Below are 140,529 nucleotides of genomic sequence, written 5' to 3'. Positions count from 1 at the left end.
CTATGACGAGTCACAAGTATGACGTATGACCTATCACAGATGACGCTACACCTGTGATGGGTCATCTCTCATAACCTCATCTTTAATAGGCGTTTTTAGATTAGATAAGGTCAGGGTCATCTCTACAAAATTAGGTCCCTAGAAAAAAAATGCAAATTATGGCCCTAAAAGTTGAGGGATTGACATGAACATGTTCTAAGGCCAAGAAGAATAATCACAATTCATATTTAACAGATTATTATATGAACGCATTTGGACTGAGATGTAGTGACTCCTTATGATTGTAGTTTTAAAAAATAAATCAGAATTGGGATAAGTAGAACCTGTTCATCTTGATGTGCCCGGCTGCTGATCCAGTGATGCTGCAGCGGTGCTGCCGGTACTTGGGACTGGGAGGACTAGGGCGGCGACATGACGTCTTGACAAGAGACGAACATGCGACGTCGGGAGTCTAGGTGACGAACAGGCGATGAACTTGGCGCTTACTCTTGTCTCGCCTCTCGGCCTAGCCAATTTAGTGCACCGTGCACGGATGTGCGATCGATAGGGATTCACAGGCTACCCAGCTGAAGGCCTGAAGGTAGTGTTGCAGCAGCAACTAGGCCTAATGGGCTGCTCTCCGACGGCCTATGGGCCCCTCAAAGTCTCCGGCCCTGTGCAATCGAGCCGCTCGCTCACCCTTGCCAGCGGGCCTAGAAAAGGTCATCTATGAGGCTACGTTTGGAAAATTGGATAAAGGGAATGGGAAATGGACATTATTTCCAAATTTTATATTTCCGTTATTTGGGTAGTTCGGGAATGGGATATGCAATCCTGCTGGATTGAGGGGGTGGATAGAGTGCTAGGAGAAATTACCAAATCGCCCTCACCATTTTGACCCTTTTAATCTGTTGATTCATCTACCACAACTTATTGTGAGGGGTATTTTGGTCATTAATCTAGAAACTTCCATTTCCCATTCATCAAATCAAACATGGAATATAATTTCCCTTCACATAATCTACCACCTCATTCTACCAGTATATCATTTCCATTTCCTGATGGGCATAACTCATTAGCCAAACGGAGCCTGATAAGTTGTGTTCACCCATTAGAGCATTATTTCTCTTCAAACCAACAAGACAACCACGTGCATTGTGGATGCTCTTTCTTGACACTAGATATGTAGAAACCATATCACTTACTTTGGGTGTGCCATTATTATAATATTGTGGATTATCAATATCATGTATTCCTACTAGAGCAGTTGCAATTGCATAAGAAATACATCAAATTTCAATTATAAACATTTAGGTAGTGTTTGGCTAATGGGATAGGGAAATGATTTCCCACCCACCAAAAGACATCTTTAAATCCTAACCATTCATTATCCCTCTTCCATTTAATCCTAACCCTTCATTTATTTCGCAATCCTAATCCCATTCCACATTTTTCATTATCCAAACACACCCTTACATACATCGACACCTAGCCATGTGGTGGCATACGGAATTATTCTTGTTACATGGGTATTACAAACAAGACACATGACAAAAATACAAGACATACGGATAACCATGTATATTAATTTCTCTACTAAGCTGTGGGGAGCCTCCTCCTCTTGTAACTTACCATTACTTTTCCCCAAGGTTCCAGCAGGATTTTGCTCCAGTTTGTCTTAGGGAAAGGAGACTCCAATTTCAACTCAAAGTTCCTTAGTAAATGACTCCATATCACCTTAATTTGCATATAAGCATAAGCCTCACCAATGCAAATATGCCTCCCACCACCAAACGATGTATAAGAGAACATGCCACCAACTTTATCCTCCTCTCTTTTAGGAGCAAACCTATCTGGGTCATACATATGGGGATCCTTATAAATGTAGGGTAGTCTGTTGTTGAATATCATTGGGCTCAGTAAATTATGCCCTTCTGGAATGTCATATGCATCGCCTTCTCTCGTCCTTACAACAAATGATTTTTGTGCCTTGCGATATATTATTGGCGCCACAGGGTGCATCCTTAGGGCCTCCTTGATGCAGCAGTGCAAGATGTCCATATCTAACAACACATTATAATCTATATGGTCTCCATGTTTTTGAATCATATGCTTTTGCTCATCGAGTGCCTCTGTCAAGAACTTGTCATGAGTTAGTAGGCATGCTCCAGTCCAGGTAGTGGAGTTTGTGCTTGTGTGTTTTCCGGCAAAAACCATAGAAATGATCCACCCAGTGACCTCTTGTTCGGTAGTGGAGTTTCCATCTCTATGTTTGGAATCGATCAAGTACTGGAGTACATCCTGCTCGGCTGGTCGGTTGGAGTCCCTCCTCGACCTCACAATTTTGGAGAATATTTTTGCAAGTTTGGCGTGTGCTTTGTCGCATCGAATGTGCGATGGAATTGGGATATATGGGAAGATGACACTGCCCAAGCCAACCCCGCTGTCAAGTTCATGGAACAATGAGAAGACCTCATCGAACATGTTGTCCCGAACCTCCTTCCCGAGTAGGCAATGGCCTGAGATCAACATGAGTAACTTCTCAAACTCATGTTTTATATCAACTATGCCATTTTCTCCCCATTTTGCAAAATAGTCCTGCATGTATAATGTATATATAATGAGATATGCATTCAAGCAAAAAAAAGGCACGAGCATGCACAATGGCGGATCTGGGAAAAAAATAGAAGTGATTTATATGAAAATAGTATTTCAATTTCTTAAAAAAAATAACAGTCTAGACATTTTTTTTGAGTACCTTAGAAAAATCTTAAGTTCCTTCAGGCATGTTTTTGCAGTAAGGTTATAGAAAAAAGTTATACCGGACATATTTGCTGACTTACCTCTACTTCCTGCACCATGGAGTTGACATGGTTTCGCAACTTCGACGTCTTTATCGCATCAATAAAGAAACGGAGATGCTCGGTTCGAGTAGCATTATCTATGTCAAAGCCAACCCCTTTGCCGAACAAGGGTACGGTGAATTCATACAGATCGCCCTGGCTAATCTCCGAATCCATCCCTTGATAGAAATGAGCCGAGACCTCTGGTCCAACCAAGAAGGTTGCCTTCAGTCCAAACAGACTTACCGTGAACACACTCCCTTTGTACACCGGAATTACACCCTTTGTACATAGCCTAGGTAAGTGCTCTAGAAGGGCAATGACATTCACCACCGGTGGAAGTGGTCTTTTGCTCTTTGGATTGAGGGTAATTGGTCTTCTTACTCTTGCAAGTTTGGTGGTCACCATTGCAGTGATGATGGTACAAAGGGCTACCATGGACCACATGTAAATGGAAATGCTAACAAGATCCATGACAACAACCAGCCTAGTTGGAGGTAGGAATTAACAGCACTGCAACAATATAAAGAATCACAGATGAGTTGGAAATTGTGGGAAAATAATACATGGCCGAACAGAAATACATGCTAGCTCTGCAGACAAATAAATGGATATATTTCTCAAGATTATACATATACTAGGGTACTCCGAGAAAATTCTCACGTTAACAGGATAAATAGTGAATAAATCTGACAATCCACCTTTGTATGACTGAATTATAATAACTTAAATTAAGAGGGGAATGTGACAGTTACAACTTGATAATTGTTAGTTTTGAATGTTAGAACTAGAATAAATCTGGCCATCTATTTTGGTGGACCGAAATATAACGGCCTAAATAAAAAGGATCGTCGATGTAAGTTACGGCCTACTAATTATTATTTTAGGATTTCAGAATTAAATGAGAAAGATTATAATCCAAGATGGGTACAACTTAGTATTTTTACTTCTGAATTTTTGGAATTGCTAAACCTTGAAAACTAAAATTGATACTCTACATACATAGAGCATAACATTATATTTATAAATTTGCACAATTTTAGAAATTATGTTATCAAGAAAAATAAATTTATATTTCTTTGTTATGAGTCCATGTCATTTATAACCTGCTAATTATTTATGTTGATTTTGAGAAATATTAAAATAGAAAAGAAACTAACTGGGACTAGATAAGTAGTTAAGTACGTACAACATGATACTTATTTCAAATTTCAGAACAACTAAAACATGAAAACCTATAATTGAGAATACAAATTTGAATTTGCTAATTAGAATATAATCTCCAAATGGTTAGAACAAGAAAAAACCTCATCGTAATACAACCTTTTATTTACGAATTCTAAATTTACAAATATGAAATTGATAGTATATAGGAAGTAGCAGAAAAGGAAATATGCATATGCATGTCATATCTTTATATTTGTTTTCCATAATCTTTCATACTTATGATGATGTTAATTTCGTAGTTGTTGATAATATATTATTGAAGAAATTAATATTCAAAGTATAATGTAGAAGATATTGTACAAAACTAATACACCGTATATTTTAGGATGGATACAATATTAATAGCCCATGTAAATGCACCGATACTTACTACCATTGATAAAAATATTTTCTAGTAACATGCGGTCATTGAACTAGCATAACCACATGAACAAAAATTGGTGTTAATAAATGATTTCAAATGGAAAAGTCACCAAAACCAAAGTTGTAGAACTCATCGAGATGCAAAATTTTTATTTTGGTCATTTCTCCATCTGACTCTATTTGAATAATTTGAAATTTGAAATTCAAAGTTTGAGAATTCAAATAGAATTTTTTATTAGTGAATGACTTCAACTAAAAAAGTAATCAATAACAAAGTTGTATAATCCATCTAAATCTACAAAATTTATTTTGGTCATTTGTTCATCCGACAAAGTAATAGTAACATTGTTCATAAATTTTACATATCTCCCATATGGTTTCATAAATTATAAGATAGATGTGTAAATTGTGTAAACAATGTTACTATCATTTTGTCAAATGAATAAATGACCAAAATAAAAATTGTAGATCTCGATCAGTTCTACAACTTTTGTGTTCATGACTTTTTCAAATGAAATCATTTACTGCTTCAAAATATCGTTTGAAGTTGACACTTTTGAAATTTAGATCTTCAATTGATAAAACAAAGTCACATGAAAGTATGAAAAAAAATAATAGTTGTAATAACACAATAAATTGATAGATCATTAATTTAGAAAATTTTAGAAAAAATAATAATCTAATTTGAAGTTAGTACGAGGGAGAAAGACTACCTACAAGTTTTAGCCAGCGATTGAAAAGAAAAAACCTGCTGGTTTTCTTGTGAATTTTATGATGAATCCCACGAGCAGGAGTCCATTACCTGCTAACGTTTGATATATATAAAGCAAAGTGCTTGTCCTATGGCCAAACACTTGTGTTTCAGTGGTGGATCCTTAGGGATATTGTGCTTTTGGTTGAGGGTGTTCGAATCCCCTAAAGAGCTACACAATTTTGTCTCTTTTTTTTTACAAGGCGCAGGTGGCCTGCGGCTAGCCCATGCGGAAAATGGGCCGGGCCCAGCTGAAGGGGGAAAGCGTAAGAGGGAGGCTGGGCCGAGCCCAAGAGAAGGAGAGAGTGTGGGTGTGGCCATGTGGGGCTGCAGGACAGCCAGAAATGGCCCAAGAGAGAGTGTAGTTTTTCATTTTTTAAAAAATTCATTTGAACCTCAAATTCAAATCCTTTTCAAGCAAAACAAGTTTTGAAATGCCTTTTGATTATCTTCACACTGTGAAGATTTTAAAATCACACACTGTGACGATCTGGATAAAACCATCATGAGTTAGCGGGCCAAGAATAACCACTGGTGCACGTCCATGACGGAAAAAAGATTATCGTCACGGATTGCCGCTGTCAGCGACGGTTTATGAATCCATCACCAAGAATCCGTTACGGATTAACAAGTTTCTGGTAGTATGATCCGTTTAGTATAACTCTGTTGAGAACGGTGCCTAGCTCAACTGATAGGCAGCTGCTAGCAGTAATGCATTGGCCTAAGCTCAAATCCTCTTGAGCACAGGTTTTCTCATCATTTTCTTCTCTATCAATTATGTATGCTAACTTCTTCTTTAATTATTACTCCCAAAGTGTTTGTGATATATATAACTAGGTGAAACCCCGCGCATTGCTGCGGGAATTTAGTATGATAACAATAACAAAATAACGTGTAAGATAGCTAGATAACATCAGATTAAGTAAATTAATGTGGTTTATGATAATTTAAATTTAAATAGTATGTAGAATGGTGATCCAAATGTAAAAAGTAAGGTGGTATGACTTTATGGAAGAAGAAAAGTAGGGAGATAGTTTGGACCGTAGATTAATCATCTAAAGGCTAAAAACACTTGATGTGATATGACTTAAAAAGTAGGGAGATAGTTTGGACCGTAGATTAATCATCTAAAGGCTAAAAACAATTGATATGATATGCCTTAATGAGAGAAAAAAAAGAAGAAAGATAATTTGGACCATAGATTAACCATTTAAGCACTAAGTAAGGATGAAATATATAAGTATATAGGATATCATAAAACATAATAAAAATATACATTGAAACGTTATGTGAATTATGTTGGATGATAATTTAACATGTTTGTATTTGAAAAGTTCTTAAATTATAAAAACTATAGAGATATAGCATGTTTGTATGATGTTTAAATGTGATGGTTGTTAGTGAATGATGATGTGACATCTTGTTAATTAGTGGATTAGTGGATGATGATGTAGCATCTTGTTAGTGGATGATGATGTGGCATCTTGTTAGTGGATGATGATGTGACATCTTTACATGTTAAGTTTAAGGAGTTAGTGGGGGATAACTTTATACTAAGATAGGATAACACACTTCCCTGTGGTAAAAAAAAGAGTATTAACAACATTGCATACCTCTAGGCTCAAGGTTCAAAGTGTGCCTCCTTCAAGCTCCCTCTGAAGTGAAGGTACACATGCCACAACCAACTCGCTGTATGGGCGACAGTGCGAGGCTTATATAAGAGTACCCGCAATGGTAAAGTAAGGTGCTATCTATAAAACATGTACATCTCAGCAATAGACTCGATTAATAGTAAACCACCTTAATAGTATGTCTACATTGGTATCTATAGCTCTCTCATGCATTGCCTCGTTTTTCTCTATAGACTATCTCTAAGTTAGTAGATAGTTTTGCTCTCTCTCTTCATTTAATACATTCCAAGTAGGAAAATATGCTGACATGGATCTCTTGTAGAGAGCCTATAGATAATCATTGTGGGTGCCCTAAAGTAGAGAGTTAGGATTAGCTGGTCATGGAAGCATTAAGGATAATAATTTATGCAAGCATGAACTAGTGTCCGCAGCCGGCCACTAACTAAAAAACATCAAACCATTTTTGTTTCATTCTGGCGACTCAACTGATCAGCAGGATGAACGACCACCAATGGATCCAGATGGATCAGTGGTTGCCACACGTTGAGAGATGGGATCCAGATGGATTTTCAGTGGTTGCCGCACGTTAAGATAGGGTACCTGTGTTTGTACTGTATTTTAAAAAAAGAAAAATAAAGAACCTGTTCTTTTAAAACCAAATACCCCTGTTCTTTTTAAAACCAAACAGCCGACCTGTGAACCTCTTATGACTACGAAACAGATTTCATCACTCTTAAAAACCAAATACACCTGAAGATTCTGTTGAAAAAACAAAATGAACCGGCGGCGTTCTGCAAACACTCATTATTAAAACTTTCCTCATAATTGGTTGATAGGGTTATTGACAAATCACCATCTGTTTCCTATGTGTAGGTAATTTTCAGGACAACATATTGACTTCAGCTCTGGGGTCAACTACAAAAGTGTGAGGAAGAGGGAGTTTTCCTGAATGTTGCATGTCGTACTCTTGAGTCAACGGTTATGCAATCTTTTGCTAATCATGGATGGAGATTCTCTAATAGGCTGGAATAATGTTTTCCTTGTCATGTTAGGTCTTTCTTTTAATTTTGGTTGGTTTGATCGTTTTATTTTGGATTAAGACTTTATATAAGTGTGTTACTATTTGTAATAATTGGCTATAGCTCTTTGGAGTAAAGGCCGGGATGTTTCATTCCATTATCTAAAAAAATTGGTATCAATACTTTACTCCTAATTTTTACGGATGATCAATTTAGAGGATATGTTCACTATCTTCTTCCCGTCCTTTGTTTAGGGCGGTGGAAAAAAAATCATGTATACATCTAAAAAAAACTTTTCATAAATCCAAGCAAACATTTCGTAAATTCAAACAACCTTTACGTAAACCCAAACAACCTTTTTTCAGGCGGATTGGCCCGGCCGGGGATCGAATTGATTATAGAATGAATATGTCACGCCCCGAACTAGCCCCGAGCGAGACTAGCCCGTGACGCTCCAAATTAACCTGTTAATCGATACCAGTCCCAGGAATACAGTGCTGGTACCACAGGAAGACAGAATATCACAGCAACAGAGGTCTCTTTATTATAGAGTAGGAGTACATAGTGCACGAATATCGAGGCGCAACTAGATGGTTACAAGGGGACATGATACAACAATTAACAATGGAAGGATCAGATGCAACAAGTTAGGTAGGTCCGCCAATCTGCCTTGCAGACGGGACAAGCAGATTAAGTGTGATCCTATCAATGCATAATATTTTTCAAGCAACATAATTAAGTTCAAATATAGGCTCAAGATGTTCAAAGGTGGCTTGCCTTGCTCGAGATCTTGAGCTTGATCCTCGAAATCCTCGCACTGCGGGTCTTCGGGCTCCGAAACTACACGCAAAACGGGACGACTCAACAAACGGCGAAAATAAAGCCCCATTAATGACCCCCTAAGCGTGCCATTAGATAGATCTCGAGATTTGAGGAAATTTGGAAGTTGAACGGAGTCAAACGGACTTACGGTTGAGAAGATATTGAATTTTCTAAGATTAATGGATTTTTGGTCTAAAGGAAAAAGGATTTAATTAAACCCTTTTGGAAAAAGAAAAGGAAGAGGGAGGGGAAGTAGACTTCCCTCGGGCGGCTAGGGCGCGGCCCGAGAGAAAAGGGGCGGCTCGGCCGAGCTAAATGGGTCGGCCGGCCCAAGAGGACACAGCCCAATAGGGCGCAGGGAGGGGAGAGAGAGGGCGCCGGTGGACCGAGTCCATCTCGCGTGGTCCGGGGTGGGACCCGCTTGTTAGCGGCTCGGCTCACCGTGCGGAGGGAGCACGCGGCGCGGCGCTAGGGTGTGGAGCGGGGCGCGGTGCATGCGCGTGGTTCGCGGTGGACGCGGATGCGGCGGGCCCACGCGCAGCCTCACGGCTCACGGTGGACCGCGCCCGCGAGCGGGGCCAGAGGGAGTGGCTGACCGGGGTCGGCTCGACCCGGTCTTGGCCGAGCTGGCGCCGACGTGGCGGCTACGTGGCAGCCACGCGGGCCGGCGGGAGGTTGAAGAAGACGCCGGCCGGAACGGACGGCGGACGGCGGTGGCGAGCGGCGGAGCGAAACACGGCGATCTAGGCGAAAGCGAGCACACCGGGAAGTTGCACGGGACGAGGGGAGTCGAGCCAACGGCTTGGATTTGCCGGGGGATGCTCGACGGCGGCGGATTGTGGCGGCGGCAACCGGCGGCGGAAGAAGGGGGAAACGGTGACGAGGTCACGAGGGGCCGATTCCCGGCGGCGAGAGCATCTACGCGGCTACGGGAATCCGATGCTAGCGTTGGATTGGGCGGAGCGGCGTCGAGCGAGGCCGGCGACGAGCGGCGCTTCCGAGCTCGGGCGGCGACGGTGGCGAGCACACGGCGAACGACGGCAGCCGTCAGGGCGGCGCCGGCTAGCTACGGGGAGGCTACTCATGCTACTACCCGAGTCTAAGGGGAGGAGATGGAGCGAAGAGGGAGAACGGGGAGATGCGCTACCGTGCGGGCGGGCGCAGTGACGAGAGCCGACGACGCGAAACGTGATCGTTTCGGCCTCGGGCCGAGGAAGAGGAAGAAGAGGGCGCGCCCGGAGTCCCCTTCTGCGTCCTCGCTCGTGCCGGCTCCTCCGACACGCGCGACGACAAACGGCGACGGCGAACAGAGCACGGGAGGCGGCGACAATGGAGTGGAGGCGATGGGACAAACGAGAGGAGAAGAGAGGGAGGGCGCTTGGGCTTTATAGGATGGCAATGTCGGTTTGGGAGAGGGGAACCGACTTTGGACGGTCAAGCCAGCGAGCTGGCGCTCCGGCTAGCGGCCAAATCGGCGACAGGGCGGAGGGAGGATGACGCCGGCGGGAGGAAAAGGGGAAAAGGAGGGAGAGAAAGGGGGCTTGCCCCTTGCCTCTTTGGGAAAAGGAGGAGGGGAGCGGGGGCGACGCGGCAGAGGGAGGAGGAGCTCTGCCTCCGTCCCTTGGAGGCTAGCGCGTGGAGTGGCGGGGGCAGGGCGATGACGACGGCGATGACGGCGGGGGCGGTGTGGAGCGAAGCGGCGACACGGGCGACAGGCGCGGGCAGGCGCGGCAGGCGCTGACGGCGGCAGCGACCAGGCGGTCGGCCACCACGGCGTGCGCGCGCGGGAAGCAACGGGCGGCGCGGCGATTTGAGCGGCGCGGCTCGGGCACGCGTGCTGGCTCGCGGGGCCGAGCGGCTGCGCGGCTGCAGGCGCGGCAGGGCAGCGGGGCCGGATGACGCAGACGGCGCAAGCGCGGCACGGGCGGCGACCACGCGGGCGCGCGCGCGCGAACAACGGCGCGCGGGGGCCGATTTCGCGGGCGGGGTGCTCGCCAGGATAGAGGCGGGGAGGGGGGAGCGACGGGAGGGAGGAGGCGCTCGGCGCGGTTCCGGCACGCGCGGGCAGAGCGAGGGAGAGAGAGAGAGGGAGAGAGAGAGAGAGAGCCGGGAAGGGAGATGGGCCGAGAGGGATTCGGCCCATCGAACCCGGGGGAGGCGAAATAGACTTTTGTGGAGGGATTAATTTGGAAGGATTTGGATTCGGGATTGAATTCGATGATAGATCGGGGATTTGAGATCTGAGATGGCACGGACACTAGACCACAAGCAAAGAAACAGCTTTCGCAAATAGGGTTTTTAAGAGATAGTTTTCCCGCTAGGCGCCACGACGGAACGGGCGCTACAGAATATCCCGAAGCAATAGAAATCCTTCTAAAACACCAGGAAAAAAACATTAAATCAAAGCAAGACAATTAATAAAATTCTCAATGTATGTTAAGCTACAATTAATACATTTATGGCTGTCGTTAAACATAGAGCTGATCCCACGGCTGTGATTAGAAGTAATGGTAATCCAATGGCCACTCTTTTGTAAATAATGTGGCTCGCTGCATGTTGTTTAATTAATTGGGTTCACTCCTATCTTCCTATATAGTTGGTACCCACTAAGAAGCATTTGCTCATATAAAACAAGACATGTAAGAAGCCACATCATCAACAATTTTAAGCCATTGGATCAAGAAGCTAGCTAATCATCCATTCACCTCCTTATAGCTCATAATCATGCGTGACGACGGCGATGGAGCGAGCGCGTGGAGTGGCGGGGGCAGGGCGATGACGACGGCGATGACGGCGGGGGCGGTGTGGAGCGAAGCGGCGACACGGGCGACAGGCGCGGGCAGGCGCGGCAGGCGCTGACGGCGGCAGCGACCAGGCGGTCGGCCACCACGGCGTGCGCGCGCGGGAAGCAACGGGCGGCGCGGCGATTTGAGCGGCGCGGCTCGGGCACGCGTGCTGGCTCGCGGGGCCGAGCGGCTGCGCGGCTGCAGGCGCGGCAGGGCAGCGGGGCCGGATGACGCAGACGGCGCAAGCGCGGCACGGGCGGCGACCACGCGGGCGCGCGCGCGCGAACAACGGCGCGCGGGGGCCGATTTCGCGGGCGGGGTGCTCGCCAGGATAGAGGCGGGGAGGGGGGAGCGACGGGAGGGAGGAGGCGCTCGGCGCGGTTCCGGCACGCGCGGGCAGAGCGAGGGAGAGAGAGAGAGGGAGAGAGAGAGAGAGAGCCGGGAAGGGAGATGGGCCGAGAGGGATTCGGCCCATCGAACCCGGGGGAGGCGAAATAGACTTTTGTGGAGGGATTAATTTGGAAGGATTTGGATTCGGGATTGAATTCGATGATAGATCGGGGATTTGAGATCTGAGATGGCACGGACACTAGACCACAAGCAAAGAAACAGCTTTCGCAAATAGGGTTTTTAAGAGATAGTTTTCCCGCTAGGCGCCACGACGGAACGGGCGCTACAGAATATCCCGAAGCAATAGAAATCCTTCTAAAACACCAGGAAAAAAACATTAAATCAAAGCAAGACAATTAATAAAATTCTCAATGTATGTTAAGCTACAATTAATACATTTATGGCTGTCGTTAAACATAGAGCTGATCCCACGGCTGTGATTAGAAGTAATGGTAATCCAATGGCCACTCTTTTGTAAATAATGTGGCTCGCTGCATGTTGTTTAATTAATTGGGTTCACTCCTATCTTCCTATATAGTTGGTACCCACTAAGAAGCATTTGCTCATATAAAACAAGACATGTAAGAAGCCACATCATCAACAATTTTAAGCCATTGGATCAAGAAGCTAGCTAATCATCCATTCACCTCCTTATAGCTCATAATCATGCGTGACATTGTTATCCATTCTGTACATCCAAATCCTCAAAGATAATACTAATATTTTTTTTCTAAATACAACTCTAATTATTACATAAGATGTGAGCTTTGTTTTGTTATAAACAATTGGATAACATACAATAATTAGGTATCATGAATCCAAACTCATTTTTGAAACATGCTTAAGATGAAGTAGAGTAGTGCTACACTACCAGATTGTGCATGAAAATAACTTTCATATATCATAACAATACACAATGGCGTTTCAAAAAATAAAACATGAATTGTATTGTAATAAAAGAAGCTATATATGAAGCCGTATTATCATCTATTTTGTATATACAAAGAGTTGCATCTAATCATTTAAAACATTGATTTCATTATATGATAAAACTAGCAAATCCCGCAGTAAGGCTAGCTGGCAACCATTACAAATTAAACATAACTGTTATCAAATCTCAACTAGTATTCATGCAGCTGCTGGTAGCTAGCTAGCTTAGTTGGGTTGTCATGATCACTGAAGAAAAAAAAACTCTACGATGGAGCTGTGATAAACTAGCAGCATGGGGTAGTTAGTACTAGCAGTCATCGCAAAATTTAAACATTAAAACATACGTATTTTGGCTTATTCAACATATATATTTACAAACAAAAATAATTTGCTATAAAACTTTTATATAAATGTTCTTAGTGATCTAAAGGCAAATGCTAAAAAATAAACTTCGATGAAAAACTCAAAATCGACTACAAATTTAAGATTGAAAATTTAAATTTTTTCTCATAAGTATAAGTATAAGCGAAAATATGAGACTAACAGTTTTGGATAGAATTTCGGTATTAATTAGTATGCCGTCCAATCGATCCCAACTTAATATTAACTTCCTTGGCCGGCCGTTCTATATAGTCTGATAATCTACGACTGCTTGAGGCATCCAGGACCGGGAGCAAACGAAACATGAAGAAATTTTTTTGGAACTGAAGAATTATATACTTTGCCGTTCGTGAAGTGAGCATAGCTCAACTGGCTAGGTTTCTTGTGGTGGAAACAGCCCACCCGGGTTTAAATCCTAGATTTGATACGGGTGCTCGCATTTACGGCTAATTATTCTTTCAGTGGTAGGCGACGTACCCATCGACAGCGAGGCGCCTGGCCCAGTCTTCCGGAGGTGCTCATAGGGGTAGGGTGTGCGTGTGTGCGTTCATAGGAGTGAGTCTTCCGGAGGTGCTCATAGGTCGGCCCAGTATTCCGGAGGTGCTCATAAGGGGTGAGTCTTCCGGAGGTGCTCATAGGCCGGCCCAGTATTCCGGAGGTGCTCATAGGGGTAGGGATATGCCGGTCCAGTCTTCCGGAGGTGCTCATAGGGGTAGGGTGTGCGTGTGTGCGTTCATAGGGGTGAGTGTGCACACGTTGTGAGCGCCTGCGTTTGTATTGTGTTTCTCAAAAAAATATATATATATATACATATACTTTGCCGTTCGTCGTGATCGGCGAAATGGCTGCATCACAGAAGGAAGTTTGAACGGCTCGTCAATTGGACCCACTGGCCGTATATATGCGGGTGCCGAGACGGGTGACTCATACGGCCCAAAAGTCCTTTGGGCTGTGGCCCATAGAAACCTATACTTGTAAAATGAAACGACTCATTACCACATAGTTTCACGTCCCACAAAATAATAACCCAATACCAGAGGAGACATATCCTATTATTAGAAATCTCAGACAGAAGGTTTGTTCAGATTTATATTATTAAGATGTGTCCACTATGTTCTAAGTATTAGCTAAACACATCGTATAGTAGTTTGGGAATTATTCGCGTGAAAAACAAGCCAATAAAAGATGTGAACTTGTAGGATCGCGAACACAGCCATATTGAATCAAACTAATGGCACCTGGCACCAATAGAGTGAGAGGGAGGAGGGAGTCCATTGGGTAACGATTATAAATTGGGTGCCTAATTTTTGTTTCAAATTTGAACGTTGTTTCATCGTTTATAAAAAAATGTTTTGTCACTTTAAGAATAACTAGCATGATGTGTGCGGCTATCATAATTATATCTTCTCTCATATTGTCGACGGGGATACCCGTAAACCAGATATAGAGGGTATTGAGGTACGTTGATATGAGGATCTACGTAGTACGACATCAAGCAAACAGGAAACAGGGATTATACTGGTTCAGGCCCCTGATAGGTAATAGCCCTAATCCAGTTGGTATGGGATTATATAGTGGAAACCACAAGTTACAAAGGGAATAACAGAACTCGATGATACCGACGAGATCGTAGTCGAGTTGGTTCGACTAGATCACCCGGCGACTTGGCTCCTGTAGGCTCCGGCTTCGTAGGCTGTGGTGGTTGTCTTGGCTATGAGATTCGATGCCTTAGGTCCTCCCGGGGGTCCCTTTTATATCGCAAGCCAGGTGGTTTCCAAGTAGAACTCGGAGACATCGGACCCTGCACGGTATAGTGACGACCCAGTCCTATACGGGTAGGAATCTTTCCATCGGTGGACTTCGTGATGAATTTCCTTAGCGTATACAGAGAACGTCCGTACACGCGCAGATATACCATATTGCCGCATAGCGTATATCCAAGGGTAGAGGGTATGCCTTATCCGTAACCCTGACAGTAGCCCCCGACTTCTGCTTAAATGAACTCATGTAACCGATCGCGACTTCTGATGTTGGAGTTGTTGTCGTTCTCGACTGGTCGTTCTCGGTGTAAGAACCGTAGAGACAAGGAATAGTCGACAACACCATGCGAAGTTCAACGGTTATGAGTGAATTTAAATTGAAGTTCCAAAACTGCCGCGCGTAACGGACCCAGAAATTTCCGGCGGCCATCTATCTCCTTTCCTTGGAATTCGCACCGTCGGTAGTGTGCCTATTTAAGGGAGTTTTGTGAATCCATTTTGGAGTCCGCTTGTTGCGAAAACTTTCTAGCCTCCAAACGCTCTTCGTTTTTTTCGCTTCCGCACGAACCCTAACTTACTCGTCTCGGTCTCTTCTCCGCCGATCCCCGGCGGCAATGGACCTCGACAAGTCCACTTCCACCAGCGCATCCCTGAAGAAGTTGCAGGAGGAAGGCGCTCTCCCCGGTTACGGGACCATGGAGAGGAAACCAGGAGGTACTGAACCTGAACCCGTCTTGGGCCGCATGGTTGCGGTTGAGGACTATATTCTCTGTGGTTTTCTTCCTCCGCCTTCTGAGTTTTTCCTTCTCGTCTTGAATTTCTACGGTCTTTCTGTGCTCCATCTGAACCCCAATTCCATAGCCTTCCTCAGCATTTTTTCACACATCTGTGAGGCCTACATTGGGGTAGAGCCGTTTCTTGACCTCTTTCGTTTCTACTACGAGTTGCGCTGGATGGAACCTAAAAAGGTATCCGGGTGTGTTGGTTTCGGACTTCGGGATGGCCTGAAGTCGCGATACATCCCCTTCCAGTGCCCCTCTTCTCGTAGTAAATGGCGGGCGAGGTGGTTCTATCTTCAAATAGAGAATTCGGATGCAGTCTTCGTTGTCCCTGAGGAACAACCAGATAAGATTCCGTCTTGGACCGCCAAACCCGCCTTGACCCCATCCCTTCAGTCTTTTATTGATATCATCGATGACCTCGGAGTACGAGGGTTGTCGGGGTATGAAGTCGCTGCCGACTTCATTGGTAGACGGATCCAGCCGCTCCAGGCTCGAGCCCATCCCGCCTTTGACTACTCTGGGCCGGAGGACGAGACCCGAGTATCTCCTCGAGGTATTTTTCTTGCATTCTGGGTTCCCTCCCTTACGCGCACATTCCTCCTGACTTATCAAAATCTGGTTCCCGATCTACAGGTTTGAACAGCGAGACCGTGGAGCACCGTGTCGGCCAGGTGATGGTCAGCGGCCCCACGACGGCGAGCAACGTCCCCGCCCCTCTTTGTGAGAAAGGGGCGGCTGAGCGCGAAGCTGCAATCAACGTGAGTGTAATCAATGACCCTTTATCTTTTTCTTCCTAAATCGCATCCTAACTTCATGTGGTGCAGGCTCTCCCTCTGACTAACGTCATTGGGCCGCTCGTGGACCACCAGGCTGCGGCTTTGTTGAAAGAGGGCGTCGCCCAGGAGGCGTCCGACGTGGCCATTGCCGCCGCTGCTGCCACGACCAGTTGCGGCAATGTTCCGAGGAAAGGGAGGAAGTTTTCCTCCGTGCTCGGCAACCGCCAGAAAACGCCCACCCCATCGGTAAGCCTCTTTGGTTATCGATTGCGTAGTCGGAAGATGTCGTCCTCACATCGTACTCGGTTTACTTAGGCCTCGGATGTGTCTCCCCCGCCTCCGCGACAGCAGAGGCTGGTGATACTTGGCGAGAAGTAAGTGGACGAAATTCTGGCAGCTTGTTTTGATGGCCAACATGGCAATCTTTCGTAGGGCAGCGCGGGCGAAGGCGGTGCAAGATGGGTCCGGAGGGAACTCCAGCGCGTCTCCTGCGGTGGCCTCGACAGATGTCGTGGTCGTGCCCAGGAGCCGTGAGGTAACGCCCAGCAGTCCTGCCAGTGATCTTGTGCCCGCTCGAGGTCCGCCTGCTGACGTCCTCACCTGGGAGGAGCTCCATGTCGAGATGGGGCGCATCCTCGAGGCCGGCGCTCGCAGCATAGGTCGCGAGATTGCGGAGGCGAGGGCGGTGGCGGCGTCGTCGGCGAAAGAACGCGCCGACAAGCTGGCACGTGACTTGGCAGAGGTTCGCAAGGACCTCCAGAAAATGAGGGAGCTGGTGGCCGGCAACGAGCGGCAACGGTAGGGGCTCGAGAACCGCATGTCGGAACTCGAGAACAACCTGTCGGAGATCCGTGTTTCGCTGCGGGTCACCTACACCGGCCTACACCAGCTCGCCGGGGAGTGTGGTGTTACGACCACCATCCCGGCGAACCCCGACGAGTTCTCGCTGACGACTTCGCTCGCGGAACTGGCGACGGCGATGGAGGCGATCTCTAGGCATGCGGCCAGGATCGGGGAGGAGAAGTCCAACAGGATCTACACCGGGATGTGCCACGTCCTCGCGTGCGTATGGTTGGCACACCCTGAACTCGATCTCCAGAGGATCTAAGATCAGGGGGCTACTAACAACGCGCGTAAGGACGTGATGGAGGAAGTCGGTGATCTGGGAGAGTCTGTTCTCCCACTTTTCAAAGAGTAGGACTTCAGTTTGCATGTACTCTTTAATCAATCATGCTCTGTAAAACTTTCGTCGGTTCCAACTGCCTTTGTGTGTGCAGTTATCACCTTAGTTTTCTTTAGCATTTTGATTCCGAGTACTTTGCTATTGTGTGTAGAGATGTCGATGTCGAGGATGTCCAGCAGCGCGGGCAGCCTGAGTTGCCTGTACTCGTGCCGGCACTTTGCGCTTGAGCCGTATGTGCCACAGGACGTCGTGGACCAGAATCTGCCCGTGGAAACGGGCATGGCGATGACTTCCTTAGGTTGGTCCTTTTTGTTTCCACCCCCTTCGCTCTTTTATTTGGATTGACTTAGTTTACCATGTTCTCGAGAGAGGCGGACAGCTTGACTTAGTCGTTTCCATGCTGAGCAGACCTCGAGAGTGTGCTTGCCGACCGAGATCATCGCATGCAATACTGAAGGACGAAGTTTGAGGTGGCAGAACTCGAGGGGACTATGTAAGAAGTGAAGAAGGATCGGGCCGTGGAAGCACTTCGAGGTCGCGAGGTGTGGTTCAACTCGTACCTCCGGAGTTGTTGTACAGCCATGGCGGGAGTTTGCAAGGAACTCCGAGTACCTCGCGGGTATCCCAAGGAATTTGCGGCTGGATACATCTCGTGGCTGAATGGGGCCTACGCCCAGCTTGAAGGTATCGGCAAGCATATCGATGAGGCCTTGAAGCAAGAGTGTCGTCGGTCGAGCCGATATGCGGGAGGGCACGTGCTGGCCTGTATACGAGATCATCGTCCGCAGCTGCACCTCGAGTTCCTCCACGAAGGGTTTGCACGTTCTCGGAGAACTCCCGCGGAGATAGACCAGCTGGCGAAGTCGATGGCGCCGCTTGCGGAGAAAGTCTTCCAGTCGATGGACTGGCGTTGGCCTTCTTGGTAGACTCCGTATCCTGTGACAAGTATCTCAGGGTAGAGTGTAATATATTTTGAATTTTTTGTGGGTTATAAGAAATACTTGTGAAATAGAAAAGAAATCTATCTAACTAAGCTTTCTTACTCTTGATGGAGTGTGTACGAGTGTCTTCTCACTTCGCGACTTCGAACAGTCACTTGAGTCATACACTCTCCCTAGCCCCCAGCCTTATCATCGGAGAATTCTTCTCGGAAGATAAGGCTCTTGGACCTTTAACCTGCCTTAGTTGAACAAGCACTGATCCTAGCCCCCAGCCGTGAAGTTGGAAAGTCCATTTCCGATTACACGGCTTGATTAATACGCACGGCGAGAACTCTTACACAACTAGGTCTTACATGGTCTTTCGTCTCTACAGAATCCGACAAGGCCTTATCAGCTCTGGACGTCCCCAGCCGAAGTTCCCTTAGGTTCCTCGGCGGCCTTGTCAAGACGGCGTAAAGGGACATGAGGATAGGTTTCAACGCTAGGTGTCATCTGGGTAAGGGATCATCGGGAAGGGACACTTTGATTGAAATATGTACCTGAAAATAGGCTTTTTTGAAGTTGTAAGATGTCTTACAAGTATGGATACTATTGACTTATACATAGAATTTGCGCAATTGGTCAATGTTCCAAGAATTTGCTAACTCGCGACCATCGCCATCTGCAATCTTGAATGCACCTGGCTGCAAGACTTGTGTGATCGTGTACGGTCCTTCCCATTTGGGTGAGAGTTTGTTTCGCCCTGCTTGGCTTTGAACTCGCTGGAGGACGTAGTCGCCGATCGAAAGTATATGTGCTTGGATGCGCTTCTCGTGATACCGGCGAAGGGCCTGTTGGTAGCTAGCTGCCCTGACGGCAACTCGTTCTCGGTGTTCCTCGAGTAGGTTCACGTCGTCGTTTCACTGTTGATCTTGATCCTCGTCGGAGTACTTCTGTACTCGTATACTCTGATATCGTAGCTCGGTGGGGAGCATGGCCTCTAAGCCGTACATGAGGAAGAAGGGTGTCTCCTTGTTGGACGTTGTCGGTGTGGTGCGCACGGCCCATAGTACCGATGGGAGTTATTCGACCCATTTCTTGTCATGTGACATAAGCCTGTCGTATACACGGGTTTTGATTCCTTGTAGTACTATGTCGTTTGCTCTCTCGACCTGTCCATTGCTCTGAGGGTGAGAAACTGAGGCGAAGCAGATCCTGACTCCCAGCCTGATGCAGTAATCCTGGAAGTCGGCACTAATGAACTGGGAGCCATTGTCTGTTATGATGCGGTGAGGCAAGCCGTATCTGCAGAATATCCCTTTGATGAATTTGATGGCGTTTTCGGCCTTGATTTCCCTCGTGGGTGTCACTTCGATCCACTTAGTGAATTTGTCGATCGCCACGAATAGGAACCTGTAGCCGCCCTGTCCTCGTGGGAATGGTCCGAGTATGTCAAGCCCCCAGCACGAGAACAGCCAAGTAAGAGGGATAGTCTGGAGCGCTTGCGCTGGTAGCTTTGTGTGTTTACTGTGAAATTGACAGGCTTTACACCGCTGAACCATGTCGCAAACGTCTTTGAGGGAGGTTGGCCAGAAAAACCCTTGTCGAAAAGCTTTTCTGACCAATGTTTGGCCGGCGGCGTGTGACTCGCATATCCTTTCATGTATGTCGAGAAGGAAATGTCGGCCGTCGTCGGACGAGACGCAATTGAGAAGTACCCCATTTGGCGCCTTCTTGTATAGATCGTCGCCGATCATACAGTAGATTTTTGCTTGACGGGTTATTTTCTCAGCTTCTGTATCATCCTCGGGCAACTTGTCACTGCTTATGAATTTAATGAGTGGGGTCCACCAGTCGTCCGTGGTCTCGATGTTGGCAATGGCACGCTCTACCTCTGTAGCCCCCGAGCTGATGTCGGGGCCGATTGGGCTATCTTCGTCGTTTGCTTTTTTCACTGATGGCTTTGTCAGGATGTCCAGAAAGGTGCCGGGTTCGAGTGGCTCTCATCTGGACGCACGCCGTACTAGATCATCCGGCTTGATGTTGTCCTTGTGATATACGTGTCGGACCTCGATCCCATCAAATCTTTTTTCCAGCTTCCTGACTTCTGCGAGATACTTGGACAACTCGGGGCAAGAGCACTTGTAGTCTTTGTGCACCTGGTTTGCGACTAGTTCGGAATCCCCTTTTACGATCAGTCGCTTGACTCCAAGTGCAGCTGCAGCTCTTATCCCAGCTAGTAGTCCTTCGTACTCGGCTGTGTTGTTGGTTGCCCTGAAGTTAAGGTGAATTGCATGCTTGAACTGATCTCCCGAAGGTGATGTCAAGATGAACCCCGCACCTGCTCCTTGGCTGTTGAGTACGCCATCGAACGCCATTGTCCATGTTTTGTTGTCGGTTTGACTATCTAACCTGTTTTCAGGCATATTCCAATCGGCTACGAAGTCGGCAAGAACCTGGGACTTGATGGCTGTTCGTGGTAAAAAGTGGACATCAAACTGGCTTAGCTCGACTACCCATTTCGCAATGCGGCCGACAATGTCTTTGTTTCTCACGACTTCACCAAGAGGGAAGGAGGAGACAACCGTGACCCTGTGGGCTTGGAAGTAGTGGCGTAGCTTTCTTGATGTCATGATTACTGCATAGAGCAGTTTTTGGATCTGTAGGTATCTTGTCTTCGCGTCGTGGAGAGCTTCGCTGACGTAGTAGACTGGTCTTTGCACCTTTTCTCTCTCGACAACAATGACAGTACTCACAGAATAGGGCGTGGCGGCAATATAGAGGAATAATTCTTCATTAGGTTGGGGAGAAACAAGTACAGGGGGATTTGACAGGTTGCGCTTGAGTGCGATAAACGCCTCTTCTGCTTCCTGTGTCCATACATATTTGTCTTATTATTTCAGTAGAGCGAGGAAAGGCTGTCCTCGTTCTCCCATCCTAGCGACGAACCTGCTTAGTGCCGCCATGCATCCGGTTAGCTTCTGTACTTCCTTGAGTCTTGTGGGCGACTTCATGTTCTCGATTGCCTTGATCTTCTCGGGGTTTGCTTCTATTCCTCTGCCAGAGACGAGGAACCCGAGCAGCTTGCCCGATGGTACTCTGAACGTGCACTTCTCAGGATTGAGCATGAGGCGATATCGTCGGAGGTTGTCGAAGGTTTCCCATAGATCGTCAATCAATGAGTTGCCTGTCTTGGTCTTGACAACAATATCATCGACGTAGGCCTCGACATTGTTTCCAAGCTGATCGTTAAGTGCCCCTTGGACCATGCGCTGAAAAGTGTTTCTTGCGGTTATCAGTCCAAACGGCATCTTAACGTAGCAGAATACACTGAACGGCGTGATGAATGCTGTCTTCTCCTCGTCCTCTTTTGCCATGCTGATTTGGTGGTAGCCGGAGTAAGCGTCAAGGAAGTTTAACAACTCGCAACCAGCTGTTGAGTCCACCAGTTGGTCTATTCGAGGGAGAGGGAAGTGATCCTTGGGGCACGCCTTGTTGAGGCACATCCTCCACCTCCCGTTGGCCTTCCGCACCATGACTGGATTGGCTAGCCACTCTGGATGGAGTACCTCTCTGATGAAACCAGCTTTGAGAAGTTTGTCGAGCTCTTCTCGTATGGCCTGTTTCCGATCTGGTGCAAATCTCCACAGTTTTTGTTTTACTGGCTTGGCATCGGGTCGCACCATGAGTTTATGCTCAATCACCTCCCTGGGGACCCCCGGCATGTCGGACGGCTGCCAAGCGAATACGTCAGCATTGTCGTGGAGGAAGGTGATGAGCGCGAGTTCCTATTTCTCGTTCAGTGATGCCCCGATCTTGACTGTCTTGACGGGGTTGGCACTGAAGAGTAGAACGATTTTGATTGCACCGTCTGGTTTCAGCGTCTTGGTTGTTTTGCTCACTTTCTTGGGTGGCTCGGCTGTGGCGGGTGGGCTGGGAGTGTGCTCGACCATGTCGAGGCTCCGCTTGTCGCATTGGACCGCCAGCTTTGCATTCCCTTGAATAGTGATTGTTCCCTTCGGCCCGGGCATCTTGAGCACTTGATACGCGTAGTGAGATGCGGCCATGAACTTCGCGAGTGCAGTTCTCCCGATGATGGCATTGTATGCTGTGTCAAACTCAGCAACATCAAACGTGATCTGCTCTGTTCGGAAGTTGCTCGCTCTGCCGAAAGTCACAGGAAGCGTGATCTTGCCCAATGGCTTGGACGATGACTGAGGAGTGATTCCGTGGAAGGGTTGATCAGTAGGTGTCAACTCGCTTCGTGGAATCCCCATTGCGTCCAAGGTGCTGGCGAAGAGAAGATTGATGGAGCTGCCTCTATCAACGAGAACTCGCGCTACCTTGATATTCCGAATAGTGGGTTCGACCACGATCGGATATCGTCCTGGGATAACAGCAGCCTTGGGGTGGTCCTCATCTGAAAACTCGATCTTCTGTTCAGACCACTTCATCTTGGGTGCAGCCCCCTGCCATGTCGAACAAACTTCACGCTGAACGTGCTGATGAAGCCTAGAGGGGGGTGAATAGGCTGTCCCTGAAAGCTTAAAAACAAATCGCAGCGATAAAATTCAAACAAACCCAGAACTTCCTGGTAAGGAACTCCGGAACTTCCGGCCTCCCAGGCCCGAAACTTACGGTGTTCTAAGACAGGAACTTCCGGGTAACAGAACAGAGATGAAATTCAAATTTCGAAACAAGAGACTAAGCCAATCTTCACAAGATGGTGCACAGGTATTCTAAGCAGAGGATATATCACAGAATCATCCACAGAAGCATCACAGAAAGAGACAAGAGCGATTTTTTTCCCGAAGTTCGAATCTTGCGATCCTACTCTCCGTTGAGGAGCTCCAAAGAGCTGGGTCTCGATTAACCCCTTGCGTCACTTGTGCAAAAACCCCAGAGAAAATCCACAGCCTTCAACACCAAACACCCCTAGGCAAATTTCTAGAATTGAGTGACCACCAAGATCCAACTCAACCTACTTCTAGAAATCCACCACAAGTGTGGATTTCTCTACTTGGAAAGCCTCTAAAATCTCAGCACAAGAACTTCACTAACTTACCTTGTTCCCTTTCGGAGGAGAGGAAATCCTTCACAAACTTACCCGGGACATCCACAATATGCAACGGATTCTCGCGGGCGACACCTAACCGTCTAGGAGATCATCTCCAAGAGTAATAAGCACCGAGATGATATCCCACGAGATATTCCAAGTGCTCACCCAAGATCCTAGTCTTCACACATCTCCAAATCTTCTTCTCTCCCTCTCAATCTCTCTTTCTCACAAGAATTAGGCTCTTGATTGAGTGGAGAAGGCAAGAAAAACTTGGGAGAGGCTAGCAATAGCTCTAGGTTTGAAAAGTGAAAGTGGAATGGCCAAGGAATGAGCTGGAAACTAGCTGTATATGTATAACGGCTAGGTGACGTCATCTAGCCGTTACTCACAAATTTGAACTGGAAACTAGACAGGAAGTTCCGGACCTGGAAGACCGGAACTTCCGAACTACACTTAGGAAAATCTTTTTCACAAGACCGGAACTTCCGGACCCGGAAGACAGGAAGTTCCGGACTTGCATTTTTGGACAGATGGAGTATTTGCAAAAATGACTCCTAGGGAAACTTGACACTTAGTTCACACTAAGAGCACTTGATATATCTCAGAGCATCACCTGGAACCCCTCTTAATAGTACGGTTTTTCCTAAAAACTCAATTTCAAAAGATAAACTATCCTATGCACTTCTCGAGTTCCGGTCCGCTTTGATTTTGTACCTTTTGGGGGTCTCCAAGCATCCATCTTCCACACCTTGGACTAATGCACCTGAAAGTCACTCAATGAACTCATTAGTCCCTTAACCACATTTGTCATTAATCACCAAAACCCACTAGGGGGATTAATGCACTTTCACACGCTCCACTTTCTTCTATTCTCGCTTTGAGGAGTACGCCGTGGAACCTCCGAAGATGTGCGAGACATGAAGATCGGAATCTGGGTACGCCGAGTCCGAGTCCTGAGTGGTTGCTTCAGCGGCCTTCTCGACTACACGTACTCACTTGCCCTTCTCCAATGCCAGTTGCTTTTCCAGCGACTTTTTGAAGATGAGGCAATCCTCTAGAGAATGTATGTTCGACTTGTGTATGGGGCACCATATTCTCTTCGTGTCGCTGCCTTGTGGGTCTGGGTGTTTGGGAGGGCGCTCGTATTCCGACGCAAGGACTTCCGCTTGAGCTTTCCTTTTCCCACTATTGCCACTTTTCTTCTTGCTTGGTTCAGGTGCGTCATTGGTTGGTTTCTTCTCTCCCCCTGTCTTCAGCTTGTCATTCTTGCGTCTCAGTGCATCGTCTGCGTGAGCGCATCGATCGACGACCTCGAACAATCTTCGAGTAGTTGTGATTCGCCTTGTTGCCAACTCCTGGGTAGTATAGCGATCTCTGACACCGGTTTTCAAAGCGCATCACAGAGGCGTCGGTGATTTCGGGGATTGTATTTCTGTACTCATTAAAGCGCCAAACATAGTCCCTCAAAGATTCGCCCGGATTCTGTGTTAACGCGTGTAGATCGTCTTCGATCGCGTGGCGCTTGTAAGTTCCTTGGAAGTTGGTGATGAATTGCTGCCACAGATCTGCCCATGAAGAAATCGAGTAGGGCGGGAGGTGCATCAGCCACGAACGCGCAGAACCTTTCAACGCCGTCGGCAAATAGTTTGCTAACGCGTTCTGTCACGACCGGAATTAACCCAACGGGCGTTCCTTACGTGCGTGTATTATTCCTTGTCCCAGGAGGCAAGGTACACCAAAAGTTGATATATTTCAGAGTTTATCAAGCGGAAGCGTAAATAGTTAATTTATTACATGGGCGGCGAAGGCCCAGCACACACAAAGACAAACGGGAAACAGCGGAAGACTAGAGCGACGACCACAGGCGCTTGACGGCAGGCACGAGCTAGACACCAAAGCCTTCATCTTCCAGGGGCTCCTCTTCTGGGTTTGGGAAAAAATTGAGCAAGACTGAGTACAACCACCGTACTCAACAAGACACACCCACAAGTGCAGGATAAATGCAAGGGAGTACAAGGGGGTTATAATATAAAGGGTTAGGGTTTGCAGTAAACAGCATTAAAAGACACTTAGTTGCTCAAAGCTATTTTGTAAACACGATTCCAGAGCTATACAATATTATTAATCAAGGCCGTGAACCCACACGAACCTGCCTTAATCCCAAGGCCTACGATGATTCAGACCGAACTGGCAACCCGACCCTGGGTCCCAGCTCGTCCCAAGCCAACCCAGGCCAACCATTCCACATTTTAGTTGTTAAGCAGGTTTTAAGAATTAAAACACTAACTTGGGTACATTGCTCGGCTTGCCCATAACCGAGGGCGCGGCTATTCGAATAGATTATACTCTGATCAGAGGTGTACATCTTTACCCACAAGACACATCTTCCTCACGTGTAACCACGTGCCACATACCACCACGGTATACGGACGGAAGACGTGACATAGTTTCCAACCCATCCTAGCCATAGACAAGAGTACCGACCCAACCCCACCTACGGCCGGAACCCCCGGGACAGGTAGGCAGGACTGAGCCCCTAGCAGCAGGACACCGGCCCTGTGCCATGACATCTCGACTACCGGGCCGCAGCTCGTGTAGCCTTCATTTGCCCTAGAGATGTCCATCGACCCCCGACTTCGTCTATCTCCATCCGTGTACTTTTGTTTATAACCAGACTGAGCCACAAACTAAGCCTTACCCACTAGACATGTGGAAGTACGGTAGTGCTTTGCAACAGAGGCCCGAAGACCGGTCCTTATATGGCCGAGGTGCTACTATCAAAACCATGCACCTCGAGCCCAGCCTAAAACCATTTTGAGGATTTTGAATAGAGGGGGAGGTGTGAATCCAATTCCACAATAATCCATCCATTCCAAAGTGTCCAGGTGATGAGAATATTCCCAAAGTCTAGAGTTGTAAAACCACCTAATGTTGCCTAATTAACCAGCGAAGCATCTACCTAAAATCATACTAGTAGTACCATGAGTAGAGTGTCCACTAGTTGGGGTTTTGTTTATTCTAGGGGGAACTAGGAAATAATAACAATAACAATAATAAGGTCATAACAAAGGTAAATAGGCATGGCTAGATAAAACAGTGATAACGCGGGAATTTAAATAAAGCGATAATGCAATAATTTAAATCAACATAATTTTATAAACTGGGATTCAATATGTTCAAGGATGATGTGACTTGCCTTGCTCGCTTTCCCAAACGTCGGCTTCAACTTCCACGAAGAGCGGATCTTCCGAAGCTGCGGCGTCTACACGACCAACGGAAAAGAAAAGGCTTTTACTCTAATAAACTCCATATAACAAGCTGGAACAAAGCACAAAAATTGGTTCTTGACTTCTTAAGGAAAAATTAGAGACTTGAACGGTCCAATTCCGAGTTCAAATGGCCAAGTTATGGTCATTTGAAGTTTATATGCTCTTTAAATGAATATTTGCGAATTTCTTCATTTAAATTTTAATTTTAAAAGGGCTTATTGCGTCAGCCGAGGGGAGGGGGCGCGCGGACCGGGTCCACGGGAGTGGGGCCCACGCGGCAGCCTCACGGTCCACGGTGGACCGGGTGCACCCGGGCTCACACCGACCGGCGCCGTGGGTCCCACGCGTCAGCCACTCGGCGCGCCCGAGGGCGGCCAAGCCGGCGCAGCCAGCGAGAGGCGGCGCCCGCGCCCCTATGGTCGCCGGCGGCGGCCATGTCACGTCCCAAAACGACTCTAAAATACATCCTCTAAATTATGCCTAGAATAATTAAAATCCGTGTGAAAGCCTCCAACAATTAAAATGTGCAAAGTTAAAAGTCAAATAAGGCTTGGAGGATTTTTGTATATTTCCTAAAAGCCTAAAATGCGTAAATAAATTTTAGTGGAATTTTCAGAGCACAAATAATAATTATTAAGAAATAAACAAAGTTAAAATGGTTTTATAAAAAGAAAAGCTCTAAAAAGTCCCTTTTCCCTCCCTCTCTCTCTTGGGCCGGCTCGGCCCATCTACCTCCCCCTCCCTCTCCTCTCCCCGCGGCCCATCCGGCCTCTCCCCACGCGCGCGCCGCTGACGGGCGGGCCCGCCCGCCACCCTCGCTGACGGGTGGGGCCCACCCGTCATCCCCTTCGTCCCGCCGCTCCCGCCGCCTCGCCCGCGCCCTAGCGCCGCCGCCGCCGCGAATCCCGCCGCCTCCCGCCGTCCCCGCGCGCAATAAAGTGGGGGGAATTATTCCCCGGGATCCCCTCCCCCTTTCCCCCCAATTTTCCCTCCCTCTCTCCCTTGGATTCGTTTGGAAACCTCTCCCCTAACCTCGCCGGCGCCATTAATGGCGGCCGGGTCTCCCGCGCCCATTTCCCCCTCCTCTGGCCGCCCTCTCTCACTCCCAACCCTATATAAACCCTCCATGCACATCCTCCATCCGTTTCCGCCTCTCGCCGCCCTCTCTCCCCGCCAGAATCAAGCTCGCGCCGTCGCTCTCTCTCTCCGCCGTCGCCGCCAAGCTCCGGTCCGCCGCCGTCGTCGCCCCGGACCACCTCCCACCTCGGCGCCGCCTCCTTCGGCTTCGCCGCATCCTCGCCGACCTCGTCCACCCCTCCGTTTCGCTCGCCGACCGCCGAAGCACCGTCGACCCCGTCCACCCGAGCTGCGCCGCCGCCTTCCTCCGCTCCGGTCGCCGTTTCCGTCGTCGCCGTCGACCCGCGGTGAGCCGTGGACCGCCGCTTCGTTTCCCCCTTTCCCTCCCCTCTCTCGGCCGCCGCTCCGCCGTGCCTATGGCCGCCGCCGGCGACCATAGGGGCGCGGGCGCGCCGCCTCCCGCCGCTGCGCCGGCGTGGCCGCCTTCGGGCGCACCGAGCGGCTGCCGCGTGGGGCCCGGCTGTCAGCCGCCCGCACCCTCGGGTGCGGCTGACGCGTGGGACCCACGGCGCCGTCCGGTGTGAGCCCGGGTGCGCCCGGTCCACCGTGGACCGTGAGGCTGCCGCGTGGGCCCCACTCCCGTGGACCCGGTCCGCGCGCCCCTCCCCTCGGCTGACGCAATAAACCCTTTTTAAATTAAAATTTAAATGAAGAAATTCGCAAATATTCATTTAAAGAGCATATAAACTTCAAATGGTCATAACTTGGCCATTTGAACTCGGAATTGGACCGTTCAAGTCTCTAATTTTTCCTTAAGAAGTCAAGAACCCATTTTTGTGCTTTGTTCCTGCTTGTTATATGGAGTTTAGAAGAGTAAAAGCCTTTTCTTTTTTTTCGTTGGTCGTGTAGACGCCGCAGCTTCGGAAGATCCGCTCTTCGTGGAACTTGAAGCCGACGTTTGGGAAAGCGAGCAAGGCAAGTCACATCATCCTTGAACATATTGAATCCCAGTTTATAAAATTATTTTGATTTAAATTATTGCATTATCGCTTTATTTAAATTCCCGCGTTATCACTGTTTTATCTAGCCATGCCTATTTACCTTTATTATGACCTTATTATTGTTATTGTTATTATTTCCTTGTTCACCCTAGAATAAACAAAACCCCAACTAGTGGACACTCTACTCATGGTACCACTAGTATGATTTTAGGTAGATGCTTCGCTGGTTAATTAGGCAACATTAGGTGGTTTTACAACTCTAGACTGTGGGTTTTTCTCATCACCTGGACATTATGGAATGGTTTGATTATTGTGGAATTGGATTCACACCTCCCCCTCTATTCAAAATCCTCAAAATGGTTTTAGGCTGGGCTCGGGGTGCATGGTTTTGATAGTAGCACCTCGGCCATATAAGGACCGGTCTTCGGGCCTCTGTTGCAAAGCACTACCGTACTTCCACATGTCTAGTGGGTAAGGCTTAGTTTGTGGCTCAGTATGGGCAGAAGAGTTATGCAGATAACCGACGCCGTAATCTGGAATTCGCAGTGGACGATTTTGTGTACCTTCGGGTCACGCCATTGCGAGATGTACACAGGTTTCAGACGAAAGGGAAGCTCGCACCTCGGTTTGTGGGTCCTTTCCGTATCATTGCTCGACGCGGGGAAGTCGCTTACCAGTTGGAGCTGCCCGCCTCCTTGGGCAACGTGCATGATGTGTTCCATGTGTCGCAACTCAAGAAATGCCTTCGAGTGCCGTCCGAGCAGGCCGACTCAGAGCAGATTGAAGTTCGCGAAGACTTGACCTACGTGGAGAGACCAGTGAAAATCCTGGACACCATGGAGCGCAGGACCAGGAACCAGGTAATCCGTTTTTGCAAGGTCCAATGGAGCAACCACGCTGAGGAAGAAGCTACTTGGGAGCGTGAAGACGAGATGAAAGCAGCCCATCCCGATCTCTTCGCCAGTTCTTCCGAATCTCGGGGTCGAGATTCCGTTTAAGGGGGGTAGGTTTGTCACGTCCCAAAACGACTCTAAAATATATCCTCTAAATTATGCCTAGAATAATTAAAATCCGTGTGAAAGCCTCCAACAATTAAAATGTGCAAAGTTAAAAGTCAAATAAGGCTTGGAGGATTTTTGTATATTTCCTAAAAAGCCTAAAATGCGTAAATAAATTTTAGTGGAATTTTCAGAGCACAAATAATAATTATTAAGAAATAAACAAAGTTAAAATGATTTTATAAAAAGAAAAGCTCTAAAAAGACCCCTTTCCCTCCCTCTCCCTCTTGGGCCGGCTCGGCCCATCTCCCTCCCCCTCCCTCTCCTCTCCCCGCGGCCCATCCGGCCTCTCCCCGCGCGCGCGCCACTGACCGGCGGGCCCGCCCGCCACCCTCGCTGACGGGTGGGGCCCACCCGTCATCCCCTTCCTCCCACCGCTCCCGCCGCCTCGCCCGCGCCCTACCGCCGCCGCCGCCGCGAATCCCGCCGCCTCCCGCCGTCTCCACGTGCAATAAAGAGGGGGAAATCACTCCCCGTGATCCCCTCTCCCTTTTCCCCCATTTTTCCCTCTCTCTCTTTCGCGTTCAAACGGGCGGATTTGCCCCCGCAAATATCGCCGGCGCCATTGATGGCGGCCAGACCTCCCGCGCCTATTCCTTCCCCGCCGGCCGCTCTCTCCCCCTTCCAACCCTATTTAAACCCTCCCCGCACCTCCTCTGTCCGTTTCCGCCTCTCGCCGCCCTTCCTCCTCGCCGGAATCGAGCTCGCGCCGTCGCTCTCTCTCTCCGCCGTCGCCGTCGAGCTCCGGTCCGCCGCCGTCGTCGCCCCGGACCACCTCCCACCTCGGCGCCGCCTCCTTCGGCTTCGCCGCATCCTCGCCGACCTCGTCCACCCCTCCGTTTCGCTCGCCGACCGCCGGAACGCCGTCGACCCCGTCGACCCGAACCGCGCCGCCACCTTCCTCCGCTCCGGCCGCCTTTTTCGTCGTCGCCGTCGACCTAGGGTGAGCCGTGGACCGCCGCTTCTTTTCCCCCTTCCCTTCCCCTCTCTCGGCCGCCGCTCCGCCGTGCCTATGGCCTGTCACGACCAGAATTGACCAGAATTGACCAGAATTGATAAACTCTGAAATGTATCAACTTTTGGTGTACCTTGCCTCCTGGGACAAGGAATAATACACGCACGTAAGGAACGCCCGTTGGGTCAATTCTGGTCGTGACAGGCCATAGGCACGGCGGAGCGGCGGCCGAGAGAGGGGAAGGGAAGGGGGAAAAGAAGCGGCGGTCCACGGCTCACCCTAGGTCGACGGCGACGACGAAAAACGTGGCCGGAGCGGAGGAAGGCGGCGGCGCGGCTCGGGTCGACGGGGTCGACAGCGTTCCGGCGGTCGGCGAGCGAAACGGAGGGGTGGACGAGGTCGGCGAGGATGCGGCGAAGCCGAAGGAGGCGGCGCCGAGGTGGGAGGTGGTCCGGGGCGACGACGGCGGCGGACCTGAGCTCGACGGCGACGGCGGAGAGAGAGCGACGGCGCGAGCTCGATTCCGGCGAGGAGGAAGGGCGGCGAGAGGCGGAAACGGACGGAGGAGGTGCGGGGAGGGTTTAAATAGGGTTGGAAGGGGGAGAGAGCGGCCGGCGGGGAAGGAATAGGCGCGGGAGGTCTGGCCGCCATCAATGGCGCCGGCGATATTTGCGGGGGCAAATCCGCCCGTTTGAACGCGAGAGAGAGAAGGAAAAATGGGGGAAAAGGGAGAGGGGATCACGGGGAGTGATTTCCCCCTCTTTATTGCACGTGGAGACGGCGGGAGGCGGCGGGATTCGCGGCGGCGGCGGCGCTAGGGCGCGGGCGAGGCGGCGGGAGCGGCGGGAGGAAGGGGATGACGGGTGGGCCCCACCCGTCAGCGAGGGTGGCGGGCGGGCCCGCCCGTCCGTGGCGCGCGCGCGGGGAGAGGCCGGATGGGCCGCGGGGAGAGGAGAGGGAGGGGGAGGGAGATGGGCCGAGCCGGCCCAAGAGGGAGAGGGAGGGAAAGGGGTCTTTTTAGAGCTTTTCTTTTTATAAAATCATTTTAACTTTGTTTATTTCTTAATAATTATTATTTGTGCTCTGAAAATTCCACTAAAATTTATTTACGCATTTTAGGCTTTTTAGGAAATATACAAAAATCCTCCAAGCCTTATTTGATTTTTAACTTTGCACATTTTAATTGTTGGAGGCTTTCACATGGATTTTAATTATTCTAGGCATAATTTAGAGGATGTATTTTAGAGTCGTTTTGGGACGTGACACGTTCTCATCTGCTCCGGCAGCGTATAGTACCAAGGAGTAGACCTGAAGGAATTCTTCTGGGTCGGTACTCCCATCGTACTTCTCTATTGCCCCGGGTCGGAATCTCTCAGGCCATCAGACATCACGTAGCGAATGGTTGAAAGCTCTACACCCGGCGCTGGGGGCGGTGGGTTGTTGGCGATCGTACGTCCTCCGTGGATGTCTATCGGATGGTGAGGATGAAGAGCAAGATGATGATGACGATGGTTCACTTGGCTCCGGTGTCCGATTCCGAGGACGACGTTCGGGTTCTCGAGAGTCCTGTCATCATCCACCATTGTCGTCCCGGCGCCGATCTCCATTATCATCACCGTCATGTCGGTGTCCTCGACCAATATCGTCCGGCGTCCGCTGTTCGCGATCATCGCGGTCGTGGCGGTTGTGACGATTATCATGGCGTCGGTTTTCGCTCGAGCGGCCTCCTCGCTCTTCGTTCTCGCGACGTCGTGAAGAGACACGATGTCGGGAACAATTCTCGTTGTCTCGCGCGCGTCGTGCTTTTCGGCAGCCATTCAGATGGTCGCGGAGATCGCCGGTGCCGCGAGGTGGAGGGGTAGCTCGTTGAGGCGACGTCCGTTGTTCCGGTGGTTCGCTGTCAGCACCGCCAGCTGTCGGTTGTTCTGGTTGCGCTCTGGTAGCGGCCTCCTCGAACGCGTTACTGAGATTGGCTACCGATTCCCGTAGTCGTTCTGTCCACCGTGCGAGGTCATCGTTAAGTACGGGATCATAGGGGATTTCTCTCAGTATTGCGTTGATGGTGCCGAGGTGCTGGGCCGGCGTGACCGCTTGATTCTCCACCTCTGCGATAGCATGTGCAGACGTGCTGGTCCCACCGTTGGCAAATACGTCGCGTGGTGTACTGGAGGATGATGAGCCATAGTCACTAGTGGAGATAGGCACATCTATGACAATCTACTTTTGTCATGGAAGACGCGCAAATCGTCATAAAGTAACTTCTATGACGAATTTATGACGAAATGGGATTCATCATAGAAGTCGCGTCACATATGTTTTTCTATGACTAAACAGTAGATTTCGTCATAGAAATGCTTATATCCATGACGAAGGTGCTCGTCATAGAACTGCTTTCCAGCTGGCTAGGACAGACGTCGTCCATGCCACGTGGCTATCACACGTGGAGTCCATGTTGGCTGTGATGTGGCGGATGACGTGTACGCCACGCTGGATCATCATCTCCCGTACGCTAGAGCCAAGTGGCAGTCGTATTTAACGCCACGTGTTGACATTTGGTATGTCCACGTGGTGGTGCAAGCTGATGCCACGTGGTCGAACGTGGTGGCGCCACGTGGCAGCCATATTAACGCCACGTGTTGGCATTTCTTATGTCCACGTGGTGGTGCGCGCTGATGCCACGTGGCCAAAGGTGGAGACACCACGTGGCAGTCATATTTAACGCCACGTGTTTACATTTTGTATGTCCACGTGGTGGTGTACGCTAACGCCACATTGCCGAAGGTGGAGGCACCACGTGCTCTCATTTTGAAGCGCCACGTGTACATATCTGATTTGTGACACACGTCTTTACCTGATGTTGTCACGTGTTGATTTGTTTGGATGACACGTTAGCACAGTAGGGATGAAGGCCCGCTCATTTTTTTTTTCTTAGCCCAGCCCATTTGGCCACATACTTCACATATTGTTGTGGCCCATCCCACTATGAGATCTAGGAAATTTTTAGCATTCACCCATTTCAAGCAACAATTAATCAGAACTTCGCAGCACATAAGAAAATAGGCCCAACATCAAGATTGATCACATGGACAAACAATCAGAACTTCACAGCACATTACAAATAGGCCCAACATCAACATATATCACATATACCAACTTCACATAGCACCATATTACAAAAAAGTTCACAGAACCTAGCACACATATGTTCACATTAAGTCCACAAAAGTTTGCCATAGGATGACATTAAGTCCACCATAGCACCAAACATCATTTCACATAATCAAGTCCACCACATGACAATAAGTTCACAGAACCATCAAACAACTAATATAAGTAGATGGAGTTCATCACAGTGCAGAAGATCATAAAGGAGACTAGGACAGATTTAAGTTACCCTGGGAAAGGCTCAAGATACGTCGAAGGAGCAAATTGTTCTCTTCCTGCTGCTGCTTGAACTCTGCCAACTCCTTTTGAGTCTTTGCCAGTGCTTCATTTGCAAGATTTGCTTGTTCTTTTAGTTCGACAACTTCTGCATGGAGAATGGCTAAACTTTGCTTTTCAGCTGCAAGTTCTTCCTGAAGTGCTGCTTCTGTCGGTGTCACTGATTTCTTGGAGCTCATCTGCAGACCAGCATTTTTCAAAAACGTGGTATTGGAGTTGTCCCGAGAGAGAACCTTGGACACAACTTCTGCACTAGTTCTTGGTGTCTCACCATCAGGTACAGGTTCTTCCATAATAGCTTTCATACTTGACTGCAGCAATGATTGAACATTAGCTATGAAATTAGATACATGAAAAACTGGCAGCTGCATAACACATTCAAAATACTGGCAGCTGCACAACACATTCAAAAAGTCACTGAAAACTGATGGAAAGCTACCAGGAAGCACAAACTAGAGGTAAGGAAACTTGTATAGAATGCAAATTTAACCAAATTTGTTTTCCATAAGCCAAAACAGAAACAAATTATATGAGTAAGCCAAGCATTCCCATATTTAGAAATATTGCATTGCCCTCTTAACTGTGAAAGAGACCAGAAACATTTTGAGCTCTAACTATGGTAGAATGTAATTATTTTCTATCTAGCCTCTAGCAACAATGCAGGCCAAATGCTTCTTGACAGAATCTAGGATACTGTTTTAGCATATATCAGAAGGCTGACTTTAGACTATATTTGATTAGCTTTCATGGCAGCTTTTGATTGATGGAACACCCTGGTAGCTATAAAAGAACAAGGTTTTCCCCTCAACTACTTTCATAAAATTTGGAGGGGGTGCAATGTTACTTAGCGTTGGTTATTTTCTATTCCTCCTATGATGCCTAAATATTTTCCCTAGAAACCACTAATGTTTAGAAAGAAAATACTAGTGTGGAGTACATAATCCCTCATAATTAAGTTTACTTTTCCAAGTTACAATGAAATAAGTTTTGAAGTAGTAAAGGCTGAAATATATTCAGTCTTATGTTCATATGATTCAAAACCTCAATACATGCAAACACCACTACAGCAGCTTAGGTAAAAATGAGTTTTCATGAATCACACCCTCAAACCCGGGATATTGATAAAAATACAAACTGCAACCAGGATCAATTCTTTGTTCCTTCTTCAAGACATAGCGAGCTTGTGGGATGCGAACTGAGTTGCCATCCTGCTGTAAGTGCAAGTTATGTCTTTTGTTCATATCATGCAAATCTATCCTCGAATTGACTGTGTCCTTTGTCTTGCCCTCGATTTTGAGCAATGTGCCCAAAATGTTGTCACATATGTTTTTCTCAAAGTGCATCACATCAAGATTATGTGGCAGCAACAAATCTTTCCAATATGGGAGCTTCCACAGACTTACTTTGCGGCTATAAATTAGTGGCCCTTCATTCTCTCCACGTTTTCTTTTCTTACTTGTATCATGCTTACCCGGTCTAACATCTTTCACCTTCTCTAACTGCTCGAGGACCTCATCTGTGCTGAATTTTCCTGGCTCAACCTGGTTTTCATGGTGTCCATCAAAAGCATGGCTTCTTCGCCAAGCGTGTGTCCTTGGAAGGAAACGACGGTGGCCAAAGTAGCCTATCTTATTTCTTAGTGCTCGTGACAACGGATTTTTGTCACAATGAATGCATGCATAATAACCTTTTGTAGTTCGCCCTGACAAGGTGCTTAGAGCTGGATAATCATGTATGCACCATAGCACGGCGGCACGAAGATTGAACTTTCTAGCACTGAATGCATCATAAGTACTAACACCTATCCATAATTCAAGCAATTCTTCTATCAGAGGCTCCAAGAATAAATCAAAATCCTTTCCTGGAGATGTTGGACCTGGGATCAGTAATGACATAATGCAGTTCGATGGATCGACAGATTCCCATGGTGGTAGATTCAAAGGCATAACAAGGACAGGCCACATGCTATACGAATTGCTCACCTTGCCAAATGGATTGAATCCATCTGTAGCTATGGCAAGCCTCATATTCCTTGCATCTTCTGCGAAAGTTCGATACTTTCTGTCGAAGTCCTTCCAAGCCTCCCCATCTGCTGCATGGCTCATTTCATTATCCACTGGCTTCCGCTTGATTTTGTGCCACTGTGTGTCTTCAGCTGTTCGTTTTGATGCAAATATCCTCTTTAACCTTGGGATAAGTGGAAAATGCCTCAAAACTTTGCGAGGAACCTTCCTGTCGCCAACCCCATCTTCCCATCTGGATTCACCACATATTGGGCATAGATCCATATTGGCATATTCCTTCAGAAATAGCACACAATTATTCTTGCACACATGGATCGACACATATCCAAGGCCCAATTCACGAAGATATTTCTTTGCCTCATCATAAGATTTTGGTAATTGACATTGAGGGAATGCCGAGGACAACAACTTCAATAATTCAGTGAAAGCTGTATTGTTGATTCGATAATATGACTTGATATGGAGCAGCCTCACAAGAAAGGAAAATCTTGAATGGTTAGATCCTGGGCAAAGTGCCTGCTTCGCATCTTCAAGAATTCTAGCAAACCTTGGTGGCTGTCCATCTTCCTCTGCCGCAGTGTATAGTTCACCTATTAACTCTGGAACTCCATTGTCATCCTCGGGTTCATACCCGCCCACATCTGTCCCTTCATTATGGTTAGTTTCATGTACCTGTTCCAAATATTCGACATCTTCTGTATCAACTAATTCTCCATGATAAATCCACCGGGTGTATGTTGATGACATCCCAAAAATATGTATATGGTCATGCATTTCTTGCTGAGGCAGTGAAGTGTGGTTAAGACACCTACAGCATGGGCATGGTATGTCAACGTGTTCATCAAATCTTTGTCCAACAAATTCCATGAACTGTTTCACTCCCTCCATGTATGCAGGTGTGAATTGTCTCCCATGTATCCAAGTTCTGTCCATCTGCTTTGGCATGTTAAAAAAAGCAATTAGGCAAACAAAGCTAATCCATTTTTTAGGACAGAATATTTTCTAAAACATTAGATGGAACAGCTGGTTGCTACATGACTTAAACCATGTTGATTTGTTCATAATACTCTGACTTGTTTCTCTGTTCATACAACACAAAGCATAATCTTTCATAGCTGAACTTGCATTTCATACTCAGAGTAATGTACTTATGGAAAATCATACCTTATATCTACTGAACGGCGTTGGTGATGGGCTGTGCGCGCTGACGACAGGATTGAGAGAGGAGGTGCTAGGATAAGACAGTGGGCGAGGAGCAGCCGATCCGTCTCAGTCGTCGAGGATCCCCCGCGCCGACCGGGATCCCTCCGCAGCCCCACCGACCAAGATCACTTCACCGCGCCGCCACCCACCACGATGCTCCACATCACGATGCCGGCCAGCCTGTGGAGCCGCCCTTCCCTGCACCGATGGGATAAGAAACCTCCTCCTCTGCGCCGTCCCGGTGGCTAGGATCCGCCCCCACTGAGCTCCGCCTGCGCCGCCGCCACCCTCCCTCCCTGGCTGTGACCAAACCCTGCGCCACCGCCCCCCTCCCTCCCTGACCAAACCACTAGGTCGCCCGCATAAAGCATTCAATCATTCTTGTGTTCGAGAATTGAAAGGAAAACTAAAAGTAAAACATCATCAGCATGAAAGCTCCTTGCAGCATAGTGGTTAAGCTAGAATTATGGTTAGTCACAAGTCGTGGGTTCGACCCCCAAGTGCTGCAGCATTTTTTTTAGAAAAAAGAGTTCACATGGGCTGCACAGATTCACACATGGGCTGCACAAATTCACGGACTGCACAAATTTGGGCTGCGAAAAAAAAGTTCACATGGGCTGCACAGATTGACACATGGGCTGCACAAATTCACGTGGACTGCACAAAGCATCTGCTGGCCCGAAAACGCACCTGTGCTGCATATACAATGTGGGGTCCAATAACAATCTGGATAGCCACGTATACAATGTGGGGTCCAGTGACAACCTAGATAGCCACATATGCAAGGTGGGACCAACAGCAGAATAGAGATTTACTTACAACTGACGAAATATATTTCAGCATATTGTATTAATAAAGGAGCGTCATAAGTGTGTTACATGAATGGTGCGCACCATTTTATGACGAAATTATCTATTGTTTTATGACACCATTTTAAATTTCGTCATGGAGTTTCGATGTCTACCCTCCGCCATGAGTGATCCATGACGAAACATGAAATTTCGTCATAGATATGCTGTATTCAATGACGAAATTATACAACGTCATGAGCAAAACGCCATAGATGGACGATTTCCTACTAGTGGTCTTCGAGCAAGTGTAGGACTGATGGCTCGTGGGGATCGATGTCGATCACCCCAACAAATCGATCCGAGATCAGCGTCACTCCTTGTTCCTTGTCTGCATCCCTAAGAGAGATTCGTGACTGCTAGACCTTAGAAAGCGGCGTCTTCATGGCGCGGAGAAGGACCTTACAGCTTGAGAAGTCGTGATTCTTCGTCTTGTGAATAGGACAATAGACATCACGAGTTGGAGAAGTACGCTGGATTCCACGCTCTTTGCAGGCACGAATCTCAGCTTGTACATTGAGAAAAACCCAGCAAGCTTGCAAGGTGTGTTTCCTGGTCTTGTGGATAGGACACCAGGGCTTTGTTACCTCGGAAGTTGTCCTTGTCGGCTCGTGGTTCTTGTCGAAAGGACAAGGTTTGGCCGCACTAGGATCCTTCTCGGGCTCGTATGACGTCGACGTTCCGTTCTTCGCTACGGCGGGAGGATCCTTCGACATGGAGTCGTCTGGGGTTATAGCCACGGCGTCTTGCTTCCGGTCATTGATGGACCAGCCGAGATCGGTACCGTGGTATAAACCGGGAAGACGATTTCGCCGACTTGAGTCCACACCAGCATTGTTGAAGTAGGGACTCCTTGGATGAGGCCAGTGTTGACGCTGTTGTCGACGAAACTTGATGTCATAGTAGTAGAACCTTGAGCACCAAGGCCCCCTACCTGGCGCACCACTGTCGACAGGGGATACCCGTAGACCGGATATAGAGGGTATTGGGGTACGCTGGTACGAGGATCTACGTAGTACGACATCAAGCAAACAGGTAAAATGGATTATACTGGTTCAGGCCCCTTGATAGGTAATAGCCCTAATACAGTTGGTATGGGATTATATAGTGGAAACCACAAGTTACAAAGGGAATAACAGAACTCGATGACACCGACGAGATCGTAGTCGAGTTGCTTCGACTAGATCACCCGGCGACTTGGCTCCTGTAGGCTCCGGCTTCGTAGGCTGTGGTGGTTGTCTTGGCTATGAGATTCGATGCCTTAGGTCCTCCCGGGGGGTCCCTTTTATATCGCAAGCCAGGTGGTTTCCAAGTAGAACTTGGAGACATCGGACCCTGCACGGTATAGTGACGACCCAGTCCTATACGAGTAGGAATCTTTCCATCGGTGGACTTCGTGATGAATTTCCTTAGCGTATACAAAGAACGTCCGTACACGTGCAAATATACCATATTGCCGCATAGCGTATATCCAAAGGTAGAGGGTATGCCTTATCCGTAACCCTAACACATATAATAGCACATATGTTTTCTCAATGTATTATTTAAATATATTAAAATAACAATATAATTTTAAATTTTGTACTAACTTTACGAAACTACTAATGTGTAATATTCATATTGAATTTTATATAAGTGTTAGTCATTAATTATTTTTAATATCAAATTTTAGTTATTTGTAAATTATATTCCTATATAGACTCTAGACTCGTCTTTCAATATTTCTTCTTTTTAATTCTGAATTTTTGTTATTTGTAAATTGTATTTCTATATAGACTCTAGGCTCTTCTTGCAATATTATTTATTTTTAATTCTAAATTTTTATTATTTCTAATTATATTTCTATATGGACTCTAAACTCATCTTTCAATATTCTTTAATTTTTAATTTCGAATTTCACTTACTTCTAAATTGTATTCCTATATTGACTTTAGACTCTTCTGTTCATGTTTTTTTTAATTTCGAATTTTAGTTATTTGTAAATTGTATTTTTATACAAACTCTAAACTCTACTTTTAATTTTATTATGTTTATTGCGAATTTTAGTTAGTTTTAAATTCCTATATGGATTCTATACTCTACTTTTAATATTCCTTGTTTTTAATTCCGAATTTCTATTATTTCTTAATTGTATTTCTATATGGACTCTATACTCAACTTCTAATATTCCTTATTTTTTTAATTCCGAATTTCAGTTATTTATAAATTGTATTTCTATATGGATTCCAATATTCCTTAGTTTTTAATTCCGAATATCAACTATTTCTAAATTGTATTTTTATATGGACTCTGTTTTTCTTTTTCTCCGATTAATATGAGAATTTCTAGGCCGTGAGAGCGAACGTGGAGGCTCATTTTTCTATTCCTTTAATAAGTTAATAGATGTTTTAAAGAAATGCAACATTCAACAAAATTAATTGCGACACCAATAGGCAATATGTGAAACATCGAAGAAACACTACTATAACACTGTGAAACATCAAAGAAATGCAATATAACATTAAGAAAAATTATTGCCTATGCACACCAACAACAAGGCAGTGCACACCAAGCAAGCATGACATCCAGTCAAATAGGGTAAGACACACAAACACAGTAAAGTGCAACAAAATAAGCAAGGATTTCGAAAAAGAACATCCTCAAAAGACCTCCAGCAGAGTTCTCATAGGCCCCAAGACTCGGCAATGCAGCCGCACAAGGTTCTACGTCTGCCGCTGGAACTCACACCCTTGTATCTACTACAGCTATGTATCCATCGGAGCTCACTGCTGCCTCGCTCATCGCCGACAGATCGTGTGTTGGTGTCTCATGGGGAGGATGGTTCCGGTGCTGGTGATGCAACCGGATGGTAGATCTGAAGTGGAAATGAGAAGGGAGGATGAAGCGAACACCCACCATGTGCAAGGAGGGATGATGCGGTGCTGGACGAATGATGGCCAAGGGGGATTGAGATCCTCTGCATTGAAGAAGAAAATGAAAATGTAGAGGCGCTACAATATCTTGCATTGACTCATGTTTTGATTTGTTGGATCTTCATCGAATGGTACAAACTGTTCTTTTTTTAAGAATGCGGTACAAACGGTTTGCTACAATACTTTTCCTTGTATTATAGATGTAATTTACATCCTATGTTCAATAGGGGATGGATGGATGGTATGCTTTGTATGTAGAAACGTAATAATGTTTTGATTTGAGAATTTGGATTTCATTTGAGACAACTAATTTTCTTTCCAGTTGTAACTAAGTATGGTTTTTTTTCCCTTCCTTGGGTGAGTTCATGCATACTTCTACGGGAGAATAGGTGGGACCGTTGGAGGACTAATAGTTTTTATTTCCAATGATAAATAATATATGTTTTTTAGTTAGTATACGTACACAGAAGTTTGTTTTCCTTTTTTTCTACTATTTACAGATATTTTTGTATTCAGTGGGAAGTTAGGTGGGAGGCATTATTTTTTATTAGTAGATCTAATCTAATGGTTTAAAATAATGGGTCACCAATTTAATTGAAAATTCAGGGCTGGATGTTTTTCTTTTTTCTCATAATTTCTAAGATTTTCTCTGATTTATTAGAATGCCATGTGGCAATCTAGAAGCGTTTGTAGCAGTGCCACGTGGAGCGTTTGTAGGAAGTTTTATTGACTAGTATATAATAGATCAACATCCGAACTATAACGGTATGCATGCTAACATCTTTTATTTTGTTTACCGACATATACATATGTACACATTATTCAAATGATACAATATTATGTTTGTAAAATATAACACAAACACATCCATAAAAGATTTACTTTTAGCATTTGAGTCTGCATAGAGCACACCAATACTATCACTAACACCATCCATAATCCAAACATATCAATGAGAACTGAGCATTGCTCAGTTTATGTGCTGGGGGGATGTTCACCCAGCCAGCCAACCTAGCTATAGCTAGGTTCAGGTAGCCTCTACTTGGGTTCAAATCCCGAACTTATGTGTGTTTCTCATGGGGATTTTGTGTGCCCCGTTCTTCTTAATTCACAGATAGCCAGCTGCGCTCCTCCTGGCTATTAACATTTTTCCAGCAAAGTGGTAGGAAGCAATTGCCTTCTCTTGTAACTTACCATCAGTTCCCCATGGGGCTCAGGCACAAACTTGGTAAAGTCAGATTTAGGCAATGGAGACAACAATCTGAGCTCAAAGTTTCTCAGCAAATGACTCCAAATCGCTTTAATCTGCATGTAAGCATAGCCCTCACCAACACAACCGGTCCTCCCGCCGCCAAAAGAAGCGTAAGAGAATTTCCCGCCAACCTTGTCCTCCTCTCTCCCTGCAGGACCAAACCTGTCTGGATCATACAGATGACCATCCTTGTAGATATAAGGTACCTGGTTGCTGATCACTATAGGGCTTGCAATGGTGTGCCCTGCAGGGACAGCATACTCATGGCCTTCTCTCGTCCGGACGGTGAACTGCTTGTGCGCCGTCCTGACTAGCATGGGTACAGGAGGGTGCAGCCGTAGGGTCTCCTTGATGCAGCTGTGCAGCGTGCGCATCTCCATCAAAGAACCGTAGCGATCATCCGTGATTCTGCCGCCGCCGTTGATGTTGCTGTGTTCTCTGGCGATCTTATCCTGCTCGTCGACAGCCGCGGTGAGGAACCTCTCGTGGCTGAGCAGGCGAGCACCGGTCCACACGCTGGTGTAGGCGCTCGTGTGCTTCGCGGCGAAGAGCAGGCAGATCATGAGCGCGGCGACCTACGCCTCCGTCGTGGCGCGACCGTCCGCCTTGTACCTAGAGTCGATCAGGCTTTGGAGCACGTCCTTGTCGACATTGTCTCCCTCCCGCTGCTTGCGAGATCTCACTATGTCGGAGAAGATGGCGTGGAGCCTCTTGCGCGCCATGTCGCGGCGGCGGTTGGAAGGGATGAGTGGGGTGTAGGGGAAGAAGACGCTCATCAGGTTCACGCCGCCCTCGATATCGCGGAACAGGTTGCAGACCTCGTCAAACATCGTCCCCATCACCTCCTTGCCGAGGAGGCATCTGCCAGAGATCAACAGGAGTAGTTGCTCCAGTTCACGTCTTAGGTCAACGGTGCCATGTTGCCCCCATTTCGCAAAGTAATCCTGTACAATGCATAGATGATGCCATATTGTAAGTTACTCAAGTTTCTGATGACTGGGTGCTGTATTTTTAGATGTTGGTATAATTAATCATCTCAAAAGTATCACCCAATAAGATATTACTCCTTCTGGTTCAATGGTTCAATGATTCTTGATATTTTGGATAACGACATGGTTTATATAATATATTTTCACTATGATTTTCTATTACAATATATAAAAAGTAAATATTTATCTAAAAAAAACTTTTTAAGACTAATCTATATATCATGTTCTAGTGTCCTTAAGTTAAATATATATATAGTCTCTTTAAATTAAATATTTTAAAAGTTATAAATAGTCAAAATTCTAACTATTTGATCCCAATCTTACCCAAAACGTTAAGAATTAAAAACCGGAGAGGGTATGAAGTACTCACTCCAACCTCTAGATTAACTTTTCAAAAGTATCATTTTAGAATCCATGCCATTAACCTAAGTTAGCATCATTATTGTTTAGAATATAGTAGATTTTGGGCCTTCAAAGATGACATAATCAGATTCATTACAATAAAACTAGGAAGGTAGCACGCGCATTTACGCGGGCATGCGTCGAACGCTAAGTTTGAGACACGTTTGCCACGATTTCTCCATAATTTTTTCATCGGTATTAATTAATTGTTTTTATAATTTTCTAACCTATTAGCTTTATATTATATCATATTTAAGTAATATTTATAAGCAATTATTTACAATCTTCTTCATCATTTGAAAAGAAGGTAGACTTACTTTCTTTAGAAAACATGTCAACGAAAGTAAAAGTAAGGTATTTTTTTAATTGCATATATATTATCATAGTTTATTATGGGATGAATTGGGGACTATTAGGAGGACGGTGAGAAGAGTTAGGGAGACAAAGGGAAGATAGGGAAGAACAAAAGAATATATGGGATTCGTGAGGGTATCATTGCGCGGAAGTTTTTAGTCTATTTTTTATTTAGTGGAGACACATTTTTTATTAAGTAATTGGTACACTTAAATTATAGTATCAAATTTTAGTTGTATATATACATTTTTCATCTTTTAAATTTGATGCGTGTAGTTGGTTATTTGACACTACATAAAAAATTATAGACACCATGAAAATACGTAGAGCATCGTCATCATTGTTATCATGGATCTAATTTAGCTACATGATGTGTAGAAAATTAGCCCATGTGGCATATCATTTCTATAGTCAAAATATAGTTAACATGGGTCTTAAATTATTAATTTAATCACAAATAATATAAATATACAAACCAGTTGGAAATTAGATGCACAGTTATTTTGAAGTAGTTAACCACGGTATACTCTTGCACTATGTAAGTACACTTTATTTGTTGACTAACTTACGTACATACACTGAGAGAGTACACTGAGAGAGAGAATGTTCGTTATTTCTATATCGCTCCAAGGCCGAACATAGGCATATTATTTTACAAATCTAATCTTACTGTGCGACATACATACTGGATCCAACAGCTTTAGTTGAAATCGACGAACAGATCTTTTTTTTTTCTGATAACTTGAGAGTTATGATCTATCTAATTAATAATTTCTATAAAAAACCGACATATACGACCCTAATTCTCCCGATAGAAATATTATTTTTGAATGTTTTCACATCTATGTATCATGTATGCTTATCGCTCCTCAAATACCATCCAAATAATTTTGAATCATCCAAAACAAATTGTGAGAATATACATGAAATTTAAATTTAATTTGATAAGCATGAAAAACATAGCTAAATTTCATTGTTTTCAATTTTACATATATATATATATATATATATATATATATATATATATATATATATATATATATATATATATATATATATATATATATATATATTCAAATTAGCGTTGAATATTTGTCCAGTGATATTTGACACCATACAAATATAAAATATGATGTGAAATTATTTAAAAATATCATAACATCATTTATTACATGTCGACGCATATGTCATAATGTATTTAGCACTATAGTAAAGCTATTATGAGTCATTAATGGTTTGTTTAATTAAAGGAATACAACATGATGGTAAATTGTTCAGTCAAAAAAAAACATGATGGTAAATTGCATGTATAATTTAAAAGTTATGAACGTTTCAAGACCGGTGATATATTATGTCATAATCTATGTCGTCAAGTTTGCTACTTTTATTTGCATAACATGTAAAATATTAGAACATAGTTCCATGTGCAACTTTTTTAATAAAAGCATAGTTCTTAACATATTTTCTTAAGATAAATTATCTGGCACTCTATTCAATCATATTGACGAAATTAATTACAATCTGCCTAAAAATTAACAGACTCAATGGTAGCGAGAAACACATGGAAAAAATTCACTCGAGTAATAATCTCACTAACATGAGTTAGTGGGTTTTGATATTATTATGGATCTAATAATTTTTAGATACTTTTTACTACTTATATCGTAACCCCGCACTATATTAAAGAAAGTGTAAAGATAAGCTATATCAAAGAATACTCACGGCGTGTGTCACGTGGTTATTATAGATCTAATTTAGCAATGCATGTTGGTGAGCAAATGGTTGTCAATACTAATTGATGCGTGAGAAGGACATGCAAAAGGATATAATGTGACATTTTTTTATTAGAATATAGGCTATTTCACTAAGAAAGGCTATAATAAAATATTTCGACAACGAATATGACGCACATGTAGGTGCACTTTCAATAGGATTATATAAACGTGTGTTAGAAGGTGCATTTGCAGGGATGTGAGTGTGAAGTTGCGTATGTAGTGGTGTGTGTGCGCGTGTTCGTCTACTTTATAAAATAAATAAATACAATATTCCATATGTGAACATTTTTTAATTAAAATGTAGTTAGTATAAAAATATAGTTAATATAGGATGCAATATATTTTCTTCTGTTTTATATTGAAGATAGATCCTATTTTAAATAGTGAATTATGGTTTAAATAATCACTATGGTAGAAAATAAAGAGAGTAAAAGAAACCATAGAGGAGGGTGCGGACCATGAACTGATCATGTGTATGTATACAAACATATTACAGGTTTGAATCTAAAATTACGAGGGAAGGATGGATTTACTTTTTCCCAACTGTATCTACAAGTTTTATTTTCTGCTTTTTTTTCAGCGTATAGTGAGTACCACGTGTACTTATGTTTAGAAGGACAGATGGTAGATACGCATACAAACATAACAACTTTTGGCTATGTTCACAGGTCTAGGTTCTAATCCTCGTTTCCCGCACATACGATTTCCGCTACTACTAAACGGTGTATTTTGTTTGCAAAAAATTTTTATAGAAATGTGGCTGTAAAAAGTCATATTAACCCGTTTTAAGTTTTTTAAACTAATACTTAGGCTGTGTTTAGATTCCAACTTTTTTCTTCAAACTTCCAACTTTTCCGTCACATCAAATATTTGGACACATGTATGGAGCATCAAATGTGGACAAAAAGAAAAACTAATTGCACAGTCCGACTGTAAATCGCGAGATTACATTTAAAGAAATAATTAATCCGTCATTAGCACATGTGGGTTACTGTAGCACTTATGGCTAATCATGATGTAATTAGGCTCAGAAGATTCGTCTCGCAGTTTACGGTCGGAATCTGTAATTTTTTTTTGTTATTAGTCTATATTTAATACTTCAAATGTGTGTCCGTATATGTAAAAAAAAATTGGCCAAACTTTTACAGCATCGAAACATGGCCTTATTTTTTTTAAAAGAAAGCTAATTAATACTTAGCATTGAAACATGTGCATAATAATAAGTAACCCCGTATTCCATATTAGGACGGAAGGATTAACATTTTTTTTCCTAATCGTACACGTGTACAGAGGTAGTATGTATGTTTATTTCCTACTTTCGTCCAGTGAACAGTGCGTATATACGTATTTTCCTTGACGTATATCTGCTGATGACATTTTTGACCGGCACAATACCCTCGCACCTACCTGTCATACATAGGCGGAAGAGAAGGGGTGGGTTATTTTTTAAAATCTAATCTAATGGTCCACAATAATGGGTCCACCAATTTAAATAAAAATTAAGGGTTGGATGTATTTCTATCACGTGGTGGTTTAGGAGCGTTTTTAGATTGTCACGTGGCGGCCTAAGAGCATTTGTAGGAAGTTTAATAGACTTTTAGTATATAATAGATATTTCATAAACATTACAATCGTACACCTGTTGTTTTTTTGGATTTATGCAAAAGAAGTAATCAAAATCTAGTGCTTGCTCACCTCAACTTCTTGAACCATGGGATCAACATGGATCCTCAGCCTGGCTGGCTTCAGAGCATCAACAAAGAAGCGAGCCTGTTCATTCCTGGTGGCGCTGTCTACTCCATGGGCGATCTCTTTGCCAAACATAGGCACCGTGAACTCCAACAGGTTGCCATGGCTGATCTCTGATTCCAAACCTTGGAAGAAATGGGCTGAGACCTCTGGTCCGACCAAGAAGGTCATCTTCAGTAATCCAGCCAAATTTATGGTGAACACGCTGCCAAACTTCGTGTACAGTTCATGCAATATGGCTGGCAAACCACTCCTGAAAAGAGTAGGCAAGAGTCGTAGGAGGGCAATTGAATTCACAACAGGTGGAGGAGGTGGCATTTTGCAGGTAGGATCAGTGGCACTTCTTCTCCTTCCTCCTCTTGCAATCTTGGTGACGGCTGCAGTGATGGCCAGAATAATAGCCATGGCGAGCCACGTGACGCAGTGGATGGGACTACGAGAGGACCATTAGCAATTTGAAAAACGTCTGTGCGGAAAACAAGATAATGGAAGTTAGGAACTTGCCCTACCAAATGAACTCTAACTGTAGTTACTACCTCCGTCCTAAGACTCTATTTCTGGGGCACGCATGGTTAGCAATAAACACTTTTTATATAGTAGCTTCTAACATTGTGAATGGCGAGGATGGGAGGCTTAACCATACACAAATTTTTTGTTAGACCGATAATTTCACACTTTATTCTTGTCTTATGGATCCGCGGTCTATCCTCCCTACCTTTCTATAGCCTACAAACAGGTTATATGAATAAGGAAGGTGCAACGTCTATATTTATATTTACTCATGTGTTAGACTTATGATTTCATCCTTTATTCATATCTATCTCGTTCCAATTCTGTTTTTTAAGTCGGTTGTACGGATAAGGATGTAAAGTCCTTTGCATGGATAAGAATGTTGTGCCTATATATATTTATGCTTTGGTATCAATCTACTATCACATTAAGTCAATCCATTAAGTTAATCTTTGCTTTCACTTTTTTGAAATAATAGAAATGGTTCATATCTCTTGCCTGTGCTAATAAGGCACAAGAGCTGTGCCCAAAAAAAGCAACAATTGGTTCTTCCACGGGGAAAAAATATTCTAACCCATATCTATGCATTATGCTACATTTCAGTTCATCTTGCCAACGAATTCATGGGATAGAAATCCATGCTGCATACTCACACATTCAAAAGGAACACAAAACTGATGTTACCTAATTCTCACGATCAATGGAACAACGGATGCAGGTAGAGATCACTCAAATATATATTTCAGTAACCATTAGTAAAGCTATTAACCAATGAATTAGCTCCTCTAGTTAGCTCAATTAAGAATAGAGCATACCTGAATACAAAGTCATTCTTCTCCTCGCAGAACTGTACACTGCATATGTGTAAGCAGAAATAGCCTCCTCTCAACTATATATACTGCCCCTCCAGTTTCCAGGATGCATATCCTAAAAGAAAGAAAAGAAAAGTTTCCAGGATGTATGCATCAACCTAAGTCAACAGCAACCAAACTATTAGCTTGCATGTGCCACGCGATCGCCTAAATAAAACAGGCTACAATAGCTCGAATTTTTTAAAAAAATAAAAAATTAAACATGCTGCTAGTATTGATGATTCAGATCTGTTATCTTAGTCCCCGACGAAGAACCAAACTATTCGCTTGCCAAAAACATGTTTACATAAATAAAACAAGCTGCAGTATCGTTTGAATTTTTTTTAAGAATGAAGTGTATCGGCGCGCGATCCTTGCATGTGTGTATTACTTAGGTCTCAAACTTTCAAAATGTATTTTTGATTCTCGAACTCGTTCTGGGTGCCCTAAGGTTCAAATGGGTTTAAACCCATTTTGTGTACTGATGTGGTAGGTAGTACCCACTTTGATTCTTTTTTGTTTTTCTCTCTTCTCCTTCTATCCTTTTTTCGCTTTCTTTTCTTTTTTCCTACAAGCTCGAGCAAGAGTCTGGAGCAGGGTTTTCAATTTTGATTTCGGCCATTTCGGTTCTACCAAATTTTCAGTATTTTTGGTACTTATTGGACCGAATATTTTTGAAATTTTAACATAATTTAATTGAATTTGACAAATTTTAACCAAATTCAAAAAAAAGAGAAAAACTGAAAATTTTGGCTGAGATAATCACTTGGCGGGGGTCAGTAATTTTGGAAATTTCGAACCAAAATTACAATCACTGGTCTGCAGAAGTTTGACGCATGCAAGATTTGACTAGTTCATACTTGCCGGAGTTTGTACCATACGAGCCTTGTTATCGTTGACGACGGGGACGACGCCCTCCAGTCCATGCTCTACGGCGGCCGGCGAGTCGTTGGTAGGGGCCGGCGCAGCTAGCCCAGGCGAATAACTGGTAGCGGACCAACGATGGCTCCAGCAGAGGAGAATAGATATTTTTATTTTTATTTTTCCTATGTGACTGACAAGTGAGTCCCGCTCACACAAATGCATCACTGTGATATTCCGGAGGCGGCTACGTGTGCAAATCGTCGGACGGTGTTGCACCATATTGTTGAGGGATGTTTCACATGTTTCATCTCTTGATAAAAATTGCTTTAATGAAAATGTTCCAGATGTTTCACTAGCAGAGAAAAAATGTTTCAGTGCTTGTGCAAAATTGTTTCAATTCTTGAGCAAAATTGTTTCAACCAAATCAATAGTGGAACATACTGATTGCAACACAAAAAACCAATGTGTGCAACATTGAATCAAAATAGAATGAAACAAAGGTGGTGTTCTTTTCTCCTGAAGATAAAAATGAATATGAAGATTGAGTTTTTTACGCAAAACGAGGTGATATTAACGTAAGATTGATTGAGTTTTAATTATTACAAACTTAAAAAATAGATTAATATGATATTTTAGAGCAACTTTGATATAGAAAGTTTTCGCACGAAATGTATCGCGTTTAACAGTTTGAAAAACGTGCCACAAAAATCTTAATATTCATCCAACTCTTGTTGGAGAAAAGAACATGACCTAAGGTCTAGATCAGAGTGCAACAAAAATACAAATAAGCTACAACATCACTAAAATTCGCAACAAAGCCCACCTTTGTCTTCTTCTATTCCGGTCACCGAAATAAAGCGAACGACATAGGGAGACAAGCGAGGTGAGGTGAAGGTGTAGATGACAACAAGGGCAAACAACGATATCAGGAGGGCGACCTCACCAGGGCCAGTCATATCGGCATCCGGTCCAACGCCACCTTCGCGTCGTGAGCTCACAGCTGCTTTGCCGGTGGCAAAGGTCTAGCGCCTCATCTTGTCCTCCCTTTCGCGTCAGCCTGATCCATAGTCACCAGCAAGGTCGTCGGCATCCTCCCCCCTCACCGCTTCGCGTTGCCCCACCACCGCCAGCATGGTCGGCGGCGTCCTCCTCCCTCTTAGCGTCGCGCTGCCCGCCACCACCAGCATGTCGCCGGCGACCTCCTCCCTCTTCCCGTCTCGGTGGTCGCTGGCGACATGCTCCGGTGTCTCTCTCTCTCTCTCTCTCTGATGGTTACGAGAAATGAGAGGATAAGGTTGTGGGAATGACGGGTCGAATCAATAGTGGGCCCCACCTTTCGTTTCTGTTCCGTCCGATATTTTTTGCTCCATCAGACGGTAGATGCAAAGCATTTTCGTGATATTCCACATTAGCGAAGAAGGGAGTTTTTGCCCGTTTGGATTTGCATGGAACTCAAGACAAAGTTTAGAGACCCGAAAATATATTTTGAACGTTTAGGGACGTAGATGATACGCCTGTGACCGGCTGGACCGCTCATACACTTCACTCCTTTAATTCTCAGGTGTGACTTTGATCGTGAACTTTTATCGGAATAAGTTTATAAAAACTAATTAATTATTTTAAGAGATTATGAATGGATTTTTTAAAGATAAATATACACATATTTTTTAAAAAAAATTAATCTAAGTATTTAGAATTCATTGATGGTTAGAGTTCTAAAAGTTTGATAAAAAAAATCTAAATACTCCCTCTATCTTAAAATATGTTATTTTTCTTTCATAAAATGTAAGGGATTTTGTGCATTTGACTTTATGGACAAAATATGTTATATTTTGTGATATAGGTGGTAGCAACTTATAACATTTAAAATTTGTCATAGTAGTTCTTTTTTCATCTATTTATTCATTTCAACCGATCATAATCATGCATCTCATATTTAATTGTTTACATACTCCCTCCGTACTCATAAAGGAAGTCGTTTAGGACAATGTTTAAGTCAAACCTTGGGAATATAAATCATGAATAACTCTCAAGTTGTTGAGTTTGAAAATGTAAAAATTATATGAATAGATTTGTTTTGAAAAATACTTTCATAAAAATATACATATATCACTTTTCAATAAATATTTTTATAGAAACAAGAAGTTAAAAGTTGTGTTTTAGAGACCGTGTCGATGTCCTAAACAACTTCCTTTATGAGTACGGAGGGAGTACTTTCTAGTTTATTTAAGCAAGATTAAGGTTAAGGGAAATGATTTGTTTCACTTATTTTGTTAGCTAAATTCTAAATCGTTGGATTCCAGTCCTATGTATCTGATTGCCTGAAAATGCTTGAATTTTCGTGCATTGAGATCAGTGTCTGAAATACTTATATATTTTGTACAAATCCTATAATAAATACTTGAGAACGGATGTGGTACAACGTTTAATTTTGCTGCATTCCGCACGGAAAGGCTTTTCTAATCGGTAGCTGCTATCGGTGCCTTTCAGTCTGATTGGTGTAAGATATATTTAGAAATACGGGAAAACCAGATCGGGACGCTAAGGTAGTCAACGTGCCCTGTATGGATTCGTTATGATCACCGTTTTTTCCTAGAGTGTATTTGGTGCTCATTTATTTTTTTTAATATAATGGAATAAAAATTCTGGCCATTGCTTAAAAGAAGCTACAATCACTTATTATAAAATTCTCTCAAATAGAGCAAACACTTAGACAACAATAAGAACTGAAATAATAAAGCCAACACACAAGAAGAAAACAATTATTGAAGTCTATTTGTGAACATCCATCCCTAGTTGGTGAAAATCTACATTACCGTATTTGGTACTCATTTATGACCACAAAGAACGGGTGTGGCTAATGGGCGGGTGATCGCCCATAGTGATCACCCCCATCCCCCTATACGCTCCTATCCCCCTTCCTCCCCCCCTTCTTCTCTTCCTACTACACCATAAATTTTTAAAAAATAGAAAAAATAAAGTTGGAAAATTTTATGTATAGAAATACTATATACATAAAATATTTGAATTCAAATTCAAATTTGAAATGGATATGTAAACTTTTGACTTATAAACTTTGAGTCTATAAACTAATATTTGAATTCAAATTCAAATTTGAAACGGGTATGTAAACTTTTAACTTATAAACTCTAAGTCTATAAACTTTAGGTGTATAAACTTTAGATGTATAGAAATACTATATATAAAAAATATTTAAATTCAAATTTAAATTTTAATCGGATATATAAACTTTTGATTTATAAATTTTGGGTCTCTAAACTTTAGATGTGTAAACTTGAGGTGTACAAACTTTAGGTGCATAAATTTACTAAAATAGGAAAGTAATGCGGTGTAAAAAAGGAAACCGCGTGGAGGAAGGAAGGTGATCGCTAGGGGCGATCGATCGCCCGTTAGTCTTTTCGACAAAGAACTATCGAGGTGGATCTTACGACAAATTAAAGAAAAAATTCTCACCGGTCATAAATTTTTTTGTTTAACATAAAACTTTGTGAACCGACAATTTTATATTTAAAATAAGTTTATAAAATCTGAGGTATTATTATATTGCAATATTTTTTCAAGGCAATTTTTATGCATTCTTGTTTCTTATGTGAGCATTTTGAGTTTGATCAAATCTTGTTTTAAAGGTTACACATTTTTGTTAGAAACACGGTACAAAATATAGGTAAGCACAAACACACGTACACATTTACCTTTAGGACCACACACCTACAGGTGGTAATGGGCCTAATTTTAGTCTATGAGGGCTGGGTTTAATATGTGATGGACTTAATTTCTATATATTTTTAGCCTAAGAATATTTGATGGATAGGTTGGTTATGAAAAAACTCATTGGTCTTGACTCATTACCACCTCTACCCACATCCTAGCGCTATGAGTATCTCCAAGAGACTGGACCGTCATATCTTGAGATTGACGAAGTCACCATAGATGTCTTATTGCCTAGTATTACTTTAGCTGCACAGGTAGTCTGATCGATAAACGCAGCTATGATGTGGACGACGGAACCGAGGATGGCTGTAGAAGATGATGCCCAGGCACAAACCCGAAAGGGGCCTCCCTAGATTGGAGGTTGAGGAAGCCTTGACCAATTGTGAAAACTTCAGCCATACCTTGAAGAACCATCGTTGGAGACAAGGATGAAGACTAACGCGGTCGCTACTAGATAACCGGAGATGAACATCACGGCCAGCACAACCTTCATTCAAGCAGATCCTCCATGAATTCCGACCATTAATTAATACGTTGTCCAAACGATGAATAATGAATTGAGTATTAATTATTATAAAATTGAAAATGGATTTATTTTGTAAGTATTTTTTTACTTTAAAAAAGAAAGCACTGTTTAACAGCTCGGGAAACTAATAGTGTGCTAAAAAAAATTGAGATAGTAGCTCACTCTAATTATTAAGCTGAATCAAGCATGCCCCAAATCTTACACATGACTCTTGTGCCAAGACTAAAACACAGGAAACAAATCTCATAAAGGATAAAACTACCACATGAAAATGACAATAAATGTTGTTGAAACACTTTCTTTGAACAGAGAATTGCTGAGTTACATTGATCACAGCCTTTTCCTTTGACTGCTCCTCACAGCAGTTAAATGGATGTCTGAAATGATTCTCGGTCCAATATGAATAATATTTGAGGACTTTTACAGTACAATATACTGCTAGTATATATGATCTAACAGTGTAGATTGATTTGGTTTTTTTAGTTAATTAGATTACAGTATAAAGTTTGAAAGGGTAATTTTGTCTTTTCTTTGTTATTCTATCATCAAATCGTGCTATCGTCACGTGCTTCGTCATCAAATAGCGCTCAGGATGCTCCTCCCCTAGCGCATGATAAGATCCAGAACCGGGTACTCCTAATTAGATTCAATCTAAAACAAAAATTACTAAAGTGTTGTTTTATTTTCTATCAAATTCTTAACATACCCTTCTATATACTGCTAGTATATACTGGTAGTATATTGTACCGTAAAAGTTCTTTAATATTTAACTGCTTTCAATAATCTACTGCTTTGTACAGAAGCTTGGGCACTCCCCTTTCCTCATCCACGCTTTTTTTTTCTCCACATGTACAATTTACAATCGCAAATGCAGACATGCCGACTGCTTTTGTCCACATGTTTGGTTCAGGCCGCTTCCCTTGGTTCGAAACACGAACTCAGTGTGTTTCTTTGAAATTTAAATGTCTGTGCTTTGCTATGAATTAATTTGAATTATATGCATGCACTCGTCCCTGTAGATAAACTTGATTTTAGGGATGAAATAGATAGCCACAATGTGTAGAATGACTATCTTGTAATATAAAAGTACATAAGGATTAGATGGTAAGAAAATATAACATAGACTTGGTGGTGTGGCAGTCTAGCAGATTCACTACCACCACCATTGCCTTCTTTTAGAAGAGTATATCTAGCCAGCTCCTCTGAGTTATATTTCCTTTTCTTTTCCTAACATACATATTGGCACATATCTATACTTTCTATATATATTAATAGTACATAACTTCACCGTATCTAGTAAGTACATAACTTCACCTTATCGGTTAAGAGGTAGGAAGCAATTGCCTTCTCTTGTAACTTACCATCACTTTCCCTTGGGGCTCAGGCACAAGCTTACTCCAGTCCGTCTTAGGAAATGGAGACAACAATTTGAGCTCAAAGTTTCTCAGCAAATGGCTCCAGATCGCCTTAATCTGCATGTAAGCATAGTTCTCGCCGACGCAGCTGTTCCTTCCACCGCCGAAAGATGTGTAAGAGAATTTCCCGCCGACCTTGTCCTCCTCTCTTCTAGGACCAAACCTGTCTGGATCATACAGGTGAGCATCCTTGTAGATGTAAGGCACACGGTTGCTGATCACTATAGGGCTAGCCATGGTGTGCCCTGCCGGGACACAGTATTCATGGCCTTCTCTCGTCCGGACGGTGAACTGCCTGAGGGCTGTCCTGACGATCATCGGCGCCGGAGGGTGCAGCCGGAGCGTCTCCTTGATGCAGATGTGCAGCATGTGCATCTCCATCAGGAAACCATAGTGATCTGTGACGATTCTGCCATTGATGATGCCGTGTTTTCTGACGATCTGATCCTGCTCGTCGACGGCCGCGGCCAGGAACTTCTCGTGGGTGAGCAGGCGAGCGCCGGTCCAGACGCTGGTATGGGTGCTCGTGTGCTTCGCGGCGAAGAGAACGCCGGTGATGAGGCCAGCGACCTCCGCCTCTGTCGTGGCGCGACCATCGGCCTTGTACCTGGAACAATGTTTTAAATAGTGGTTTAAGGCATTTAGCAGTTAGTTTCTCAAACAGCTATAGCGGCAACTATAGTAGGCTAAATGGAGCTATAGCGGCTAATTTGTACTTCCTCCATTTCATATTATAAGACTTTCTAGCATTGCCCATATTCATATATATATTAATGAATCTAGACATGACAATGCTAGAAAGTCTTATAATATAAACCGGAGGGAGTACATGAGAGCAAATAGATAGAACCCTTCTCAAACAGCTATAGCGAGAGATAGTGGTAGTTATAGAGGGAGATTTAAAACCCTGACCTGGAATCGATAAAGCTCTGGAGCACGTCCTTGTCATTGACCTCCTCCTGATCTCCCTGCTGCTGCTTGCGGGATCTCACGATGTCGGAGAAGATGGCGTGGAGTCTCTCGCGCGCCATGTCGCGGCGGCGGTTGGAAGGGATGAGTGGGGTGTAGGGGAAGAAGACGCTCATCAGGTTCACGCCACCCTCGATATCGCGGAACAGGTTGCAGACCTCGTCGAACTTCGTCCCCATCACCTCCTTGCCGAGGAGGCATCGGCCTGAGATCAACAGTAGTAGTTGCTCCAGTTCATGTTTCAGATCGACCGTGCCGTGTTGCCCCCATTTCGCAAAGTAGTCCTGCAGAACATGTAGGTGATGCCAAATTGTAAGTTACTGAAGCTTGTAATGACTGGGTGCCGTATGTACAAATCTTGATCTAATTAATCATCTCAAAAGTGTCATCCAACTGTAGTCAGGTTTCCCAAACTGTCGGGGTCGGAGTTACCGCGCATAAAAAAAATCACTTAAGACCTATTTGGCAGAACTCTCCAACTCCGCATTATAATTAAAGTGATCATGTGTAAGCTAATCTTCAGATCTTATAAAATTAGAAACTTACACCTCCAACTAACTCACAAGTAAGTGTCGTTCTAGAATCCGTGCAACTAACCCAACCTGACTTTGACCAACTTTGGAATATAATAGATTTTGGGCATACGAAAGTAACACAATAGATCAGATTTATCTTAAATTTGGAGGCAAACATAATCATAACACTTGCTAATTACAATTACACTGTTGCTTACCTCAACCTCTTGAACCATGGGATCAACATGGATCCTCAACCTGACCGGCTTCAGTGCCTCAGCAAAGAATCGACCCTGCTCGATCCGGGTGGCGTTGTCTACGCCATGGCCGACCTCTTTGCCGAACATAGGCACCGTGAACTCGAACAGGTCGCCATGGCTGACCTCCGATTCCAACCCTTGGAAGAAATGAGCCGAGACCTCCGGTCCGACCAAGAACGTCGCCTTCAGCAATCCGGCCACGCTTACGGTGAACACGCTGCCAAACTTCGCGTACAGCTGCTGCATCGTGGCTGGCACATCGCCTCTGAAGAGAGCAGGCAGGAGCCCTAGGAGAGCGATGCAATTCACAACGGGTGGAGGAGGTGGCGTTTTGCAGGTAAGATCAGAGGATTCAGATAGGCATCTTCTTCTTCCTCCTCCTAATGCAATCTTGGTGAGAGCTGCAGTGATGGCAAGAATGGCCATGGCAAGCCACATGGCACTGCTACTAGTTAACTCCATGTTTGTTGTAGCCTGAAGGTAAAACATGGAGACAATTAAGTAGCCTGGAAATGCGACAAGAAGATGAAAATGACTCTGAACTCTCATCTTGGATTTAAGTGTAGTTTCCAACCAATTGTGCATGTGCGATGATGGGAAGCTTAGTAAGCAGGCACAAGAAAGAGAGAGAGAGAGAGCATCAATTGGCTCTTTTCGCAGAAGAAAATGAGAATCTAATCCATATGACAAATTTCTGTTCATCTTGTAAATAATTCATGGGATAAAAACCATGCTGCATTCAAATCGAAAACTAGGTGTAATCTGACCAAAATCCACGGCTTAATGGATGCAGAATGATGAACACTCCAGTATAAAGTTCGACAGCTAATAACCAAAGAATCGGGTCATCTAATTAGCGAAATTGAGAACAGAGCATACCTGAACTGAATACAAAGCTATTCTTCAACCTGGCAGAACTGTGGTCTTCATGTAAGCTAGCAGAAATAGCCTCCTCTGAACTATATAATCTGCAGTGATGGAAACAGCACCTTCAGGAAGCATCTAATCAAAGATGAAGTGAATTGTCAATCTCTTGTAATAGCCTACTAGTATAAGTATTAGCTTGCGTGACACATGCCCACATAAATAATACAGGCTGCTAACCTGCTACTGTGTAGTACATTGTATGATTGACTATTGATCAATTTAGAATTGGGAAATCATGTTTTGTTTATGGTTATGAAACTTCTGGAAAAATTTGATAACGTAGATAATTATGTGAGATATCACTACACTAACATACAAGTTTAAATTTGACCTCAACAAGTTGAAAAAAAAATCAAATCTGACTGAATAGTACTTATACTACTCAGGGTGTAATTTGTTTTCTTATCAAATTTGAAGTTGATTTTTTGCAAGATGATAGATAAATAATGTACCAATATTGTCCCTTTTTTAAAGATTTTTTATAACTATTTAAATAGTATTTGAGATAACAAACAAGAGAGTAGACATACGCTTAGGTGAAAAAACAGAACCAGTTCCATTTAGAGTTAGCTAGTCGCCGAAGGATAATCAAAATATATATGTCCAACTGATTGAATTAGAAAATATGCCAATATGGACAATTTAGGTGGGTATAGCCTCGCTGCTCATGTCACAAATATGTCGTTTGCTATTTTTTCGGTCTTCGGGGATGTAACTCTGACGACCATACTTTTTATATACAATAAGTTTATGAGGTTACGAAAGTAATTCAAGACAAGAATATGCATACCAATTTTAAGTTTTCAAATTAAGTATTTTAGAATTCTTTTATGGTTGGAGTTTCAAAAGTTGCATAGAAATCAACAACATATTTGATATATATGTAATGCGCATATTTGATCATTACCGTGGAAAATATGGGTACCGGGTATTCACACGGCCTTCATGTTCGACTAGATATAGGAGGTATGTCAGATCCATGTACTATGTAATAGAAGAGTATATGTAATAGAAGAGTATGACTTGATCGTAATGTTGCCTTGTGTTATATGACAGGACCTATAATATCGATCGAGTATTATCATGTGATAGATTGGAAAACTGATGTCAAGTCCGATTAGGTTTTCCTCTTTGTAATCCTGCCCCCCAACCTATATAAGATTGGCAGGAAGCCCTCCAAAGACAAATGGCGAGATAAGTCACGATTAGATCATCAGATCAATACAATTCCCGTGGATACAATCCCCAAACAGAATTAGGGTCTTATTACCTTCGTTTCAGGTTATAAAACTTTCTAGCATTATCCATATTCACATAGTGTCTAGATCTATATATATATATATATATATATATATATATATATATATATATATATATGCGCAATGTTAGAAAGTCTTATGTCCGATTAGGTTTTTCTCTTTGTAATCCTGCATCCGTCTAATTTCGGTCTTGTGCGCTACATTTTTCTCTTACCGATTTTCAGAATTGACAATTGTCTTTTTCTAATCATATACAGGCAGCGTTTGCAACCGTGCTGCAAAACAAGGTCTCCAACTATAACCTGCTGGCTGCCTTGGGTGTAGCCGTGCAGGTGTGCACCACATTGGAAATGGTCGTATAAAAGCCACCACCTCCTATAATATTCTTGCGTGATTGATTAGTGTGCGGTAGATGCGGAAAATACGGAAACCAGATCGAGACGCCAAGAAGTCAACGTGTCCTGCTAATGGATTAGTTATGGTCACTATTACTTTTTGACAAAATTTTGTGAAACTATATCAAACTATTACAAAAGTACATATTCATTATAATATACTCCTATCATGTCTTATGACTACACACAACATGTCTTATGAAAAAGTATGGTACTCCTAGCAGTGATAAATATTTGTCATTCTATTCTAATCAAAACAAATATTTGATGTTCTAGACAATATTTGATACAATTTTGGGAATTTGATTATTAATTTCTGTATATTTAGAATAAATGTATAAATTACAATTTTATAAAATCTAATAACTTTAAGATGGTATGATAGTGCTTTTCATGGAAAAAGTTATATATAGCATTTCAAGTAAGTATTTGAGAATTATTGATGATCAAAGTTTTAAAAGTTTTTATCACCTTTTACGCGTCCCTAACACACGCTAGGAATGAAATTGGAGGCACTAGACCTCAGTGCACGGGAAACGTGCAATCCCACTGAACGCGCACGCGTGTGTGTACCCTATTACCTAGCCAGGACCAACCGAAGTCAGTCCCGGGGAAAGAGGGGAAAATCCCCCCGGGCGAGCACGAGTGTCGAACCTGGGGTTTGAACGCTCGCGGGCTGCGTGCCCACCAGCGACGCTTGCCACCTGAGCAAGCGCTCGGTCTCTGAACATCAAATATTTATTGTCTGCCGCAGATGCCATTCGATGCTAAGGAGAAGGTCGAGTTCAAATCACCGCAAATCTGGGGCCAGGGCTATCAACGCTACAAACGCCGACATCGGCGATGCTTGTCGACGCCATACACCTTCCTAGATGCGATGTCACTGACGCCTCATCCCTCTCCTTCGTGCCTTGGGATAGTCTCCGGGTCAAAACCTGGTACGGATGTTTGGAGTATTGATGACGATATTGTAGATGTGATCTTCTTAGGCCATCCCAACCCTCCATGTCATATAGTTTCCATAGCACTAAATACATTGACACATAAAAAAAAATTCTATGTGGCAAGAGAGTTAATGATGAGAGAGGTAAAAAGATGAAGAAACAATTTCTCATGCAAGAAACCATTTCTACACAAGAACCAAGAATAAAATTAAGGGGATAGGTGGATAAAAGGAGAGAGAAGAGAGGGGATTGGATGAGAATTTAATTTGAAGACACCATCCATTAAAAACATAGTTTCTACACATGATATCTATATGAAATGACAAGTATGGAAACTACTAGATGAGTTGGGGATGGCCTTAAAGACGTGTCGTATTGGAAGTTCCGTAATGGTGGGTATCTTTAGCGTTGGATCAGCTCTGATTGTAATGGTGGCGTCTAAGATCTGGACGTATGAGTGAATTTAGAGATTACAGTTCAGTTACCTTCTGACGTTATCTTCTGCTTTGATTTTACGTCACATACACATGGTGATGCTTCAATTGATGGAGATGGAAAATCGAATTATCGATCTCGACCTGACATAACATACATTGGTCGTCCTGTAAGGCATGTTTCTTTTAGTTTGGGATTATTATAATCCAGATTATTGGGAGTAAGCTGAAAGAAACAGACAACTTATTGAAGTAGCTTATTATAATCTGTAGCCCAACTTATTATAATCTGATAAGCTTATTTAGGTGAGCTTTTTCTAGATTATTGGGTGAAAAATTACCCACCATGCCACCCCACTCCCTATTTAGACTTGCAAACCCAATAATCTAGGCTCTAATAATCTAGGAAAGAAATAACTAACCGCGAAAGAAACAACTAACCGCTTATTCTACTACAGATTATAACAATCTAGTTTATAGTAATCTGACTCAATAATCTTATATTATAATAATCCAAGTTGAAAGAAACAGGGCTAATCCGATTTTTGATGGAGATTATGCTTGTGGGCGCGCATGGTGGCCCACAAACTGGGCCCTGCTCCTTATTGTGGCCTTTGTGGGTACGAATTCGGCGGCCCAAAAACCTCTGTGGGCTAAGGCCTACCCAAACCCGTACTTGTGCGGCCCAGGTTGGGTCTACGGGTCCACATGGACCGTCGGATCATAACATCTCGTGATGCGGATCGAGCTATAATTTTACGGAAGAGCCCCTGCTTTAACCTGTATTTACCGTTTAAGCCCCTCCCCATACTAATCACGGCAAAAACCCCTTGCCGCCGTCGACGCCTTCCCGCCGCCGCCCGACCTCGCCGTCGCCGCCGATCTCGCCGGCCACCTAGGTGGTCATGTAACTGATTCCGCGCTCTATCTTCCTCGCCTGTCTCCGCAGGTATGCTACACGGGCGCAAATGCGTGAGCCGGCTGGCCGCTGGCGGCGTGGTGGAGGCATCGCCGGCGGCCACCGTGGAGAGGCCAGCCTCGTACCTCCGCCAGCTAGCAGTGTTCCAGACCAGCAGGTTTATCTCTCGTTTTAAGCCTCCTCATTAGCCTTCACTTCTTCATCGGTTTTCCCACATCTCTGATTTAGGAGTAGCTTTTGTAGGTTTGCTCCTTGCAGTCCTCTCCCTGAACATATTCTGAATGTTTACTCTTGAGTTTTTTTTGGATAATGAAAATGGATTATATCTCTGGTCTCTATTGTAAGACAGGTAGCCATAACTTTGTTAAAGAAAAAGGTAAAAATAAAAATGGATGAAAATAGAACATAAGATATGGGATATTTATTATTGATTAGCGTTAAACCATGTAGATTTTTTAGCTAGCAATTCTAATAGAATTACAGCACCCATAGTGGAATACAAGACCATTGGTTACCAATTCCAAGAGTTTACTCTTAAATTCTGAAGTAACAGATAGGTATATTCATGTGCAGGAGAAATTATCAGTATCTGAACTGCAACAGTATGCTAAGTTGCTAACATGTTTGGTTTTGTTTATGGAATGGGACAAAATCTTTGCACATGCCAATTCTACACCAAGGGTAAAACAGGATAGCATATCTCACAGGGATACAATTACTACATGAAAATGAGAATGCAATATTATTGAAACACTCTCTTGTAACTCAGAGTTCAGTTACATTGGCCCCAGCCTTTTCCTTTGACTGCTTCTGCTTACAGCGGTTAAATGGGTGTCTGAAATGATTTTCAGTCCAATATGAATAATAATAATAATAATATTTATCTGCTTTGGATATCCTACTGCTTTATACAGGAGCTTGGCTCTGCTGGCGCGGAACGTCCATAACCAGTTACCGGTCCAGCAGCGATCCCTCTATGATTCAGCAAGCACCTGAAGCGTGCCAGTCTTGCGCTGAGCGCTGCTATTTCCCACTCCTTTGAAAGCTTCTCAAACGGAGTCCACAACCGCTCTTCAAATTAACAAGTGAGTTTTGGTGAGATAAGAAAAACTTTTCTGTTATTTTGGGATAAAAGTTTACGAATTCTAGCTAATCGAGTATATAAGAGTGAGAAGTCATGTATCTGATTATACCTGCAGCTGCTGCAGCACGTGGCCAAATGGTTTGCTGAATGTCAGACGCATCTATGTGTTCAGCCCACATGCATACCTCACCACCAAGAACCAACTTCTGCTGTGCCGGGTTCTTGATATTTCTCAGTGGTTCATTCATATAAAATCCATCCCATGTAACTTCCAAGTGATCTAGGTACCACTTATCCTGGTTGCTCACAATGCATCTCAAACCAGCAGCAACAACTTTCTCTGCAACTCCACCTCCAAGCCTGTTATAATTTGTGGTGAAAAATACTAGCTGTTAATTTCCAATAGCTGCACAAACAGATGATTTCTGGCTGGGTCCTCCTAATTAGGAGAAGAAACTGCACTATATAATGGTATTGAAACTTTTCTTGCAATCCTTTCACCTTTTCTTAATAAAGGTTTGCAATCCCATTACTTCAATAAATTTCCTTGTTTAAACAACATTCCTCTAGTTTTATATTACTTGTTGGACATTGCAAAATACAGATACTACCATAAGTTGTTCTCTATGAATGGGCATTTACTGACGTGTAAACAAACTATGCAAACTAATTTGTTCAAAGAGAAATTTAGTGCCATCACAATGATGTATAAATTGACAAATACCATCCAATGTAAGCATAACATATGGTCGCAGGACCAATATTAGAAATATCTAATGACATATTCCAGCTTGGTGATCTTTGCCTTCTTCAAATGAGAATGTGCTATATTTGAGATTTGGCAAATGTGGTCATTGTTTCTTATAATAGGCATGACAATATAATTTGGCAAGAGCATACAACTTTGTTTTATTTTCTTTTCCTAACAAGGATGCTGATAATTTTTTATATAATGACAATCAAGAGGCAGTTAGGAAATACCAGTTATGCACCACAGTTCTGCGGTCTAGTTTGTCTCCAAAGTTGTTAAAGGTTTCTTCCCTACAAGGACAAGAAAGTGTATCAATAGCTATTTGAAAGATCTAGATCTGCAAAACCAAGTCACATACCAGTTAATAACTTCGTAGCCATGTGATTTTGCTATCTTTTGAGCTCTCAATACAAAATATCTGTAGGCATCAGATTCTTTCATACCATGTTGGGCCAACCTGCACACCAGGAAAAATACTTCAGATTAGATCAAATGACTGATCATCCCTGCTACAGAAGGACCTGGTGATGGTGGTGAGTCGGCCATCACCAACACATCTACAATTGGTGGGATCTTCTGCAGGTAGAAAAATAGATGATAATGCATATGTCATGGTTATTTATGGGTTGATGCTTGGTTGCAAAATGTTTTGGCCTCAGAAACATATATAATTTTCATGTTTAGTTCTTATTTTTTTAATCTGTTCCAAGGCTCGGGTATTTTGCTACAATAAAGAGAAAATATTGTCAATAAGTGCATATCAAGTATGCTGTTGCTCTTATTCTTTATACTAGTTCTAGATAAGAGCATACCATGCTTTAACGCGTGGTGTGGAAGTCCAGCAACCTGAAATTCATAGTGAGTAATTATTAGATTACTAAACTACTATATGATATGAGATCTGCTGCTCTGCAGGGGAGATACTTTTGCAGACTTACTTGTATTGACCTCATCACCTCCCAAATGGACAAACTTGAACTTAAAAACCTTGCTGAAATCTGAAAGAGCATCAAAAGTTATTAGTGAATATTATACAAGATCATCAATTTGTTTTTCACAATATATTCATTATTCGGTTCGTTGAACTGCTTTTTTTTTTCCTTTTGTTGGTAAGTATAAGATAAATGGCTGTTTTTTTCTCTTTCAAAGTAATAAAAGTACCACTCAAAATATAACGTGATTTCTGTTGGTAAACCGTGAATTACCTGAAAGAATTCCATTAATCACTTGGAATGTAGATTCGCTGCTGACATCAAGTGGTTCTTTACAAGTAGCTGATGGCCACAACGACGGATAACCAACACCCCTAAAACAAAAAGAAATGCGCAATTTATTTGCAACCTTTTGATATTCCTACTGTCATATCTAGTTAAATAACTTCATCCGTAAGGCACTGTGCTTTCTGGATTTAAAAGGTATACCATGAGTACAACAAAAACAAAGGATTCAGGTTTTCATCAGTAAAACCTGAATAGTCATGGAGCATATGCTAGAGAAGAACAGCATTGGCATATTAAATACTTACCATGAGAGAGCATGGCCAGGAACATCAATCTCAGCTAAGACATTGACACCTCGTCGTTCAGCATACCTGCAGATTATTGATAAGTTATCTTACCTTGGTTAAATCCAACAGCATAGCTAACTGATCTCTAAATTGATCACATCATTCTCCAAAGAAGGAATGGGTTTTAGAGTTTTGTTTTTTATTTTCTGCTGAGTTCCCTTTGCAATATTTATATAAATTACTTAACGTGGTTTTACTGCATGCTCTTAGCTCCTGTTACTTCATAGTGAAGGTAAATAAATTCTTATGTCCAGCCATAACCTTAGAGTGATATTTGCTAAATTCTGCTCTTTCACATGAAAAATGAAAGACAGAAAAACTCACTGAACAATGTCGATAGCATCATCCATTGTATATCTCTCTGAGTAAGAGTATGCACCATTCCATAATTTTGGGTATGAAGGTATTTCTATAGGAAATGACTGTTCATCCACGATATGCCAATGAAGAACATTCTGCATGATGATAGAGTAAGCAGATTATATGATGCAACTAAAACTAAAGGAATATCTGGAGAAGGACCATTGCAATGGAGAGAATTATCAATCAAGATTGAAGAACTGGTTTCTTGTGAAAAGATCAAACCTACCAACTTGCTGTAGGTCATCGAATCGATTACGCTTTTTATTACTGGGACAGGAAGGTAATGCCTTGAAGTATCTGTAGGATGCCAGTGCATTGAGTTGAAAAAAGATCAGGTATTATCTTTCCTCAAACTATTTGAGGACAATAGTAGATGTATCAGATAAATCCTTTAAAAGAAAGAGATATCAGACGCTATTTTTACATGCACAATATTTACTGATTCTTCATATAAGCCTAGTATGGAACATGTGGAGTAAGTATGAGCATCCATCTTAGAATTATTCATGATGGTGGTTAACAACACCAAAAAAGAAAAAAGACTTGTGAACAAATGGAAAAGAGATTATGAAGAAATGGAATATATTTTGGTTCAAAACTTCTGATAGCTGTAAGGGTTTATATTAATGGAACAATAGGGATGGTCCCTGCTAGAAGTTCTGAAAAAAAGGACAATTCACGGCAATATGTACAAGAGCAAATACAAGATAAAGGAGTTCAACGGAGGAAGGTTACAAGGTACTATTTCTCCCATGGATCAATGCTAGCTTTCATTTCTAGTTTCAGGCTTATGATATGGTCAGTAGATTGTGAGTATGTTACTTTTACAATTTTACTTATGGGGGTGAGCAACATTAACTATCTGGATGCTACTGTTACAGTCAAGTATATTTATTACAATACCCTAAAGGCCTTGATACAACTGTTGTTGACAAAACCAATCCAATATTTAGAATATATCTCACCAATAAGAAGCCCTCGATAAGGAAATCTGGGCATGTCCGTGATGCTCCAAGGGGCAGACTGAAGTTCAATTAACCTTGAGGTGAAATCAAAGTTACACAATTGGCTAAACGTCTGCAACGATAGAAGGTACACTGTTAGATTGTCTGAAAGTGATCGTGTTGTCTTTTTTATCTATGATCATCCAGATGCATTGAGTGGATAAACCATGCCAAGTTACCTCCAAGGCATGAAGTGCTCCAAAAACTGTTTGGGCCTGCAATAAAGACATAGTGAGGTGACAGCAAAAAAAAAAAAGTGTCACAATTCCTAGAACTAAGCAACACGATTTCATTATTTTCCGTGAATTCTCAAAGGAAGAATGTCTGCAGTTAAAGTGTCGGCATCTGATGTCATATTCTGCCAACCTTTCATGTTGACAGCACAGTTAGCAGAGCATATATTTTTTTTATCACTAACCTCAATTTGAGCATAAATTGGACTTCCAGTTGCAGGCACTGACAAATTGTATGATTCATCCACCCCGAAGTTGAGCTGCAGAGGACAAAATCAACCAAATACAGGTCACAAGAAGGTAAGAAAAAAGGAGAACACCACAAGTTCACAAGGCTTTACCTCATCGCCGGGCAAATGCACGACGACATTCACACCGGCGAGCAGCGGCAAGCCCTGGGAGCTGCCATTGATGACGTGGTCCAGCTCTATCAGCGTCACCATCCTCTGGAACGCGTCCTTCAGGATGGCCTCCCCGTCGGCGTACTTGCTCCCCTCCGCCGTCATCCTGAGCTCCCTGCTGACGTGCAGCGTCTGCCCGCCTTTGCTCGCCGTCGCCGGCATTGGCCACACCTCGACGACGCTCCCCTCATCGGCGGCGACGGCGCAGGACACCACCGCCGCCACCGCCACCACCACCAGCAACCTCAGAGCCATCGCTGGCGCCATCCTATCCCTGCAAGAAACCCGGCAAGTACGGCTTCACACCTACTATATGTAGCAGAATCTGCAAGAAACGCATGGAGAATTTTAAGAGATTATATTAACTGCGACGAGGATCTCGCACCTACTTGAATGCAGCTTCAAAAACCGTCGCCGTCAGTAACGCCGGCGACCAGACCACGCCGGAGCAAGAAGATGAAGAGAAACGCCGTTGCCGATTGATCCGGGGATGTGCCGAAGTGGAAGAGCTTAATAATGTGCACGCCAGCGACTAGGTGGGTGCAAGAAAAGGCCGCAACTTTTAGCGCCCTTTTGCCTCTGCCTTCCCGCCTTTTGCAAGAAAAACAACAAGAAGAAGATGATAGTGCATCCTGCTCCTGCTGCTGCTGCTGCTGCTGCCTTTATGAATTGTGCCAAACTATGGAGTGCACAGGTGGATAGCAGTGGCAGTAGAGAACATCAGTAACAATGGTGGCTAATGCAGCCACAACACAAGCATGTGATGTGATGGTGTGGTATTAGTGTAGGGAGAGATCTGTGCTTGGATGTGGAGGAAGGGTACTCTCTCCGTCCTAAAATATAAGATTTTTATTTATGAATGTCCAGATTCATAACTAAAAATTGCTATATTTTGGGACGGGGTAGTAGTTAATTAGGTTGGTAGGATAGGGTAGGGGAGAGAAATGTGGATGTTTTGGATGAGTGATGATATTGTTAACAATGGAGTCTTTTTTGCTGAAATGATCAGAGGAGAAGAACTAAGGGAATGGAAGGGAGTGTGCCTAGCTGCCATTATCAGGTAGGTAAAAGTAGTTTACTGACAAATGCCGAGCGTTGGAGTATCACTTAAGATTGTGTCTTGTGTAGTTGTGTGCTTAAAGCATCGAGCTTCCGTCTCTTTGAACGTGTGTTAAAATAGCGTACCAGTAGATTACATGTGTGTAGGTAGTGTACGTGGGTGATGTGTAAGTGCATGTCTCATTAGGAAAAATGATAAAAATAGATTATAGGGACAGAGAAAAAATGATAACAATGAATGTTGCTGGATTTGTTTTTCCTTTTTTTTCAGGATTTTGGTTGGCAGGAGCTCTATTTACGGTGTGCAGCAGTAACAGAAGGGGGAGCATCTGTTGGCGTAATTGGTTTGGTAGATCACATGTACATGTCCTTTTCTCCCTGTCCAGTGCATGACTACTGACACGTGATGGTCCTTGATCTCGTGACTCGCTGGGTCTCGTGGTCTGCCTCGGATTATGCTTACTCCATTCTGGTTTAGTCCCTGGATCCCATAGAAAACCAACCAAATACCGAATACCGAATATGATATATTCTATTGTTACGAATCTGGATATATATCTGTCTAGATTTGTTGTCTTAGAATATATCATACCCAATTCTATATTCACTTTTTTTAAAGGACAGAAGGAATACCTAACTCTTAATAAATAATAAAACCAGACCAATCTTTTTCCATGTGCCAGTGAGAGAATGTTTCATGGCAGGGATGGGAGACTGATCTTCTATTTGCTTAGGATGATCATCCGCATGTGTAATCTGCAGACCTGCAGAAAACAAATTCATTAATAATCAGGCAGGGGGTGCAACCTGCATTTGAGTGACCATCCTAAACTGGAAGGTTGATCTTGCTGTAACCAGCATGTTAGGCACTACTGAACTCATAATTAAGGACTACTGTTCGAGAGTAGTTTTCACATCTCGTGCTAGATTAGTTCCGCAGGAGATTCTACCAGATTTCTCCTACCGTCGGTTGCCATGATGACCGGGCTTACTTATGGTACAATAAAAGCTCAATAACAATTTCAAATAAAAAAGTTAAATATTTAAATATTTTTTTACCGTGTTAACTGGAATTACCATCGGGGGTGCTGTAACCCTTTCGATGTACAGTAATTAAAACCCTGGGGCTTTGCGCGATCCCGAAGAGCAACAATCAGTTGCCTTTCCGTAACGCTGCTGGAATCTCCGGTTTTGGTCAGTACAGAGCTTAGCCTGTCCAGTTAATGTTGCGTGCGACTGCGTGCGGTGCGGCCATGTGCAGCTGCGGCTCGTCGTAATCAAGTCCATCAGGACCATTAGATCTTATCCGTTCTTATTTTAGAGAAAGAGAGAGAGCTTGGGCTACTGATCCAGGCTATATATGATTAGGGCATGGCTAACTCAGGGTACCCTCTCAAGTACCATGTAGGATGGGACAATACTCCCAGAAAGCTAATTTCTTATAGTGCTAGTTACTTTAAGTGGTAGTCTTACATTTTTATTTCAGCTTCTAGTGTTTTTCCATTTAGTCCTCATAATTTTTCAATTTATATAGAAGTTCAAATTTTACACTAAACACCTCAAAATCTAGAAATTAATATAAAATCTCTCCTCCACCCTCTTCTCCCTAGTTCCCATTGAAACCCAATCCCCCTCCCCACATCTCTTCCACTTCACGCCTCTCCAGCTCGAGTTCTCCTCCCACTGCCTCTCCTCTCCTCTCCCCTCCCCGGCGGAGTGGACCGACGCGGCGGTGGCAGATCGAAGCGGTGGCGGCAGCCGGGATCGACGCGGCCCTTCTCTCCAGTCCACTCCCTCTCCACATTCTTCCCGACGTGGGGTGGCGGCTTGGGGTGAGGCATCTCTCCAACACGGCTCCTCGCCCGTTCCTCGGCCAAAAGCTGACGAAACTATGCGGCTCTCTGCTGGGGTCGCGGCTCTATGTCGGGGTGCGGTCCTGGCCGAGCTGTTAGGAACCCAATTCCTCCAATTCAATAGCAAAGATCCACCATACAAGCAACCATTGTTTTGGGGTGAAAAAGAAAAGAAAAAACTAGGGAATACAAGTTCTAGAAGCTTCTAAAACTAGGAGAGGTAGCTAGAGGTATGAAGAGAGGTAGAGGAGAGAGATCGCCAAGGTTCCAGCCCGGAACCAGGACGCCGCCGCCGCCCGTGGCCGAAGCCGCCGATGTCTGTGTTCTGTTCGATGCCTTCCAACAATGCTGCTGCTGCTTTTGTATGCTGCCCCTTCTGCTTGCTTGGGCCTCGCTTGGACTTGGCTAGCTTGGCCCATATACAGCCCAATTACGTTCCGTTCAGCTGGACAATGCCGACAGGCCCTACACGTTAGTGCACCGCGTGTAGGCGCTGCTCGGCGAGCACCAAGGCACCAAAGCATTATGTATCGTTGAGAGTTGTGTTCACATCAAATACATTATATATGCACTACTTTCCCAGCCCATGTTTCAGTAGTTTGATGTCTCTAATTCAATTGACATTTCTTGAGACAAAATAAAATTGGAGGAGACACATGATATATAGTGTGATGGAATGTGTATGTCTAAATTTATGTAGTACATCAGCCACTAATAAGGTTTTTTTTAAAAAAAATTGTGTATGTTTTTTTTTCTGCCTGATAAGAAAAAAATATTACCCCATTTTTACTACCATTAAGCATTACTAGCTTTTATCACGACACAATTCTTCGATTACTCCATACCGGTATAGCCTCTCTCTTAAAGGTGCGTTGGCTCATTTACATGGCCTCTTTGGATCGAGATTTTCTTTTGGGGTGTATTTTTGTGAATAATGTTACGATAGCAGCATCAGCATGCGCAGAACGTCATGGGAAATGCTGCTATTGTCAACTATTTGGACAGCCCATGCAATATATATACTATTATGAAATATACTATTATGAAAGACACTGGTGATTGTGGTTTTGCCAACTTTTATACTTTTTGCAAATTAGTTCCTGATGTTTCTTGATATTATATAATAGTATAATGTTTGTTTGAATCAAGTGAATATTATGTATTCAAATAAGCAAACAAGTTCATGATATATTATTAATATTTTCTTTTACTCGTAGCAAAGTGTGGGCATTTTGCTAGTTTGTGGGTAATAATGCTTATAAAAGAAAAAAAATCAGTGTGCAATGAAAATGCTCCTTTGGTTTTTAATAGTTAACATTTGGACATATGCTTAATCATTCATCTTATTAAAAAATATAATATGTAATTATGATTTATTTTATCATTCAAGTTATTTAAAGTATGACTTAATTTTTTTTATATTTGCATAGATTATTTTTAGTAAGAGGAATGTACGTAAAAAAGCTAACGGCATCATATATTGAAAATCTGTTAACCGAAGAGATTGAACCTTCGAAATGGTTATAAGAAATGTTGATGTCTTAAAACATTTATCTTGAGATTATTTATTTATGCACTAAAAATACTCACACAGTACAACAAAAACCTCATATAGAGACACTTTATAGAGGCACTTCAAAAATTGCCTAGAAAACTTTTACTCTGGAGACATTTTCAGCTCAGTTTATTAGATTCTATTTTGTAGAGGCATTCTTTCGGCACTGTAAAATGCGCCTGATATGTAAAGGCATTTTCTTGGGATATTTCAAACTATGTAGAGACACTTTTTGGATGATAATGTGTACTAAATGAATAAATATAAGCAACTAAGGGCACAAACATACAAGTAATTAATGACATGGATTTGAGTTGGTTAGTGCATTGAAGATAAAAATGATTCGTCCAAGAGACCATGAGTTCAATGCATGACAAAACGCAAAGGAACTATTTTATTCTTATTTTTTGGACTGGTTTCATATGTTTGTGGTACAATTTAATGTTTCTAGAAAATGCCTCTACCATCTTATAGGCATTTTATAAAATATCTCTTCGTTTGTAGAGACAATTCACCATAAGACACCTATTAGATATTTTTTAAAATACCTCTACAGTATTGTAAAGGCAATTTTCTTGTAGTGACAACACTAGTGTCTGTAGTCACCTTTGTTCTAGTTTTTAGCATTTTTGTCGTTATGGTTAACTCCTCCATTATCAAGGCATTTTGTGAAGACCATTCATCATGGCATAATAGATTATCATAAGGTTTTTCTTTAGATGAAAATCGCATGGAAAATAGGTTGTGGTGGCGCCAGGGTACTATGAGGCTTGTCCATCGAGGGATGCTTCTTTTGTGTGATATCTTTACATGTCGGTCTAGAGAGTCGCCTTGTCAACATATGGCAGATGCAGCTGGTGCTGCGCGGTGCTAGGACATTATCTGTGCCGCTTTGCACTTCTTTTCCTACTTGCCCCTACACGTGGTAGAGAATACGGTTTGAACTTTTTTTCACGACTTCCTCAAATAATCCAATAAGACATGGCATGACCACCAAGTATACCAAACAATATCTAAAACAAAGCATCAAATGCAATGATGCAAAACTTTACATATCACCTCTATCTGTTACATACCACTTGTACAACTAAGACGCACACCAAAAAGAGAGAAATTGATGAGATAATGAGTCAGTCCTCTTGTCGATACTCCGCCGGTATGTGGGGTCCAGGCAAAGATGAGTCAGGTGGGGCCCAACTCGATGTCGCACGTGCACTTCCTTTTTCACCAACCCCACCGAGAAGTTGCTATAAAAGGACCAACAATCTTTGCACACTATCCTCCACAAGAGAAACTAGGATCTTCAAGTATAGCTAGCATTGCGCCCTCATTTCATCCATGGCAATGCAGCTGTCCTTGCCTGTCTTGCCAACGGGTTTTCGTTTCCATCCAACCGATGAGGAACTAGTCATCAACTACCTCCAGAGGCGTGCTACCGGGCTATCGTGCCCCATCCCCATAATCGCAGATGTCGAAATATACAACTTCAACCCGTGGGAGCTTCCATGTAAGCCATATGTGTAGTCTAGTGTGCATTAATATTTATGCTTGATTATAGAATGGATGAACTTACCAACTACTATACACAATGTGTTAATGATATTGGTGTTGCAGCCATGGCTCTATTTGGGGAACATGAGTGGTACTTTTTTACACTACGCGACCACAGGTACCCCAATAGTGTGCGCCCTAGTCGCTCAGCGGCGTCAGGCTTTTGGAAGGCCACCGGCACTGACAAGCCCGTCCAAGTTGCTAACATGCAAAGCACTCCTGTAGCTATGAAGAAGGCACTTGTATTCTATGTTGGCCGCCCGCCCATGGAAACCAAGACTACATGGATCATGCATGAGTACCGTCTCACAAACACGGGAGGGTCCACTGCCTCCCACCCATCCTTGTCTTCATCCACCGCACACCCTTCTGTGAAGGTACAAACAACACAAACTATATTGAGAAATTATTTTTTTTCTTGAGAGAATGGTCCTTCGTTTTTAGTGTGTCGTCTGTTTAGTTATGAAATTCTTTGACAAGGTAATACATGACAAAATTCGACTTCTGTAACTTGTAGAAAAAACTAACTACACTCCTCCTTGCAAAAGAAAAAACAGAGTACATATTCCATTCCTAGTCGATCTCAATCGTTAGTTCATCATATATGCAAGGCTTAATATCTCCCCCTTTTTTACTGATCTTACCAATAGATTAACCATGTTATCATGGATCTATATGCGTATATATGCAGCTAGACGAGTGGGTGCTATGCAAGATCTTCAACAAGTCCCCAGAGCCGGACAACACCGCACCACCATCAAACGTCGTCTCACGGTTACAGTGCTCGCCGCCGCTGCCGCCGCCGGCGGCACCGCCCGGCAACTACCCGCCGCTGCCGGTGGGTGCGACGAACGACGGCGGCGTGTTCGCCGGCGCCGGCGACATGCTCTTCACCATCCAAGAGCACCAGGAGGGAACACCATCGATGCTGCCGCCGATCCCTAACCTTGAGCCACCGGCGGCAACAATTGGGAATTCCTCTCTCAATGGCACTGCTGCTGCTGCTGCTGCTGCTGATGGCCATGGCCGCCTTGAGGAAGAGGACACCAGCGCCTACACCTTCACCGACCAGGAAATGGAGCAGATGCTCATGGACCTGATGGACCAGGATTTCTTTGGCAATGATCAACCCCAGGAGTGAACTGTGTGGTGGAGTGATTTTCATATCATTCCATAGCTCTGATCTGTGCTGGAGAGTGAATTTAGTATCTATTGTACCAGATAGAATAAAACCAGAAAAGAAATAAAAGAAGGCCAAAGAAAAAAGCAAAAAGAAAATTGTATAATTACTAGGTTTGGATGCCGTCTGTAGAACCTTGTGTGCTATGTAACTTTTTTCTTTGTATTTTGGCATTTTCATCATATTGTGTCATAAATAAAGCAGGGCTTTCTTTTGTAGTTTGCCATCTCAATCTTGCACCGTGATGTTATAAAAAAACAAAATTAATTATTGTGCTACACTGTACTTTTGGCTGTGTTCGGCAGCAATCTTTCCCAACTCATCTTCATCGTCTTTTGCACGCACCCTTTTTAAACAGCTAAACAGTTACGAAAGTTGTTTTAAAAATTATATTAATTCATTTTTTAAAAAGTATCTAACACTTAATGAAGCGTGCGCTAACTATTTACTTCGTTTTACGTGCACGACAGATTAGTTCCAAACCTCACAATCTGAACACAGCCTAAAACGTTTCGGGAAGAACGCATGCTAGCTGAGCAAAGGCTCTGTTTGAAACTTGCCGCCGGCAACCTTAGCTCTATAACTTGGCCGGTAGGAGGGCGAGCCTTTTGGGCCTATTTAGCACAGCTAGAGTTCAGCCAAACAGTTTCAGCTCTATCTAAAAGGGAGCGAAGTTGGGTGGTGCTCTCTCACAAAATGAACTAGAGAGGTGGAGCTGGGTTTAGGCAACTCTATAACTCCACTCCAGACCCAACTCCTGAAGCTTATTTAGCACAGCTAGAGTTCAGCCAAACAGTTTCAACTCTACCTAAAAGGGAGCGGAGCTGGGTGGTGCTCTCTCACAAAATGAACTAGAGAGGTGGAGCTGGGTTTAGGCAGCTCTATAACTCCACTACAGATCCAACTCCTGAAGCTAAATTTAAGAGTTGGGGCTCTATCTGTTACTCTTAATTTCCTAGACAATGATATGTTTGGGGAGGTTGCAGCGGAGCAGCACTTGTCTCTGGCGAGGAGCCCAGTTGCAACGAATGGGCCTTAGGTTGGGCCTTATTATGGGCTGTATGGGATCCTCCCTCTTGGGCCTAGTTTAGATGGGCCTCAAGATCCACATCTATGGCCTGAAGAACTTTTTGTCAAATTATGGCCCATCCATAGAAGCTTTAGGAAATGTAATTAGTTCATTTTAGGTTCCTCATGTTGACGTCAACTTTGAAATTCATCCCTGAACCTCAATTTGCTAAACCAGTGTACATGAGATTCCAAGGCAGTATAGTGCTCGGTTCCGACTAACGTGGTGGCTGAGTCAGCGTGAGATCCACATGTCAAGGCACTTCAATCTAATATAAAAAAAAACAAAAAAGGTGGACCCCACATATTAGTGACACATTCTCCCCTTCTCCCTCTCTTTGTATGCCAGCCCAACCACTCCCCATTTTGCCGGCCATGTCGTTCCTCTCGACGTTGTTGTACGACCTCTCTGCCAGCGCTGAGCCCACCCTCGACCTGCACTCTCACCCTTCCTCCTCCAGTCCTCCTGATCCCACTCACCAGTTGACCTAACAGCAGGCGGGTCGAAGGCCATCAAGGAGTTGCATCGACGTCAAAGGCGGAGGAGCGGCCGCCAGAGGCCATCCAGGAGCTGCATTGGCACCACTGTACATGCTAGCTTTGCTCATGGCGGTGACCATCTCGTTTCCGCTGCTGCTCCTGCTCAACATGACAGGAGTATTGTTCACGCCGCGCACTCCTCCTCTAGCTCCGTCCGCCTTAGCCAGCGCTGAGGATGGAGAAAACGCCGACTTTTTCTTCTTCCCCTTCCTGACCCTCTACAAGAGTGTCCATGTCCTGCTGTTCATTGACACGGACACAGTGCCGACGTCAATAGACCTGGCCACCGACATTGCGTCTGGCCTTGTTGTCCTCCTCTGCTTGCCTAACCTCGCCAACCTCATGGTGGGGAAGCACAGCAGCGACTGGTGGTGGTGGTCTACCATGCAAGCACGTTCGTCACGGAGTCAGCAACCTCGTTGACCCCCTACTTCTGGGGGGAAGCGGCCGGTGCCACCGAAGACGCGAGACTTGGAGGCCGGCCACCCTTCTCCTTGCCGCCAGCCGAATGCAGGACACCACACGCGGCCTGCCTTCATGAGGATGAGGAAGAGAGGGGAGATGGGGGAAGAGGAAAGAGTTGGTGCTAACATGCGGGGCCCACGTGGGTCCCATACTAACTCAACACATATGACCAAAGTTAAGCACCACATTGGACAAAATCGGGAGCCATACTGCCTTGGGATAAAAGTTGATCTACTTTTGCAAGTTCGGGGACGGCTATACCTGGTATCGTAGTCTAGGGGCGAATTTCAAACTCCGCATCAAGTTAAGGGACCTGAACTAAACTTATTCATAGGAAATTTCCATCTCTACTCAGCCTACAAAGGTGTTCCCTCTTCCAATATAGTGAGTTAGTGACTTATCCTATTAATAACCAAAAACTAACCAACAATCCGAAATTCTGAATCATGAAATGATTACCTATGCAATTAGTTGTGCTTTAAATGGTACTCCCTCCGTCCCATAATATAGCAATCTAGGACGGGACACTTCATAGTACAACGAATCCAGACATGCTTCCTGTACTATGAAATGTATTATGAAATGTCACGTCCGGTACTAGGTTGCTATATTATGGGACGGATGGAGTAATAAGGAGACATATACAAGTATAATCGTATAAATGGTTTGTTTATCCTAAAGTACTTCATAACAATTACTATAAAACACTCATTCCACTCGTAAATATTTGATGTTTAGGATAAGCTTTAGCTAAACTTTTAAAATTTTAACCACCATTAACTTTTCAAATGCTTAACAAAAAATGGGATTCGATTTTGACTTCAAAGTACTATCATAATAACATATTTTCAAAAAAGATTTTATAAACTTAATTCAATATAAACTAATAGCCAAAATTTTAATTTTTTTTACTAAATCCCATTCTAAACGTTAAAAAAAATTATGGCTGGAAGAAGTAACGAATCACATGTTTTTTCTTATCTTTTTAGGACGAGCTAAGTGTGCTTATCCATTAATTAGAGGGAATAAAGTACATGGAACTATCAGAAGTACAAGGGAAAAACAAAAGAGAAATTAAGCAAGGAAAGATACTTCACGGTTGCAAAGTACTTGCCAATTGCCAAAACATCATTATTATCAGAAAATTGTTTATATAGTCCTTATTTGAAAAGGAGGTAATATTTTCACCTCCTCTCCTAACATCCTAACCTTTTCTTTTCGCGTCAATTTCCAGTAAGGTTAAGCCAGCAACCAAAGGCCCAGTGAACAGCGAAATTCATTATTAAGTGAGTGGGTTGCCATGTTAGCATTGTTCCCAAGGTTGTGGCCAAGTATCTTCATATGCCTCCTTTTCTCTACAAGCCTTCAGATAACGGAGCTGCCTCCTTAGGTGCAATATCTGTCAATATAAATAGTAGCTCTACTTAGAATAGAAGGTAGTGTTTTTTTTTAATCATGAGATATGCTTGGAAGCCCCCTACTAAGAATGAAAGCTTGATAGAACGGGAAAAAGATATGTAGATAGGTGTTTCCTTGAATTAACTGAAGTAATGGATCTTACGGTTCTTTTATGTGAAAGTAAAACTCAGAGCTGTGAAATAAAATATTGGGTCACTATGCGGGATGTTGGGTTTATGTGTAAACATTGATTTAGAAGATGACTATGTAGAAAAGCGTTATATGATTACTAGAGACCCTTGTTTATCTATACTACTTCAAATGTTAGTAGTGGTGGTGTCCATTCCCGCATCACCCCTACCACTAATATCTGAGCCTCACAGTCTATACTATTACACCACCTTTCAACAAGTCATCCTCCATTTCACTATTTGCTCATCCCAAATTTGAAAATCACCTACTTGTTTAATAAGAAAAATCACAGTACCACACAAAAATTAATTAAGACTAAATAAGTGCTTATTAATTGATTTAATAAGCTAGCAACTTAATTTGTTTTCCGTGGAAAAAACATATTGGTACTTTGGTAGAGAGCAAAGGTAAACAATCAATGCAAGGTTCTAGGAGTGAGACAGCACACCTCCAGTTTAAGAGGATCAGGAAGATCGTCCGTAGAAACAAGGCTCTGAAATTCAGCTTTCAACTTCTCATCTTCAATGCACAACCATGTGCTAGGATGTAACGACAGTAATAGAACAGTTAGAATGTCTGTGTTTGATGGATAATTGACAGTTTCATTGCTCAGAGTTGAATTGCAGAAGCATGTTTCAGTCGAGGATATCGGTGAAAGCTTATCAACATGTCCATTGCCTTCAGATACCACTTTGCCTGTAATGACATTTTTAAGCCCCTCATCATTCACTTGTGTACATCCGGAACAAGTTTCACTGAAAAATAATCCATCTCTTGATGACAGATTCCCACTTAGCAATGCGGTTGCTTCACAGCACACACTGGCTGCAATCTGGGAAATGGAATCTTCGTCCGTTAAAGACGAGCAACTACAACAGGGCTGCTTAGAACATTGCAGTTTGTGGACCAGCTGAAAAAGCTTAGTATCACGGATTTGCTGTAGGACCTTTTCCTGCAAGCGAACATACAACATTAACTGGTTGAACAGAGGAAACAAAACTGACCCAACAACAGAAATGGAAAATTAAAATGACCTTCAGGAAAGGCATTTCGTTAGCCTCTTTACTTGGGCTGGATCCTCCTTCCTCTTGTCTCCTAACTTCAATGACCCATTTGATAAAATTTCCAGCATTGGGAGGAAGATGATTCACTAAACGGGAAAGAATTGTTAGGACATTGTCTACGCTGTTATCCCTCAAAAGATTTGGGACAACTTCTATGCAATACTTTGCCATGCTTTGCCAGCTTTCATCCCTGCAATTCTGCATAGCATTGAAAGGAATGAGAAAAAAATAGATCAAGGGTGACACTTGACACTTACATATTTGATTCACCAAGCATTGGCATGTTAATTTACCACTGCACGGATCAATAAAGGAGCTTCAGTATTCCTTGAGATAAGCATGAACCTACCAAATATGAAGATGCCGACATGTTAAACTCGCCAACTACAAACTAATTTGCCCATTTAGTCTAAACTGACACATCATTGCATAGTTTCAGGACAAAACACGTAGGTAGCGTGATATTAAGGCCAACATATTGCATATCTCAACTTCTCAAGAGCCCCAATGACCACGTTTAAGTGCTAGACGGACTGAGCATACACCCTACAGCATTGTCCAAATTTTCTTCATTAACGCTAAACGGACTGAGCATACACCCTACAGCATTGTCCAAATTTTCTTCATTAACAGTAATAAACTGATAATTGCAGAGCAGTGTTTCCTGATTCCTGATTCCTGACAGTCGATGAACACTAGATAACCCAAATTAATACAGTCGCTTAATCCAAGAGCTGCATTGTTACAAGACACTAATCCCAACGCTGCATACAAGAACCTCTAAAACACATTAGGGCCCTTTGAAACGTAGGATTTTAAAAACACAGGATTTCGATAGGAACGAGTTTTAACAAAAATGAAGGATTTTGATAGGAATGGATTGAGGAATTCCATAGGATTCTATAGTGTCGGATCCTTTATTTCAAAGGACTATTTAGGGAAAATTCCTACAGGATTTGAGAAACACCCAAGGGTCTTCCGACTAGCTCCACAAGGTGGTGGGCTAGACGACCTGGGTTCGAAGCCTCACCCCTTCTAATTATTTGATATTAGTTCATTGCCTAATATTCGCGTCTTTTTAATTCCTACAGGATTTGAAATTCTACAAAGTTCTAATGTTTTTCGTTCAGATCAAGGGGGGCCTTAATGTCCACAAGAGACAGGAAGATATACTAGAGAATATATACCCCCTGAGAAGCCCAGTTGCTTCATCAATCGTGTTCATGGCTTCCCAAAGAAGCGGCAGCGGAATCCAATGAGGAGGGTATTTGAAGCGAGCGACATCCAGGATCAGCGCCATGTCCTGCCCAGCATGGTAGCCGCCAATCGGCGAGAAATGCCCTGTTCCAGTCTGCATCGAATCCAAACAAACATCATTCGTTCAGAACGAACAGCAAACAGAAATCGTCGAATTCGAGTTCCGAGAGAGGTGCGGACGAGCAGGCAGCAACCTGGCCGAGAAGCTTCCGGTGGTAGGAGGCGACGAGATGGCAATCCTGGGAGGAGGCGCAGCGCAGGAGGTGGCGGCGGAGGTCGGCGAGCGTGGCCTGGGCGGCGCGGAAGGTGCGGACGTCGGCGCCGGAGCAGTGGGCGAGGCAGGCGACCTTGCCGAAGGTGATCCCCTCCGCCCTGACCGTGTCGAGGTGCTCGCAGCAGTCGAGCATGGACTCGTCGAACCACCGCCAGGGGCCCTTCCACCGCCGCCCCGGGTCGATGCGGAGCGCGTTGAGGACGACGGCGAGCGTGGCGAGGCCGCAGAAGGCCGGCTCCGACTGCGTCTGGAAGACGGAGACGAGGCTGAAGAACCCCTGCATGGTGCCCCCCTGGAGCGCCTCCGCGAACAGCCGCCGCCCCTCCGCCGACGCGAACTCCACCGCCGGCGGCGACGGCAGGGCGCGCCCGTACAGCGACGGCACCGCCGCCGCCGCCTGGTTGCTTTCCGCTCGGCTGCTTGGTTTAGACGCCATTGCGGCAAAAGCTTTCGTCTCGTCTCGTGTCGTGGATTCCGAGTATTCGACCTCGAGCAAAGGGAATGTGCATCGCATTCCCTCGGCAGGTGGTAATAGGCTGGATAGGGTAGGGCCCAAGAACCAAAAACCCAACGGCTCTCAACTCCGAAGCCGGAGAAGTCCAAGTTGGATAGTGCTTATTAAAACGAAAAGAAAAGTAAAATCCATGTTATTATAATATTTTTTTTCAACAAACACATCCTTTTATTTGAACGATAGACTCCGAGAAGTCATTAGTCACCACTCACCAGGCGGTTTACATATCCCAATGTTCCATATTCGAGGTGAGGGAATGATGAGAAAATTGATATTGTCATATTCATAACGAGGTTTCGCTGGAATGCCACTCTCAAATGTGGCTTCATCAAAATACCATTTTTCAAACGAAGCTAACTTGTCGGAATGCCATTTCATCCATTTCTTATCAATAGATGATTTTTTTTCCTTGTTTTTGTCGGTGATTTGACCAAAATACCCCTATAGATTCCATCTCTTCAATTGCTTTTCTGTTCGTCAGTGGCAAGCCACCATCGCCATTTCTTCTCCGTTGCTCCTCCCCAAGCCTGCATTCTAACGCCAACACCATGCCCCCTTCCTCAATTCGCTCTAGGGGCGCCACTCCCTGCGCCCGCACTCACCCAGGAGGTCCACCCCACGCCATCAATGCATTCTCCGACGCTGAACCCACCTCTAGGAGCAACCACGGTCGCACCAATCACAGCCGCACGAGCATATGTGCCTTCTACCCGAGCTCCTCCTTAGTGACGTCGCTGTCATGGACCTCCGCCCCCATCGCACCAGTCACGCCCGTGCGGGCATATGTGCCTTCTACCCGAGCTTCTTCTTAGTCGTCTCGCTGTCGTGGACCTCCGCCCCCGTCGCACCGGTCACGCCCGTGCGAGCATCTCCCGAACACGACGTCTCCAGCACCTCTGCTCTTCCCCTTCCTCGTTTCGCTTTGCTCTTCTCCCCTTCCTGCCATCATTCGCCATCTCCATCGCCAACGACCCTCTTTCTCACACATGTGGGTGGATAGGCCAAGGCAAAAAGGTCGGTGTATGTGTCAAAACATTTCCAAATCATATAAAATGGACAAAATGGCATTCCGGCAAGTTGGCTTCGTTTAAAAATGGCATTTTAACGAAACCACATTCGAAAGTAGCATTTCAGCGAAACCCCACCCTAAAAATGGCATAATATCAATTTTCTCGGAAGGCAGAGGTGCTAGCTCGAGGCTTGGCCGACTTGGCCATGGCAGAGGTTGTCCAGCCATGGTGCACGGTAACAAGGCGTTGTCCAGAGCTGGCGTCACCCACGCAGTGCCTTCCTCCAAAAAATTGATTATTTTTCTTTTGTGTCGATGGGCTAAAACTATAATGTTGCAGGGTCCTATAACAAATTTTATCAAAAAAAATGATTAAAGCAACTTCACATATACTATCTCCGTCCCATATTACTTGTCTTTTTGAGTTTTTATTTGTCAATATTTAATCATTCGTCTTATTCAAAAAATTTTAGAATTATTATTTATTTTGTTTGTCATTTGCTTTATTGTCAAAAGTACTTTACATATGACTTATTTTTTTTATATTTGCACTAGTTTTTCAAATAAAACGAATGGTCAAACGTTGTAAATAAAAAAAATCAAAAACGTCACCTATTATGAGACGGAGGGAGTATATAACTATGGATATGGCATATAAACACAAACAATATATGATATTTATAAAGAAAGCATCATATTGTTCGTGTCGTATCATAAATCACATGGCACAGAATTTATTCGGATACAAATGCAGGATGATTAAGAAGGCCACATCTCTATAGATTCTGCTACTCCCTTCGTCCCATCCCATAATATAAGAGATTTTGAGTTTTTCTTGCAACGTTTGACCACTCGTTTTATTCAAATTTTTTTGAAATTATTATTTATTTTATTTGTGACTTACTTTATTATCTACAGTACTTTAAGCACAACTTTTTATTTTTTATATTTGCAAAAAAAATTTGAATAAGATGAGTGGTCAAACGTTGCAAACAAAAACTCAAAATCCCTTATATTGTGGGACGGAGGGAGTACGAGATACTCCATTAAGGTTGTGTTTAGTTCAGCGCAAAGTTTGGATTTTGGTTGAAATTGGAGATGATGTGACTGAAAAGTTGTGTGTGTATGACAGGTTGATGTGATGGGAAAGGACTGAAGTTTGGATCCAAAATTTGGATCCAAACTTTGGATCTAAACACAGCCTAAAACATCATCTGTCTTTCGCTGCTACTCTACCACAGGTTCTATTGCGCTTGTTTTTTTTATTCTGGATTCTGGATCTTTATTTCCACACTTTTCAAGCTAATAAACAGCGCATTTCGAAAAAAATATTTTTTTTCTTCAAATACATTTTAAAACAACTTTACAACTATATACTAGTTGATTTATTCATCAATGCATTAACTTTTGTAGGATAAAAAGATGTATGGAAACTTTGGACATTATTTTGCACTTAAATAGGTCAAAGCTCCTCGAAAAAGAAAAAAAATGTCGAGACACACCTGAACGGCTAGAATTTGTGGTTGGTTTGCAAAAATAGGTGCACTAGAGTTCATCGTATTCGGAAAGGAATAATGAAACTCGAAGACTAGTTTGTGTGGACTGTGGATTGTGGACCTACTATCAAATGGTTTCCGCGAAATATCCTGGTTCAGTGTTTGATCTTTTATGGAGTACTCGGCTATGGCGAAAAAAAAATGACGGCTTTATATTGTTATAATTTTTAAGAGATAATCCAAGAAATGCCATTGACAAGCGTTCAAATTCCAGAAATGCCATCGACAAGTATGAGTTCCAAGAAATGCTATTGTACAAATGACTTTGTTTCAAAAATGCCATCGCTGTTAAGGTTCCGTCCATTTTATGCCGTTAAGTTCTATAAGATGAACAGTGTATTTAACGGCGTAAAATGGACGGAACCCTAACGGCGATGGTATTTTTTGAACAAAATTGTTTGTGCGATGGTATTTCTTGGAACCCACACTTGTCGATGGCATTTCTGGGACTTGGACGCTTGTCAATGGTATTTCTTGGATTATCTCAATTTTTAATCATAAGAAACTAGGGCATAGACTTCTTCTAGTTTTCAAGAATACCTAATAACTATTTTTCTTTGCGGGAAAAACAGGAAAATATATTATTCATAAGGCAAAATTTGCTATAGGATACCGAAAGATTGTGGCATTTGCCGTGAGACACTTGAAAATCGTGTATTTGCTCATGGATACTGAAAAAAGTGGTAATTAGCTGCTGGACACTTCTCCCATTATTTTATTATTTCCGGTCAAAATAGAGAAATAAACTATGGTTAAAGACAAGTTTGCCCATGGGTTCACTTGTCAATCTTTCTCTCTGTTTTTCTTCTTCCTTTCTTTGTCTGTCCATCTCTTTCTCATTGCGCCGCCGCTGAGCTCCGCCATGGCCGAGCCATCGTGCGTCGTCACCGTCGGCGGTGAACCCCGGGTTTAGTGTCGACCAAACCGAGCATCGTGCTCCTGCTGCACCGCCTCCTCGCCGTCGACGATGGGAGCAGATCATCACGTGCTCTAGATCATCACGTGCTCTAGCCTGAGAAGCTTCGGCGAGCTGCTCACGCGAGAGCTGAACACACGGCTGCAATTGAGCCCCGACACGTCCGTGCTGTCGTCATCGCCACTTCACTCCCTAGCAGCAGTAACGGCCGCACACCCGGCATCGACGTCGACGCTCAACTACTACGCGACGTTGTTCGACGGCCTGCAGCGGAGCACGACGGAGCACGACGGCGCCGGCGGAGCGCGTGCTGCTCGGGATGGAGATCCGCAGCGTGGTGGCATGCGAGGGGGCGGAGCGGGTGGAGCGGCATGAGTGGGCGTGACAGTGGTCAGCGCGGATGAAGGCAGCCGGGCTGGAGCGGGTGGGGCTGTGCTACGGCGGCGCCATGGAGGCGAGGAAGCTTTGCCGACCAAACTTTGCCGACCTCATCCGTGCTCTGGAATGCCGCCGTGCGTCATTGCCGTCAGCGGCCCCCGCGATGCGCCGCCACCGCCGCCGCCACCGCCCCGCCGTGGCCGAGCCATCCCGGCTCAGGCCGGCCGCCGTCGCGAGGAAGAATGGGGAAAAGAAAAGAAGAGAGAGAGGAAGAACAGTACGTGTCCAAGGGTATTTTGGTACTTACACAGCTCTTTCTCTCTCCATTTTGACCGAAAATAATAAAATAATAGGATGAGTGTCCAACAGCTAATTACCACTTTTTTCAGTATCCACGAGCAAATACATGATTTTGGGTGTCTCACAGCAAAGACCACAATCTTTCAGTGTTCTGTAGCAAATTTTGCCTATTCATAAGGAGAGTCCACATCAAGAAGATGTGAAATGAGATTGCAGCTGTTATCAGGCCAGAAAGGTTAAGGCCTTACATCTGCCCTTGTTTGGAAGAAAATGACTAACGCTATTTTGATATAAATTAGAAGTTTGGTTGAAATTGAAACGATGTGACGGAAAAGTTGGAAGTTTGTATGTGTAGGAAAATTTTGATGTGATGGAAAAGTTGAAAGTTTGAAGAAAAATTTTGGAACTAAACTCGGCCATCGATGAACTTTCATGACTTTGATCTCCCTGTTACTTGACACGAGGTCACACACCTCCTTGACTATGTAAAATCAAATATGTTTTTAATTATATTCTGTGATGAACAATATGCATTGGAGATTATTGGTTTTGATATTTGGAATTTATTTGTGAAGTGGTTTTGGAGATGATTGGATTTCACAGGTGATCTACAGGTACTGCTGATTGGGTCCGGTCAGACCGGGCACGGGTTGCCGGTCAGACCGGCGGTGATCGAGCGACCAGACCGGCCAGCTCGCGGTTTGACCGGCCGACGCTGTGTCGGTTTCGGTTTCGGGTTGTTTGTTTGGGTATCCATGATTGTTTCATGATTATGGCTTCTAGATGGATACTATGCGTATGTAATACTGTTGTTTGCTACTAATGAATTAAGTTGGGGATAGCTTGGTCTCGGAATATGGTTTCTTTGTTTGTTCTATGTGTAGGTGACTCGAGATGCCGGGAGAGTATTTGCGGTGATGGACCGGGAGTCGGCTTGGGGATAAGACGACGTTTGTGGTGGTCAGAGATCATGCGGGATACTAAGGCTAGAGTCCAATGCATGTGGTTGGTGAAGATTCCATATGGCATACGATGGAGGTATTGTGTATGAATGGGATGCGGAGTCGAATTTGGAAGGAGTCAAAATTTGGTATGATTGGTTATGTAAAGTTTGTTTCTTGTACTATATGGTTTCCTATGAGGATTAGGACTTCTAGTATGAGATTGGTTCGTGGCTTTAGGCTGCCTACCTTGGGTATAAATAAAGAGGGAGCGTGAGACTTTCCGGCATCGCTTTTGAGAGCAATAGAGTTGATAGTTGAGTTAGGGTTTCGAGTTTAGTCGAGATTTTTGTAAGGAGTGCTGTTGATGTACTTTGTAAACACATAGAGAATCAATAAAGTCGTCATCCATTTTAAGAGTTCTTCGATTTGTGTTTCACCGGGTTTCGGCGGTCAAATCGGCGGGTGACCCGCGGTTAGACCGGCGGCGGCAACAGAGAGTGGCAGGCGATCTCGGTGGTTCGACCGGAGTTCGATCTCGGTCAGATCGACGTTCATCAGGCGGTCAAACCGGCGCATACACTTCGGTCAGACCGCGATCCGTTAAATTTGAGGGTAACTTTTATTTCCGCTAAATGTTTTGGTTTTTGGGCATACCAACCATTCACCCCCCCCCCCCTCTGGTTGGCTTAGTTCTGATGTTTCGATCCTACAGACTAGAAAGGCTAATAACTATTTAATGTGCTATGCGGATGAAAATATATGAAATATAATAGCTACACAAAGTTTTTTCCCAATATAGCTTCACTTTGGGCCATGTTTTATTATCGATGTTTCGCTTTGTACCACCCTTTAACCAATGTTTTCATCATACATAATCTTGTTTTGGTTTCACTTTGGATCATCCGACTCTCTTCTCAAGTATATGAATGACCTCGAGTATACCAGCTGCTATTCGTGAATAAACTGGCCGCTATTCGTCAATAACTTCCTTAGCTGTATGTAGACCGCTTCTTTGACATATGATAAATTGTATGTAGATGAATAAAAGAGTTGACGGTGATTTAAAATGCCACATAGGTAAAATTACCCGGCCCAAAGTGAAAATATTAGTTGAAGGCTGATCCAAAACGAAACATCGACAATAAAATGTGTCCTAGAGTGAAATTTACTCTATATTACTTAGTTTAATTTTTTAAATGTGTTAAGAATAAAATTAGCCAGAAGTCTATACTTAATGCCAAGTTTGGATTTATTTTTTATGTACAATAAACAATTTGTCGCAAACTTTATGTTCAGAGATGTTAAACTAAATTTACACAATTTGCGCCATCTTCTCTATTGTATCGGTCCCAACTTTTCCACCGTCTCCGTTACTACATGACCCTCTTATCTTACTCTTATTTTTCATTAGTGTGCTTGCTTTGAAAGGATATGTGTTTATGAGTTTTAAATTTTGAATTAAACCAATACCTCCACAAATTATTATGAAATTGTCCTAAATTTAGCTATTTTACCATGCAAATTTTGAAGTGTTAGTATAATATATACAATTTGTTGTACCCAATATTAATTTACTCGTAGGGTCTTGATAAAAAGTACAATACAATACTATTTTTATGGATTGTTTTTCATATTATACCATAATTGGGTGGGGCGTGTACAGTAGCAAGCATGGTCAGTGCTCAGCGGAAAGCCATGACGATGGTTTCAACCATCCAAGGGGGTCCGTTCCGTTCGTCCCCGCCACGGTCACGTCATGTGTGAAATCAGCCGAACCATTCCGAGGGCCCAGTGGTCGTTCAACGCTTCCCACTTGCCCCCATAAATCTGTTTGACTAGAAAATAAGCGCTCCGTTTGGTGCGTTTTATTTATAACCTGTGTATTTTTGGATATATTTATATTGTACATTTAACTCTATTTTTTTTTATGTTTGTGTTTAAATCTACATTTGATCGTTAATTTTGTTTAAAAAATATATGGTTATCATTTGTTTTGTTTTGATTAATATTGTGACTAATATTATTTTGAATATGACTATATTATTACATATTTGTATAAAAATCTTAAATAAGATGAATGGTCAGACATATATTTAAATATCAACGTTATCTAACTAAATGAATAAAATAATTAGTTTAGGCTAATCATGTTGATGACAATTTATTGTACTTTCAATAACTTTATTAAAATTGATGGTTTCAAAAGTAATACTACAAAATAAGCATATTTTTATTGCTTATATATATATATATATATATTAAAGAGAGAATTTAGTGTATATGAGTTCGAAAGACGACTGCGTTTGCGTTCGTTCTGGTTCCAGCTACCCGCCTCGTTTTTCGCGCGCACGCTTATTAAACTGCTAAAAGATGTGTTTTTATAAAAAGTTTTTGTACGAAAGTTTCTTAAAAAAATCATATTTATCTATTTTTGAAAAAATAATAGCTAATACTAGGTCCCGTTCTTTTCTCCAATAAGAGTTAGATGAAGATTAAGATTTTCGTGGCACGGTTTTCAAATTGCTAAATGATACGTTTCATGCGAAAACTTTCTATATAAAAGTTACTCTAAAATATCATATTAATCTAATTTTCAAGTTTGTAATAATTAAAACACAATCTAGTATCACCTCGTTTTACGTAAAAAACTTAATATTCATCTTCAGGAGAAAAGAACACCACCTTAATTAATCATGTGCTAATGGATCGCTCCGTTTTCTGTGCACACTGTTCTAGATAGAACCTCCAGCAACAAACAGATCGTTAAGTGGCTAAAAAGAGTGCTAACTCAGTGCGATGGATCCTGCATGCATTCCACGTTTCATTACGTACTCTCTTTCTATCGTTATCCTCTCTACCCAAGTCACCAACTCACCACCATTGCTCTCTACATCGCCTCTCGTTTGAGAAGACAACTTCCACACTCCCAGCCATAGCGGCATACACGGATGCATCTAGCGCAGCCACCGCAGCACCGCTACGGCGCTCCCTCATCTCGATCGCCCGACGGAGAGCTGGACCGAGGAGGTGACCGTCGCCGGCGCATCCCCGGCTTCCCCGCACGAGTGCCGACTGCGCCCGTGCATCTCCCGACTCGGCTATATTCTCTTGTCCCTCCACGGATCCACTCCCGAAGATGCTTGCTTGCTGTTGCTGAAGATATGTGCTGATTGGTGTTGCTAATGCATTCTTTATGTTCTTGTGTACCTGTATAGTGTGTCCGTGGATCCGGCCACGTAGATCGAGCAGCCATCGCCCCTCCTCCTCCTCATCGCCCAAAACAGGTGACACCTTGCCGGCGGCAGCCTGCGGCACTGTGAGTAGGGAGATGGAGATAGTAATCTATTTTTTCTTGCGATTGTTTTCTGGGATTTTTTTCTCCAATACTTCGGACTTTTCTAGATGAGATCGCACGTTTGTAAAAAACCCCTCTCAAAACTTGTAATTTACATTTAGGTCCACAGAACGGTTTAACCGTCGATACTCATCTAACGGCTGTGGATAGGTGCGTATACGTGGCACTTTCTACAGCCAAGAATCAGGAGGAGAGCTCCATAAGAGATGCCATGTGGCCCAATTAGAAGCCTGGGATCTGACCCTGAAATCGGTTTATAAGATTTGACCTGACTAATCCCTGTCAAGTTCACACCCCCTACCTCGGTAACCAAGGAACTATTCCATCCGTACACAAATATAATCACTTAATATCTACTAATATAATAATTTATAATACTAATCTCATTATCATCTTCAGTAGAAACGAACACCATCTAATTATCCTATCAATCACTTCTCGTTTAATCTTTTTCATCTTACCCTCAATCATTCTTACACTTTTATCTACTCTCTCCGGTTTTATTTTAATTAACGTTTTGGACAATAACACGGACTATAAAATATATCTTTGATCTTATTTTTCTATTATAATATATACAATAAATAAATGCATGTTTGCTGTTATTATAGTGTTTTGAAAGACAAATCTATATATATTGTTCTAATTTCTTTAAACTAAATATTTTTAAAGTTATTAATGGTCAAAATTATAAAAGTTTGATCCCAACCTTACCTAAAATGTCAATTATTATGCAACCGGAGGGAGTACTCCTCATGACATAAAGATCTTTTCTCCTCTATTTTACTCTTTTCTAAATAATCTAAAAAATATCTACCGTATATTATCATTTCAATGCCGTCAATTGAGCGGCGCCGATGTCCACTGCCCAGTGAGATGGTGAGCTCGTCTCGGTTTTCTGGAGACCAAAACGGAAGAAGAGAGGAAAGGTTGAATGAAAAACCATGGTCTTTGATCGTTGCTGTTCATTTAGCATGGAATGGGAGCTATAAATTTTCATTAGAAAGCTTAGTTGGTGCTTAAGCACAGGAATTTTGCGATAAGCGCTTTCAGATTATACAAAGAAAATATCATATCTTGTGATTTTTTTTAAAATACATAGGCTAGGTGACAAAAAGATTGCGATAGCATCATTAGCATATTTATAGTTCTCGGACCTAAAAAAATGGACTTCGTTTTATAGTTTTTTTACTATATCTACATAGACTAGGGGCATGTTTAGTTCCCAAACAAAATTTTTACGTTGTCACATTGAATGTTTGAATACATGTATAGAGTATTAAATATAGACAAATAAAAAACCAATTACACAGTTCGCCAGGAAATTACGAGACGAATCTTTTAAGCCTAATTGCGCTATGATTTGACAATGTATTGCTACAGTAAATATTTGCTAATGATAGACTGATTAGGCTTAATAAATTCGTCTCGCTGTTTTCTGTCGGAATCTATAATTTATTTTGTTATTATACTACGTTTAATACTTAAAATATGTATCCGTATATCCGATGTGATATATAGGGGCAAAAATTTTTGCCAACTAAACGAGGTCTAGGTGAACGTAGCTCAGTTTGGTGCAGAATATCAAGAATGTAACAATTCACCGGCAACCATGGCTTTCGTGCTCGCTTTGGTGAAGCCATATGCTTCATGGTGGACATCCCCTTTAGCAATTAGCAAAGGTGAGGGGAATATAACATTTTTTAAATACTACTAACATTGTGTGAAAGCACCAACCGAATTTTACAAAGTTGGTTTAATATCGAAAGCGCTTAGATACGCGCCTAAACCTTCTACTTTGCCTAATATAGGTGTAAAATCTTTCTCAAGCTAATTTTACTTTTGGTGAATAGTCAAAACACACGAAATACTGGTAGTATCAGCTTCCCCATAATAAATGGGTGAGATTAATCTAACAATACTAACATGCAACCCAAATGGTTTAATTAATGCTCCGTTGGAAAAAAAAAACCTCAATCACATTCTATTCGAAGCACTTTTTTCTTAATTTCTACAAATCTGATTTCTTCATGGTTCTTACAAAATAGATGTTGTCCAAACGTGGGCTCGCCTTTTCTTCCCATAAAATCCATCTAATTCCCTGGTTTTATTGGGCTAGTTTGAAACAAACTAATTTTAAAAGAAATATATTAAGCGTATGTTTTTTAATAGTTAAATGAATAAATAGCTGAATAATTATGTGATACAAATGAATCACTCCTTCAATTCTAAAATATAACAAGTTTTATTTAGATACTAACAATTATATTTTAAGACAGAGATAGCAACTCTTATAAAATTTAAAATATATTTAAAATAAATTATATATATATATAATATTTTTAATTACCAAATTCACATCCTTGATAAGTTTCAGGAAGCACGCCGCGTTAATCCATTCATGCTTCTCTACCAAGTAGAATGGGACTGTTTGGTTGGTAACCAAATTTGGCAGCCATATTACCATACAAAATGGGAAAATGTACTAATTCCCACCCCACCCCCCTCTCGAACTATCGCGGTCGACCGAATTGCACCCCCGAACCACAAAAATGGACATTCTTCACCCCAACAATGTAAACCGGACGAATTACCCTCCTCGACCCAATCCGCGGTGGGTTTGGTCTACGTGGCGTACGCGCGGCATTCCAGTTAGCATTCTATTTATTTAAAAAAATGTGGGACCCACCTGTCATACACTCATACTCTCTCTTCTCTTTCTCATTCTCTCTCTCTCCCATCGTCGGCGCGGGATCTGGGTGTGCGGGAGACAGCAGCCGCGGAGGAGTTGGCCGGCGGTAGAGGTGGGGGCGCCGTCGGAGAGGCGCGGCGGAGGGGGCCCGACGGGAAGTGGATGGCCACGGGGCCGGGGCAGGGCCGGACGTCAGAGGGTTGCGGGGGCTGGGTCCGCCGCCCCAAGCTCTGTCCTTCCCCGCCACCCTCGTCCTCCCCGCACGCATGCCATCGAGAGGGAGGGGGCCGAGCTCCGTCCGCCCCCCACCGCCGTCCTGCTGCCCTCGTCCTCCTCGCGCGCACGCCACCGAGAGAGAGGGGGAAGCCACGCCGAGCTCCGTCCGCCCCAAGCTTCGTCTGCCCGCACGCCGCCAAGAGTGAGGGGGAAGCCGTGCCAAGCGGCCGCCTCCTCATCCGCTGCCGCCGCCGCCACCGCTCCGTGTCCCCCGCTGCCGCCGATCCATGAGAGAGAGAGGAAGAGTGAGATAGAGAGTGAGAGAGAAGAGAGAGTATGAGTGTATGACAGGTGGGTCCTATATTTTTTTTATATAAATAGAATGCTGACTGGATTGTCACGCGTACGCCACGTAGACCAAAACCACCGCGGATTAAGTCGAGGGGGTAATTCGTCCGGTTTGCATAGTTGGGGGTAAAGAATGTCCGGTTTTGTAGTTCAAGGGTGCAATACGGTTGACCGCGATAATTAGGGGGGTAATTCGTACTTTTTCCTACAAAATGTGACCAACAAACCGTTCATCATAAATGTAACAACATTTTGACTAGAAGCTAAGGGCCTGTTTGGTTGATACCCTGAGTACCATGCCTGAGAAAATTGCATGCCTGGCAGGCATAGAAGAAGCTGATGAAGATGGCCTGGTCAGGCAGCCTGACATTTTACTTGTTTGGGTTGTGACATTTTACTTGTTTGGTTGTGTACCTTTGCCTGAGAGGAAGAAACATGATTAGGATCTGGATGAGAACCGCTAAGTCAGGTACTAATTATAATTAGAAGGAGGGAAAAAGAAGGGATAAAAGAGGCAAAATTGCATCGTTCCTCCAAATAAATCAATGTAGTACCCAGCTTTTGATAAACAAATCACTTGTATACATCATGAAGGGAAAACAGAACGGTAAAACACAAGAAAAAAAAAATCCCTAAATCCACGCATCTAGCAAAACCTGCAACAATTTCTTTCAGCTGGTTGGCAATTGATTCAATCAAACAAACCATGAAAGCCTTCAGTGTCTTGCACGGTATCAGATCTGGAATGGCTGCAGTGCCTGCTTCCTTCCCGTGCTTCACGCGAACGGCGGATACAACAGAGCGAAGCAGCAGGATGCAGAGGGATCCGGCGAGTCAGCCTCTTCCTCGGTGAATCCAGCAAGGATGGAGGTGGCTGATTCACATGACGGCGATGGAGACAACAACTGCAGCAGCTCCGCGTGACGATGGCGGCGGCGGCGGCGGCGGGGGCACGCGTGTGGCTGTTGAAATCCTATCGTTCTCTCCAGATAGAAGAAGAAGATTACGGTGGTAAGTGGATTCGCCTGGAGCTCAGGCGACCTATTTGGCTCAGGCTAACGACGTGCGGGAGGACATCAAGCCAGGCGTGGAATCTTGAGTCCCAGGGAGACAACCAAAGAACCTCGCGTTATACTCAGGCTAGTATCGGGTCAGGCAATTTCTTCCCAGGGCAGCAACCAAACAGGCCCTAAGTCTATGACATACAAATCCAATAGATATTAAAGTGTGTTGTATCATAACTGTGCTAACCAACTAAAGTCTAGACTAATAAATTATGATATATCAAAGCTTTGGCGTGGCAACGTTTGATAGACAATCAAACAACTTCTGCATGCCCTAACTCTTTTTTTTTTAAGGAAATGCCCTAACTCTTGATATTTTCGTCCTATAAAATTGATATTTAGTACTTGTCGGTGATATGGGCCCGGGGGTATCATGTTTAGAGGGAGGAGGCTGCCCCCCCAATGCCACGTGGCCCTCCCCCAAGGGGAGTCGGGCCCGAGGTAGGGTGGCGGCCACTCCTTCCCAAAGACTAGTCGGAGGAGGCTACCCCCCGATGCCATGTGACCCTCCCCGGAGGGGAGTCAGGCCCGAGGTGGGGTGGCGGCCACTCCTTCCCAAAGACTAGTCGGAGGAGGTTGTCCCCCGATGCCACGTGGCCCTCCCCCGAGGGGGGAGTTAGGCCCGAGGTAGGGTGGCGGCCACTCCTTCCTAGAGACTGGATGAAGGAGACTGCCCCCCGATGCCACGTGGCCCTCCCCTGAGGGGAGTCAGGCCCGAGGTGGGGCGGCGGCCACTCCCTGGCCAAGACTAGAGGGAGAAGGCTGCCCCAGGCGCCACGTGGCCCTCCCTCGAGGAGGGATCGGGCCCGAGGTCGGGCAGCGGCGGCCCCCTCCCGTGACTAGGGGTCAGGCTCCCCCGACCCCCTCTTTAGGTCACCACGTACAGGTGCCCACCTACCCGTATTTATGGTGACCCGAGCAGTCGCGCCAATGCGGCTTGCAGTGTACTCAACCGGTCTGTGACCGGTCGAATGACTGATGGGACTGACTAGTGTGCCTGTGCGCTGCTCGTGTGTTAGGCGGCATGCAGCCTGACATATCCCATCAAATAATGATGGTGAGAGGTTCTCATCATCTTATCCCAGCTGGAGTCGGTCCTCCCGCTCTGGTTAAAGCTAGGCTCCCTTTTCCCGGTGTAATAGGAGCCCAGAAGTTTTCACCCATTAAATGGTGAATGACATGGGCGCTCCCCGTGTCAGGCGGCATGGTGTGGTAGGCCCCACGACCAAGGCGACGTGTATACAACTTCCAAGTTAAGGAACAAGACAGGCATTTAATGCAAAGATGGTAATATTTCTCGAGGAAGTTAGGTTGTTGGGCCTATTTGGTATCCCCTTGAACTATAAAAGGAGGACCTTGCCTACCGAGAAAAGGGACGACGCTCAGTAAACCTGAACTCTAGGAGAAGAAGAGCGAGAGTGCTCTCCGTAGTTTAGGAACCCTTGTAACACTCAACCATAATCCCAAACACAGGAGTAGGGTATTACGCTTCTCAGCGGCCCGAACCTGTATAAACCCCTTTTATCTCATCGTCTTTGGAGGATTGAACCCCCTCAAGATCACACAGCTTCGCTCACCAAGCCCTCGAATCTCACCCGCTGCCCCCGGCCGAACTCACAAAGGGGGGCCTCACGGTTCCCTGATGGAGGAGTTCATTCTTCGACAGTACTCTATTTGTTCTAAAATATAAGAGATATTGGGCGGATCTGACATATCCTAGTACTACGAATCTGGACAGATTCGACTCTCCCGTATTTTTTGGATGGAGAGAATATATAACTTCGTATCAAACTTGTGGTTACAAGAAATATTTCATATTATTCCCTTCGTCTCATAAAAAATCAACATAATACCGGGTATTGACATATCATAATACTATAAATTTAAACCAACATGTAACCCATTCAATTTTATGTTATTTTTAACGAGATGGAGGGAGTAATATTTTAGAACGGGTATGGTGGATTTTTTTTTTTTTAGAAAAAGCACTCGTGTTCCAAGTCCCAACTCGGTCTTCCCCAGTTCCATCTGTCCACACACTCCACAGCAACAGGCTGCAGCCTGCACAACAGTGCTTGTGTAGTTGTGTCGCGTGTGTGTCTGAGAGAGAGATCAGAGATGAGGGCGGGCGGGTTGACTGGGAGAGTAGACCAGGAAGTCGTCTTCACTGAAAGTCCGTGGAATGCCGCGTCCCTCCATCGAAAGCGAGAGGGGCCCCGCCCTACACTGCCAAACGTCCCTCTCCCCCAGGGCCCCACCACCCCTTGAACCAAAAAAAAAAAAGAAAATCTCTCGCCTACGCCTAGTAGGGATTAGTAGTAGTAGTACTACTCCTCGTCGTCGTCGTCCTCGCCTTCTCTTTTGACGGCCTGCCTCCCCTCCCCTCCCTCCTCTGCCCCCCGCGTCCAAGTCTTCCTTCTCCCACCATCGTCGTAACTATCTCGTTGTTCATTCGCCTCCTCCGCTCCTCGTCTTCGGGTGTGCGGGCTCCCTTCCTCCTGCTTCTTCAGGTGAGACGAGCTCTGCTTTTTAATTCTTGTTCTTGTGCCTTGGTGTGTTCTTGTGGGGCTTTATTTGGGGGTGTACAGTGGATATGATCTTCGTGAGTGGTTTTGCGGTTTAGTGTTCTTGGAGCGCAGGAGGATCTCCCGGACCCGGAATTGTTATGCAAGGATGGAGAGGTGAATTTCGGGGGTGCTGGTAGAGTGGTAGTACGGCGATGGAATTAGGGGAGAGGAATTCTGTTCGTATTGCTGCTGTTGTTGTTGCCGATGCGTGGGTTTCTTGAGGAGGACCAAGGGTTCGTCCAGGACTCATCCGCTTGGGGATTTTTGATGATCATACGCGAATCATTTCGAGTGGCGGAGAAGGGCGGCCGGAGTGCCTGACCACTTTTGGTGCGAGATCGAAGAGAAAAGATAGTGTTTGTTTGTTTGGATGGTGGTGGTGCCTTCTTTTGGGGGATATTTTTTTCCTCGTTAGATTTTTTTCGCAACAAAAGTAGGGCGCCTTTTTGAGACACGAGAGAAGCCGAGATATTAAAATTAGAGACCTTTTGATCGCTCTAAAATAGAATTGATTGAGGCATAGAACGATGGTTTTGTGTGTTAGAACCTGCTTCCAGTAGACGATTCTTTGTTACTCGTTCTCATTCATGCATCTACTTGTTCTTCCTTTTGCCTATCTTAATAATTAGAAAGTTTACCGCTTGTGTGATTTGCTTTGTCTAAGGTGGGGATCAGTTCTCTACTGATGTAGTGATGTTGGCTGCTTACAGTTGGGATTCTTTGATGTTGTTGTTACTATCATAAATTAAGTCACAATTTCCATCGTACTAGGATAATTATACTGTGGCACACTAACTTTCAGGCTAGAGCATCGTATGTTTACCTGTAATTTCGTGACATGGTGTTATTGATTCTTGCAGGCGACTGCTAATTTTGAAGTGCCATTTCTCATCGTCAAGGAGAGGTGGCATTAATCCGCAGCAAGTGCTCGATGACAGATCATTATTATGCTCCTCTGAGGCTTATTCTTCTCTTGATATTGAGTGCCACCTGTTTTGGCTCTGAACTTGATGTTCAGTGCTTGAAAACCATATTCCAGTCAGTGACCGATCCCAATGGTATACTCAAATCCTCATGGAGTTTTGTCAACAACGGCACCCCTGGTTACATCTGCAAATTTACTGGGGTGGAATGTTGGCATCCAGATGAGAACCGAGTTCTTTCTTTGCGTCTCGGCAACCTTGGTCTTCAGGGTCCATTTCCTGCAGGCCTTCAGAACTGTACTAGTATGACTGGGCTAGATCTGTCGAGTAACAACTTTACAGGACTCATTCCTCAGGACATCTCCCAGCAAATACCATACTTGACATCACTGGACCTCTCCTACAATAGGTTTTCAGGCCAAATCCCAGTAAATATTTCAAATATGACATATTTAAACACACTCAATCTCCAACATAACCAGTTCACTGGTCAAATTCCACTGCAGTTCAATCTTCTTGGTCGGTTAACATCATTCAATGTTGCAGAGAACCGACTATCAGGGCCTATTCCAAATAATCTAAATAAATTTCCGTCATCAAATTTTGCTGGTAATCAAGGCCTTTGTGGGCTACCATTGGATGGCTGCCAAGCTTCAGCAAAGAGCAAGAACAATGCAGCAATCATTGGAGCTGTTGTTGGTGTTGTAGTTGTGATCATAATTGGCGTAATAATCGTATTCTTTTGTCTGCGGAAATTACCAGCCAAGAAGCCAAAGGTCGAGGAAGAAAATAAGTGGGCAAAGAGTATCAAAGGAACTAAAACCATCAAGGTGAAAATACCCTACTATTACTATTTATTTCCCTTTTCTTTTATAATACAAAAGAAATTTTGTGTAACATTATTCGTAAAAGAAGCTAACGTAAACTTCTTACTGTCATGGCCTTTTCAATTATTCAGGTTTCTATGTTCGAGAATCCAGTTTCAAAGATGAAACTAAGCGATCTTATGAAGGCTACCAATGAATTTTGCAAAGAGAACATCATAGGTACTGGGAGAACAGGAACTATGTACAGGGCAGTGCTACCTGATGGTTCTTTTCTTGCTGTCAAAAGGCTACAAGATTCTCAACATTCTGAAACTCAATTCACGTCGGAGATGAAGACACTTGGCCAAGTAAGGCATCGCAACTTAGTTCCTCTCCTAGGATTTTGCATTGCTAAGAGGGAGAGGTTGTTGGTGTACAAGCACATGCCGAAAGGTTCACTCTATGATCAGTTAAATCAAGAAGAAGGCAAAGACTGTAAGATGGATTGGACTCTGAGGTTAAGAATCGGCATTGGTGCAGCAAAAGGTCTTGCGTATCTTCATCACACTTGCAATCCTCGAGTCCTTCACCGCAATATAAGCTCCAAGTGCATCCTCCTAGATGAGGACTACGAACCAAAGATATCAGATTTTGGACTTGCTAGGCTTATGAATCCAATAGACACCCACCTTAGCACCTTTGTTAATGGAGAATTTGGAGATCTTGGTTATGTGGCACCAGAGTATGCACGTACTCTGGTGGCCACGCCAAAGGGTGATGTGTACAGCTTCGGTGTTGTTCTTCTTGAGCTTATCACCGGCGAGAGGCCTACTCATGTTTCAACTGCACCGGAGAATTTCAGAGGGAGCCTAGTAGAGTGGATCAACTACCTATCAAACAATGCCCTCCTCCAAGATGCCGTTGACAAGTCATTGATAGGGAAGGGCAGTGACGGCGAGCTAATGCAATTTCTGAAAGTCGCATGTTCTTGCACAATTTCCACTCCAAAGGAGAGACCGACAATGTTTGAGGTCTATCAGCTCCTCAGAGCCATTGGAGAAAAGTACCATTTCTCGGCGGAGGATGACTTGATGATGCTGCCACCTCTAAGCACAGATGGAGAAACCCTTGACGAGCTCATTGTTGCCCAGTAACTGCAAACCCAATGTTCCACAGAAGGCAACCAAGTGGAGGTTGTTTCTTCTGCGCGTCATTACCATGCTTAGATGAGTGAGGTGGCTTTACATGATGTACTATTAAGTAGTATCAGTATACTGCATCCGCTGTATAATTTTTGTAGCTTGTTGTTATCTACCATTGGGAGGTGCTAGCAGCAGCAATGATGATCTTTCACTCAACCGATATGGGGATGGGGTATTAACTACTCCTAATAGTAGTTTGCTCCTCATGTGATGGGAATATGCCATATTGGCATTTATTCAGTCATTTTTCATGATGTCATTTGTACTTACGCCACGGGATGAGGAATACTGAACGTCAAAATGTGTGGAATGCCACCTTATGATGTCTTCCAGCCAAAGTGCACCTGAGTATGCAAGCAAACTTGGGAATTTCATTATTTCAACTTGCAGTGTAAGAGTAGTGGGTCATTGTCTTTTGTAAATGTAGTATAGCTTTTGCTGGTTGAAACTATTTTTTTTCTTGGTCTATAAAAGCTTCTTTTCATGCTAGCCACTTCTATTGTTGAAATATGCAGAAATATCAAGATTAAAGAAAAGAATGGTGTAGGAATATTGCAAATTAAGCAGAGTTATTTTTAGCTTATAAAAACATGTCACCTTTATTTGGTCAAAACTCTTGCCTGGTCTTAAAGGGCCGTGTGCGTTCCAGGGAAATTCATGGACTTTTGTAGTGGTTATCTGGTTGATGCATCTGGAAATACTGATATTGATGGGAAAAAATGCTCCTCTTTTAAGTCGTTTTTTTTTCTTGGTGGGGGTGGTCCAGAAAACCTCTTACACGTATGAACACCGGTCAAAATTTTTGACTTCAACGAATGTTATATCTGGAATCATCAAGATTACTGATAAAAAATACCTGCAAGAAATATTAATGAAAAATCAAGGCGTATGCATACCGATTGCTAGATAGCGTTGCTTTGGTGCTCTCTACGGGTATTATTATACCACTAGTATTATTAGGAGTAAATTAATAACTAATATACTTTTTCATTTATGTTTTTTCTTGGCTAAATCGATCTATGATCACCCATTACGCTGGCATCGCTCATGTTTCATGAAAAAACAAAAAAGAAAAAAAGGTTTAGTCACTGCTAAATGATGATTATACCCCTTCGCACCCTTTTACATTTCTACTACTATTAACTAGGGTGGTTGTATAAATAGATCTGAACCCTTCGATCAAATGAGATCAATAGTTCGGATTATTTTCTAATACATGTAGAGAGTACCGTAATGAGGCTCTTGCTAGAAGTATTTCGCTGCTATTTATTTAGTGGACACATAAAACTTTTGCTCTCTGAAAAAATTTCACATGTGACTTCAGAAGCAGCATAAAGTTTACGGGCTTGTTCGGTTTGTAGGATTTTTCAAAACGTACGAATAGGAAAAACATAAAATAGTATAAAAATACAAGTGCAAACCTAAGAATTGAAAAACATAGGAAACTTTACTATGGTTGTGTAGCAAACAATACAATGGATTGAAAACATTGGGTTAGAGTGGATTATATTTTTCTTTGTTTTCCCATAAAAGTGGAGGGATAGAAAATTTTCATCTGGTGCATTCCTTTGAAACGAACGATAGTGCACTGTCCATTCCGAAGGACTATATATTACTGTACTTTTCCTTCACAATAAGCCCTAGCAGTGCAAGCCACGCTTGGCTTGGCGTGCCTTCAGCCTATTCCAACAAGGATTTTGGACCAAAATTCATCTCTAGGTCACCCACCCCACAGTGCTGTACCCACGTCTTCCTCCTCATCCTAATCCCCACGCCGCTTTTCTCGGCTTTTCATCCCCACACGCTGATTCTCGCCAGACCGCCTCTTTCCTCTCCCCTCTCCACCTCACCGACGGCGGTGGCGGCGTCCTCGATGGCGGAGGCGGCGCGGTGGCCTCGCTGGCGGAGGTCCTCGAGGCGGCGGCTCAGATCTGGACGGACGGCGACGCGGCGGCACACGTGGCGGCGGCGGCGGCTCGGTCGACGACGGCAACCTCGGCGGTTGCCTCGTCGTCCTCCGCAGATCTGGAGCGGCGCACGCGGTGGTGGTGGTGGTGGTCGTCGTCGTCGCCACCGACGCGCCGTCGTCGTCGCCGCCGACGCCGCGTCGTCGTTGCCCGCGGTGGCGCACGCCATCCCCGCCAGCCCGACTCTCCCTCTTCCCGGCGCGCCGCCTACCCCAACGTCGAGCGGCGGCGACATCCTCGGGACCTGGCGAAGAAGCGGCGGCGGCTGCGCAGATTTGGAGCGTCCTCGCCGTCCTCAACGACGGCGGCGGCGCCGCGGATCTGAAGACGTGGCGGCGGTGGCGCGTCCTCGCCCCGCCCTCCTCACCGACGGCGGCGGTGGCGTGTCCTCGCCCCACCCTCTTCACCGGCGACGGTGGCGTGGATTGGAGCTGGCCTCGGAGTCGCGCGTTCTCGTCCTCGCATCTCTCATCAGTGGGCCCCGCGCTCTACTTTTTAAGCGAGGTTCTCGTTCCTTCGCTGGTAACCGAAGAAGCTATTGAAGCTATGGGACACACAAACTTTTTTTGCCAGCGAGGACGAAGGAACGCTCCATGTAGACGAAGTAACGCCCACTGTGAAGGGCCTTACAATCCCCTTTTAAATTTTTTTTACAATAACCTGCAGCAGAAGTTTTCCAAATTAAAAGGCAGGATAATAAATGGTTAACAAAATTCTAGATCGAACGAACATCGTTTTCATATAAGTGGCATCTTTTTTTTTCTTTTTACCATTTTAATTAATTTATTTATATATAAAATTTAATTTTTCTAATTCCGTTCCTTGCCTATATTATGATTGCCACTAAATAGTTAAAATCTATAAATATGGAAATTCCTAAGTGACCTGCAAATCACTTCTGTAAAAATGGCATTGTTTCGGATCATTTCCATCACAGTTTTTATTACCCATCCGTTCCATATTGTAAGGCTTTCTAACATTGCTTATATTTATATTTATGTTAATGAATTTAGACACATACATATAGCATTGCAATGCTAGTTATGGAAAAACATTTTTAAAACTGATAAAAAATGGTTAAAGCAGGAACATAAAGCATCTGTGAGTGTTGGGTTCGGCGGTGAGCCTCCCCCAACAGTGTTGCGAACCAAAGCGAGGTTTTTTCGCGGGTCTCAGAAGGGGAAGCAGCCAAGCTTTTCCCGCGTCCCGCGACGAGGGTTTTGGGTCCGCCGCCACCCACCGCCGCCGCCGCCCGCCAGGTATGCGTCTCCCTAATTCCCCATCTTGATTAGGGATTTATAATAGTCTCTTTGTGGGGATGGGGGAAAAGTACTTCGCATTTCACCTGCATGTTTAGCATTCAGCCAGGTCCCCTAGTTTTCTTTTTTTTGGGGATGAAAATGTTGATCCGATGTGAAGTTTTTAGGAATTATTTTTAGTTTTTTAGGCAAATCTGTTGCACCATGAGGTCTTATCTTTCATTATCTGTTTTTCCTGCTTTTATTTACACTGAACAACAAAAAAGGTAGTAGTATATACTTGTAAGATTTATGCGCTTTTGTTCGGGAAAATATGTAGTGCAAACCACATATGTAGTGGAAACATGGAAACTACCGTTGGATCGAGAAATGGACGTCCGAGATTCGTCCACGTGACCATGAGTTAAAATTTATTTAACTCCTAGTAAAATTTTAACTCATGAGTGAATCTGCGAGTTAAATTTTAACTCAGGGTGACGTGGACGAATCTCGAACGTTCATTTCTCGATCCAACGGTAGTTTTCAAGTTTTCACTACATATGTGGTTTGCACTAGATATTTTCCCCTTTTGTTCTGAACTAATCATGATACCTTTGGATGAACTTTGTAGATTTTTTTTACTACCGGCTTTTACTAAACTTGCACACATTAATTTTCAGTTCGAAAGCTTGAGAGATAGATGGAAGGCGAGGATGAGTCTCCTTCTCCTGGAGAGAATGAGTTGCCTTTGTGGGGGCATGTTAAGATATTGGATGGGTTCGCTCCTCGCTGTGGAACAAACATGAGGTTCCTATGCGACTATTGCAGTTGTGTCTTTCGTGGAAGCTATTCCACAGTGAAGGCACATTTGCTTAAAATTTCTAAACAAGGTGTTCCAGCTTGCCCAGGAGTGACCTTCAATATCTTAATGAAACTATCCAGTGAAGTTGATGCAGCAGAAGATTCAATTCTAATCCAGGTGCGTAAAAAAAGGAATGTAACAGAATCTTGTAGCAGTGACTATTCTGGTGACGAACCAGAATCTTGTAGTAGTGACTATTCTGGTGACGCACCGTGTATGGGCAAAGTTATTGTACAAGCGAAAAGAAAGAAGAGCAGAGCTGAATGTCGAGATAACTTCGATGCTCAGTTTGCAAGAATGTTCTATTCTTCAGGTTACTACCTTAAACTTAAAAACTTGTATATTTTCCTTTTGGGAACATGCATAAGTTTGCACATAACAGGGTACTCTGTTTATGTTGTATCCATCGCCCTTCACTTTTTGTTTTATCTTAGCAGGCTTGTCCTTCAACTCTGCAAGGGACCCATACTTCCGGAGTTCATTTTCTTTTATTTTGAAGAATATTATTCCTGGTTATGTTCCTCCTGATTGCAAAAGGTTGAAGACAACTCTTCTGCAAAAAGAAAGGGCTCGCATTGAAGACTTACTAAAACCCATCAAAAGCATGTGGAGGAAGGCAGGTGTGACGATAGTTTCTGATGGTTGGTCAGATATTCGACAGCGCTCACTTGTCAACATTCTGGCTGTCAATGAATGTGGACCCATTTTTCTGCAAGCAATTAACAATGAAGATGAGGTGAATACAAAGGAGTACATTGCAGAGAAGCTCATTGCTGTTATTGAAGAGGTTGGTCCAGAAAATGTTGTCCAAGTGATCACAGATAATGATCCTGTTTGCAGAGCTGCTGGGCTGCTGATTGAAGAAAAATACGATCACATCCAATGGATGCCTTGTATTGCTCATACTTTAAGTCTTGCCTTGAAGGATGTTTTTTCTCCTAACAATACTGGAGATGTTGCCTTCAAAGATAGCCATTGGATTTCTGAAGTTGTAGAGGATGCAATTATGATCAAGAATTTCATAATAAATCATACCATGATATCATCTATACTGAGTGAGTTCAGTAAGTTGAAGATTCTTGCTATTTCGAACACAAGATTCGCTTCAGATCTTGTTATGTTAAAGAGGTTTCGGCTGATCAAGCAATCTCTAATAATGTTGGTCATCAGTGACAAGTGGTGGCCGGTTTACTGTAATGATAACATGGAGCAAGCACAGCTTGTGAAGTACAAGCTTACTGATAACTCGTGGTGGAAACAAGTTGATTACATTCTTTCTTTCACTGAGCCTATATATTCGATGATGCGCGTGACAGACACTGAAGAGCCACGCCTTCATCTTATCAATGAAATGTGGAATACTATGGTCGAGAAGGTAAAGGCTGCCATTTATAAGCATGAATCAAGAGAGCCTGAAGAGGAGTCAGCATTTTACTCTGTTGTGCATGGCATTCTAGAAGATTGGTGGAGCAGGAGCAAAACTCCGCTCCAGTGTTTGGCGCACTCACTAAATCCAAGGTGAATCTTGCTTTGTAGTTACCAAGTGATTTGTATTCCTGAAGCCATTATTTGATATATATGCCTCTTTGTGGTCTCTTTTGTAGGTATTACAGTGACAGCTGGATTAATCAAGCTGCTAATCGTCTACCCCCACATAGAGATGCTGAGATTTCTCGAGTGAGGAATAATTGCTGGAGGAAATTGTTTTTTACTACAGACAACTTGAGAACTGTCAAGTCAGAATATGGAGAGTTTGCTCTTCTGGGAACAAAACATTTTAGCTTGAATTCAAGAGCTGATAGGGATAAACTTGACCCCAAGATGTGGTGGGCGACCCATGGAACTTCAGCACAGGCAGTTCAGAGTTTGGCTTTCAAGCTTCTCAGCCAACCTGTTTCATCTTCTTGCTGCCAGAGGAACTGGAGAACTTACGATTCTATTCGCGACATCGTGAGGGACAAACTCCGTCCTAAATGGGCCGATGATTTGGTTTTTGTGCACAACAATTTGCGGCTTCTATCAAGAAGATCAGAAGAATATCATACAGACCGAGAGGCAAGGTACTGGGATGTAGGAGACGACAACTTTAAATCATTGGGTGGTGCTGGCATCCTTGAGTCTGCTAACCTCTCTCTTGATGAACCGTAGTTCGAGCTTGCCATGATAGAAAACATCGTGTGATGAAGAAAACCAAATGGAAATCAAGACAGAAGCTTAGCTTAGCTAAGCTACCCATGCTTCAACTTGTCTGGCGTTTTGAACTCCCAGATAACCCCTGTAATCGAGTATGTTTTGGCTAAGAACATGCAAGACTAGAGCTAGGTAGACTTATGGGATGTTTGGCTGTGTAAGCTGGATGGTGCTGTTGATCAATGTTGGTGGAGGGCAATTGAACTTTCTTTACCTGGCTAATTGGCAGCTAATCTGCCAGATTTTTGCAACTTGCAAGGATGATATTTTTTGTCCATGTTGATTTGCATGTACAGTAGCATATCTCTATTACTAGAATATAGCAACACCCACTCTTCTAGCATTTAAAATTTACTCCATGTTTCATATTATAGGTTGCTTTGTATTCTTTTTCTAGTAATTTTTTTTAAGTTTGATCAAATTTATGGAAAAAATACAACGATAGATTCAACACAAAACAAACATATTATTAAAATATATTGAATTTTACTTTTAGTGAAATTAATTTAGTGTTATAAATTTTGCTAGATTTTGATAATATGAAAATGTTTTATTAGGAAAAATGTCAAAGCGACTTAAAACGTGAAACGGAGGTAGTATGTCGAAACGTAGCAATTTCTACAGCTACCCTCTCATCTTAACCAATTACAACAATCTCTCATTTAATTTTTCCCATCTATTACCTCATCTCAACTACCTCCATCCCAAAATATAAACATTTGGATATGAATCTGAACACATAGTTATCTAAATTTAAAGCTAAATATGTTTATATTTTGGGACGGAGGGGGTATCTGGGGATGGCTAATTGGCGCGCGCGCCAGCTAGCACTCCCTCCCCTCGCGCTAGCTTTTCTTTTTCGCAATTTTCCTTTTTCGCTTTTACTTGATTTTTTGTTAATCTTCTACACACGTTTTTTCAAATCTTTAAGTTGAAAGTTTTTAAATCTTTAACTTGAAAGTTTTCAAATCTTAGCTTAAAAGGTTTTCAAATCTTAACTTGAAAGGTTTTCAAATCTGGACTTAAAAGTTTTCAATTTTGAGTTGAAAATTTTCAAATCTCAAGTTAAAAGTTTTAATTTTCAAATCTCAAGTTAAAAGTTTTTAAATCTTAAATTGAAAGTTTTCAAATCTTAAATTTAATTTGAAAGTTCTAAATTGGACTTTAAAGTTTGCAAATTTGTAGTGAAAAGGAAAATAATGTTTTGGAAAAAAAAAGTTTATCTTGATTGGCCTAATTTATACTACCTCCATTTCAGGACATAAGACTTTCTAGCATTGCCCACATTTATATATAATGAATCTAGGCAAACATATATCTCTAGATTCATTAATATATATATATATGTGGGCAATGCTAGCAAGTCTTATAATATGAAATGGAGGAAGTAGAAACTAATTACGTATAAAAATTAAGTTAATCACGCTGTCAGGGTTATGGATACCACATACCTAATAGTAGTTGACTAAATCTCGGCACGACTCACCACATACCATATCCTATACGGAAACAACCTGCGGATATAGGAAGAGTTCCGGATAAGGAAAGACAACCAGAGTTCTATATGGAAACGACAAGGACTACTCTGATTGTATCCATATTGGTTTACCTAGTTCTATTTGTACAAGGGACACCTATGGGTATAAATACAAGACTCCCTAGGAGGAAAGGGGACACACCCACCATAGAAGAGACAATCAACACCCACCACAATCTACGGAACAATAGATCAAGACAGAAGATCAACATACAAGCCAATATACGCTAAGACAAGCCGCCGGGTATCGACATCAGAGATATGCCTGGATCGACCCTATCCGGAACCTACAGAGGCCGGCCGTAGGGACGCGTTGTCTCTGATCTCGCCGGGCATGAACTCGAGGAAGAAGACTACCCTGATGTCGACTATGAGTCAGATCTTCAGACCGCCATGTCGATAACAGTTAGATATGCTACCCAAATATTGTACTGGTGTGATTATGATGGATAAGAGCAATGACCGGCTTCGACCAACAGGATGTAGGGTTATTACCCGATAATTCAGGGGCCCGAACCTGTATAAAAATCCCTGTCTCCATCTCTTTTACCTCAATCTCGCATATATCATGGTACCGACGATCTCCATACCATGCAAATACCGGAATCGCGACATCAAACGTTGTTAGTGGCGCGCCAGGTAGGGGATTTTGGTGCTTTAGGATTTCGACGAGATGGGTTCAAAAAGATGGATTCTTCAACAATAAGCTACTCGACTACTTCGAACCAGGGAGATCCAACCCAGCCAAAGTACGTCCCCCAACGAGATCTGAACCATCGTCGTCGATAATTCGATCCGGCGAGATCGACCAAGATGTCACCGCCGCGGGTTTCGAGACTTTCAGCCGAGTCCGATTGCTTTGAGACCGAGCGCTTGATTGTTCCGTCTCAGACACAAAGTGCTACTGACAAAACAGAATACTACTACATGTCGCCTGTATCCGTGGTCGGATTGGATCGATCTCAAGTGCAGCAGCCGGACAGCCAAGCGAGAAGACGGCTGACTACATCACGTGTTGACACATACTCCGTATGTCAGCATGCATACAGTGGGACCGATGTACAGTATTGCATGGTGTGTACCGAAGAGCTGAGCTATCTCAGCCATAGGTATGCATACATACGTACATAGGCATGCCATCTACACGTGCCAATCGCTGAGGACAATTCAGTTTGGCTAAAAGGTAATTAGTGGATTGATTTATTAATTAATCTATTAATTTCATAGATACATCCGGCATGTATCTACAAAGGTATACAATATTTTATCTGCAATTTATCATATCTATTCAGATCATACAGCATTGTCAGATCTATAATTTATTATGTTTACCTACAATATATTTTTTATACAATATCTGTTGCGCGGGTGTCCCCGATGTTAAATCGACTACGATCTAATGCTGAGGGCTCGCTCTGTCTTCTTCTGTATAAATCATGCTTGTTTACGGTCTACATAATGCCTGGTATTTACATCTGCTCGTTATATCCTGATAATACTAGAAGATCCATGCAATTTTTTAGTACATACTCGATATTCTCCGCTATATGTCTTGTCTTCTAGAAAATATTTTTCAGGAACAATTGAGCACTCGAATAGTTTGTGGTCGAGTACACCGTATTATCGAGAACAACCTCGACAAATGCAGAGTCGTCGCGCCCAACCTACCAACGAAGACCGACGACCTATCTCATAGCACCGGCCATGGCTGGACTACTCGAGAAAAGGTTGTTAACGGATAGTTCCTCGCGAACGCCGTCGGCTTGATCACCCGACATGATTGCGAATGGACGTCCGGATATGCTACAAGTTGGGTGTGTGAGTCATGCTGGCCATATGAGATGCACATGTAATAAACCAACTCTAGCACTTCCATTGGTGTTCGAGAGATGATTCTACTCGCTCGCTGGTTCTCGAACCAGTACTAGCAATCTCCCGCACCGCAAACCTCCATTGGTGTTCGAGAGATGATTCTACTCGCTCGCTGGTTCTCGAACCAGTACGTAGCAATCTCTCGCACCGCAACTTTCATTAGTGTTCGAGAGATGATTCTACTCGCTCGCTGGTTCTCGAACCAGTACGTAGCAATCTCCCGCACTGCAACCTCCATTAGTGTTCGAGAGATGATTCTACACGTTCGATAGTCCTCGAACCAGTACGTAGCAATCTCCCGCACCGCAACTTCCATTGGTGTTCTAGAGACGATTCTACTCGCTCGCTGGTTCTCGAACCAGTACGTAGCAATCTCCCACACCACAACTTCCATTGGTGTTCGAGAGATGATTTTACTTGCTCGCTGGTTCTCGAACCAGTACGTAGCAATCTCCCGCACCGCAACTTCCATTGGTATTCGAGAGATGATTCTACTCGCTCGCTGGTTCTCGAACCAGTACGTAGCAATCTCTCGCACCGCAACCTCAGATGGTCGTGGTACGACTACAACAATAACGCAGCGGTCCTCGCACCACGACTTCAAATGATCGAGAGACACCTACTCACTGGTTCTCAACCAATCAATCGTAGTGATCTCTCGTACATTTACTTCTAGTGGTTGAGTTACGACTACTACCTGGTTCTTGACCAGAGGTGTAGCGATTCTCCCATTACCTCTACTTCAACAAAGTTGATATCATGTACACAATATCGCCAAGTGTTTTACCCAGAGATCCCTTACCACAAAGACACCTAGCGTTGAAACCTATCCTAATGTCCCTTTACGCCATCTTGACAAGGCCTCCGAGGAACCTGAGGGAACTTCGGCTGGGGACGCCCAGAGCGGATAAGGCCTTGTAGGATCCTTTAGAGACGAAAGACCATGTAAGATCTGGTCGTGTAAGAGTTCTCACCGTGCGTATTAACCAAGCCGTGTAATCGGAAATGGATTTTCTAACTTCACGGCTGGGGGCTAGGATCAGTGCTTGTTCAACCGAGGCAGGTCAAAGGTTCAAGAGCTTTATCCTCCGAGAACGATTCTCCGACGACAAGGCTGGGGGCTACGGAGAGTGTATAACTCAACAAACTGACTGATCGAAGTCGGTAAAAGAGTAGACGCTCATATACAAAACATTGGTCTGTAAGTTTAATTCATTTTCAGTTTTCCATTCATTCTATAACATGTTACCCTTTGAGCGTTCGCTCGGGGGCTATTTCTATCTAATATTCTTTTCTGAGTATTGATTTCAGGAAAATTCTATTCGACATTATCGAAGGCTCCATGTCTCTATGGTTGTACACCAAGATCAACTAAGGCGAGTACGAGAAATGTTGACAAGGCTTCGTCGCAGATTCTACGCCTTCTCGATCACTCGAGAACAGTTGGTGGATCTCGACAAGGAATACGGAATGAAAAAATGGTGTACCCGCCGAGATAAAATTTCTTGACTTCAATCCAAATTCTCGATTACAGCAAGACGGGAGACTTAGTCGTATGCTCTGCTACTTTCTTGGTTGACGTCGGAGATTGACTCAGACAAACCCTTTAGGTGCCCGCACGAGGCTGATAAAGGAAGTCTAATGTTATCTTTGAACTCACCGAGAACGGTCACGTAAGCTCGATAACAGTTCCTCCAAGGTCTGCAGTTGAGAATATGAACTCGCTCATTTGCATTGAAGTCGGGGGCTACTGTCAGGGTTATGGATACCACATACCTAATTGTAGTTGACTAAATCTCGGCAGGACTCACCACGTACCATATCCTATACGGAAATAACCTGCGGATATAGTAGGAGTTTCGGATAAGAAAAGACAACCAGAGTTCTATATGGAAACGACAAGGACTACTCGGATTGTATCCATATTGGTTTCCCTAGTTCTACTTGGACAAGGGGACACATATGGGTATAAAAACAAGACTCCCTAGGAGGAAAGGGGACACACCCACCATAGAAGAGACAATCAACACCCACCACAATCTACGGAACAATAGATCAAAGACAGAAGATCAACATACAAGCCAATATACGCCAAGACAAGCCGCCGGGTATCGACATCAGAGATATGCCTGGATCGACCCTATCCGGGACCTACAGAGGCCGGCCGTAGGGATCTAGCGCTGTCTCTGATCTCGCCGGGCATGAACTCGAGGAGGAAGACTACCCTGTTGTTGACTACGAGTCAGACCTTCAGACCGCCATGTCGACAACAATTAGATAGGCTACCCCAAATATTGTACTGGTGTGATTATGATGAATAAGAGCAATGACCGGCTTCGGCCAACAGGATGTAGGGTTATTACCTGATAATTCAGGGGCCTGAACCTGTATAAAAATCCCTGTCTCCATCTCTTTTACCTCAATCTCGTATATACCCTGGTACCGACGATCCCCATACCATGCAAATATCAGAATCGCGACATCAAACGTCGACACACGCTTTTTTCCTTCCGTACATGCGGCAGATTTGTTGCGTCGAAAAAATAGGAACGTTTTTCATAGAGCTTGCTTCGTTGTGAAAAAATGGAAAACGCGTTGCAAAAAAAAGGTAAATGCGTCTGTGTAGAGGCCAGAAAACGAGCGCGACTTAACCTCTATGCGCTAATTAGGATTCGCGGGAGTATATATCACCAACTTCACATCCATGAATAATTTCAGAAATCCTTATATTTGAAATCTTTATATTTTTTTATGGGAACGGACAAATACCGTGCAAAAATGGAACGTTAGGAAACTAATCACCTTTTCTAAAAAAAAAAGGTAAAAGAAGAAAACTAATCACCTTAGGAAACAGTTCTGGCAAGTGGGCCCTAGCTGCCAGGCGATGCAATGCACAGCTAGTACTACTCGCGAGTCACCATCCATCTCATCTCGTCGGCGAGTGAGCTTCCTTCGCGCGGGCTGAGGTGAAAAGGTGGAGAGGGTTTCCCGCGTCTCGCGACGAGGGTTTAGGCCCAGCCACCGCCGCCGCCGCCGCGGTGCCAGAGCCAGCTCGCCGCGGGCAACAGGTATGCATGTCCGGCGCGCCCCTCCCCTCCTCCCCCCTGCCCCCCATTCTCTCTCTTTCCCTCTGCGTGTGCGCGTGCTCGTGCTTCCTTCGCGATGGCGGTCGGATGCGGAGGCGTTGCGAGGGGGGAAGCGCACGAGACGTTCACAGGTTTCCTGGACTGGTTACCCCGTCGGCGAGGAGTGATTTCCCCCCATTGAGATTAGGTTTTTTTTTTATTTTGACGCGTGCATTTTGAGGCATGGTGATTGGGGGGAAATATTGCATCCGATGCATTTTATTGGTGGGAGTGCCAATTTTGGTGGCAAAATGAAAAATCAAGTGATCTATGGGAGGTTGTTGTTGATCTCCTATATTATTTTTAGATATTTTTTAGGCGACCTTCTGGTAGGTTTTCTTTTTCTTTTTTTAACAAAATCTTTCGTTGGTGTAGAGAGGAACTTGGAGCTTCAATGGGGGAACCTAGTGTTGCACGGTATGTACATTTTCCTGGGATTTTCTAATATCGAGCAAAAAAGGAGCATTTGCATACTCACCTTGTAAACTGTTTATGACATCTTTGTAACAGTTCCAAAGACTGTGATATGGAGTATGATGATAGTTCTTCTAGACAAAGTGGCGAGCCTTTGTGGGAACATGCGGAAGGTGTGGAACGATCTGTCGATTATTCAGATGGCTTGCCCCCTACAAGCAAGGGTATGTTTCAGTCAAATAAAAGAAAGAGCAAAGCTGCAGATGAGGATCTTCATATGAAACTTCGAACTCGATTGGATGCTGAAGTTGCTAGAATGTTCTATTCTTCAGGTTAATACCTTAAACATGAAATCTTCGTGTTCATGTTGTATGGAATGCCATTGAACGCATGTTTCAATTTTCAGGATTATCCTTAAAGGCCGCGACGGACCCATTCTTTAAGAGCGCATTCTCTCGTGCCACCTCCATGCCTGGTTTCACGGCTGAAGAGGATGAGCATCAAGATGACCAGCCTTCCCTAGTTACACAAATGTTCTTTTCCATAGGTTAACATCTCAAACTTGAAGGTCTTTCAGTTTGTATGTATGGATTGTCCTTTAGTATCATTCATATTTGCAGGTTTGTCCCCCACTATTACAAGGAACCCATATTATCGGGGTTCATTCGCTATGGTCGCGTTGTTCCAGATTCCTGGATATGTTCCTCCTGGGGTCGACCAGCTGAAGACAACTCTCTTGCAGAAAGAAAGGGCTGACATTGAAAACATGCTGCAGACCATAAAAAACACGTGGAGGAAAGCAGGTGTGACGATTGTTTCTGATGGGTGGTCAGATTTTAAAAGGCGACCTATCATCAATATCATAGCTGTCAATGAAGCTGGGCCAGTTTTTTTGCAAGCAATTAACAATGAAGATGGGTGGATGTGGATGATGGATGACTACATTGCAGAGAAGCTCATTGCTGCAATTGAAGACGTTGGATCAGAAAATGTTGTCCAAGTGATCACAGACAATGATCCTTTTTGCAGAGCTGCTGGGGTGCTGATTGAACAGAAGTACAGTCACATCCAATGGACGCCAAGTGTTGCTCATTCTTTAAGTCTTGCCTTGGAGAATATTTGTGCTGCTAAGAATGCCGAAAATGTTGTCTTCAAAGACTGCCACTGGATTTCAGAAGTTATAGGGGATGCAAAAATGATAAATGATTTTATAAGTAATCATTCTATGGTACTATCCATGATCAGCGAGTTCAGTAAGCTGAAGATACTTGGCATTGCTCACACAAGATTTGCTTCAGATATTGTCATGCTAAAGAGGTTTCGGTTTGACTAAGCAATCTCTTATAGGGATTGTCATCAGTGACAAGTGGTCCGTTTACAGTAAAGATGACGAGGGGAAAGCAAAGCTTGTGATGAAAAAAACTTACTGATGAATTGTGGTGGGATCAAGTTGATTACATTCTTGCTTTCACAGAACCGATATATTCAATGATACGCATCACGGACACTGAAAAGCAATGCATTCATTTGATCTATGGAATGTGGAATGATATGACAGAGAAGGTAAAGGCTATTATTTATAAACATGAAGGCAAGGGGGCTGATGAAGAATCAACTTTTTACTCTGCTGTAAATGGCATTTAGTAGATTGGTGGGGCAAGACCAGAACTCCACTCCACTGTTTAGCACATGCACTAAATCCAAGATGAGTCCTGGTTTAAGTTACTAAATGATTTCTTTTTTAAGCCATGTAATATCACTATCTTTTGGTCTGTTCTGTAGGTGTTACGCCGATAGTTGGATTGATGAAGGCGCTAATCGTCAACCCCCACATAGTGATGCTGAGATTAATGAAATGGCAAATGACTGCTTGAAGAAATTATTTCCTGCTGCAGATGACTTGACGGCGATTAAAGCAGAGTATGCAAAGTTTTCTCTTTTGAGCACGGAGTTTGCTTCCTCAGGTACAGGATGCTTTAACTTGAATTCCATCACTGATAGGGATGTTCTTGACCCAAAAACATGGTGGGTGACCCATGGCAGTCCAACACCTAAGTTGCAGGAGCTAGCCCTCACGATTCTTGGCCATCCTGCCTCGGCATCCTGCTGTGAGAGAAACTGGACCACATATAAATTGATTCGCGCAGCCATGAAGATTGAGAGCCGTCCTAAATGGGTTGATGATTTGGTGTTTGTCCACACCAGTTTGCGGCTTTGGACAAGAACCACAGTTTTACTATAGTGATCCAGAGTCAATGTTTTGGGACATTGGGGGTAACGCCGATATTCTTGCAAGCTTAGTCCCTGCTGATTTACTTGAGTTTGCTGACTTCTCACTCGACGAACCTGAGTTCGAGCTTGCCATTCTTGAAGGGCTGGAAGGTGATGATTTGGCATGAAGATGGAGGTGGATTGGTGGAAGACTTTCTAGAATCCTAGCTCAATCTGTGAATGGCCTGATGCCACCTTTCCTATCAGGCTGTCACTCGGGTCTACCTTGTCTTTTGGGGAAAGTGGTGTGTTTTGGTTATGTACTTATGTGGCCACTCTGGTAGTATGCAAAACTTTGCAGTATGCAATGCTACTACCTCCGTCCCAAAATATAACCACTTTTAGCTACGAATCTGGACACGGTTGTCTAGATTCATAGCTAAAAATGCTTACATTTTGAGACGGAGGGAGTATATAGTAGTGGTAGTGATGGACTGGTGGTAGACTGGAAGTATGCATGCAAAGCTATGCAATGGCAGGTAGTGGTAATGGTATTATGCAAAGCTATGTGATAAGACTTTGCTATTATATATGCAAATCTGTGGAAACTGGACGGTTTGCTTTTTATGCTCGTGTCATTGTGTGGAGGTCATTTTGAGTGCATTCTTCACCTCTTCCAAAACATGTTTGGATTCACCTGACCGGTGTATAGATGTGGTAGGGTGCTGGTCTTTATGTTCTTTATTTTGGTTTTTGCGTGGTCCATGTGTGCATTTTGGAGTACGTGAAATGTGACACGGTGTGGATTGAACAGCCAGGGGCTGTTCGAGGGACGAGTGGATCCTTTTCTCCCTTGCATCCATTCTTGCTGGTGGTGTTCGAATCTTTCTCTCGCTCCATTTACCTTTGCATCCATTTTTGTTTGTAGTGTTTAAAATTCTAGTTCTTATTTTTCAGTTGTTTGGAGGCATTGGTTGGTGGTTTGGTGACGGCTTCGTTGTAGGCCTGGTGGCATATGGTCTCGTATATCGGTGGTCAGTGCAGTGTGTTAGCCCATTGGTGTAAGAGTCATCGACATGTGGTGGTGAATTTGCTTTTCTTTTTCTAATTATAGCCTTCAGGGTGTGTAGCATTGTATTTTTTTTCCTGATATATCTATATGAAACATCTCCCTGATTGGTGGTGTTTGTTTGAAAAGAAAGTTTATGTGGTGCTATGGTAGCATGTAGCATCACGTTTATGTCTATGGTGGTAAAATTAACATGCAAATCTATGTGAGTACTTTGGTTTGGTTATAAGGAGTACCAATAACACATTTGATAGTTTTGAGGGGACGAAAAACTCAGTATAACTATAAATTCATTACGTGTTTGAAGGTGTGTGCTCAATAACTATGGTGTAGTACTACTACTACACTATAATTAAGTACACGGTTGATTTTTTTTTCAATCTTTGTTTGCACGAACTCAAAGCGGATTCAATGATCCAGAAATCAAGAGTTTTTCCTCTAAAAACTGTCACGAGTTTTTTTTAAGGAATTCCGCGTGCAATGCATTTTGGGCTTGTTTACTTTGATGCTATTTTCAACCATATCATTTTTAAGTAAAGTTGCTAAAAAAATGTCTACATTTAGTTTGTTGCCAAATTTAATCAATATATAAGAAATCCTATTAAAATTTTAATAATATTATCATCTTACTAAAATTAACGCTTGGGTAGCCCTCACTCCCGTGGATTTGCCACCGTTTAACCGCGCCCTCTTTGAACGCGGGAGCTTGGACTTTGACCCGGTCAGCTAATCCTAGCACCAAGCAAAAACGACGACTTGGTCAGCTGGTCCTCGTAATGTGAAGTTGTGAACCGCCCCACCCAAATTTCCCCCAAATCGACGACGACGACGCCCCCAATTGCTCGTCGGCACAAGCAACAACCGCCGCCGCGCCAAGCTAACCCTAGCCCACGAGATGCCCGCGCCCGCGCCCGCGGCGCCGTGGCCCGTGTCGCAGGAGATCTCGTCCCTGGCCGACCGCCTCCTCGCCCACGCCGGCGGCGACGGCGACGGCGCCGCGGGGATGCGGGACCTCGCGGGCGCGCTCCTCCGGATCCAGCCCGTCGCGCGCGGGGTCGAGCGGCGCGGGGACGCGGGGCAGCGCGACCTCGCGGACTGGCTCCTCCAGCTCAAGGGCGCCGTCGCCGAGGCCGACGACCTCCTCGACGAGCTCCTCCTCCGCCGCCGCCACGGGAGCCGGCTCAGCCCTTCGTTAGCGTCCTGCTTAGCTCGCGGCAAGCCGCCCTCCCGGGAGCTCAAGCGACTGGTGGGCAGGATCGACCGCATCCACGACGTCTCCGAGCGTCTCGTTGACGCCGCGGCGGAAGAAGAAGCCGGCGAGGCGGGTCGCGGCGTGAGGTCGCCGAACCGCGTGACCGGCTCCGTGCTCACGGAGAGGAAGGTGTTTGGGCGTGAGAAAGAGTGTGGCGAGGTAATCAGCAGGCTGGTGGATTGTCCGGAGAATGCATGCTCTTCTGCTCTTCCGGTTGTTGCAATCGTCGGACATGGTGGAATGGGGAAGACAACCGTTGCGCAGTTCGTTTACAACGATGAGAGGATTGAACAGAAATTTGATATCAAAGCCTGGGTCTGTGTCTGGGATAGATCTGATGCCGCAGAGCTAACAAGGGAGATATTGCAGTCCATTGGTGGTCCGGATGATACGCTGTACGGTGATAATTCTGCCAAATTGGATATTCTGCAGGCAAAACTTGAAGTATTGGTCAGGTCAAAGAGGTTTCTACTAGTTCTTGATGATGTTTGGAATGATGAGGCTAAGATGGAGCTGGAGAATAAGGATCTGTGGAGAAAGGTGCTGGCACCTCTTAGGTCTGCCGGGAGAGGCAGCAAGATCTTGGTGACCACTCGAATGAAACTAGTAGCGCGGTATCTCAATTCGACTCATGTTGTCTCCCTTGATGTGTTGGGAAGCAGCGACTGCTGGTTGTTGTTAAAGGAGGCTGCTCTGGGTGGAGAAAGCAAGGATATTCCTCCTGATTTGCAAGAGATTGGAAGAACCATTGCTGCAAAGGCAAAGGGCTCCCCTTTAGTTTCCAAGGCTCTTGGACAGATGCTAAGAAACACCAGGAGTACATGGAGGTGGAGAGCACTTCTGGATGCAGAAATTAGTCATAACATCATTATATCGTCTCTCCAACACAGTTATCAGCACTTACCTGGACACCTTCAGCGATGCTTTGCATACTGCAGCATATTTCCAAGGGGCTGTAGGTTTCAACGAGATAAATTGGTGAAGATGTGGGTGGCTCTGGGTTTTATTCAAACATCAAGGAAGGAAAGAAAAGGGGAGTATGATTTAGCACAAGAATACTTTTATGATCTGCTTTCACGGTCATTCTTCTGTGCTGCCAGCAAAGACAACCAAACATTTTATTTCCTAGATAACCTCATGCACGATTTGGCACAGCACGCTTCTGTTCACGATTGCATGAAAATTGATGAAGGCATGCCTAGTGTGATTCCACCAACAGTGCGCCACTTGTCTGTCTCAACTGATTATTTTCCACAGCTCAAGAGTAAGTGTAAGTTGGAAAGGCTACGGACATTATTAGTTCTTAGAAGCTCTTCGTTGTCATTGAGTCATCTTCCTAGTAAATTTCTATCTGAATTTAAGAACTTGCGTGTTCTTGATCTTAGTGAGTCAGATATTTTAGAATTACCAGAAACCATTAGCCAGTTGTTTCATCTTCATTACCTAGCTTTATGCCACATGACTAGCAAACTTCCCAAATGTATATACAAGCTTGTACAGAGTGGTGTCCTGGATATGCCTATACTGCTATTTCCTGATAGTCATCCTAGAGGTATGAGCAAATTTGTCACACAGAAAACATCTTGAAACTTGTTGCAACACCAACAAGGGGTAGTCAGACTGTATCAAGGCCTAATTTTGCTTCCAATAAAAGCAGATTATTCCTAAAGAATATCAACAAGGGGGTGTGGTTGGTCTATGAAGGCTGTGCATAATGAAGGGAGTTGCCATTTCGTAGGTACAAGAGATCTGGTGGACTCAAATCTGTCAGAGACTTTCAGTGTGTGTGCACTAATTTGTTGTCTGATCAACGGAACAACTAACCATGAGATAGTATTCTAATTTGGTGGATCAAGTCTTTCCAGAATGTGATAAAGCAAGGATCTGGTTGCACACATCCTTCAAAAGGTTGAAGTATTTCCTGTTGGTGTTTTGTACCAATGTTCTCCAGGTCAATTGGCAGTATTTCAAGCCTTGTATCACTGGAGTAGCTACCCACTTTGCTTATATTTGGTATTCTGACAAGATCTGTACAGTCTTCTCTTTCTATTTTCATTTTCACATTTTGTAAGCTGTTGTACTTTTTATTTCACTCGGGTTGTCCACTACTGATCTTTTTCTTTCAAGGAAAGAAGAAAAAGAATGATGATTTGAGACTACATTTTTGTTGCATGTTGCTGTAATGGATTGTGCACTCCATTTTATGATGGTGTGCATTGGATTTCAGTACCTCATTAGTCTCAATAGACGATATACCGTAAGTTCTGATAGATGGGGGAAACAGGTACAAGCAAAGTGAAACTTGGAAGCATAAACCACATTTGCTATCTCTGTGCGTCTTTCTGTATAATTCCTGAGTAAATCATGTAGGTAACAAAATTGAAATGCTTATATGCAGGGAAGATAAATTAATTGTGATTTAGTTTCATAGAAATTCAGCTTGTGATTTAATCTCTTGATTTTGCTGGGGCCATGGGAAGGAAAGCAAGTAGAAGTAGGCCTTGGGGGGTTGGGTTTTGGGAGTGGCGGCGCAACTTCGGGGAATAGGATTGGTACTCTCTCATTTCTAAGTTGATCATTATATAATCGCATGGACATAGATTTCATCAGAATATAATTAATGCAACATAGGAGAATATGTGCATGCTAAGTATTTCATCAGAATATAATTAATGCAGCATAGGAGAATATAATTAATACAGCATAGGAGAATATGTGCATGCTAAGGTGTAATTGGCATGGTGTTTTAATCAATGCATGCATTGTGGAAGAATGTGTGCATGGTGTCTTGATTGATGTGATTTAAATTATCCTTGGTTTTGGTGCATAAACTTATATGATGATCAATTTAGAAATGATGAAGTATTATATAGTGGAATATGATGATCAATTTGGGAAGTAGGGAGTATTACATAGTGGAATTAACGGTGAGGTTAGCATTGAAATTTGATTTTTATCCCTAATTCCCCTTTTTGTTACAAGTTACCAGAATTATTAGAGTTTACATTAGAGACTTGACTACTTGAGCCCTTGTTTGGAGGGAGCATGGGATTTTGAGTAGCTAGCTGGAGAGGATAGGGAATAGTTAGGTTTCTAGCTTATAACTTCTAATTTATTTTCCGAATTCTACAGCTATGATTCTTGAAATCTGCGTGGAAATTTATACTTTTTGAGGAGCTATAGATTTTGAAAGAAGCTACATCTACTTAAAAACTCCTCCAAACGATACCTAAATCTTATGCAAAAATGGATTGTTGGGATTTGTCTAAACAACATGAAGAAATTCCCTTCCAACTCCCACACCCACACCATTTATTAACCTCAAATTCATCATATCCATGATCCATATCAACAAAAATCCCATAACCCCTAATCAAAGGAAGCAGTTAATAGCCTTTCCTCTATGAACATTTAATTCCTCCTTAAAAACTTCCCCAAACCTAAGGCAACCAAAAGTGGCCGACGGCTGCCAATCACAGTTTATGCATAAGTTTGTCATAGCTCATCTGTACGAGTAGTATTTCTGTTCAACCAATTTGAAGACGGAAAGATATAGTTTCTCACGGTAGACCGATATTACAATTGTTCACAGCTCAGTAAACTGAAGCAAGACAGTATTTGAACATGCGCAGGTGAAGTGCACCGGCTAACGTAGGAAAAAAAACGAAACATATTTCAGGAAATGTGACCAGTTCACTACAAATGCAGCACATACATTTACAGACAGTACACAATTGTTCCAGCCAGAAAAATCTGTTGGGGTTCGTCTGGTATCGTTCATCTTGCGTGCCGGAAATTTTGACACAATTGGCCAGTATCACTACAATGAAACAGAGATACATCTCATTGATTGTTAAAACTTACAAGTACAGTGAAATGTGCATATGCTAATGGTATCAAACACACCTGCAAAATTAGCCTCTGAAGTCTGAACCCTGATCAGTGGATCAGTTTCATTGGGATCGAAGCTATTTTATCCCATTCTGGTCCATCCTTATTTTGTAGTTGGCTCAGCAACGTTGGCTTGCAACCAATCAGATGAACAACCTGCAGTGAAGATGGGAAGCCACTTGGCAAGGACTCCAATCCAGTGCAGTTCATTATGCTCAGTTTTCTCAGAGAGGTTAAGCTGTTGAAGTTGGCAGGGAAAGATTCTACGGTGACCCTGGAGCAATTTTCAATCAACACTGTTTCAAGTGTGGCAAAACTAGGCAATGAATGCAGAGAAGACAATTGGGGGCACTGCCGAATGTTTAGCTCATGAAACTTCGTCAAGTTGCTCGGGTTCTCAATCTGTGGAAGAGTGGTTATTTTACTGCAGTGGACTATATCCAGTAAGGTCAGCGATTGTAAACCTTGTAAACAAGTACCCAACTCCTCGTCAGTCATCTCTAAATAAGATATTTGCAGCCTCTTGAGGGAAGTAAGTGCATGAAGCTCTTCAAACTTTACATCTTGGCAGTGCCTCAAGGTCAAATCAACAATTTCCTGCACTTGTTGCTGGTGGAACAAACCATTGGTAAGGACAGCGGCAGAACATGTTTCCAATTTAACTTTGTTGGCTTTTGATGATGAAGAAGAAGATAGTTTCAGGTGTGACACAAACCCTGTATTCTCAATACTGACCTTTCTCACGGACTGCGGGAAGGGAGGCACTTTAATCAAATCGGGACAGCTCAAAAGCTTCAGTTTACGGAGTCTGGGGAACACGCTGTCATACTTCTCTTCTTCTTTGGTCCACTCAACCCATTTTGGCATATCATCAAATTCAAGGTCCTCCAAATATGGAAATGCAGTTGGATTGGTTCCATAAAACTCACTTCCAATCTGTTTCAATGAACACATCTCTTTCAAATGCAGAACTTTGAGGAAGGGAAGCTGCCCAAGAGGAGGCAGGACCGCCCACTTTCTACAGTTGGTCAAATGTAAATATTTAAGAAATGTTATGTCCTTCCTGTCCAACCAACATGGTGAGGTATTACCGTGATATCTCCTAATATGAATCTCTTCAACATCTGGATGTGGTTTAAGGCCTTCTAAGACCTCAGCATCGACAGAAGGGACACTTTTGCCAGGGGAGTTCCATTCCAATTCCAGCACCTTTATGCTCTGTTTCTTGCTTAATCCAGCTTTGCTGGCCTCTTCTTTGCTTGCTACAACATCAAGGTTCTTGATATGGAGCTTTCTTCGGAGATCATTCATATCGTTCAAGTCTTCTAATGTATGACCCTTTTCCTTTTTAACATGGAACTCAATTGATCCCTGGAGATGGATCATTTTTCCAATTCCGACAATTTTCGATGTGTTTGTCCTGTTTATATCCAAATGGCGGAGATATTTCAACTTCCACATGTCTTTTGGAAACTCCTCAAGCTGACACCTCTTAGGGATATATAGGGTCTCAAGAAGGAAAAGTTTTGTCACTGATTTTGGAAGCTTTGTAATCGTCTTGCAAAGAGAAAGGTACCTCAGATGTATCAACTGGCCAACTTTATCTGATAATTCAACCATATCACAGCCATCCAAACCAAGCACACGGAGACCTTTCAATTCCTTGAGGACATCATCTGGCAATGGAACAACGGAAGATGAGGAATGCTTGAGAATAATGAATGTGCGCAACCTCTTGAGCTCGGCCCGACCTTTGAGCTGCATCACCGCATCACTGGTCACAGATAAGTGACGGACAGTATCAGGTATGCGTATGTCTTTTTTCTCAAACTCTACACTTTCAACTCTTGCGCAGTCAATTCGAGAGACATTGTCGGCCAGGTCATGCATCAGGTCGTGGATGTAGTAGTAAGTTCGGCGGCCTTCCTTGCGCTCATGGAAGAATGATTGTGCCACAAGTTGATTAAAGTACTCCTTCCCTACATCCTCCTCCAATTGATTCTTCGTATCATCTGGCCTGAACTGGATAAAACCCAGGGCCATCCAAATCTTAATCAACTTGTCACGATTGAACCTCCAGTTCTTTGGGAATATGCTGCATATCGCAAAGCATGGTTGGATGTGCTCCTGCAGGTTCTGATAACACAGCTCCAGTGTGGAGCTAACATTGTCATATATTTCCATCTTCAAGATCCTCTTCCACTCAGTCAAACTTGGTTTCCGCTTTAGCATGCCACCGACAACCTTGGCAGCCAATGGCAACCCCTTGAGCTTCACAGCAATCTGCTCCCCAATTTCCTTCAATTCCGGGTGCCTGTCAACATCATTGTTGTCGAAGGCAAACTTCTTGAACAACAACCAAACATCAGCGAACTCCAGCCCATTCAGCCAAACAAACTTGCTCGCATTCAGCAAGTCTGCCACAATCCTCTTCCTGGTGGTAACCACGATCTTACTCCCAGCTCGGCCAAATCTGAGGGGAGCTAACACATCAGCCCACATATCCCTGTACGAGTTCTCATTCTCATCTTTATTCCAGACATTGTCAAGAATCAGCAAGAACCGGCGCGACGAGACGGCCTCCTTCAGCCGCCGCTGCAGCCGATCGAAGCTATTCGTGTCGTCGGGGAGTTCCGCGGACTGCAGGATTTGCTTCGCGAGATCGAGCTTGCTGTAATTGCCTGCGGGACACACCCACATGATCAGATCGAAGGCCTCCTTCACCTCATGATCATGGCACAGGACGCGTGCGAGCGTCGTCTTCCCAATGCCTCCGAGCCCCAAGATAGCGGCGACGGGGATGGTGTCATCGGCGGCGGCGCTCCGATCCTCGCCTTCGGCTTCGGGCGTGCTGCCGATTAGCCAAGACACCAATTGCTCACGCTCCTTGTCGCGCCCAAACACCTCACCATCCTCCAGAATCGAGCCGGTGACCGGACCATCCGAGGTTAGGAGCGTGCTGCTCGGCTCGCCGGAACCTGGCTTGGTCAGCCCCGCCGCCTGCATCAGCCGGCCGGAGTTCGCGCGGATGCTGCTCAGTTTCTCCACGACGGCCTTGAGCCTATTGACCGACTCGTCCTTGCCAACGAGCTGCTTGCCGATCTTGCCAATGGAAGAAGACCCTAGTAGGCTGACCTTGCCGTCGTTGGGGGCGAGCCTCCGGTAGGCGAACTCGTCGAGGACGTCGTCGGCCTCGTACACCACCTCCTTGAGCTGGCGCAGCCAGCGTACGAGCTCACAGTTGCCTCTCCCGCCGCCGCCGCCGCCGAGGCAGCGCTCGACGCAGCCCGCCTCGGCGCGGAGCTGATTGAGCTCATCCTCCAGCTGCTTGAGCGCGTCGGGGACGCCGCCGTTGAGCCACCTGAACCTGTCGGAGGCGCAGGACCTGGCCTTGTCGACCACTATCCTGATGACCGGGCACACCAGCCAGCCGACCACCGCCGCCTCCCCCATCTGGTCAGTCGGCCGGGCCGCCGTCGGAGAGCGAAGCAAACCGCGGGGGAGATTGCGGACGAACAGTGGTGGACTGGTGGTGGTGGCGAGTCTTCCTTCAAGTCAACGGCTATGGCAGAGAGAGAGAGAGGAGGGGTTTGGGTGGGTGGTCGGGCTGAGGAGAAAACCATTTTTGGGGCGTATACCCTCGCCATTTCGGGGCGCCTTCCCCTTCCGGCGACCGGGCGGAGAGGGGCGTTGACTCTGACCGGTTCACGCCGCTGGGCGCTGGCGCCGCGCGGGCGTAGGGTCTCTCCCGCGACTCGCCTCCCGTTCCGGCCACGTCTGCTCACCCGCCGCTGCTGGTGTGGCGCCGCGCCGCCCACCGGGCCACGGTCCGCCACAGAGCTCGCCATCGGCGGCAGGGGCGGAGTAGGTGATTTGGGCCGTGCCGTGCCGGCCCACCATGCTGGGGCGGTGGCCCAAGCACGGCGTGCCGTGCCGAGCCCGGTCTGGCACGGAAGGCGCGGGCCATTTGTCCACCTATAGGCTGGAGGAATAAGTTCACTTTTGGTCCCTCTATTTGTTGCCCAGTCCCATTTTCGTCCCTTGACCATAAAACTGGGTATGACCCGTCCTCCAACTTACGAAAACCGGGTAAATGTGGTCACTCTATGGTTTTGAAGGCAGTTTTCGCTGACGTGGCGCCTACGTGGCTTGTTTGACTAGGTCTTCGTCCCACGTGACATTGACGTGGCACTTACGTGACAATTACATCTCGAAAAAATAATAAAAAGTGTGGCCCCACATGTCAGCTGCACACACAAAAAAATTAAAATAATGGGGCCCATGTGGGCCCTACATGTTACCCTCACTCCTCTCTTCTTCCCTCTCCCTTCTCTCTCTTCTTCCCTTTCCCCTCTCTCTCTCCTTCCCGGGCAGCGGATGGCGCGGGTGGGCGGTGGAGCAGGCGAGCTCTGACGGCAGCGGTGGGCGTGGTCGGCGTCGCGCCTTGACGGAGCGCCCCCGGTCCGCGTGAAGGTGAGCAGTGCGGTGGCGCCCTGGAAGATGGCGATGAGGATGGCGAGGAGAGGGGAAGCCGAGGGGGGAAACGAGCGACGAGGAGGAGGACTTCCTTGTCGGGTCCGCCCGGGACGCCGCCGCCTTCTTCTCTAGCGCAGTGCTCACTGCTGGGGAGCCCCCCCTCCCAGAATCCGCCGCCATCCGTGTCGCCGCCGCCGACCACCCGGACGCCGACCTCTCGGCGCCGCTCCCTCCTCTCCCGCCGCCACGCGCCGCTCCCTCTTTTCCTGCCGGCGGCCATCAGGGAGAAGGGCGGCGGACGGCTAGGTGAGCAGCGAAAGAGAGAGATGGCCGCCGCCGCCCCACAAGCCTCGCGCGTCGTCGCCTGCCGCCGGCCATGCGCTGTCCGTTGCCACGCCGCCCGCTGCCGGCGCGCTGTCCGCCGCCGCTCGCCGCTGGACACCGCCCGACGAGAGGAGGGAGCAGAGAGATGGGGAGAGCCGGAGAGAGGAGGAAGAAGAGGATTGGATTTGGTCATTTGAGAATGACATATGGGGCCCACGTGGGCCCCACCATATTTATTTTTTTATGTAGCTGACATGTGGGACCCACCATTTTAAAAATTTTTCCTGTGGCTGATATGTGGGCCCACAATTTTTATTATTTTTTCGATATATAATTACCACGTCAGCGCCACATCAATGCCACGTGGGACAGAAAACTAATCAAACAAGCCATGTAGGCGCCACGTCAGCCAAAACCACCTTCAAAACCACCGAGGGACCTCGTTTGCTTGGTTTTCGGAAGTTGGGGGACGGGTTGTACCCGGTTTTGCGGTCAAGGGACGAAAATCGGACTAGGCGACAAATAGAGGGACCCAAAGTGAACTTATTCCTAGGCTGGAAGTTGGGTGGTGATGGGTCAGGGTCCATGGGCTCTTTCACAACCCACCTCAACCCTTAAGAGCCCCTTTAAATCTGATGAATGTAAAAATGGAGTATGAAAAACACGGGATTCTAATAAGAATGTAAGTGCAAAACAGATGATTGTAAAAGGGAAATTTCCAAGAGGTTAGAGCTATTGCTAAATTTCTTACAAAATCTCTATAGGATTGTCCATTCCATAGGGATTTCAAAGGATCACATAGGATTCAATCCTTTGTTCAAAGGCCTTAATAGGAAATTTTTCTATAGGATTGAAATTCTCCGAAATTCCTATGTTTATCCTCCGAATCAAAGGGGCCCAAATATTTTCAGCACAAAAACTACTTATAATTTTCAGTTCAACCATTCTTAGATCCAACCGTCACATTGTGTAGGTCAAAAAGTTAGACCCATTACCACCGTTGCGCAAAGGTAGAAAGGAGTGGGCCATGACCCATGTATGTGGAGGAGGCGTAGGAGTGGCAGAAGGAAAAAGTCCATTTTGGCCCGTCACCGTCAACTATTGATCGAATCTGATTGGTAATCACTCAACCATAAAACCAGAGATATCGTATCCCAACAGCTTGTTTGGTAACTCGAGGGAAGGGGATTAGGAGTTTACACGAGGGAATTTATGATGAGATTAATATGGGAATTTGATTTTTAATCCCAATATCTTGTTTGGTAGGGGTGATAGAAATTGATAGGGAGTTTAATTGGAGATTAGGTCATTAATAAAAACGGATGGCTGAGATTTGTTTAGACAAAGTAAAGGAGGAATTCCCTCCCAATTACCTGCCCCTACCTAGGTATTGAAAAGGTGGGAGTTCCTTTCTCAATTCCCCATCCCCATCCCACCAAAATTCCCATGTCTCCCAACCAAACAAAACATTTAATAGCCTCATTCCTCTAAACTTCCAATCCCTCCTGAAAACTCCCTCCAACCAAACGGGCCACAAGTGTTAAAACCAGGGCCCAAAATGACTCCCTTGATTTTAGGGTTGTTTTAGATGACCTGTTGTAAAGTTATGATCAAGATGATGAGTTTAGGTCAAGAGTTGTTGCTTGAATTCATCGAAAGTGGTGACAACAAAATGTGACGGCAATAAAAAGGAGAATGGAGTAAACAATTCTGAAGGATTGGAATCTGAAAGCTTTATCAAATGCAGCATTCTGTTGAGATGGTTCTATTTCAAGCATTGAGCCGACATTGATCAATATGGAAATCGGGTCTGAATAATCTGGATTAGATATATGTAGGCCCATATATGGCACAGCCCATGTACTAATGAGTCTTTTACTCCTTTCATCTCTAGAAAAGGAACAATTAAGATACCCAAAGCACATATTTGTTGTGTCAAAATTGGCAATTCCAAATATTTTCAGATAGGTTATGAAAAGTTCCATTGCATCCACAAACCGTTTGTGGGAATTAGTAGATCGTGATTCGTGAGGTCTATCTCTTCAAGAAACCCCGTTAAGCTGATGGTCAACTTTATTGCCGACTTCTTTAAACTTTTACTTGAAACGTAAATCAAAGATGAAAAGAACATCAAATGATGTAGAAGTACCGGTTTTTTAGGCTTGGTTCACCTACTCCGGAAATTGTTGTGTTGCATATTCTGAAAATATAATAATATGCATGCTTTTCGTTTGTTACAAAGACTTTTCTCCAGCTTTTGGAAGAATTCAAAACTACTTTGTGTAAACAATAATAGTTGCATGGCTCCAATAAGGCAATAATCCTTGGAAAATACCAATGCCAACTGCAGGAAAGCGAAACATCCCACCTGAAGCACCATTTTCTGTTTCATCTGCCAATTTGAGTCCTGCTTGCAAACTTCAGTCCCATTCCACCATGGTTAATTTGAATTTGCTTACCGGACTTTGGAACAGATGACTAAACTGAGGGCTTCTTGACATAAGACCATACCCTTAACCTTGAACATGTGTAATTTCTGCCTAATATAATTGACCAGACATGCTTGACTATTCTGGTAGACCTTAATTAGTTAATTACTATAGAAGACCCGGCGCAGCTTCTGATCTCACTGTTACGCGTAATATGTACATGCACAAGATTAATGTGTTGACCCAAGATTGTTTATCTTGCAGGAGTATCTCTAGTTGTTTTAAAACCATGAAGTCAGCTTTGTGTTTTGGTCAGGTCAACTTTGCTACCCTTTAAAAATTTACTACCTCCCTACTGTTATCCCATGGATAGGATCAAAATACAGCAATACAAACATTTACAAATGAACAAGTCGAGCCATCAGAACAGTCAACAAAATCATATTTATGACTTGCAAACAACTCTGCTTGCCTGGTTTAATGTGATGTTTCGAAGACATTAGCTGTAAACTGAAAGCAAATTGCAGTGCATATTAAATACCTAGAAGCGGAAACGAATTACTCCGTACTTTTGATAGAGAAATTATTCTACATTTCTACGGAGAAATAGCTAGCATTCCCTTTCTGACATTAGCTTGCTTGTTGCGGCAGAATTCAGAAAAAAAGAATCACTTGCCAACTGGTAGCTTTATTGAATTGGCCAAAGAAATTATTGATAAAGAGCTTGTGCCGTACCATGGTTATTTTAATATGCGATTCATAAGAGATCAGCTACGGTTGGTTGAGTGATTCTCAGCCTTTTTTTTTTAGATAAGTATTAGAGAAGTTGTATAATATACAATATTTATTTTGAGGGTCGCAAGTCTGAGACAGATGCATGAACAACAGATGACAAAAATGTAGGCATAGTCACATGGTCAATTTGCCCTATTTGAAAGTTTAGTAGTTTATCCACCCGTACATTTTTTATGCGTGTGTATAGCACATGTTCTTTTATACGGTCATCTTAGAAAAGTCTTTGAAAACTTATACATGCAATTTTTCACAGAATTACAAAATACAGTAGTGTTTTCCACGAGCAAAATCATAGGGGAAAAAAAGGAGGAAAAGACTCGCCTTGTTTGCTTTTCTCTTGAAGTCATGAAATCAAGATACTCTCCAGCCTCCAGGAAATACCAAGCAGTTTGGAAACAGAGAACTGGAATACCTCCTAGCTTAAGCGGTATTAATTCTAGTCTAAAAGATGATTTTCAAGATTGGAAAATACTCCCAACGTTTTATTCTGCAAGTCGTTTTGACTTTTGTTCTAGTTAAAATTGTTTAAGCTCCAACAAGCTTATAAAATTATTTAGCAACAACTATAACATCAAATTAGTTTTGTTAGAACTACATTTAATATATTTTAATATTATATTTGTTTTGTGTTAAAAATATTAGTATGTTTTTCTATAAATTTGGTCAAACTAAGAAAAATTAAAATGCCCGATTCGGTGCTAGTTATTTCCTCTAAAGTGTGAACAGTTATTAGCATATGGCGGTGTTTTTTTTTCCTTGATTTTCTATTAGCATACAGTTATTAGCACACTTTCTTGTGAGGTTGATTGAAAGAAAAAAGAGAGAGAGATGGGGAAAAATATGGGTGTGTTTAGTTCATGCCAAAATTACAAGTTTGATTGAAATTAGAACGATGTAACGGAAAAATTGAAAGTTTATGTGTGTAGGAAAAAATTGATGTGATGGAAAAGTTGAAAGTTTGAAAAAAAAAATTGAAACTAAACCTGGCCTATGTTTCTTCGTGAAATTTCGGATGTTAAAGCCTGCGTAGGAGGCTACTCGTTTCAAACATCGAACCGAGTCCAGTCTACCATAGGCAGGCTTATCCAATATCCATAGATTGGAGGAACTCCCAATTAAACTCGGATGCACATGCACAACAGCACAGCACAAGTTGCCGCAGTACCAGCGCTGTACCACGTATAGCGTGGGTCTACGACCAGGATGCTTCCCTTCAGTTCAGACTGCAGAGCAGCAGGCAGCAGCCACCCCCGACCCCGAGCCATGAGGTCACTGCTCGTCTCACACGACACACCGCCGCCCACGGCTTCCCCCCGCGGTTTGGCGGTTTCCAGCAGCTGCGGGGGATCAAAAACCTGCAGCCACCGCGCGTCGCGCGCCCACGCGCACGCACACGCGCGAAACCACCCGAAACACCGTCGATTTCCGCGTGCGCGCGGCTTCACCGTCCGCTCGCTCGCTTTGCTCACGTGGTGGTGGCGGCGGCTTGGTCAGATGAGCGCGTTTCGAGCGGGTGCGCGCGCGCGGGTGGGCACGCACAAGATCGCTTGTGTTTTGTATTGTAGCGTTGTTTACCGTCTCAGCTCAGCGCAGCGCAGCTCAGCTCGCGTATACGAGCAGGTGAAACACATGTGGCGGCAATGCTCTGTAGGCGGTGTGTCCAGTGGGGTGGGGGGGGGGGGGGGTCCGAGACCGCTTCACTCGGCGCCATGACTTGCTGTCCAGGTCACAGTCTCATCTCTGGTCCCTGCAACAGAAGTGGGGAGGGGGGGAGAGGGAAAGGTCTTTCGTCAGTTCAGTTTTCTTTCTTTAAGAGCAGGTGCAATAGAAAACTATAAACCAGCTGTAAACATATTTTAAACAGATAAATAAGAAGAGAGAAGGGCAGCGGGCTATAAATTTGTAGCCAGCTGTAGCACGGACTCCAAGACACAGTGTGTGTATAACAGGTGAGACCATATATTAATAGTGTAGCATGTAATTATTATATAAATGAGTTATTAGATTAGCTATAGATGAATTGGAGCTAATAGTTGGCTACACTATTAAACTTGCCCTAACTAGCCGTCCAGAACTGTCATGCAGGGCATACTACAGCAGTACAGTACAGCCTACGTGTACATGGCACTATGATGCAGGACATGGTACACGGTACAGACTACATGTAATGATGTAGTACGAGGGAGTTATATCTCTTCCTTCTTTTTTTTCTTTTAGATTACCTGAGAATGGTGGAGTGAGCATATATATGCACGTAATGCGCGATTTTTCAGGACTTCTGCAGGAGTCTTCTCTGTCTGTCTCTCATTGCATTAATTAACCCCTTTTGCCAAAGAAAGAGGAGGTATTCGAAGTGTAAAAGCCAATCAACTGAGCAACTCCAAAGTACACCTCGGCTGGCTGCTGAAGGTGGAGATACGGGGATACGCTATCAGGCTGGCATTACACAAAAAAAAAAGTTCATTCCTTCAGTCCCCCTAGTTAGAATCTTGTTTTTCCTTAAAGCATGCCCAATAGACTTGGTAATGAAATCCAATCATAAAATTAGGGAACATAAATTAGGGAACATTCGTTAGAAAAATTTGATCCAACAGTCTCCCTACCCTCAGGCTCAATAGTTAGTATTCCCAAATCCTAGTTTCTCGTTCTGCCTCCTCGCGTGCATCGGACGGAATGTTTCCGCGGCGCTCCTCCTCTTTGCGCGCTCACAAGTTGCCGGTTCAATCCATTCCGCTGTCGGTGTCCTCTTCCTAGCAGGTGGCTAGGTTTGGCTAGGGCACCACAAATCAGAGTGTGTTTGGTTCACGTTAAAATTAAAAGTTTGGTTGAAATTGAAACGATGTGACGGAAAAGTTGGAAGTTTATGTGTGTAGGAAATTTTTGATGTGATGAAAAATTTGAAAGTTTTAAAAAATAATTTGTAACTAAACAACTCGGCCCAGTGGAATAGGCTACGGATTTACCTCGTTGATGAAACGAATTGCTACAGCATAGGCTCAGCGTTTCTTTTTTAAGAAATCGAAGACAAGAACAAATAGTACGACCACTCTTTGGCGTTGAGGATGGCGCTGCCTGTGTGGGCAGGAAGGGGAAGATAGGCGTGCATACATGAGATGAGGAAGAAGCTGATCAACAACCTGGTCCCCACCAATTACTTATGTGGCAAACCAACAAACATATTGGGATTTAAATTTTGGGTTTCTTTTGGAGGTAGGGAAGGTTGTTGGGCTCAATTTTTATTTTGATATTCCCAGTTTACAATTTTTGGAAATTAAATATTTGGGAGCTATTGGGCATGCCCAAGTATATATTTCAAAGACACATAATGTAATTTTTAAAATTATTATAGGGTAATACTTTCACACTTCTATCGGTAGCGATCCAAAAGATTAAAAAAAACAACTGAAAAAAAATCATAGATTAATTAAATTATTGCGGCTTACAAGCCTCAACTTAAACAAGCAGGTCGTACAGGGTTAGCTAGATAAAAAACGATAAAATGAGTTAATGTTTCATAGTTTATTAACTTGACACCCGAATTTGGTAAGACTTCCCCCTCTGGTCACCCATTTATTTATTATAAAACCATTTATTTGTATAGCTCCTATTTTAAGATATGTTGATGTATCGAAAAGCAGGTAATTGAAATCAATGATATTTTCTACATCCTAAAATAAATTCAAGCGTTCATTTCAACGATGATTATATACCATTACAACAAGATCAACAATTCAAGATCTTTCATAATTGCAAAAACTTTAAGGTCCCTCACAAAAGTGATACTAAGGGTCTGTTTAGATCCCCCGTCAAGTTTCTTTATCCTGTCACATCGAATGTTTAGACACATGTATGAAGTATTAAATATAAAAAAAACTAATTACATAGATTACGTGTAAATTGCGAGACGAATCTTTTAAGCCCAATTACTCCATGATTTGATAAATACGTGCTACAGTAAACATTTACTAATGACGGATTAATTAGGCTTAATAAATTTATCTCGCGGTTTACAGATGGATTCTGTAATTTGTTTTGTTACTCCCTCCGTCCCACAATATAAAGGATTTTGAGTTTTTGCTTACAATGTTTGACCACTCGTCTTATTCAAATTTTTTTTGCAAGTATAAAAAATAAAAAGTTATGCTTAAAATACCGTAGATAATAAAGTAAGTCACAAATAAAATAAATAATAATTTCAAAAAATTTTGAATAAGACGAGTGGTCAAACGTTGCAAGCAAAAACTCAAAATCCATTGTATTATGGGACAGAGGGAGTATTAGACTAGGTTTAATACTTCAAATATGTGTCCGTATATCCGATGTGATACTGTAAAAAAAAAATTCACCCAAGATGTAAACAAAGCCTAATGATCTTCTCCCTCCATATGGTCAATTTGATCATCACACAGACTGACTGACTGACACATGGTTGGCCCTTGAGCTTTCCAGCAGGCAGCCATGGCAACAAGTTTCAACCCCTCAACCAAATTCCCAAAGGCAGCAACAAATGGGTGGAAGATGTGTGACGCCCTGAACGGCCCAGGGAAAGAAAGAAACACATATTCCGTGGACAGCGAAACCAAGAAACACATAAAAATAAATCGAAGAAAGCAAGGAACACGTGTCACTCTCGAGTCGGGTATCCATCCGCTGAGCAGCGCAGCCAACGAGATGCGAGTGTCTGGGTTTTCTTGGAAACAACCGCATAAATCCGGGTGAAAAAACAAAAAAGAAAACAAACCGTGGACCATATATATCAACCGTTAGTGGGAGTAAAAGAAAGTACTTTAGGAAAAAAAGCGTTAGTAAACTTTTCTAAATGTGGCACGCTATAACTGAGTCAATTTTCTATAAGACATAACTATCACCTGATTAAATGAAACGGTTGATTACTTGTTAGGAATTTTACACTAATAAACATAGAGTACTCTACTCTACTAATGATAGTGTACACAGACCTAAAGATAAAAGGAAAATATAAAGTCCTTATCGGACACTAAACACACTTTTCTAAAGATAAAAAGGAAACTAACAAACTATTCCTAATTAATAGATAAACTGCCATGCCGCATCCTCTTTAAACTCGGTCACTTAGAGATAAGCTTCCTTTAGTAGATTGATTTCCTTAACCGAATATAGCAGGAATTCGACTATTGGTGACTTGATAACTCTCATCGGCTGATTCCGAGATGCTACAGCCGATAATGATTCTAAGCCGATGACGCCTTTGTCGATTATCAAATTTCACTGTTAATAGATAGCTCAGTTTTTTATAAATAGAAAGGAGTATTTGCCGCCTAAATATTTTCTTTGATGATACAGCGTATATTGCTAATCAATCTTGATCGCCATTTACTAATCCAAGATTTCGCTACTACATTAGCACCTTGTTTTGAAAAGGATGCTAAAAGTACTCCATTCTTTTTCTATTCAAAAAAGAAGAAGCTATACAGAGCATAAATATTTCTTTGATCCTACGGTGTACTACTGTGCTATACTATATCAAACCATCGATTGGCATTTACTAATCCAATACTATTTCCTCGCACCATGTTTCGAAAATGATGCCAAAAATAGTCCATTGGGCCTCAACAATTAATAGTACTCCTAAAGCACATTCTCCATTCCATAAAAAAACCACCCTATTACCGAAACGTGACACATTCTAATACCACAAATATATTTATATAGATACAATCCAAGTTTACTTTTTAAAATTTGAGTGGCCTACGGCGGCTACGGTTGCATGCACGTATTTTCTTGGTTCCATAAAAAAAATAACATAGTGTTGAACGTCTATTCAGATTTATAGTATTAAAATATATCATATTTCGTACTAATTTAGTCTTTTATAGAATTGAGAGAGTACTCTATTCATCTAAAAATGGACAATCCTTCGTAAGTTGAGTTTTTCTTTTGGGATGGAGGTGGGTACGTGCATACAACTGGTTCACATACTATAGACACTTATATATGAAACAAATAAGAGGATGATCCTATTATATAATAACAGTGATATTATGGTAGATGATGCTCACCTACCCAAGTTTGAAAACTAAACTTGAATTAAGTGGATATCAAACGGGAATCATTAGCCCAATAAACAAAAAACGAATGCTACTATTACCAACCAAACACTACAGGAAAGAGTAGTACTAGTCCCACTCCCACCAACAACAGTTGAGATCCTCTCCAGTACTGCATGTGCCGTACTGCTCACTAATATGTGGGCCCGAGGGGCTATAGGGCTCACATGTCAGGGAGCCTACTGCATGAGAGGACCTGCATCCCACCAACAACTCGACAGGGTCAAAGCCGAGAAACAGCCACGAGGCCGCCTCCCTCTCCAAAACCGTAGTGACCTCGCCCTGTGTGGCTGTGTCCCCAAACCCGGTAAAAAAAAGGGCCCCCCCGGAAAGTCCTAGACCGAGAAAAGCTGCGACCTCCGTTGCGCGAGAGAGAGAACGAGACGAACGGAAGGAGTTGGGAAAGGGAGACGCGAGATTTGTTGTTACCACTAGGAGGCCATGGTGGTGGTGGTGGTGTGCGTGCGGGGGAATTAGGAGGAGGAGTAGTTGTTGTTGTTTGGTAGAGTCGAGCTTGCGTAGTTCTCGTGGGCTCTCGTTTTTGCGTTGCGTGTGCCTCGCCATCCGCCGCGTCCCTATCCAACCCCCCTCCCCGCATTCCCTCTCCCCCTCGTCGTCGTCGTCTTCCTCCTCCTGCGGCGGCGACGGCACAGATAAGATTTGGTTAGGAGCTGTTTTGTTTGTTGGGTTGAAATCGTCAAGTAACGTGGACGTGGGGGTGAAGCAAAGGAAGGGAGGGGAGATTGGGTTTGGGTGGTGTGAGGATTGATTTGTTTTTTTTTTTTGGGGTTTTCTCTTCTTGATTGATTCGTTCTTGGCGTTGAGGAGAGGCAGCGGTGTTCGTTAGATTGATTTTTCGCTGTCTCGGGAGAATTTCGCTTTCCCGGTTGGGGGATTCCCTCGGTGGGGGGCATCTGATTCGCGATCGGGTTGGATTAGATTCTTTTGGTGCAACGTAATCTGATAAGGGGAAAAAGAAATTTCAAGATTGTGAGGAGGAGGAGGAGGAGGTGATCGAGAGAGGGCATCGATTCTTGGTGGTGCCAGGGGAGCCATCGGAGTCGTGGGGGTGGAGGTGGAGGTGGGGGGAGCCCGATCTCGGGTGGCCGCGGCGGCGATGGCCGACCGGCTGGATCGGTGGCGCGAGCTCCTCCGCGGGGCGGCCGGCTCCGCCGGAATCTGCGACGTGATCGAGAACGCCATCCTCGTCGCCGCCGCCGACGCGCCGCAGGAGCTCCTGCGCCGCCGCGACCGCATCTGCGAGATCCTCTTCACCGCGCCGCGCGCCCCGCCCTGCCACCACGGGTGCGGCAGCGCCGCCACCCCGACCCCGGCCACCCCCGTGGAGGAGGACAAGGGCAGCGTGCGCCGCGTCCCCGAGAAGCAGAGCAAGGTGGACAGCAGCAGCAACGGCGCCCTCGGCGGCGGCGGCGGCCGCCGCGACGACGTCGATGACGACTCTGACTCTGACTCCGACGACGAGCGCCTCCGCCGCGCCGCGGCGAGCAACTACGGTCACAACTACGATGATGACGACGAGGAGGAAGAGGAGGAGCAGGAGGCGGCGCCGGCTGAAGAGGACGAAGAACAAGAGCTGGACCCCGAGGCTGTGGAGCTTGAGGCACTCACCAACGAGATCGACGAGGAGTCACAGGTCGTCGGCGAGGTTCTCCGCATCAAGGACCTCTTCTTGCACAAGGAAGATCATGTATGATGAACTATTCCCAGCTTTCAGTTCTTCCATGAGTAAGAGTTGTGCCATTCCTCAACAGGGACTTAACATTTGATCTCAACTGTGGTTTTCGCAGTCGGATGCTACTTTGTTCGAATCACTGAGGAGGCTGCAGCTGATGCAATTGTCCGTTTCCACGCTGAAGGTACTGTGTTGGATAGCGCATATGAGCTATGCGGAGTGACGCATAGTGGTTCTGTTTGGTTTGCTAATCTCCGATGTTGTTTGTTGTAGGCTACTGAGATTGGGAGGGCTGTTAATGGGCTGCGGAAGCACAACTCGCAGCAAATTCGTCACCTTGTGCGCACTCTCATTGAGTAAGTTCAATATGCTTGCACTAAATTTCATTCTCTAGGGCTGATCTAGCTTTTAATTTAGAGAACTTGCTGAAGCAAATTGATACTCTACTGTACCTATAAGTTTCTGAAAACATGATACGAGTCTACTGATTTAGCTTCTGTATTCTCCAGTCTTTGTACTACTTGAGTGAATTATTTACCTTATTTGTAGTGTGGTTATTAACCAATTTTGGAAACATTGTTGACGTCTTAAAACATTTTTTTTTCAGAGGTTGGAAAATTTTGGTTGATGAGTGGGTCAGCACCACTAATGTTGCCCTTACAGGTAATAAAAGTTATTTTGTTTCATATCGCGTATGAGTCATCAATTTGTAAGTGAATGTTCACCTCTTAACATGTAATGGATCTTTTGATCTGTAGACAACTCCCCGGGCTCTTCAAAAACATCTGTTGTCGATGATGCTGATGATGAAGGGCTTCCTTCTCCACCTCTGGATGAAGGGGCGTTCTTTGCAACCCAGACTACTGCTATTCAACTCTCTGAGGTACTAATTTTTGTTTGTTCCTGGTATCTGGATTGTTTTGGTCCAGAACACAATTCTAACTTTGCATTGTTGTTTTTCTTTCTGCTTCATCTTCCTGACCTAAAGTTCTTTGATGAAATGGATGAAGATGGAAGTAAGTACAACAACTCAAATTACATAGTTTCCCTTTTTTTTCTGTGCACTATAATAATTCAAGTTATACATTTTATGACAGACTTGAGACATAACAATGATGGGAGCCTTGGAAATAAGAGAGAAAATTATGGCAGGAGGCCTACAAGCCATCCAGCTTTGACAAAGCAAGAGCCTCCCCGTAACATGGGAGCTGTTGAAAAAGTTCAATCCAGGAGGCCGGAATTGGCAAGGCAAGAGCCATCAATGAGGCAGGCTAACCCACAAACCCCTCAAAATTCAAGTTTGCAAGTCAAACAGCAGGCCATGCTTCACAAGCAATCTAAGCCCTTGAGTTCTGATTCTGGACCTGGGAGACCATTAAGGGCAGCTCCTCAGCAGAAGCCCTTTGTTGAGATGAAATCTAGACTGGCTCGAGAGCAGGTTGCTGTTGAAAGAAAACCTGCAGCGAGCCATGTGGATGTAAGTATATATGCTATTACTAAGGCCTAATAGTATGATAATCCTCAGAACATCATGACTTAAATATCTGAACTTTGGTTCTAGAAATCGAGGCTTCCTGCACAACCTTCAGCAGGAGTCAAGCTAGAGTCGGCAAAGCCAAAGATCTATGATGGTTTGGAAAGCAATAGTAGGCTGGAAGCAGCAAAGAGGAGGCTCCAGGAGCGCTACCAGGAAGCTGAAAATGGTTCGTCTTTCTTCTTTGTCAACACTCATTACCCTCCTTTTTTAACTTGTACAGCTCAAATATTGAGGGTTGCGCCTAATTTTCTTACTGCTCCTTCGACGCAGCAAAAAGGCAGCGCACCATACAAGTAATGGAGCTGGGCGACATACCAAAGCCTAAGCATCAAAATAGACAACCTATGATGAAGTCAAGGAATCACATTAGAAGTTGGGCAAATGGTCGGCGATAATTCTCCCGTGATTCTTTTTTCCCTCATCTGATGAATCATTACCATGCCTGGCTGGTCGGAGCGCATATGCATGCTGACTCGAAACACCTGAACTTAGTTGCCAGGGCTTAGAACAGAACTTTTTTGAACATATAAACACCTCCAATGGGTGGTTTCTCTTTGAAGACGCAAGAGCTGCTCCGGATGCAAATCCAATAAGTAACACCTCTTGCATCCGGAAGAGTTTAGTCATGTCTGGTTATTAGGAGATTGGGCATGTAGTTCGACCTGTACCGGCTGGTTACTTTCTTTCTTTTTCTTCAAAGGAAGCTGTAGATACCAGATAGAATAATCGTCAATATTCTCGTACATTCTATCTGCCCTCAACATTTTACATGATTCAGTGAAACACTCATGGCTCACACTAGACTTTTCCCTTGCAACAACTGTGGAACAAATACGCTTCTGGTGAACTGAGCTAAGGTCAGCAACACCTTCCAGTGATGGCAGTAGTGTACATACATCACTACATTTGCCAGACTGCCAAATTGATCAGCTGCTAGACGTTCAACATGTTGAAACGCTTCACTGTCAAGGCGTGAATTCAGAGTACGTTTCAATGAGAGATTTTGTTTGGCTATTGAAAAAGAGGATTGGAACGAGGGAGAAAGCGATTGGGAGATATGCGTGTGGGCGCTGAGTGGATTTGGGAGAGAGCGTGGATTCCACCGGGCGGAGTGGTTGCCCGGCCATTAGCATGAACAGCCACCCAAAACGGACACGGCCCCACACCACCCCACCCCCCCCCCCCCCCCCCGCCCAACTGAATCCCTCTTGCCTCGTTATCCATCGCTCCAAAAATTCCATGAGAAGTTCTTCATATTTATACGGTGTGTAATCTGCCACAAGATGAATGCTGAAGAAATCACCGTTGGTTCCTCGTTAAGAATCTTCACAAAATTTGATCACAAACTGGCTGACCGGATAAGATAGTTATTACTATGTAATATGACACGAAGTGATTCTGCAACCGTAGATGTGTACCACGTGGAGTTGAGGCCGACAAGTAGATCATGTCGTTGCTCAGCACATGTAGAAAAACCACTG

The 140,529-nt window shown here is 43.9% G+C and overlaps 13 protein-coding genes, 1 long non-coding RNA gene and 1 pseudogene across 25 annotated transcripts; 7 read left to right on the top strand and 8 right to left on the bottom strand.

Moving 5' to 3' along the window:
- Positions 1-1,575: 1,575 nt before the first annotated feature.
- On the bottom strand, positions 1,576-3,230 carry LOC4338803 (obtusifoliol 14-alpha demethylase). The gene is made up of 2 exons (XM_026025756.2): positions 2,823-3,230; positions 1,576-2,577 (listed from the first exon to the last, which is right to left on the bottom strand). Exons 1-2 carry the CDS (start codon positions 3,228-3,230, stop codon positions 1,576-1,578), a joined length of 1,410 nt encoding a protein of 469 aa, XP_025881541.2.
- Positions 3,231-22,331: 19,101 nt separating this feature from the next.
- LOC136356675 (uncharacterized) lies at positions 22,332-22,997 on the bottom strand. The gene has a single exon (XM_066310919.1). The coding sequence runs from the start codon at positions 22,995-22,997 to the stop codon at positions 22,332-22,334; it is 666 nt and encodes a 221-aa protein (XP_066167016.1).
- An 11,339-nt stretch (positions 22,998-34,336) lies between these two features.
- LOC136356674 (uncharacterized) lies at positions 34,337-37,360 on the bottom strand. The gene is made up of 2 exons (XM_066310918.1): positions 35,535-37,360; positions 34,337-34,796 (listed from the first exon to the last, which is right to left on the bottom strand). Exons 1-2 carry the CDS (start codon positions 37,358-37,360, stop codon positions 34,337-34,339), a joined length of 2,286 nt encoding a protein of 761 aa, XP_066167015.1.
- A 5,170-nt stretch (positions 37,361-42,530) lies between these two features.
- LOC107276581 (obtusifoliol 14-alpha demethylase-like) lies at positions 42,531-48,316 on the bottom strand (annotated as a pseudogene).
- A 7,107-nt stretch (positions 48,317-55,423) lies between these two features.
- Positions 55,424-58,598, bottom strand: LOC9269876 (obtusifoliol 14-alpha demethylase). Its single transcript, XM_015782465.3, has 4 exons — positions 58,433-58,598; positions 57,512-58,027; positions 56,722-57,062; positions 55,424-56,416 (listed from the first exon to the last, which is right to left on the bottom strand). Exons 2-4 carry the CDS (start codon positions 58,013-58,015, stop codon positions 55,717-55,719), a joined length of 1,545 nt encoding a protein of 514 aa, XP_015637951.1. The 5' UTR covers positions 58,016-58,027; positions 58,433-58,598; the 3' UTR covers positions 55,424-55,716.
- A 4,552-nt stretch (positions 58,599-63,150) lies between these two features.
- On the bottom strand, positions 63,151-68,320 carry LOC4338802 (beta-hexosaminidase 3). Of its 2 annotated transcripts, none has more exons than XM_066310813.1 (15): positions 68,220-68,320; positions 67,775-68,108; positions 67,619-67,693; positions 67,380-67,415; positions 67,162-67,273; positions 66,423-66,493; positions 66,158-66,288; positions 65,792-65,857; positions 65,472-65,572; positions 65,205-65,264; positions 65,079-65,112; positions 64,625-64,723; positions 64,497-64,556; positions 63,625-63,875; positions 63,151-63,502 (listed from the first exon to the last, which is right to left on the bottom strand). In XM_066310813.1, the coding sequence occupies exons 2-15, from the start codon at positions 68,099-68,101 to the stop codon at positions 63,330-63,332; spliced, it is 1,596 nt and encodes a 531-aa protein (XP_066166910.1). In that variant the 5' UTR covers positions 68,102-68,108; positions 68,220-68,320; the 3' UTR covers positions 63,151-63,329. The 2 variants fall into 2 exon arrangements, with proteins under 2 accessions (XP_066166910.1, XP_015640654.1); XM_015785168.3 differs by having other exon boundaries at positions 68,224-68,320.
- Positions 67,148-68,862, top strand: LOC4338801 (uncharacterized). Its single transcript, XR_010741587.1, has 3 exons — positions 67,148-67,288; positions 67,648-68,126; positions 68,234-68,862. It is a non-coding gene; the product is annotated as an uncharacterized lncRNA (long non-coding RNA).
- Positions 68,863-73,560: 4,698 nt separating this feature from the next.
- On the top strand, positions 73,561-75,250 carry LOC4338800 (NAC domain-containing protein 67-like). Its single transcript, XM_015782973.3, has 3 exons — positions 73,561-73,808; positions 73,916-74,229; positions 74,544-75,250. Exons 1-3 carry the CDS (start codon positions 73,640-73,642, stop codon positions 74,991-74,993), a joined length of 933 nt encoding a protein of 310 aa, XP_015638459.1. The 5' UTR covers positions 73,561-73,639; the 3' UTR covers positions 74,994-75,250.
- Positions 75,251-78,061: 2,811 nt separating this feature from the next.
- LOC4338799 (glutathione gamma-glutamylcysteinyltransferase 1) lies at positions 78,062-81,793 on the bottom strand. Of its 4 annotated transcripts, none has more exons than XR_010741669.1 (6): positions 81,211-81,793; positions 80,947-81,110; positions 80,017-80,104; positions 79,730-79,845; positions 79,144-79,647; positions 78,062-78,504 (listed from the first exon to the last, which is right to left on the bottom strand). XR_010741669.1 is itself a non-coding variant. In XM_015782577.3 (6 exons), exons 1-6 carry the CDS (start codon positions 81,724-81,726, stop codon positions 78,409-78,411), a joined length of 1,560 nt encoding a protein of 519 aa, XP_015638063.3. In that variant the 5' UTR covers positions 81,727-81,793; the 3' UTR covers positions 78,062-78,408. The 4 variants fall into 4 exon arrangements, 2 of the variants coding, with proteins under 2 accessions (XP_015638063.3, XP_015638065.3); XM_015782577.3 differs by having other exon boundaries at positions 79,730-79,957; positions 80,053-80,104; XM_015782579.3 differs by having other exon boundaries at positions 80,017-80,054.
- Positions 81,794-96,976: 15,183 nt separating this feature from the next.
- Positions 96,977-100,412, top strand: LOC4338797 (probably inactive leucine-rich repeat receptor-like protein kinase At5g48380). The gene is made up of 3 exons (XM_015784870.2): positions 96,977-97,092; positions 98,010-98,902; positions 99,031-100,412. The coding sequence occupies exons 2-3, from the start codon at positions 98,081-98,083 to the stop codon at positions 100,030-100,032; spliced, it is 1,824 nt and encodes a 607-aa protein (XP_015640356.1). The 5' UTR covers positions 96,977-97,092; positions 98,010-98,080; the 3' UTR covers positions 100,033-100,412.
- A 1,310-nt stretch (positions 100,413-101,722) lies between these two features.
- Positions 101,723-106,588, top strand: LOC4338796 (putative transcriptional regulator tpeD). Of its 4 annotated transcripts, none has more exons than XM_066310786.1 (5): positions 101,723-102,651; positions 103,134-103,306; positions 103,966-104,460; positions 104,585-105,665; positions 105,752-106,588. In XM_066310786.1, the coding sequence occupies exons 3-5, from the start codon at positions 103,986-103,988 to the stop codon at positions 106,293-106,295; spliced, it is 2,100 nt and encodes a 699-aa protein (XP_066166883.1). In that variant the 5' UTR covers positions 101,723-102,651; positions 103,134-103,306; positions 103,966-103,985; the 3' UTR covers positions 106,296-106,588. The 4 variants fall into 4 exon arrangements, with proteins under 4 accessions (XP_066166883.1, XP_015639585.1, XP_015639584.1 ...); XM_066310785.1 differs by having other exon boundaries at positions 101,890-102,651; positions 104,582-105,665; XM_015784099.3 differs by having other exon boundaries at positions 101,723-103,306.
- Positions 106,589-112,679: 6,091 nt separating this feature from the next.
- LOC4338795 (uncharacterized) lies at positions 112,680-116,123 on the top strand. 5 transcript variants are annotated; one of them, XM_066310783.1, is made up of 7 exons: positions 112,680-112,814; positions 113,247-113,288; positions 113,382-113,617; positions 113,692-113,832; positions 113,906-114,848; positions 115,068-115,205; positions 115,287-116,123. In XM_066310783.1, exons 2-5 carry the CDS (start codon positions 113,266-113,268, stop codon positions 114,616-114,618), a joined length of 1,113 nt encoding a protein of 370 aa, XP_066166880.1. In that variant the 5' UTR covers positions 112,680-112,814; positions 113,247-113,265; the 3' UTR covers positions 114,619-114,848; positions 115,068-115,205; positions 115,287-116,123. The 5 variants fall into 5 exon arrangements, with proteins under 5 accessions (XP_066166880.1, XP_025881661.1, XP_066166879.1 ...); XM_026025876.2 differs by having other exon boundaries at positions 113,906-115,205; positions 115,287-115,559; positions 115,659-116,123; XM_066310782.1 differs by having other exon boundaries at positions 113,906-115,205.
- Positions 116,124-117,340: 1,217 nt separating this feature from the next.
- On the top strand, positions 117,341-119,976 carry LOC4338794 (putative disease resistance protein RGA3). Its single transcript, XM_015785301.3, has one exon. It carries the CDS (start codon positions 117,461-117,463, stop codon positions 119,402-119,404), a length of 1,944 nt encoding a protein of 647 aa, XP_015640787.1. The 5' UTR covers positions 117,341-117,460; the 3' UTR covers positions 119,405-119,976.
- Positions 119,977-121,352: 1,376 nt separating this feature from the next.
- Positions 121,353-125,481, bottom strand: LOC4338793 (putative disease resistance protein RGA3). Its single transcript, XM_015784752.3, has 2 exons — positions 121,724-125,481; positions 121,353-121,637 (listed from the first exon to the last, which is right to left on the bottom strand). The coding sequence occupies exon 1, from the start codon at positions 125,159-125,161 to the stop codon at positions 121,757-121,759; it is 3,405 nt and encodes a 1,134-aa protein (XP_015640238.1). The 5' UTR covers positions 125,162-125,481; the 3' UTR covers positions 121,353-121,637; positions 121,724-121,756.
- Positions 125,482-136,110: 10,629 nt separating this feature from the next.
- LOC4338792 (probable mediator of RNA polymerase II transcription subunit 26b) lies at positions 136,111-139,844 on the top strand. The gene is made up of 9 exons (XM_015784795.3): positions 136,111-137,526; positions 137,627-137,695; positions 137,785-137,867; positions 138,119-138,174; positions 138,270-138,394; positions 138,500-138,527; positions 138,609-138,988; positions 139,073-139,214; positions 139,319-139,844. The coding sequence occupies exons 1-9, from the start codon at positions 136,936-136,938 to the stop codon at positions 139,441-139,443; spliced, it is 1,599 nt and encodes a 532-aa protein (XP_015640281.1). The 5' UTR covers positions 136,111-136,935; the 3' UTR covers positions 139,444-139,844.
- The last annotated feature ends 685 nt before the right edge of the window (positions 139,845-140,529 follow it).

Source organism: Oryza sativa, chromosome 5 (assembly GCF_034140825.1).
Source record: "Oryza sativa Japonica Group chromosome 5, ASM3414082v1".
Lineage (NCBI taxonomy): Eukaryota > Viridiplantae > Streptophyta > Magnoliopsida > Poales > Poaceae > Oryza > Oryza sativa.
The sequence above is the reverse complement of the archived record's forward strand: the minus strand, read 5'-3'. Positions and strand labels throughout refer to the sequence as shown.

Excerpts from the sequence above, each read along its gene's own strand:
- LOC136356674 (XM_066310918.1), bottom strand. The coding sequence starts at position 37,360 with ATGGACAGAACTTGGATACATGGGAGACAATTCACACCTGCATACATG. Across the intron at positions 34,797-35,534 it reads ATTGATCCTGGTTGCAGTTT|CTGCCAGTATTTTGAATGTG; the intron begins GTATTTTTATCA and ends TGTGTTGTGCAG.
- LOC9269876 (XM_015782465.3), bottom strand. The coding sequence starts at position 58,015 with ATGGAGTTAACTAGTAGCAGTGCCATGTGGCTTGCCATGGCCATTCTT. Across the intron at positions 57,063-57,511 it reads CCATGGTTCAAGAGGTTGAG|GACTACTTTGCGAAATGGGG; the intron begins GTAAGCAACAGT and ends CATGTTCTGCAG. Across the intron at positions 56,417-56,721 it reads CAGAGCTTTATCGATTCCAG|GTACAAGGCCGATGGTCGCG; the intron begins GTCAGGGTTTTA and ends ACATTGTTCCAG.
- LOC4338800 (XM_015782973.3), top strand. The coding sequence starts at position 73,640 with ATGGCAATGCAGCTGTCCTTGCCTGTCTTGCCAACGGGTTTTCGTTTC. Across the intron at positions 73,809-73,915 it reads CAACCCGTGGGAGCTTCCAT|CCATGGCTCTATTTGGGGAA; the intron begins GTAAGCCATATG and ends TTGGTGTTGCAG. Across the intron at positions 74,230-74,543 it reads CCGCACACCCTTCTGTGAAG|CTAGACGAGTGGGTGCTATG; the intron begins GTACAAACAACA and ends GTATATATGCAG.
- LOC4338799 (XM_015782577.3), bottom strand. The coding sequence starts at position 81,726 with ATGGCGTCTAAACCAAGCAGCCGAGCGGAAAGCAACCAGGCGGCGGCG. Across the intron at positions 81,111-81,210 it reads ACCGGAAGCTTCTCGGCCAG|ACTGGAACAGGGCATTTCTC; the intron begins GTTGCTGCCTGC and ends GATTCGATGCAG. Across the intron at positions 79,958-80,052 it reads CTTTATTGATCCGTGCAGTG|AATTGCAGGGATGAAAGCTG; the intron begins GTAAATTAACAT and ends AATGCTATGCAG.
- LOC136356675 (XM_066310919.1), bottom strand. The coding sequence starts at position 22,997 with ATGAAGTGGTCTGAACAGAAGATCGAGTTTTCAGATGAGGACCACCCC.
- LOC4338803 (XM_026025756.2), bottom strand. The coding sequence starts at position 3,230 with ATGGTGACCACCAAACTTGCAAGAGTAAGAAGACCAATTACCCTCAAT. Across the intron at positions 2,578-2,822 it reads CCATGGTGCAGGAAGTAGAG|GACTATTTTGCAAAATGGGG; the intron begins GTAAGTCAGCAA and ends TTATACATGCAG.
- LOC4338794 (XM_015785301.3), top strand. The coding sequence starts at position 117,461 with ATGCCCGCGCCCGCGCCCGCGGCGCCGTGGCCCGTGTCGCAGGAGATC.
- LOC4338795 (XM_066310783.1), top strand. The coding sequence starts at position 113,266 with ATGGGGGAACCTAGTGTTGCACG. Across the intron at positions 113,289-113,381 it reads GGGGAACCTAGTGTTGCACG|TTCCAAAGACTGTGATATGG; the intron begins GTATGTACATTT and ends TCTTTGTAACAG. Across the intron at positions 113,618-113,691 it reads TAGAATGTTCTATTCTTCAG|GATTATCCTTAAAGGCCGCG; the intron begins GTTAATACCTTA and ends TTCAATTTTCAG.
- LOC4338797 (XM_015784870.2), top strand. The coding sequence starts at position 98,081 with ATGACAGATCATTATTATGCTCCTCTGAGGCTTATTCTTCTCTTGATA. Across the intron at positions 98,903-99,030 it reads AAGGAACTAAAACCATCAAG|GTTTCTATGTTCGAGAATCC; the intron begins GTGAAAATACCC and ends TCAATTATTCAG.
- LOC4338793 (XM_015784752.3), bottom strand. The coding sequence starts at position 125,161 with ATGGGGGAGGCGGCGGTGGTCGGCTGGCTGGTGTGCCCGGTCATCAGG.
- LOC4338796 (XM_015784098.3), top strand. The coding sequence starts at position 103,986 with ATGGAAGGCGAGGATGAGTCTCCTTCTCCTGGAGAGAATGAGTTGCCT. Across the intron at positions 104,461-104,581 it reads AAGAATGTTCTATTCTTCAG|CAGGCTTGTCCTTCAACTCT; the intron begins GTTACTACCTTA and ends GTTTTATCTTAG. Across the intron at positions 105,666-105,751 it reads GCGCACTCACTAAATCCAAG|GTATTACAGTGACAGCTGGA; the intron begins GTGAATCTTGCT and ends TCTCTTTTGTAG.
- LOC4338792 (XM_015784795.3), top strand. The coding sequence starts at position 136,936 with ATGGCCGACCGGCTGGATCGGTGGCGCGAGCTCCTCCGCGGGGCGGCC. Across the intron at positions 137,527-137,626 it reads TCTTGCACAAGGAAGATCAT|TCGGATGCTACTTTGTTCGA; the intron begins GTATGATGAACT and ends TGGTTTTCGCAG. Across the intron at positions 137,868-138,118 it reads CTTGTGCGCACTCTCATTGA|AGGTTGGAAAATTTTGGTTG; the intron begins GTAAGTTCAATA and ends TTTTTTTTTCAG.
- LOC4338802 (XM_066310813.1), bottom strand. The coding sequence starts at position 68,101 with ATGGCGCCAGCGATGGCTCTGAGGTTGCTGGTGGTGGTGGCGGTGGCG. Across the intron at positions 66,494-67,161 it reads TTATCGAGGGCTTCTTATTG|ATACTTCAAGGCATTACCTT; the intron begins GTGAGATATATT and ends GGCATCCTACAG. Across the intron at positions 66,289-66,422 it reads CGATGACCTACAGCAAGTTG|AATGTTCTTCATTGGCATAT; the intron begins GTAGGTTTGATC and ends ATCATCATGCAG.